Genomic DNA, 144179 nt, shown 5'->3' on the forward strand with positions numbered 1-144179 from the left:
TAAAATTGTTCTAGATACTACCATAAGTGATGATGAAAAAAGAAAACAAAAACCAACGAAGAATGTCGATGTAGAAATAATTGGTTATACTGGAAATAATCAATTCAAGCAGAATTGATATCATTAGAAAAACGTGAAATAAGGGTAAAAAAACCGGTGAACCGGAAAATCGGACCGGACCGAACCAACAAATTGGGTCTGGTACCGGTACTGTTTTTCTCAAAACCGATAAAAACCGGTCCGGTTCCAGTTTTCATTTTTCAAACACAAGACCAAATTGGTTCATATATATATTTAGTTTTTTTATATTGTATAAAATATTTTTATATGATTCTTTATATAAAATAATTTTGTATTATATGGTAAATTACTAATTAATATAACATTATCTTTTAAAATCATATATAAATAACTATATATTATAACTATATATTATAATATACTATAATATATCATTATATTATATATTATAATATATCACTATAGTTTATAATATAATTATAATATATATTATAACATACTACAATATATTATCACTATATTGTTATATACCATAATATATATATATATATATATATATACACTATCTTATATATACTATATATATAATATACCTGAAAAATCAGATCGGAATTGCTAAAATCGGAAGTATCAGTTTAGGAGTTTAACCGGTTTGATATTACTTCTTCAAATCTCAAAATCAGTATACACCGGTTCGATTTTAAAATATGTCCAAAACTATACCGAATCGGACCAGTTACATCGCTAGCGTGAAATATTTGAACCTTATTCCAATTACTTGAAGATGCCATGCCTGTTGGATATAAGTGGGCATTTTTACGTAAATATAATAAGAAAAATGACTTGTTGCATTAGGTTTCTCGTAGCAACCTAATATTTATTATAAAGAATCATCTATATGAGTTAAAGCAATTCAGCTGCTTATGGTACAATCGTCTCAGTAAATATCTAATAAAAGAATTATTTATAAATTATCCAATCAACTCATGTATTTTCATTAAAAAATCATATTCTAAATTTGCTATTATTGTAGTATATATAGATAATTTAAATCTTGTTGAAACTCCAAGAAAACTCATGAAACTACAACTTATTTAAAAAATGAGTTTGAAATGTAAAACTTTGGAAAAATAAGACTTTTTCTTGATCAACAAATTGACCACTTTTCAAATGAAATTCTTGTCCATTGATCAACTTTTACATAAAAGGTTTTGAAGCACTTTTACATGTACAAAGTTCATCATTTAAGTACTCCATTGGTTGTCTGGTCACTTAAAATGAAAAAGACCCATTTTGCCTTCAAGAATATGGTGAAAAAAATTTTAGCCATGAAGTACCGTATATTAGTCCAATTAGTGCTTTGATGTATTTTGCTAATTGCACAGATTTGATATTGCATTTTCAGTCAACTTAGTAGGAAAATACAATTATGCACCAACTCAAAGGTATTTGAGTGGTGTCAAATTTATTTTACACTACTTTCGTGGAATAGTTGACATGTGATTATTTTATCCAAAATGATTGAGTCCTCAATTAATGGGTTATGCTGACTCAGATTACCTTTATGGTCCACATAAAGGAATATCACAAACGAAATACTTATTTATTTATGGCAATATTAGTATTTCATGGAGTTTTATCAATTAAACATTAGTTGCTACTCTTCTAACAACTTAGAGATTATTATAATTCATGAAGCAAGCCAGTAATATATTTGGTTAAGATCAGTAACCAACACATTTGAGAAAAATGTGCTTTATCCACAATCAGAGTTAGCCCAATAACATTATATAAAAGAGCAATGCTAGATACAGTCCCCATTTGGGGACTGCAATACAAGCCTAGGCAATTTTATCTTTAATTTTTTTTTAAATTACAATACTATCCCTCCTGAAATGATACTTTTTTTCATTTAATAAAGGGCCTGCACATGCAGTCCCCAAGTGGGGACTGCAAATAGAATTTCTCTATATAAAAATAACATTGCTTGTACTGCACAAATCAAGAGAGACTATATGAAAAGTGATAAAATCAATCATATTTCACCAAAGTTCTTTTATGAACGAGTTTCAGAAGAACGATGATATTGATGTGAAGCAAATACGATCATGTGATAATTTGGCGGACTTATTCACTAAAACCTTACCCAATTACACAACATTGGAATGAGTCAACTCAATGATCTTTCATCATAAACTATTGAAACTCTACATACTTTTGAAGGGGAGAAAATAATCTTACAAACTCTTTTTCCTTTGCTAAGATTTTTTTCCACTGAGTTTTCTTTTGCAATCTTTTAACAAGACAACCATATTCTAAGGTACACAAGAATATTGTTCTCTTTTTCTTTCGACATTAGTTTTTTTTCATCAGGTTTTTCCTTGACAAGGTTTTAACGAGACATGTTCTTTGTATTCAATCATCTAATATGGATAGGGGTGTAACCGGTCCGGTCCGGTCCGGTTATGGACAAAATCTAGGACCGAACCGGTATGTACCGGTTTTGTATTTTTCAAAACCGATTACGCCCCGATTACCCTCCTAAACCGGTACTTCCGGTTTTACCGGTTTCCGGTCCGGTCCGGTCCGATTTTCCGATTTTTTTTAAATGTAAAAAACATATAATAAAGTGTTAATTCTTAGTATAAAATGTTATTAAAAATTTAATATATATATTATGCTTAAAGTATATGATCAATTAAATTTTTATCTTTAAGATTAAACTTTTATTTTATAAATTATAACAACATTATCTTATATATAATTATATTAATAACATATGATCAAATAAATTACAAATGTTCATATTTAAGATTAACATTTTATGTTATTATTTATAAATTATAATATAAAATTTTTTCATATATGATATATAATTATATATATTATATATAAAAATTTAATATATAATTATATATTATATATATAAATATTTTGTATAATATATAAATTAATTTTTATATATTTTTTTTCCAACCGGTCCGGTTCGGTCCGGTCCGGTCCGGTCCCAAAAACTACGGAACCGGAACCGGACCGGAACCGGCCAGTTTTCATAAAATAGGAACCGGTTCCGGACCGGACCGGTTCAAAACCGGACCAACCGGTCCGGTCAGGACCGGTTTCCCAGTTTCCCGGTTTAAATTTACACCCCTAAATATGGAGTATTATAAATACATACATGAATTTAGTGGATGGCCATTTAGATCCCATCTCTTAGAATTCTAACTTATTCATGTATCTACTCTTGAAATTCCTAAATTCATGAATTTATCTTACTAATTCATCTATAACCTTTTCGTATTTATTAACCTCATATGCTTATAAAAGGGTGTATTGAGAATCATTTGTACAACATAAGAAATTCAAAGTGAATGATATTGAGCTCCTGAATATCAACTAGTCTTATATAACAATCTTTCAATTCTCTTGTTATTTCCCTTAATTTCACAACAATTTTAAGAGTAAATCTTCTAATCGGTCATTTTGCTAAAGGGCTGAAAACAGCCTCCAATATTTTTTTGCTACGTAGGCCACCCATGGGGCTAACTATGGAATTGCGGTGCATAGACCCTCTCATTCGTGTCTAAAGGATGTCTTCATCTCCCTGATCCCGTGACCCCTTATCCTTTCTCCCATGATCCCATCTCACACTTGTTATGGGCTAAAAGCCAAGCACATTCCAGGTAGCAAGCCCTCCCAGAGCAGCAGCAAGTTACAGGTTTCTTTCTATTGGACCAAGTGTTGCATCCAACGGTGACAAAAGAGACGATGCTTCTATTCCATTCAGCTTCAATTCATCCGAGGAATAAGGTCTTTAATTGGGGCACCTATATAATTGACTCTCTTGTATGATGAAGAATCTATCTTCATCAACTTTGGACAAGTACACAATGAGAACAACTATCTACTAGTGAAATGCATAAACATGAAACTCTACAACAATGAATTACAATTCTACTTCTAAAACATAAATCAGATTACATTTTCGCCAATTTGCAGCTAGACTCATCCCAGATGACAAAGACAAAACAGTTTTCCTCTTTTTTAGATTAATATCATGATTCTATTAAACACATTAACGTTGCAGAAACTTCATTACTTCATTTGCCACCGTAATTTCTAAAAATTCATCCAAAACAATAGTCAAGAACTAACTCCCACAAACCTGTCTGGCAACCTCAAAGCATCGAAGCCCTCTGGGCTTGCCTTGCAAATCCTTAGATATATCTAAATCCTTATTAGTCTATCCATTCATATAAAAAATATAATTTATTTCTAAAAATATTAAAATTATTTTTTATAATTAAATAAAAAGACCCTATCATGCTCTACTTTGTTTTTTTCTTTTTCTTTTTCTTTTTTACGACTCCAACGTCGCTCTGGCTACTTCGATCTGGTAGTGGTGACAGCGGCTACCGGCTGGTGGAAAGAAGCAGCAAGAAGAATTCGTCTGATAGTAGAGGGAAGTGCTGGAAGTCTAGAAGATAATTCCTTCTTAGGGTTTTTAATTTTAGGTAGAAATTACATGTGGTGATCCTCATGACTTTAAATTGTATAATGCTGAGATGGCACCTTATTATTAAAGGTTGTTAAAGGGCTAAACATAGCCCATCCGTTTCAAAGCATTTCTGCAATTTTAAATAAATATTATTTTTATAAACTAATTTATTAAAGATAGTAATATTAAAAATACTCTCAATTTAAAATATAATTTTATAATTGTATGCATATTATTACTTTTTATATAAATATTTGTAATGGAACCATTTGTTTTTTACATCCCCTCTTTTCTAGCCTTTTTTTAACATCCCCTTGTTAGACACTGATTAGCTTACCAACTTTTGTTTTGGGATCTTGAATCTAAGATTTTCACTCATCATCTGTCAATCACCCACCACGTTCAATCTTAAAAGCATTCTTGTGCCTCACTCCATTTACTCCATCATATAGATTTAAGTTTTGAATGAATCTTATGTGCTTAATGTTAATTATTGGTCATCCCCTTTTTTGAGGAGTTGCAAGCTCTTCTTATATATGAAGTGGGATTGCAGTCTAATAACAACTTCTTCCTTAACTTGGCATCCTATAAAAGCACATCTTACCACAGTCCAATCTAATAGCAACTTCTTCCTTAACTTGGCCTCCTACAAAAGCACATCTTACCACAGTCCATAATTAAAATACCTCATAAATTGCCCTAGGATGATCCTTTCTTGGCATCAATCAAAGAAACATTTAATCAGCTTATTCAGATTATGGAAAATGATGCACTGATGTTCCTAGACAGAACAAATAAGAGAATCACTATAAAAAGTAAATTTTGATCCAGAAGAGCTTTTTATGCCCTCATCATTTAGATCTTCCAATAGGGAAACAAGACTAATAGCTACTTCTTCCAACAAAAAGTCACGACAAAAGGCTATTCATCATAAAATTAGGAACAAACCACGTCAAGGTACTGTCAGCTGGAGCAACACATCTACAACATCACATGAACCACACGTGCCAAGTGAATCCTTAGTTTAATGTTATGGAAAGATGATTGAGGAAGAAGGAGACCAACAAGGGGCACATGGCTAGTCTAGGTTGACAAAGGCAATAGATTTAGTTGTTGAGCTTTGGTCTCATCAAAAACAAGAAAATGAAAGACAAAAATGGAGAATGCAAAAGAAAAGGTGTTTGGAAACAAGCTCACGACTAGTTAAAAGAGGCTAATAGTACTCTAGAATTTGATCAAAAGAGTACTAGAACCTGTAAAATTATGGAGAACAAAAATGGACGAAAATTGGGCAGAGATTCGATAATATGGTGGCACTTCCATGAGGATATTTGTCCTACAAATTGGTGATGGACAAAGGAGAATTAAGTGCCCTCATTGTGCACAAATGGACCCTATTTATAGACCTTGAGGCACTGGTTGGCAATGAGCACAACTATTGGTAAGACAATGGTTGGCATATGGCACAACCATTAACAAGTGACACAACATTTTGACTAAATCAAAGGGTCGTGTCATTTGACACTTCCTCAACCATCACTCACCATGGAAACCATCACCATGAAGAGGGATTCCAAGGGATACACTGTTTGATGATCACACCCCTTAAAATTACGTATCTCACTTGATCACACAAAATAATGATGATCCAATTGAGTATTTTACATTGGCAACAATATAAACTTTCCAATACTAAACTCTCATATGCAAAATCCTGCAAATCCATGTCAAAGCATGACAAGACTTTACGTGCGCATGTTTTTGTCATTTCCTTTTATTTGACCGCACCCTCCACCATATGTGCTCCAACTAACCACATATAAAGGGTGATTTCATTTCACTAAAAAACTTTAGTGAACGGCATCAATTCTCTGTGACTGGATCAATACTCAATATTCCTGTCACAATTGACGACTTCAACCAAATACATAACACACATATCAACCTGCGCTAAATCTTTGTTGAGTACTTCTTCAAGAGGTTATTCCTAAAGTTTTTCCTAATCACCTTATTAATGACTTTACAAATAATTAACCAATTATTTGGTTAATCAACTTGTGCTAAAATTTTATCAAGTACTCACCCTAAGGCCATTTATGAGATTTTTAATCACCTTATTAGCAGCTTTACAAATTATCAAAATTTTCATTTGGGTATCATTATAACTCAATTTTTCTAGGCGTCTCCAGAATTTTCTGAGTTATGCATGTCAACCATGAGGTTACTTTACCTAAATATCTCTCAACTTCATTCTAGTTACATGTTTTCTGAATTTCTCTAAAGACAATCCATTAGTCATCGGATCTGCTACCATCTCAGTCAAGGAAATAAAATTAACTTTGACATAACTTATCTCAGCTATATCTAAAATATAGTGACAATGCACATCAATGTATTTTTCCTTGGAATCTGTGTTCCATTTTTTATCAATAAGATAACAGACTGATTATCACAAAACACATTAATTGGTTCTGTGGATGTACCCAAATTTAAACTTTCAATAAAGTATTTCATCCACACCTCATTACTCACTGTAATACTACAAGCAATTTAATCTGCTTCTATAGTAGACTTAACAACACAGCATTGTTTCTTACTCAACCAAGAAACTATTATTACACCAAATAGAAATATATATCCACTTGTAGATTTTTTATCATCTACATCACTTCCAAAATAAGTATCACTATAATCGATTAATTATAGATCCATGATTCCAAAACATGATTTCAGTTTATCATGTTCCTTGTAAATACCTTAACATACGCTTCACTACTTTCCAATGTTCCTTATCAGGATTGGATTGATATATGCTTACTAATCCTAATGCAAGAATAATGTTCAGTCTCGTACTTGTCATTGCATACATGAGACTTCCCACAGCTTGTGTAACACTCCGATCATGGGAGAGATCGAAGAGTTACTACATGTCGTCTAAGATCATCTTTCACAATATAAAAGGATATTCCGAAAGACTACTTAATCATAACCTCATTTAATTTCAAAAGAACTCCATTAATATAGATACATCTATTACCACAAAAAATACATAAAACTCCTTCTACACGATCATCAAAATAATAATCTAACAAATAGATCAACTCCTTAAGGTTTTAATAAAAGTGTCAACATCCCATTAACTAAATCGATAGAACAAATTAATCTTCTAAATAGTAGTCTCCAGAAATTCAGCACTACTTGCCCCTCCACAAAACAAGCTTATTGGTTCCCCGCTTTCATTCTTGATCCTCAGTTGAAATATTCAAATCATCTGAAAAATATTGTGGAGATAAGGGGGATGAGTTATTAACAACTCAGTAAACAGATAGCATATACTAGTATGTAAATATGAGCATTTATCAAAATTTAGAATACTGAACAAAATATTTTCTTTCACAATGCAGAATCAGAATACTTGTTTTTAAAATGCAAAATCAAAACATGTTACCAAAAATATAAGAGAGAAACTCTCAGAAAATATTCTTATTCAAAATTTCCTTTGGCAAAGCATAACTAAACATCTTCATCTTATTTTATCGTATTAGAATAGAGACCATGTTTAACCCCCGTGCTAGGGTTGTACATTCTGCGAAAAGCTAAGTAAAACATAAATCACTATAAATATCAAAGCGATTACACTCAGAACAGAAAACCACTATTATATCTTGTGGTGGGTAAGATGTCACTATTATATCCCATGACAAGCTCAGATATCACTATTATATCCTGTAAAAGGGTCAGAGGTCACTATTATCACTCGTGATAGGGCCACATATCAAAACAAAATAGAACCAGAATCACATCAAAATCAGAGTCAGAACGTCATGTCAAAAGTTTTTCAGATGCTAAATCATTCCAAAATAGAATACTGAACAAATTCAGATCATTTCACATTTTTCAAAACAGATTCAAAATATATTCACATCACATGCAAATGCTACCCCATATCGCCCATGCACGGGCGGGTTGACTACTGTATTGTCTTAGCCTCCAATATAATGATTGGTTAGGAGGCTAATGCAATCCAAAATATAATTTTAGTGAGTTTATATTTTTTTAAAATGTATAAATTTCAAATTATAATTTGAGTCTAAAATAAATTTTAGACCAAAAAAATTTTTAGACATTGGGTTGAGCACGGGAGGGGGGGCGGGGGCGGTGTGCGGTTTCAACCCCACCCGTCAGTAGCGGGGCAGAGTATGAAACTCTCCCACTCGCCTGGTACTGGGAGGGAGTGCCCCCGCCCCGCACCATGCAGGTAGCATCCTAGTTTTAAAAAGTTCACAAATATCAAAATGTACAATCTCAAGTAAATCTATCGATTTCTAACTTTTTGAAAAAAAATTACTACTCATTTTTTCTTTGATACATGATTTACATATATCAAAATTATCTGAGTTTATTTGTGATATTGATCCACTTTTATACATTCTGATCATCTTGTTTTTATTTATATGGTCTAATCTTAAATGTCATATATTTGCACAATTAGTAGACACATTCAAATAATCAGAAATAGATACTTTATTAATATCAATATTCAGTACATACAAATCGTGATTTTTCATGTCTTTCACTGATACATCACCCTTACTTATTATAATGATTCCAGACTTAAACTTAATTGTGTAGCCTTTTTGATCTAGTATAGGCATTAATACTAAATTTTTATGAATACTAGGTACATATAATACATCACTAAGTAAAATAACGGAATCATTCACTTTAAATTTACATGTACGTTACCCCAACATATTGCAGCATGCATTGTTGCCCATATACACCATGTGCTCTCCTGTTTGTTTATCTTTAAGATTGACAAACAAATCTTTGTTCCTGCATATATGTCTTGTTGCTGCAGAGTCAACCCACTATGAATCTAACGCTAGTTCCACGAGCATTACTCTTGAAACTATCATCACAATTTTCTTACTTACTTTTGTTTTTTTCTTATTAAGACATTGTGATTTGTAATGTTCATTCTTTCCACATTTAAAACAATTTTCAGTAAATGGTTTACTTTTCTTCTTTTTCAACCATTTCTTTTTCTTTAACTGTTTTGACTTCATCTTATTCTGTGTAAAAGGTTTGTCTTTAGTCTTCAACAAATTAAATGTTTCTCTATCTCTATTCCTCATCTTCATTCTTTCTCTTTCAAGCACTAAAAGTATTGAGAACAATGTTATTGTTATTTCATTTCCACTACATGTTAAATAAATAACAACGTGATCCCAAGATGAAGGAAGACTATTCAATATGGTTGTAACCTGTATTTTATCAGTGAGAGGATGACCAACTAAAAGTACTAGGAGCAATATCATTGTTATTTCATTTACACTATGTGTTAAAGAAATAACAATGTGATCCCAAGATAAAAGAAGACTATTAGTATGGTTGTAACTTGCATTTTATTAGCGAGAGGATGACCAATATCATATAATTCTTTTGCAATCAACTCTATTTGAAGTACATGATCATCAATGTCATCATTCTCTTTTATGTAAGTTTGGTTGTACTTATCCAATAATAACTGTATATAAGTATCTGACCTTAAATCATATTTTGCATCAACTGCATCCATAATTTCTTTAGTGGTTTCATAGTCTTCAAAGAGATAAATTATATGATTATTCATACAATGTAAAATTAAATTTTTTGCTCATGCATTATGCTCTTCCCACTTATCTTTACTTCGTACGTTGCTTCCACTTCCATTCAACCCATTTTCTACACTTTCTTATGCATTTGGTGTTGTCAATGTGTATAAGATTTTTTTATGGGTTAGAAGAAAAGTTATATGCCCTTTCCAAGCCGAGAAATTTCTTCCATTTAATTTTTCCATCCCTGATAGATCAATACTTTTCCTTGACTCCATAAATAATTAAAAAATTAACAACAAAAATGTAGAAATATAAATGTGTTCTATTATAAATAAATTAAATACAATAGTTCAACTAGAAGAAAATAAAATTATTACAAAATTAATAATAATAATAATAATAATTCTTGGATTTAATCCAAGGTTGCAGTCTTGTAATTCTCCTATTATATTTCAAATAAGGAGAATCATGAAAGTGGCACCCCAATCGAGTATTCTCACGAACTTTCCTTAATTTTTCTCCAATTTCAAGAAATTTTTTGCTATAATTTCGACCAACAAGTGCCCTATAATGATTTGAAACAAAATTTAGAGTACAACGGCTTTTGAATGGACCAAATTAGGCTTGAAATGACCCCGAACAACCCAAAATACCAGAACTAGCCTGAACCAGTTTAGAAAACTGAGTAGCTGGTTCTGCCGATTCAAACTGGTTCTAGGAGAAGAAAACCAGTGGTCAACTGCTTGCTTCTTCTCTCCACTCACGGCTTGGCTTAGGGCGCGGCTTGCAACTGTAGATGATGGGTTAGCTCATAGGCTGGTGACTTGGGCTTGGGCTTGGGTCCAGTTCTTTATGAGCTCACAGGCTTAAGCGAAGTGGGCTAACGGCAAGGCCCGTATTCGTGACATTTAAGGTGAGCCCATTCTAGATAAAACGGCGTTGTTAGATTTGGCCGAAACAACGTCGTGTTGTTTCTAACAGGCGACTTCCATCGTTCTTGGAACGACATTGTTTGGACCCTTGCTCGAAACGACGTCTTTCGTTGTAATTTTTGGATCCTTATACACGGCCAAAACGACAATGTTGTTTTGTTTCTCACTTGGTTGAAGAACAATGTCGTTTAACTAAGAATAATTTGAATTCTCCTGACCATTGGTCGAAACGGTGTCGTTTCGACCAGAGACGTTGTCTTCTTCTTCCTCGCGCACGGACGTTGTAGACTCAAAAAATATTTCATCCTTGCTTTCGTCTTGTGAACTGGTTGTCAGCGACCAAGATTCCAATGTGTCCCTGACACTCCCAAATTCCAATGGTAACAGTGTGTGTAAAATATTTAGACAATGCATTGTTTCTGTGTAAAAATATGCCAATAATTTTCTTCAAAATAATAACTTACAAGATTTTGAAGATTCTCAGTATACTCTAGGCCTCCCACCTATAATTTGGAAAAGTTTGTCCTATGGATTCGAAAGTTTCCGAAGATGATTGTAATATGCAAGTGTGATTGCCAAACCAATCACTTGCCTATTAATCCTCTTTTCAATGCACGAAATTAACCTCTCTGTCATGACCAGACTCTTGATACCACTGTAAAATTATGGAGAACAAAAATGGACAAAAATTGAGCAGAGTTTTGATAATATGATGACACTCCTGTGAGACTATTTGTCTCACATGTTGGTGATGGACGAAAGAGAATCAAATGCATTCATTATGTACAAATGGTCTCTATTTATAGATCATGAGGCACTGGCTAGCAAGCAGCACAACTATTAGTAAGACAATAAATGACAAATGGTACAACCATTAACAAGTGACAACTTTTTTACTAAATTAAAAGGTTGTATTTTTTAACACATCAACCATCACTTTATGAGAACCTTAGAGAGGATATTATTTTAATGGATACGCCGTTTATTACAGAAGCCACGACAAGAAAGTGGCATGTATATACGTACAGATAAGCGACGGCCACACACTGATGGAATGGAGCCTCTGATATAGTCAGCGATGGAGAGCGGGATCAGAGCAAGAGGGGTTAATTAATGGAGAAAGATGAACTTCTCCCTTCCACCAACGAGCTAGTTCTACTACTTTTTCAGATGGAGTTCTTTTCTGCAGATAAAGACTACTATTAAATTATCATTGGCAAAATGAAAATGAATACTACTAAGGTACTGTAGTAGGTAGTAACGAATTTTCTGGTTTCTGTTCTTGGGTTGGCCTACGAGTAACGTACTACACTTGAAAGAAAGCCTGGTCATGACCAACAATAATATGCAGCTTATAATTGGTGATATCTTGGGCCAGGAATAAAATCAGTCAGTCTTCGCAAAAAGGACCGCTTACTTACACATTCAAATTAAACACTCAACTAATTAGAAAACCACTGATTCTTTATTTTGGTAATTAAACATTATCTATCCAATAATCATAGCTTCATTGAATTTCTCATCAGCTAATATTTATATATATATATATATATATATATATATTGGAGGGGGGGCACTGTAAGTTTAAGGTTGAGAATGGTAGCTGGTTACATCCAGCTTCAAAGTGACGCATGCATTCCTGCTTTTTGACTTTTTGGTCATTTTTAACGCAAATGTCCTATTGCTGCTTCTGATTCGTGCGTTACTTAGAACTACGTGCTACAATTAACAATGTTGTGTTCATTCAAACTCGTCTAATAATATGGTTTTTGGGCTTATCATCTTTTTCAATTCAATTTGATCCATTTGTAACTTGAATTAGACAACCCCAAATGTAGATTCCAAAATTGACGATAATTTTTAAAGTTTTGAATTTCGTACAGTACTGATTGGTACGGTCAAAATATATCGTGTCTGTGGCGTAATCGGTACAGAGAATAATATAATTTCATACCAGTCAAAATTTCGATTGTTTCAATCCGTACCGGCCGATATTTCGACCTTTACTTTTTTCTTTTTTTTTTTTTCATTTCTTTAAACTGCAAGCTTATTTTTTTATCCCCAATTGATATTAGACTATTTATAATTTATTCATATATAGACTATTCCAAAACAATACCGATACTAAAATATCTCATTTCAATACCTCGACCAAAACGGTATTCAAAACATTGATAATTTCTTCTAAACACCTCATTGCACAACACAGCCAGAAGGGAAAACAATTGAACTCGGTAACTCTAAACAGGTAATCCTTTATCCCTTTGTCCCTTCAGTTTTTCAATATTCAAGAACTAGTAAACCGAACTTAAGTGATTTATTTATGGAAAAATCTCAAGATAAACTCTCGCATGCAAATTTTCAATTGGCTTAAGCTATTCATAAGATTGTATTTGTCTTGACTTGGTATATGATACAATCCGGACAGTGCAGACTGCCATGCAGCTAGCTGCCCTTCATTATTGTATTTATATCTTCCTTTCTTCCTTTCTTTCTTGGTGAGCAAACCTCGGAGGAGGAGACAGAGTACCTAAAAATGATGTTTTGGGAGAGGAGGGCAGGGCAGGGCGGCAGGTGTGTGTATTAAATACTAAACAGATAGTGAACTTTTGAAAAATGACAGATTTCCCCCTTCAAGCTGATAGGCAGTTGTGCGAAAGAAAGGTTGGTCTGTCTAACAAAATGACCCTTTTGGTGAGAACGTTTGGTTGGTCCTTCACCCCTGACTCCTACATTTTCAGCCTGTACTTTCTCACATTGACAACACTAAATCTACCGGTCAATCCATACCATTTCTCCAACTATAAGCCCTATTTCCCTCTTCCCATCATTGGATTGTACAAGTTTTTCGATCACCCCCAATATATGATCTACACGTGTCCTTCAATCTCAGAGATCCATGGGGGTCATATATATACTTGAGGCTGTGTAAAATACACAAAAATATTTCTCCCACTTTCTGATGCATGATAAACTTCCTAATGTCAAGTCTCTTCGCTTTAAGACATTTTCGACTCCTTTTTCTTTTTTATAGCCTCATTGAGCTTGCTTAGATTTCCATGACCCCATTCGCTCATTGTGTGATCATAAAAGAGCATTATGCATTTTGTGAAAAAAGGGTTTTAAGAACATGTGCGAACGAACGGTGCCTTTCCGAGTGCAAGCAAGATGATGATCATCTTCTGTTTCGAGGTTTCCGGGTAAGTCAATACATATATATCACACGAGTTTCCAAGCTTTTCCTTCTTATTTCTCTAGTCTTGGTTTATGTTTTGCCCTTGCTGTTCTTTTGTCATGGTTTTTCTTTCTCTGTTTTCAGAGTTATGTTTCTACATGATATGCATATAACTTATAATTTATGGATGCTAAGTTCCGTTATTCCATGGAAAAGAAAAATAGTTTCAATATTATATATAGCAAGTGTACTTTTTTTCCATTTTCTCTAATTAATATACATCAAAGCAAAACATATGTTGGACCTGAAGTCTCAATCCTCCCTTGAGAGTGCACCTTTGTATGCGTATTTTCTTTGGTTGTTGCAGAAGTTAATTTGTGGATAAAATGCATTTCTGTGGCTCCTACATAAACATTGTTAGAAAATAGTTAGGGACTTTGTGCATGTTTATATGCATTTTGTTTGTGTGTGTTTGGTTTTGTGTAAAATCATTTAGTTTTATTAGCATCTGGAACGGAGAAGGTCAGGAAGGGTAGTTTCATACCTCGTGTTATGCTTTTCTCTCTGTTTATTTCTAGCTGAGCTGCATGTCATAACTAGTACTAGTACTACTATATTTCCCATAGCTGAAAATTGTTATGTTCTGTGTCCTACATATATCTCAACTCTTTGTTTTAGCAAAATTATTCCCAAAAAAAACACCATGCGATAAATATTATTTTAATCAGTCAATATTCACTATCCCACATTTCATATTCTATGAAAAATATTCTCATATCCTATAAAAAAATTATCTCATATCTTATAAAAAAATTATAAATATAAAATATGAAAATAAATAATAACTGATGCATAATAAAACCCTTACACCAGAGTGCTCCATGCCACAATACCATGCGGACGTGGATCAATGATTTGGAAAGGTAGCACAACAATTATAAAAAGAAAATTTACAATTTTAAATTACTTGACCCTCCCCCCCGGGCCCCAAAAACAATATATATGAATTATATGCAAATTCACCTTTTTATTAGAAGAATGAAAAGTTTTTGAATTAAATATTAAGAAATAAATAAATAAATAAATAAAAGAGGTAATTAAATAGTAAAACATGTATAAATCAGTCTGCAACAAGTCAACCGTATCTACCACTCACGTGGTTTATGTAAGACTGGTAGTTTGAGTTGAGGGTCGGATATAAGTCTAAAGGATGTTGATTTTGTCAAACATCACAACTGCTCTCAACCATAGATACTGACTACCTTATTCTGAGCCCACAAACGCGCTTGAAAGAAAAACAATGGATTGAACAATTAAATACTTTTGTTCTCATCTAAAAAGGGACAAAATAATTTTGGCTGTCTAAATTAATAGAGTTTTTGGTTGAGGTTGTAATTTTTTTTAATGCTAAGGAAAGACTTCTGCCTGACTGGTCCCTCTAGACTTTAATGCATGGTAGCTCAGTCCTTGGAAATCAGCTTTAATTGGCTCTATGTATAATTTAAAAAAAAAAAATACATTCCATATATAATATCTTCTGCATGCAGTACTTAATTCTTAGAACTCTTAATACATTATATATACATATATATATATATTTTAAAACATTTTAAAAGATATAAAAAAAATATCAATATACTAATAATTACTTCTTTAAATATTAAATAAAAAAATTAAAATATAAAGTATCAAAATAAGATGGCAAAATAGTATTTTTCATATGATTCTGCATGTTCATACATACATATATGTATGGTGTGCGGAAATTACTAGGAAAGTAACTAGGAATGTTAAAGTCTATCCATGGGTTTTTTTTTCTTTTTTGTTTTATTTTTTCCATGTAAGAATTAATTGTGCAAAGTTAAATTCAAAGCAATATATAAATAGATTTATTAATTGAAGTATCAGATGGGATTGATAGTTCTGACTGTTAGTTTTGTACGTACGCAGCGTAAGTAGAAAGAGAGCAAAATTAGTTGTACCCAATTGAATATAAATGAAGCTCAAGTATTATTATAATTAATTAGTTGTATTTCTCGATCTCTTTGGTCTTTGTCCGTTCTGCGTTGCATTTGGACCTCAAAATAAATAAGTAGCTTTGCTTGCTTTCTGAAGGAGACCGCACCGCCTCCAGCAATTCATAGATAAGGTTTCCTGGTCATTTTGTTTCATATCCACGTAATATATTTTATAACATATATTTTTTTTGAGTATTTTTACAAAATAATGTTATTTTTTATAAAATATTTACCAAATTAATTTTTTATTTTAAAATATAATTATGTAATGTGGTGTAAAAAATTATGTATATTTATTTATTTTTATTTTTTTGGTATCCAATGATGGAATTGAAGTACCTTATCTTCCTTTCTAGGAAAAAGCAAGGAGAGTGGATGTTAAATAATTTAATTTTTCCATGACTTGGGTTGTTGGGAGAGACTTTAAGAAAGATCTAGGAAAGAGAGTTGTATTCAAAATCTCATTTTAAAATTATGTATCATACTCAACTCCTTTTTGGAAATAGCGTTTTATAATTTGGAGCCATTATTATTTTTATTTTTTTTTCATTTTATAATTAAAACAATCTAGAGGATCAAATTTTGACAAAAATTTCTTTAAAAAAAAAAACAGAGAAGAAAAAGGCTTATTTAGCCTGGCGGCAGTGACACGCCCGTGAATGGGGCCCATGCTCAGGGGGTCCGGGGGATGATGATGTGAGACGATTGTTTTAGGAATCGTTTGGTTAGTCACTTTATATGCGATGAAATATTTTATTAAAAATTAAATAAAATATTATTTTTTAATATTATTTTTATTTTATGATTTAAAAAAATTAAATTATTTAAAATATTTTGTGTAAAAGTTTGTTTGAGAGTTGTAATGATAAGATAATATGATATGAGATGGATTTGTGGATCCCAACCTGGTTTTATTCTTTTAGTCATGGGCTGGAGGTGGGCCATGAAAAGTCCACCCGTGGATAGTCCAGTCCATGAATTGTGTTTGTGGATGGGTTGAGTGTTTTGGGCCATTCATTCGTAATTAAGCTTTTCAGTGCAACATTTGAGTTTCCCACAAATAGCATATATTAATTGGGTCAGAACTCGGTCCAACTGATGCCTACAGCAGGACCGAAGCTTATACACCAGGATTAATGAAGTTGAGTTGCCACTGTTTTGCAGGCTGTAGTCAATACGGACGTACTCGATCGAGTGCAGAATTAACGTACGTACGGGGTGATAGATCTATTGCATATATGCAAAATAGTAAGTGATTTCTTTATAATTCTCCGTTAGATCATTTATTATATATATATAAATTCTATACAATACACTATTATTTTATTATATAAAATATGTCATATTTATCACTATTAAATATTTATGTGATGATTATTGATGATAAATATGTCACATCTTACATTGTGAAATGAAATTGATATGGTAATGTGAAGTATAACATTAATTATATATATGTATTGCTAATTTCATACATTGGTGCATGCAATTAATATGGCTGGATATGATCTTGTACTTCTGATCTGCAGGCATGATCTTAATCTAAGATCATGGCCATGGGATTGTTATAAATTGTTTGATGAGGGAATTATCTTAATTAATTAGTTAATGGAGTAATGACATACGTACGTACCGAGGGCCGGGATGATGGTTTATATATTATCTGGGGATGATCATTCATTCACAAGATATAACTTCATGAGTTGCTATATATATATATATATATATATAAATCTCTTAACGAAAATTAAACCCAATATATATTTGGAAGTACTCCTTCATGAACAATATATCAATGAATATTAACTTCTCTAAACACATTTAGATCGATTCCAGTACAAACAATCGATCCATAGACAACAGAAGAAAAAAAAATGTACATTATAATCATCCTAATTTCATGGCTTTAATATTGCAAGTCAATTAATAGGCACCCAGATATATAAATTAAAAGTTTTACATTGAAACATATAGACGTATTTATACACATTTGGAAGTCAATATTGCACAACGTACACATTGTAGCTAGTAGGGAATAACTTTGATCAATTTCTCAAATCGATGCAGTTTAGTTAATATTTGAGGATCAGTACACGAGTTCTTATAACACGCATTTATGAGACACACTCTTATACAAAACCCACTCAAATATTTTAACTAATCACAACTATTTACAGATATTCTGAGATACTCTACAAACAGAGCCCTATATTTAGATGTCAAGAGTACTTCAAACCATCTCAAACTAATGATTATTGATGGGATCCATTACTTTTTCAACTTCTCATAAAAAGTCAAACTCATTTCAATCTATTTCATACATTCAAACAGTTGTGTTTGGATATTGAGGTGATCTCAGATGATTTAAGTTTATTTGTAAATAGTAGTGTTTTGTGGGTCTCATTGATATGTGTTTGAATATATGAATTCGAAGTAGGTTGAGATGAGTTTAACTTTTTATGAGAAGTTGAAAAAGTAGTGAATCACATCAATAAATCATTAGTTTGAGATGGTTTGAGGTACTCTTGACATCCAAATATAGTGCGGCTCTGTTTGGATACTAAGAGTATCTCAAATATCTGTAAATAGTTGTGATCAGTTAAAATATTTGAGTGAGTTTTGTGTAAGAGTGTGTCTCATTTAGATGGGTTTGGATATATGAAGTAAGTTGAGATCATATGTTTAACTGGAAGTTGAAAAAGTAATGGGTCATATCAATGATTGGTTTGTTGTAGTAGATCATAAAATGTTTTACAATAATTGGAACATACACATGATGACACATGCAAGCCGGTGGAATTTGAAGAAGGTGGAATGATGCAACTAGCTGAAAATTATTTGGGAAAGCAAGTCATTGTGCAATATAAAAAAGAATGCACAATCATGTAGAAATTACTAATTCACGTAGCTAGCTAGCCCCCTTAATAAGCTATATATATATATACACATACTAGCTGATCATTCTACTGTTGATAAAATGATATATATATATATATATATAATATTATTGGTCAGGCATGCATGCACTATGACTGAATTGAATGAAAGTTTTCACTTGCTAGTTCACTGCTAAGTAGGATTTTTAACAGTATAAACTCCACATAAATATTAATAAATGCTATATATATGTGTGTGTGTATTTCTCTATATTAATAATTTAGATCATCCAGTACTTTATCTTGATAATCGATCGAAGATGATCATCTCATTGGCATATAAAGTACCATTCTAGTCATACCCCTGCAATTAACGTCTCAAGAAGAGCATTCCTGGCTTCGATCTCTAAGTATAATTGACCTAGCTAGCTCGTCTACATTAAACAGAATAAGACAGTGTATATATATATATATATATATATATATATATATATTATCATCACGAGAGACTGATCACCTAGCTTCATGATCAAATCCATCCTAGCGCGCATATATTCATGTATTTTCTCACTTTATTGGACATTAATTATGTTCACATTCTTCTCAGTCTTCCTGGATAGAAATGATCAAACCTACTCATGATCAAAGCCTGATATATATAAGTACTCTATAATATTACACGCATTAATCAAACAAAATATACCTTACATAACTACGTACTCCCAATTAAAAAAATCTAGACTAATGCTAACTTGCATAATTAGACTATTAATGCATGCTAGCTTGCAAAGACCATATACATTATATAGTACTAGAACGTACGTACGTGTACACGAAGATATCCTAGATCGATTAGAAAGAAACAGTAGCCCACAACTGATCATCAATTCATATATATTATAAGTAGTCCTCACCTCAGTACAGCTAGTACTACTACTACTTAAACTCTTAAAAAATTTGCCTTGCTTACAATACAGCTAGTTATAACCTCCGTAGCGGAAAAACACTTAATTTTGAAGTTTTCTTTGTTTTCTTTACTGCCTGGATCCACAATTCAAGTAGCTAGTATGCATGCAGTCTCCAATTATTTCTTCCATGCAATACGTACACAAACATATATATATATATATATATATATCGACTAATTAATATTAAGCTAGCTAGCTCATGCATGATTGATATGCTTTGCTGAAGATAATTAGTAATAGTTACTAGATCGAGTGACCTTAAGTACTGCATGGAGTACTAATTAGAGCTCGATATATTCTAGAGTTTTAAACAGGAGATAAGGAGTACTACTTCATTCGAAGAAAATAGTACAGAATCAGACGTTGGACAAATTAGAATTGCATTGAAAACAAACAGTACTACTATATATATATATATAGCTAGATATATATATATATATATATATATAAACTTAAAAAAGAGTATATATGCATGGCAAAGCATGTAAAATCATGATTACTGTGTCATGAAATGGAAGTTTTTGCATGCAACTAATTGCCTTACCAACGTGTGCTAGCTAGCTAGCCTTCGCCAGCTAGCGCCACTAATTCTCGAATCACAGTCATCGCCTACCTAGCTAGCTAATTTCCGAGCTTCTCATTGCATATATACTTCATTACTTTGAGAAATCATATTCACTTATTTATCAAAAGAATATCTAAACCTAGGATCATGCAGGGCTGTATTGAGAGCTTTATGCGTTCAAATGGAGTATGTAACAGCAGCATTATAAGTGATCAGTAGATTAGAACTGGCATCTCTGTTGCGCGCACACAAGCACACATATGTACCATTCATTAATTTTACTATGATCGATGTAGCTAATACTTGCCTATACATATTTTCGTCCATTTCTTCAGAATATCTGCATGATACATTATTATTCAAAAGAGAAATATGAAGAAGAATAAAGACTGTCAGTGTAACATATATAGATAGAAAGATCACTAAGATGGATATAAAGAAGAATTAAACGGATCGATTTTACATAATACAATGATCAATCAAACTAGAAGGTATATATATATATGTGTGTGTGTGTGTGTGTGTGTGTGTGTGTTTTTAGCCTTAGATAATAAATTAGGTACTTTTCGAGAGCATATATACAACCCCTTGTTGGATGTAATTGTCAGAGAATATGCATGCATGCATGCCTAAATTGCTTGCTCTAATAGCCATCATTATTTGTCCCCGAAACTTCTTAAACTGCTTATATACTAATTGAAAGCTTAAACTTCGTAAAGTACTGCTCAATATATACATATATATATATATATATATATATATGATCAGTGGCCCCTTTGGTGATTCAATATCTAGGATTGAAATTATTCTTTATACATGAGAACTTCTTATATTTTCTTAACCGCCAGGAAACTGGATAAGTTTGCGTCCTTTAATTAGCTAGCTTATAATGAAATGAAAACATATATACTCACACTGAAAAGCCATTATATACGATTCAAACCATAGAATATTACAACGTACTGTTCAATATTTATGCTTAACTTGTCTATGATATAAATAATACATATCACCACAAATACAACACAAGACGGCCCGCCGAGAATAACGAGTGGATCAACAAAAATAGACAACATACATAAAATCATAATTGATAATACAAACGGTGCGCACCGTTTGTATTATCTTGCTAGAAATTCTCATTAACTAATTACCAAGTACTGCACTTAATTCCATGCCCGATTCAAACAGGTGGCATGGAAAGTCTACTAAATCTGATCGTTAACCCTCTTGGGGTCATTTTGGTTGAAACTGGAAGACATGATTGCAGACTCCCAGCCAGCACCAAGTCCAAAACTCGATACATTGATCGAAAGCAAAGGGTCAGACACTGGTGCAATGCCAGTAGCAGCCTGTTGTTGCAATTGGTGTTGGGCGGCGAATCCATCTTCATTGATCAAGGAGTTCAGGAATGAAGAGAATACGTCATCCGAGCAGTAATTTATGTCATCTTCTTCTTCGGTGCTGAATCCATTGTTGCTTTTCAAGCCCATCCCCGAACCATCTGAATTTGGCAAATTATTAGTATAGCCAACAGCTACCGTTCTCGACCCAGGGGCTTGATACTGATCCAAATTAGCACTCTGGAAGTATCCATTTTCCTTGATGGGGGTTCCACTGTCACTGTTGGGAGTGTCATGATCTGTAACAACCGGAGAAGTGGGATTAGGATTAGGGTTCGGGAGGCGATTGATTTTTGATGAAGTTGCTTTGGCATTGATAACGGGGGAAGAGTCGTGGTTTAGAGGCTTATGGGTTCTTGGATCTATGCCTTGGCTGATCAACTTTTTACTGAGGTGAGTATTCCAGTAATTCTTTATCTCATTGTCTGTACGTCCCGGAATTCTCCCAGCTATCAGAGACCACCTGATTACCCAAAAAGTGTGAAATATTCAGATGCAAAGAAAGCTGTACATGTATGTGTACGAGTCTGTCAACATGGAAAGAAAGATATGAATGTGATGATAGGGTACTTTATGGTGATGATGATTACGAGTTTTGAGCTATATGAGATTGAAGACAGTTTCTGCACCTAATTGTTGCCAGAAGATTGAGACAAAAATAGAAAGAGTATTAGGTTTACGAGCTGAAATAGAAATCCATATATAGCGAATTAAAGAGGGAGAATTCATCTGATAGTACTAGCCCTAGCTAGCTGGAACAAAGAGAGAGAAAGAGTGAGGAAAAAAGACAGGCACAGTGAAACCCTAGCTAGCTAGCTGAAGTCTGAAGATATGAATGAGACTGTTTTGCAAAAGAAATGAAACCCCAAAAGCAAAGTTTTCATATACAGTGAGAAGGTTTATCATAAAATGAGAGATCAATCATATATGTATAGATGAAATACCGGTTGCCGAGGAGGCGATGGAGACGAAGAATGAGATCTTCTTCGTCGGGAGCGATCTGGCCACGCTTGACGTTGGGACGAAGATAGTTCATCCAGCGAAGGCGGCAGCTCTTGCCGCAGCGGAGAAGGCCGGCACGCTTGGGGAGGGTACGCCAGCGTCCCTCACCTTCCTTGTTGATGTAATTGGAGAGAAGCTCGTCCTCCTCCGGCGTCCACGGCCCTCTCTTCAGCCCCACCTTACTGCAGCAGGGGGTCGTGGTAGACCCAGACCCTCCTTTTGCGGCTGCTGCTGAAGACGACGACGACGATGGGTTCCTCATGATATCCTTTGGCTTTTCTCGATCTCTATTTCTCTGGAAGTAATGTTTGTGTTTTGTTTATATCTCTGTTCCTGTTTATAGCTATTCTGCCCTTCTTCTTCTTTTTTCCTTTTTTTTTTTTTTTTAACGATTATTATTGTTGGCATGAGTTTGGACCTCACTCTCTTGCAAGTCTCAAGATGAAGTATTACAGTGAAAAAGTTTGCTATTCTCATGTGTCCCTTGAAGAGCGTTTACATAACGCGCTTCGTATTGTGAAATGACTAAACTAGAAAGAGTAGGTTGAGTTAACTTGAGTTTCGTTGAGTGCGCGTTGGGGAGTTTCTCTGAAAGCAGATAGAGACAGCGTGGATGAGCGGAAGATGGGCCCGCTTTGCCATTAAAAAATGATAAATACATAAGAAAAATGTCATTTTATCCGCTCAATTTACTCCCACATTTTGATAATATATTTTAATTTTTTTCTTTACTTAATAATTAATAAATTAATTATTAATATATTAATATTTTTTTATATTTTTTAAAAAAAATTTAAAATAATAAAAATAAAATAAAAATATCAATTTGACTTAACAATCACTTAGAACGATTCTACTCAAACAACAAAATAACATCTCTCAAATATATAGTATTTACAATCATGTTTTAAAATGAAAATATTATCATAAAATTTCATATAAAAATAATATTATTTTATAAAAATACTCTTATTTTATATTATATATTGTGAAAAGTATTATGAGAAATATTATATGTATCATTACCAAGTCTTTTAGCTTATTATCTAGTCTTTCCGTGAGCTAGACCTAGATGTATTCAATTGTCTCATTTAAACAGTAAGAATATTTCAATTCATCATATCTTATTATTATAATATTTTTAAATTTTTACGTAAAATATAATTAAAAAATTTAAATTTTTTAAATTTTAAAATAATATTATTATAAAATAATAATATTTTATTTAACTTTCAATTCTAATTTAAACTCTTCTCGCGTCATCTCACCATCAAACCGCATCTAAAAAGTAAAAACCATTCCCATAACTTTATTATTTGAACCTCTTGCGAGTCCGGATCTAGTGTCTTCGCTGATATGGGTCTAATCGTAAGGGTATCGCGGTCTCCACGATAGTCAATCAATGCAGCATTGCTTTTTTGTGGTTTATATATCCACGCACGTGGCATATATTCCCTTTAATTAATTTATTTCATAAATCTAACATTTTAATAATATTCTATATATAATTTTTTAATTCTTATTCTTTAATCATTTATAAATATTTATTAGAGAATTGTTTTCATCAATAAAAAAATCTTATAAAAATAAATTATAAATTAATATTACTTAACATAATATATTAAAACTATTTTATAATAAATAACTTTACTATATAACATATCATATCAAGGCTTCGTTTGGATGATTAACCTATCTCAACTCATTTCAACTCATCATTACAACTTTTTCAAATTCCAACATAAAATATAATAAACAATTCAACTTTTTCAAATCCCAAAATAATAATAATATTAATAAATAATATTCTAATAATATTTTATCATCTTAACTCAACTCAATTCAACTCACTTCAACATCCAAACTCAACCTAAGTCACATCAATTTATAAATTTAATTTTATAAAAAATTTTAAATGGATGAGTAACATTTTATCCAAGCCCAATTTATAAATTTATTTTGCAAAACTTTTTAAGTGGATGAGTAACATTTTATCCAAGCCCATATAATTCTGTTTTTTTTTTTTCTCTCTTTTTTGGATAAACTGGGAAATAAAAAATAAAAAAGAAACAACAAATAAGACTTTGGCTGTAATATAACGTTGAATAATGTTAATTACAAGTCTTATAAATCCTTTGTAAAAAAATAAATCACACTGAAAAAGAAAATTTTTTTACACTTTTTAAAGATAAGATCTATGTTTTTATAAATACTTGCGCCTTACGTATCATTTCTCTATCATGTTTGATGGGCTCAAGCTATACTTTTGGGATCTGAATGAGAGGAAAGTATTGGGAAGTGGGAAGAGAGTAAGGCAAATTCGCGCTTCTTAGCAATTAAGAAAATCAGCATCGATTGGCTGCCCAGTAAGAGGAAAGCAAAGAATTTATGTTTGTGGGGGCTCCCTCCGTGCTATTCCTGAAATTTTCAATCCATGGTCATGAAGAAGACACCGGTTCAAAGTGTTTGGCACAAACCATTAAGACTCATGGAGATCATGTTTTTGTGCAGCAATATAGACCTTACCAAATAACTACCCAAGCAGGTGTTGTCTGCAATCTTACATTATTGTACTTCTACTCTGTCAAAGCATCTTCCACTCTGTCTATCCATCAGATAAAAGGAGCTTCAACAAAGAGGCAAAGCATATATTAACAGAAGTGAAAACATAAAATACACACTTTATTACTCAATCAAGAGAGCATGCATGCCCAGTCAAGCATAAAACACTTGGATCAGATGAGAATATTGCAATCACTGCACTGGCTCAATGTAAAACAAAGAAGATCATAAGAGAAATAACAATCTAAATAAATATCATTCAGGATCCGAGAGGAAAGGAGAATCCATAACATTTTTGCAATCCAAAAATATGGTGAAGTTCATAGGCGTTGGATGCATTAGAAAAAGTGCCCCAAGTACTTCTATCAAACCAAGTTCTGGTTGCTATAGGCCGATCACACGCTTGCCTAACATATATAATCAAGAGTAAGTAATCACAATTCATGTAACGCCCCGTACCCGAGAGTCCGGAGAGTTAACTCATGTCACTTAAAAATTATTTTTCTTCCACATAGTACATACTCTAATTTTTCTCTATCGCACAAAATACTCATATATTTACATCACTTACTCCAGAATAACGATTCTAAGACAAGACAAAGTCTTAATATAAACATTAATCTCCCGAAAAATCACAACATCAGAACACAACAAGTTTACTGAATGAAAACCATCAATACCCATATAAACCTTCTATGCTTAAACCATCATTCTTAACTCTTCTCACCCATGCTCCATATCTTTGATCCTCAACTGAAACATTCAAATCATCTGAAAATATAGTGGAGATAAGGGGTGAGTTATCAACAACTCAGTAAGCAGAGAACATATACTAGCATGTAAACATGAGCCTTTTCAGAAAGTTCAATATGCAGAAACAAAACATTTTATTTTTATATGCAGATCTCAGAAAACGTGTTATCAGAAAATCAGAGCGACTTTTCAACATTTCATACTCAAGTCAACAATTCATATTTGAGGATCCATTTCATATTCAAAAACACTTTGGCATAACATAACTGAACATATTCATCTTATCATATCATATCATATACCATGTTTAACCCCCGTGGTAGGGTTGTGCTATCCCCGGTGGCCAAACCAGGCAGTATCATGTGGTGAACTTCCCCTTTTTCAATCTCGGAGCCCCGAGTGTGCACACAGGAAAGAACACGTAAAAAGACCACTTTGTTTCCAAAGTGGGTGCACTCATATCATATCATGGTGGTACCAACCATATCACGTGAACAGTATCATCATATCAGAACCATATTCAGAACAGATAAGTATGCCAAAGTTTTATCATATCCATATCATATCAAAACACGTGCGAAACATATTCATATCATTTCTATTTGATCAAAAACAGATCCATATCATTTCATATCACATGCATAAAAATGTCAATGATATCATATTCGCTCTTTTGTATATTTCAGAAACATGTCAAATATTGCTCATGTCTACACATTTCATGTCAAAAACATTTCTTTTCTCTTTCATATGTATCTCATGAGGGAATGCAAAACATATACTGAGGTTGTTTTTCACTTTTTCTTTTTAAAACAACATGCACATTTTTACAAACCAACCTCAGTTCATTTCTTTTTATGCCAATCTAGCATAGGAACCCCGCTTACCTGGACGACTTAACTTTTCCAAAAATTTCTTCAAAAATGTCGAGTCGACTATAAATCGTCACCTATAAAAATAATCACGTAATTTCTGTAAGTTTCCAATAGATCACATATGTCGATATTTAAGCCTAAGCTTCTTAAATAACCTATTTTAAATTTCTCAAAACTTAAAACCTTCATAATCCCAAAATATATCATTACTTCATAAAATCACCAATATCCACCACAACCCACGTCATACCCAAAACACCAATATTTAAACCCGAACAGCCAACAAATCTCATAGTCTAAACCAATCATACTAACAACTCCATCACCCAATCCAATCAAACCAACCCAAACAACTCCAATCATCAATCCATCCGACCCCCGAACTCCTCGGACTCAGTCCGGCATGTCAAACAAATACAGTGTAATATGTTAGTGTAAAAATACATTTAAATTACGAAAGTTCTTTGGAGAAATACTTACATTGCTATATAATAATTTCCGAAGGATCAAGAAACTGCAAGAAGTGGCGGCTCAGCAACGTAACAGTGTAAAATACACTCTGGCCGTGAGTCTCAAAAACCCACTTTTCAACGGAGACAAACCAAGACCCAAAATTGATAGGGTAGGGCCTAGAGAGGTCGGTGAAGCCAATGGTGGTGGTGGTTTGCCGTGGGTGGCGGCGCAAGGGGTGTTTTAGGCCAAAAATGCACAAATCGGAAATGGACTTGGTGGGGCTTCACCGGTGACGGATCGGAGCCGGGGTTGGATCCATTGGGTAGCTGGGAGGTTGGGGATGAAGTGGTGAAGAGATGGTGGCCGGTGGTGGCGCGACGGCGGCGCGCGAGCACAAAGAACGCCGCGGCTTTGTGGGGTGCGTGCGGGCTACCGGCGGCGAGGTAGGGGCTGGGATTTGGGGGGTGAGGTCGCCGGCCGGTGGGGGAGCTAGTCGGCTGGGCGGTGGCGCACGGCGGCGCGACGGCAGCGGGCTGGGTGAGGAACGGCTGCACGGCGAGAGAGAGAGAGAGAGAGAGAAGAACTCGCGCGCGGGGAGGAAGACCAGGAGGAGAAAAATAAAAGAAAAGAAAAAGAAAAGAAGAAAAGAAAAATAGAGGGAAAAGAAATGAGGTCCAAACCTCACATCTTGGGTCATAAAAATGATTCAACGGAAACGATTTTAAAACTGCAAGTGAAATAAAATAATTCAAACACAATGATTAAATTGAAAATAAATAATTAAACCCAACAATAAGTTAATTTAATTCGAGAAGAAATTTAAACACATAACAATAATTAATTTAAAGAAAGCACTTCAAAAAATAATTTTCGTAAACTAAAAATCATAAAAATAGTCTAATTAAAAATCCAATAATTTTAAAACAAGAGAATAAATTCTGAATCAATAAAAATAATTCATTTATTAAAATACACTAAAATACGGGGTGTTACAATTCACTCGTCCTGAGCCATTGCATTGAACTTCTGAAGCAAGAACGTTTTAGGATCCACCATGCATTAGTTCGGGAGGCCCAACAATACCTAACAGGATAATCAAAGTGTTTTAGTATTACAAAAAGACAACTCAAATGGTAAGGAGTCCAGATTTACATTAAGTTGGGAAAGAAAGCTAACCGATTCTTAGACGAGGAGGATAGTCTCTGCTCCCTTGAAATTGATAGATCGCACTCTTCAACCTAGTTTAGTTATACAAACAGTTAAAAAAGCATACATACAAAAACACCTCGATCATAATCATAACAGCTCATGCATAAGGAATGAAAACTGCTTAAACAACCGACTGTTCTTACTCCTACATATCAAAAACAAACAATCCTGACTGTTCTTTTCTCTACAAACCCACTGTGGCTTCCATGACCTCCTTTGTAATGAAGATGAAGAACCCCGCAAGGCAAGTCCATGTAATCATAAAACTACAAAAATATGAAGATCGGTGACATCAGTATTATCAATTGAACAAATTAAAAAACCTTTAAGAGGTAGCTTCTAATAAGCTGCACTAAAGAAACATTAGGCAATGCCTTTCGTTTTTATCAATAAAATTCTCTACCTATAACAAATAAGGAACATTAGAGTCAATACATAAACCTATATCCCACGTGTGATTCCAAACATAAAGAAAATATCACTAATAATTTATTTTTATTGGCACCGGTGTCCGAGAACAAAGTCTAAACTAGTCCTGGGAGTGCACAGGCCCTGGGCAAGGAGTTTCCCGCAAATGCACATTAGGTAATTCAAGGAGAAGTTCTTTCAGTCCAATGGCACCTATAAATTGTTTGCACCCAAGAGGATCACTAACAAAATTTAGTAGCTGAAAGTTTCTATAAATTCCATTGGGCATAATTCAACTGCTGAACATACAAAAAAAAACTGCTAAAAAGTAGCCAAAAAAATAATTAATACTTGCATATGTCTTGTTAAATAGGCTTGCGTGAATGTAGTAAAGAGAAAAATGGAAGCAATTGGGTATACTGTGGAGGACAGCTCAAACATAGAAAGTACCGTCTACATCACATCAATAGATAGTGGCCCTTGTTATTGGTAAAATACAAGTTTATGGAATAATAACTCCATTTATTATAAAAATAAATCATACATTATTCTGGATCACTTGAGTTAAAAAGAGTACATTAGTTGGATCAAGCAACCAGTAACAAGATGGACATTTTTCATGTTGAAATAATCCAGTACGCATCTGTCATTTACAGATTCACCACTAAGATTCATGTAAGCTTGAGGCTTCAAAGGAAAACATGGATTTTTCACCAACAAAACCTGATAGCGATCACCAATCACATTCTCTGAATTGTACCATCTCTTGCTTCAGTTTGAATCGTGCCTTGAGTCCATGTATTTGACCAACAGAAACAGGTAATTGGAGAAAAAAATATTGCAGACCACTTTCAAAGAAGGTAAGAGGAACAAAGGGAGTATGCCCTGCCCAAAGACAGCTTTGCAATGAACTGTGATCATATAGATCCCTTCAGCGAATGCATCAATTAGCTCAAAACCCCACTTGGTTTGAATCAAATCCACAATGTATTATGTAGCTAAATAATATCTAAAGAAGCTAAAGTTAGGGTATTGAGATGCATAATTTTGTATACTAAATTGTGTCTGGTTCCTTTCTACTCATCTCCAGGGTTGCACAAGCCTACAAAAAGCCATGGTCAGGGAGTGGCAGTGCAAAAGCAACGCCTGCTTAACTTGGATTCAACATCTCCTCTCGTGTCCTCTAGTACCTCCAGGGGATACAAAACCACAAACTCATGCAAAAAGTCCTCTTCTTCACCAAATTCTACTCACCTGTAATGAATTTTCTCCCCAAGAAATAAGCAAATGTATCATGGTATATGAACAACAAACCCCGTGGTACCATCCATGTGCATTCGTAATTCACTTTCACGAAGTAAAGGGACAAGAAAAAGATATAACACCAATTTGCATAATCAAAAAGCTATTCAAACACATACACTGCAAGCATGAATAACCATATGGGTATGGACTATCGAGCATGACTCCCATAGAAATTAATTATAAAAAGAAACAACCGCTGATAAGCTTTTTTATAATAAGTTAAGTTAAATAGCCGCTAATAAACTATAAAATGTGAACATTCAAAAAGTTTTACAAACAAGTAGAGTGCGACCCTTACTTTTTGTTTTTTTTTTTTTTTCAATTTTCTTTTCACCTTTTTTTAATGTATTTAAATATTTTAAAAAAATTTAAAAAAATATCCCAATACACATTTCTTCAATTCTTAAATAAAAAAAAAATAACAAACAGTATATTTGAGCGGTATGTTTGGGGCGGCATAATAGCCTTTTTCAAATTTTAAGGCTTCGTTTGGAATTAAAACTCCTCTCAACTCATCTCGACTCATCATTACAACCTTTTTAATTCTCAACATAAAATATAATAAACAATTTAACTTTTTCAAATCCTAAAATAATAATAAAAAAAAAATAATATTCTAACAATATTTTATTATCTCAACTCAACTCACTTCAACATCCAAACGCAACTAGGTTCGGCCCCTCCCTCAATATATCAAAAATAAAAAATAAAAATTCTTTCTCGCTTTTTCCAATCTTTACACCATTAATCACTCGCTTAAGGGCCCTTTTGGTAACATAATATTTACATACTATTTATTATTATTAACAAATTATTTACTACTTTATTATTATTTTACTATTATTTATAAATTTTTCAAGATTACTTTAACATCCAAACGCAACATATATCTGTCTCTCTCGACCCCTTCTCTCTTCTCTCTTTACGATACCATTTATGACTAAGGGAATGTTTGATAAATATGAAAAATTTTAAAATTCTCAAAAGTTCTCAAAACTTTATTTCCAATCATCATTTAAATACAAAATACTTTTTAATATCAAATTTTTAACTTTTTTTTATTTAATTATTACCTAATAATTACTCAAGCACAAAAATCAATAATATTTTTACAAATTTCAAAACAAAAATAATATTAAAAAATTACATTCAAATAATTTTTTAATTTTATATATTCATTTCCACATACTTCCGTAAAATACTTATTTTAAAATATTTTTTTATTTAATTTTTTATCTTCTTTAGTAAAATCCAAAAAATCTTCTTCAATTAATTCATTTCATTATTATTCACAAGATTTTGAGATGTTTTAAACATCCAAACATGAATTGTCAATATTATGTCGATGTAAAAGACATCGGTTTCACATTTTGTACCACTGCATGGATCACACTTAGGAGTGTAACTGGTACGGTTCGATCCGGTTTTGAACATATATTATAATCGAACTTGTATATACTGGTTTTGATATTTGAATAATCGATACTATACTGGTTACACTCCTAAACCTATACTTTCAATTTTACCAGTTTCAGTCTGATATATTATATAGAGTATATATAAGATAGTATATATATTATAGTATATAATAATATAGTGGTTAACGTCTTATTTTGCATGGTTTTGGGTCAAGTTCTAACGACAAAAGTCTTTAAAAATGGGCTTGCAAAAGATGTTGAAGGGTGCAACTAGGAAAGGGTGGCCTTGGGGCTGGGAAGTCTACAATGCCAAAGTTAGTAAGTATTATTGGAAGTTTTTAAATAAGTAAAGGAGTCTAAGAACATTTTCGTACCTGAAACTTGCTATTTATATTTTTCTAAACTTATAAATAAAACATAAAAAATAATTCAACATTTTCAAATCCCAAAACAAAAATTATATTAAAAAAATTATATTCTAATAATGTTTTAAATTTATAATATTTTTATTTTCTCAAATTTCATAAAACATATTAACTTAAATTATTTTATTATTATAATTTTTATTTCATCTCAATATCTAAACTAGGCTTTAGTGCAATTTTAGCTGCCAAGACCACTCTTCTCCATTTTGTTGTTGTAAGAAAAGATAGATCTAGATTGGTAGATTCTGACGGTAGGTAGTTCAAATGCTGAAGTTAGATGATATGCTGAAAATATTGAGGAAATAAAAGTGATCAAATTGTTTTTAGTTCTTTTAATTATTTATACTCATGGGTGGTTTGGAGAGTGAGACGAGATAAAAATTTATGAATAGTAATAAAATAATTTGTAAATAATAGTGAGACAGTTTGAATTTAATATTTTTTTGAATTTTAGAAAATGAGAAAGAAAATTTTGAATAAAATATATTATAAAATCAAAATATTATTAGAATATAGTTTTATAACATTATTTTTATTTGGAGATTTGAAAAAGTTAAATTATTTTTTATTTTTTGTTTGAAAGTTTGGAAACATTGTAACGATTAGTTTGAAAATGTTTATATTTAAATTATGATTGGGAAGAATATGAGATGATATGAGATGATAATTTTAGAATGAGATATATTTTCTAACAAGCCCTCTTATGTTATCGACAATATGTCATGTTGCATTTAATGCGTGTCACATTGTTGTATGTAATTAATATCAAGCTATTTTCCACACAGTAATCATGATGTTTCAATACTATACAATAATAACGTCACATTAATGCTCGGTTTGGATACAAAAATCATCTCATCTCAGTTTGTACGGAAAACTCACCTCTTATCTAAATTGTAAATATGATATTTCAAAGATGGTTTCAACTTTTTTCATGTAACGACAAAGTGTCATTATTTTGCTCGAGCTACACTCGAGCGAAATCTCGAATGAACAATCTGTGTGATGTTCGCTCGAGTCATATTCGAGCAACTCATCAAGCGAACAATCTATGTGATGTTCACTTGAGCCACAATTGAGCGGACGTTGTCTACGGGCACTGTGAGGGAAGGGCCCATCCCTGGAGGGCCCAGGCCCGAAGAGGCAAAGCCGAAGAACTTCAAGCCCAAAGGCAAAACCTTTCCATAAGCTAAGAGTCCAAGCTGGAGAATCACATGCCGAGCTCGTGACCGCAAACCTATCCAGAAAGGCCTTTTAGCGCCGAGTTTGGATATGCCAATGAGATCGTCTCGGGGCTCGACAGCCTATTGAGTCCTACCGTAGGGCGCCGGGCAAGAGGCCTAGCTGCACGCGGACTGTTGAACATGTTTGATCACAGACTTGTCAGACTTAAGGCATGTAGCAGTCAAATGCATGTGTCAGGAGACCCAGTATGCAACGGCGCCCCCACGTACGAAGGACGTCTCGCCCACGACCTAACACCATCCAGAAAGTAGCAAGACAGGCCTAACACGACTGACACGCTACGATCTCCCTCAGCAGTAGGACCCAGATTAGGTATAAATAACGGGCATTCCTTCTACGAGAGCTCTCTCTCAATTTGTTATTGTTCTTACTATTCTTCATAAATGTTCTTATCACTAGATAATCGTTTATTGACTTTGGCATCGGAGTGATCTCAGACGTCACCGGAACCCTTTCTTCTTGGTTGCAGGTGGCGTGAGGTTGGTTATCGCGGAAGTGCTTAGGCTACGAAACACAACATCAATAGGCACCATTCGATTTTTTAGGTTGGTATTAATTACTATTAGTTATAAATATATTTATAAATTAAAAAAAATCATTATAAACAAAATATGTTTATAAATATATTTTTTAATGAGTCTCGCAATAGATTGCTTATTTACATAAACGAATAAGTTTGTTACACATTTATTTACAAATTAACATTGCTAATTTTAGAAGGTCTATACGTAGATTTATTTTAATAAATGATTGGTCCATAGGTCGTTTTTATAATAATAAAATTATAAAATAAAGTGCTTTTATATGAGACAAACTATAAAATAGATATATAGACAAAACATTTTCTTTGGCCTATGCCGAGTTGTTGAAAACATTATATGATAGAATTTTGCCATAACAAATCTGAGTAATTTTCAATCATCAATGGCATATGGTGTTTGCATAAAGTAAGTTCAAAAGTTGGGCAAAATGATCATTAGTACTTGAAAATAGAAAACAATTTTAAGCACAATATTTTTATAAAAAATATTTTATAAATATATTTTTAATTGTTTAATTATTTTGTAAATAAAAAATATTTTTATTTGATATTTTATAAAATAAAAATAATTTTATAAAAATATTTTCATCTTATAATATTATTACGAAATATATTATAAAAAATGAAATTTGGATAGGTAATTTATAAAGTACTTTTACATATTTATAAATAAAACAAGTTCAAACAAACTCTACACAAAAATTGGTGGGAGCCACATCTATCAAATCTTCAAAAAGTTAAAACCATTTCATCTCACTTTCAAATCGAAATATATAAAATTTTAAAAAATCATCTCATTTCATTTCATATTAACAATCTCACTATTATTCACAAATCATTTCACTATTCAAACGGGGCCTAATTGTGCACTATCTATTTTCTTGTATCTAATGTTGGCCTTATTTCTTGTCGTTTTGCCCTTACGCATCAACTCGTTCAAATAATTGTGTTGTTCACTATCATGCTATTGATTGAGTTGCCTCAAATATTGATCACCTTGATCTTGCTTGGTCTCAACTCGGTACGTTCATTGTTCCCTTTGCCTTGGTTGCCTTTATTTGATAGGCTTCACCTCCCTTTGCTTTTGTTGCCTTCCTTATATAAGCCACTTTCCTTTTACATTCCTACTATTTATTGCTCTAATTAGTATGGGTGCTACTTGCACCTTGGGGGAGGGGGGAGTTGGGTCTCCTAGCCTCGTTACCCTATGGCTAAGTGCTCCCTTTTGGATGCGGGGGGACGGATTGGCCCGAAGGACATCCGCTCACAGAGAGAGACCGTGGGGGGAGGGGTATAAAACAAAATCTGAGACGATTAAAAAATTTACTTTTTAATATATATATATATATATATATATATTGGGCTAGGGCGGACAAGTGCAAACCATGGTGGGCTTAGCCCAACTAGGGCCCCATTTGACCGCACGCCTGTCGTGTGTAGGCAGGGCTGGACAAGGGGTGCGAGTAAGCAGGCCAACTGCAGAGGCCCGCTGCCCAACCCTATCGTTTTAGTTCTCACTTGGCTTCACTCCCAATTGGCTTGTTTGTTGTTCATAAGGCTTCATTTGTTTTCACAACTCATTTCAACTCTTTTCAATTCATCTCATTTAATCATTATAATTTTTTTAAATTCACACATAAAATAAAAAAAAATAATTCAACTTTTTCAAATCTCAAAACAAAAATAATATTAAAAATAATATATTTTATTTAATTTTAATTCATCTCATCTAATTTTATCTATAAAAACTAACGCCTTACTTGCCTCATATGGCTTCCTCTCAGCGCATTAGGACTTGGATCGTTTGTGGGTCTAGCCGAATTTCCAACCATTAGTAACTTCCTATCGTCTTTCTAGGTTTGATTGGTATCCTTATATTCTCGTGACTTTTCTAAGTCTTACAAAATGAAACAAAACATCTTTAAATCTTAAAAAAATATATTATTTAAACTTTTCATCTCATCATTACTTATTTATTATTTAAATATAAAATTGATGATAACTTTTATAATATTCAAAATAAAAATGAGCAATGCTACTCATCATCCTAACTTCTATCATCTTCTCATCATTCTATGATGTGTCATTAGATGATTGGAGATTATTTATTATATTTCACTTATAAACTTATCATTTAATGCCACATCATGGGATGATATGAGGATGATGAAAATTAAGATGATGAATAGATTTTTTCAATAAAAATTATTCTGAAAAAATACAATCAAACGATTTTCCAATTCTACTATTCACTTTTACAAGCTCTAATATAATTTTTGTTTTTAACAAAATTATTTTCTCTTTTCATAAAAACCCAATAAACAATACGTCTAACAAATTTCTAAAACATTATCCAAATCTTCTATTTTTGAAACCAAACATGCTAATTCAGAATGAATAAATATCAAATTAGATAGGCAAATAAATTATTGATCTATCTATAGAAGAAGAAAAAACCAATATGTGAAACATACAGTTATTGGATAGAGATTTTATCAAACTCTTCATTCGAATTAAATGATCCAATTTGAAAAGATGAACATAGCATTAAATGCTCATCTAAAATTTATTTTATTTATAATAATGCTACATTTACTTATAATTTTAATTATATTTTTTTTATAAGTCCCATTAAATTTTAAATTTTAAATTTTATAATTTTTAATATATCAATAATTAACATATAAAAAAAATAAAATTTTAAATTTTTTTAAATACATTTAACATTTTCTTTTTATTTAAATTCTTCGGACAAGTTATAAGATGAATTGAAGTGTTCACACATATAGCGTTAAAAACAATTAAAAGCAAAAATGAAATTTGCCATAAAAAACACAGCTAATTATTTATCTCAGATTCTCGAACTCCGCTCTCAAAATCCCGTAGCCTGTCTCTCCCCCACTAATCTCTCACACACGCGTGCACTCAAAAGAGTGTGTTGGAGAAGAGAGGGAGACAGAGCGCGCCAGAGGCTTTCATCAGTCGTCACCGCCACCCAAACCCTAATTACTTCAAAAAATAATGGATTCCAAGTCGACTCAGTTCCAGCAATCCCAACTCGCCGCCGTTCTCGGCCCCGATTCTGCCTCTTTCGAGATCTTAATATCCCACCTAATGTCCACCTCCAACGAGCTCCGTTCCCAGGCCGAGTCACTCTTCAACCTCTGCAAGCAGACCGATCCCGACTCCCTCACCCTCAAACTCGCCCACCTCCTCCAGTCCTCCCCTCACGTTGAGGCTCGTGCCATGTCCGCCATCCTTCTCCGGAAGCAGCTCACCCGCGATGACTCCTATCTCTGGCCCCGTCTCACCGCTTCCACTCACTCATCCCTTAAGTCCACCCTCCTCTCATGTGTCCAACGCGAGGACTCCAAGTCCATCTCCAAGAAGCTGTGCGACACCGTTTCGGAGCTCGCCTCCGGAATCTTGCCCGATAATGGCTGGCCCGAGTTGCTTCCTTTCATGTTCCAATGCGTCTCATCCCATTCTCCTAAACTTCAGGAGTCCGCGTTCCTCATTTTCGCACAGTTGTCTCAGTATATCGGCGACACGCTTGCCCCGCACATCAAACACCTCCACGACGTGTTTCTCCGTTGCTTGACGACGTCCCCGAGCTCCGACGTTAAAGTCGCGGCACTGAACGCAGCGATTAATTTCATCCAGTGCTTATCTGATTCGGCCGATCGAGACCGGTTCCAGGACCTGTTGCCGGCGATGATGACGACTTTGACTGAGGCGTTGAATAACGGTAATGAAGCAACGGCCCAGGAGGCCTTGGAGCTGTTGATCGAGCTGGCGGGGACCGAGCCGCGGTTCCTACGGCGGCAGCTGGTGGACGTGGTGGGCTCCATGCTGCAGATTGCGGAGGCGGAGGCGTTGGAGGAAGGGACAAGGCATTTGGCGATTGAATTCGTGATTACCCTCGCTGAGGCGAGGGAGCGGGCCCCGGGGATGATGCGGAAGCTGCCCCAGTTCATAAGCCGTCTCTTCTCCATTTTGATGAAGATGCTTCTGGATATCGAGGATGATCCTGCATGGCATAGCGCAGAGAGCGAGGAAGAGGACGCAGGCGAGACAAGCAATTATGGCGTCTCTCAGGAGTGTTTGGATCGGCTGTCGATATCTTTAGGCGGCAATACTATTGTTCCGGTGGCCTCTGAGCAGTTGCCTGCATATTTGGCAGCTCCTGAGTGGCAGAAGCACCATGCTGCTCTTATTGCGCTTGCGCAAATCGCCGAGGGTTGCTCGAAGGTATTGATAATGCTAATGATATTACTATTGTGGCGAGTAAAGTTATAGTTTTCTTCCTTCTAATGTGTTTGGAGTGCCAATTTCGGAAATGGTAGCTCGTGGCTTAATTCCAATAATTAAAGCTATATCGATGTTAATTCTTCTTTGACAAAGAATATTCGGTAATGGAATAATGATGCTGGTGAATTTTAGAATAGCTTCACGTGCCTGATATACAGCCGTGGCAGTAATTTAAACTTTGGTTACTAGGTCCACAGTATGTTTTGAAGTTATTCCCTTTCACATATTTTTTGGTAACCATGCCCTTCTGTTAGTTAAATGAAATTACGTTCCTTGGTTGCTCTGATGATTTTTAACCCATTCTCTCTTTTCACAGGTGATGTTAAAAAACTTGGACCATGTGGTGGCAATGGTTCTAAATTCTTTCCAAGATCCACACCCCCGTGTGAGGTGGGCAGCTATTAATGCAATTGGGCAATTGTCGACAGATTTGGGTCCAGACTTGCAAGTTCGGTACCATGCACAGGTGCTGCCCGCGCTTGCTGCAGCAATGGATGATTTCCAGAATCCTAGAGTACAGGTTAGTTGCAGCTATGGGCATTTTTTCTTTTCTTAACTACTGTTTCCATTACTTTCTAATGATTTTATGTTGTTTAGCTCTCTCTACAAACTTTGCTCATGGTTACCTCACAAAACATATTGAGTAGGATTGAGCTAGGATGAGATACACAAATTACTTGGGACTTTTCTCATAGTACCTTGCAAAAAATATTGAGTAGGGTATGTTGCTTGGGACTTACATTGTTTGCAGCCTTCACTTTAGTGATTAAGATGTAGAGCCCTTCTACTCATCATCCCTACACCACACACCACACTTGATTTTTTATTTTTTATTTTGTTTTATTTTTGCTTAACTAAAGACATTCTTCTACTCATCATCCATACATCACACATTTGGTAAGGGAAAAAAATAAAAATAATAAAAAAATCATGTGTGGTGTAGTGATAATGAGTAGAATTTTTCTAATATGTGATCTGAAAAGTTTGGCGTCTTTTTCCCAGTATATTATGAATTCTCGAAATAATTTTAGCTACTTTGTAAACCAAATATGTCCAGCAATTAAGTTAGTATTTGTATTTTGCACCTTGTTTTACTTGTGAATCTGGATAGAATATTGTGAAGGTTATTGTGAATTGAAACTTTGCATGAAGTTTTGTGGTCACTGGATGTAACTTTGCTTGTACCAACATCTTGTTAGTATGGCTTGGAGTTGGAGCATAGCGCTGTAGCTGTCCTTTTAGCATAAAAGATACTACTTTTTCTTAAAATTTTTACTGATGCCAGGTCAGTAATCTGTTTGGATTTTGCAATTCAAAATCTCTTTATGCGTACTGATTGTGGTTATTTGTGGATCTAAGAGTAATTTTAACTCAAATGGGGATTGGAATCATTCTAATTGTTTTAGTTTTGCTGATATGTTAAGTTTGGTTCACACTTCATTTTTAAATAAGGTACTGCATTTTATTAAAAACCCAGAGTTTGTTTCGAACTTCATTAAGGACCGTGGTTAATGTTTGAGGGGCTTTAGGACTATAGAGATTCTGACGACTAGATTCTGAGAACTTCAATGAAACTGATTCTTTGATATAATGGAAATCAACCTTTGGCCAATTCTCAGAACTTGCAGTATATGTGATTTAACATTGCAACAAGGATTTTTCCGTTTTTCCACTGTTTAAAATCTTAGATTTGGCCTGAGGATTGTAGTGCGTCTCCACCTAATCATGCTTATGACTGCATCATTTCTGCATATCAATACATATGGGGAACTTAACTTCAAGAATCTTTTTTTTTTTTTTGGTTTTGGGGGGCGGGGGGGCACGGACTCGGAGGATCAAATTTCTATGGAGCAATGGATTAATACTCCTCAAACCAAAATAGAATCAAGAGGAAAGAATAGAGTGTCTTCTTTCAATCTTTGCTAACCTTGTTTAAACTCTTTGTGCGTGCCACAACATAATTAAAGTTGGATGAGGTGAATAGATTAATTAAGGACTATTACTTTAATTTTAGGGAAATAAATATTCACTGGGTCTTGTGGTATATCTGCAAAAATCTCATATCACAATATTGGTGGTCTTGCTTCTTAGCTACCTATTGGGAGCTTGATTTTTATTTTTTTATTTTTTTTGCATTTAGATCGAAACCTTTGGTCTCCAGGTGTATTTCCTACATACTTCTTTGTCTCTTGGGGGTAATTGGATGGTTTTGTTTTCTGATGGTAGTGTGTTATTAAATGCATCAATTTTATTTTTGTAGTATATTCATTTTTTTTCTCCAAATTATTGTATCTACAGGCACATGCTGCTTCAGCAGTGCTCAACTTCAGTGAGAACTGCACTCCAGATATCTTAACACCTTACTTAGATGGAATAGTGAGCAAATTGCTCGTACTTTTGCAGGTATCAGCTGAAAAATTACAAATTTACAATGCAAACACTGGGATCGTTAATTTTTAAAAACATAATCATCTTTTCAATTCTTATTCTATATGTATCTTTACAGAATGGGAAACAAATGGTGCAAGAGGGTGCCTTGACTGCTTTGGCATCAGTTGCTGATTCATCCCAGGTACTTTATAAAATTATCTGGTCATTAATTTTTTATTTTGGCTTCTTGTTAATGGCACGGCCTAACACAAAGTGTGTCTGTAGGAGCATTTCCAAAAGTACTACGATGCAGTTATGCCTTACCTGAAAGCGATCTTGGTGAATGCCACCGATAAATCTAACCGCATGCTCCGTGCCAAATCTATGGAGTGCATTAGTTTGGTTGGAATGGCTGTTGGGAAGGACAAGTTTAGGGATGATGCTAAGCAGGTAATTAGCATTGTATAGAAAGAATTCTACTGAAGCACCTACTTTTCTCTTCAACCCCTATTCTCTTTAAGAATACACATCTTAATTTTAAACCAGTTTGCCTGTTAAAGACTAAAGTGGTAAATTTTAAACCACTTCGACCCCTTATTCTCTACTGAAATTCTCTGGGGCTTCTTTTGTTTTTCTTTTTCCTCGACTTCTACGGACCTCCAAATGTGGTTTGTTTGTTCTAAATCTAATCCCAATTTAATGCTACAGCTATGCAGAAAACTTCAACTCATCAATTTCTGGGAAGAAAAATTGTTTTTGAAGTCTTGGCAACCAGTTAATTTACCGTTGTCAAATTTTTTGGGTCTTTCTTTATGCGGAAAGGGGGCATGATTTTGTGGTTGACAATATATGTATAATTCACTTAATACTTCTATGTAACGTTTGGTTTTCATGCAAGGTTATGGAAGTGCTTATGTCTTTGCAAGGATCTCAGTTGGAGACAGATGATCCTACAACAAGTTACATGCTACAAGTATGTTTTTGTTATTTAAAAAGCATAGAAAACTTCATCAGATCATCTAAGCTGATATTATTGTTGTTATTTTAATATTGCTATTACAGTTTTATGATACTTGCTCTATATGTTATAGGCGTGGGCCAGACTCTGCAAGTGTTTGGGACAAGATTTTCTTCCTTATATGAACGTTGTCATGCCCCCCTTGCTTCAGTCTGCTCAACTCAAACCTGATGTAACCATTACATCTGCGGATTCAGATAATGATATTGAAGACTCGGATGATGAAAGGTCTGCACATTCTTTATCCTTGAAGTTCATTTAAAACCCTATGAAATTAGGCATGTACAGTGAGTTTCTGAATGCTACTTTACTGACTATCTGAACCTGCTATTATTTGAGCAGTTCAAGGTTTCCTTGTTTCTGCAATTTTGATAGATCTTGTTGTATGGTGTCTTTTCTCAAATGTTCTTAAACCCCCCTTCTCTCTCTCTCTCTCTCTCACACACACACGCGCGCGCGCGCACACACACACACACACACAAATATATGAACAAAATGACACATGCATATCTAATTGAACTTGCTGTTACATTTGAAGTCATATCTTTGCTACTCGGAAAATTGCATTTTAATCAAGAAATGTTTCAATTGTTGTGTTTGTCTTGCTAAATGACACTGGTTATCTCGCTAAGAGTTGTATCCTACTACAGTATGGAGACAATTACTCTCGGGGATAAAAGGATAGGGATCAAGACTAGTGTCCTGGAGGAAAAAGCTACAGCTTGTAACATGCTGTGCTGCTATGCTGATGAGTTGAAAGAAGGATTCTTCCCATGGATCGATCAGGTTTGTCCATGGACATATCTGTGGGCTTTTCTGTCCTAGGCTTTTGAGCAACTTCGATCCTTAGAAATCGATGCATCTCTTATGCAGGTTGCTCCGACTATGGTTCCCCTTTTAAAATTTTATTTCCATGAAGAAGTCAGGAAAGCAGCTGTTTCAGGTATAGAATTGACTCTTCATTGTGGTTTCTTTCCTCTGCTTTTCAATTCTTTCTAAACCTCATGATTGGGAAAATCTACTCCATAGCCATGCCAGAGCTACTGCGCTCTGCAAAATTAGCCTTGGAGAAGGGGCAAGCTCAAGGTCGTAATGAGTCCTATATCAAGCAATTGTCCGACTACATTATTCCAGCTCTGGTGGAAGCATTACATAAGGTAATCATCTTTTATGTAAGACATCATGCCTTTAGAGGAGCATTTCATGTACATGCTTCTTCCCTTACCCCTTTCATTTACTCTGATATCTTTAGAATTTTTGTTTTATGATGTGAGAGGGTGACATCAAATATTTTTTCAGGAACCTGATACAGAGATTTCTGCAAGTATGTTGGACTCGATAAATGAATGCTTACAGGTTTGTCATACTCTAGGATGTTTACTCATGTAACTTCCGCGGCATCATAATTTTGGTGTCTTTCATTGATTACCTATAAAAAAACAAATCGTGTCTTTTGAAGTTATTCTTCGCTGAATACAATTAGCTAGCTTGAAATCATATTAACAATTCAGAATTGTTTTGGAATTTGCCTATCTGATTGTCATTTTCCTGCTAGAAACTGAAGTTTTAGCTAGGACCGAAATTGCTGCAGCAAATGAAGTACAGTGACTGAAACTCAAGTGAGAGAGCCTTAACCCCATTCTGTTGGTGGGCTCTGATGATCTCTTTGCTTTGTAAATAAGGTGGCTTTATCTCTGAAAGTTTGTGTAACCTAGAAAACTGAAAGGGCTTTACTTACGTTCTTATCTCAATTTCTTTAGGACTTTGTGTTCACTTGAACTTTGCTTATTATAAAAGTTTAGTTTGTTCCTTTAGTTATGGAACCTTAGGATCTTAGTGAAGTTGCTCCTGAAGCTTTATTCTGTCAATATTCTAGGGTTACTTGGTGATCAGATAGCGGCTAAAACTTTACTTTTGATTTTTCTTCCAAGATGCACAATGAACTGATCCTGTTGGCTTTAAGTTCTAGCACCCATTCTTTTGCATTAGCATTAGCATTTGTGTCTATGTATATGTGTCAGTACTTGAGTATTCACTTATGAATGTGATAGACTAGTTTTGTACTAGGTTTGAAGAGTAAGTGTGAGCTTATTTTTTGACCTGCAACATGGTGGGGCTCTTTGGACCCATCCCTGGGGAATAGCCCTAGATATGCAATCCCATGTGCTATAACTATGTATCAAGTAATCCAGGGGAACTATTAGTTTGGAGTTGAACCTTGGGTGTCTAAATCTACAGCTCATCCCAAGCCTGGCCTTTTGACCACTAGGCTGCACCAGATGTGTTTCTTAACAAGAAAAACTTGTTTCCTCTTTGTAGCAGAGTCTCCTTTTACTGTTTTACCACTTTTTGTGTTTGACAATATTTTAAGTAGTCTAATAGGAAAAAAAGCCACCCAAACCTCCAAAGTGTGTGAGAGAGCCAGTCTGGGTCTGTTTGTGGATCTACATGTACATGCTCACTGCCTTAGGCATCATCAACATTCCCATTTTGGGATGTGTGCTTCTGAATGCAATCTGTTTTACTTATGTTGTTTGCACCTTGCAGTTAAAAGCTTTATCTTGAATTTTTCTCAGTACAAGTCTGCCTTGTCATTTTGCCTTTTCAATTTCCTTTCATGCTGAATATTACCCGAAGCCCTTGAAGCTATCTTGCCAACTTTGTGTTTCTTCGTCAGATCTCTGGGCCACTTCTGGATGAAAGCCAAGTCAGGTCCATTGTGGAGGAGATAAAACAAGTTATCACAGCCAGTTCAAGTAGAAAAAGAGAGAGAGCAGAGAGGAGTAAAGCTGAAGACTTTGATGCTGAGGAGGGGGAATTGATTAAAGAGGAAAATGAGCAGGAGGAAGAAGTTTTTGACCAAGTTAGTTTTTCATATACCATATCCACTGGTGTCATGCACATCAATGTAGAAGCAAATGCTTTATCAATCAAATTGTAGATAAGATATTGAAGATTATTAGAGATATTAGAAATATCAAATTATTAGAAACGAATATGTACGGAATAGAGATATTCATTTTTCGTGCGTTTACACTGTTTCTTGTTTTAGGTGGGTGAAATTTTGGGAACTTTGATCAAGACATTCAAAGCCTCTTTCTTGCCTTTCTTTGATGAGCTGTCATCCTATCTAACACCTATGTGGGTAAGTTCTTCCAGTTTTTTTGTCCCTTGAATCAAAAGCAAAATTTTTAATTTTGTATGATCTGTTCCTTTAATTCTTGTCTTTCATGGACAACGGAAATGATTAATTTGTGTGAGGTACATTCATTAAGAGATCACGTTTTGAAGATGTGCTTGCTTTTGGAGATTTGACCATGTTAAATTGATGCCATTATAAATCCAGTTTTCATTTCCTTCTTTGGTTTGGAAAATAATGTTTATTTCATCCTTTTGCTCAAGTTTCTCAGCCTAGTACTTTGTATGAAATGGAAAATGAGTGTTTATTTTTGTAAGTTCATTTTACTAACATCTTATTCAAATTTAGGATCTTCAATTGCTTTTACAAGTAGCTATTAGAAGCATCAGATGTTTCAATGGTTGAGCGAACAACGAATGAGCTTAGAATATTTTTCTTTATTTTATTATTCCATTAATTGATTGAAATTGATTTTAATGGCCTGAACATTCATGACTTTAGGGGTGCTACCCGCCGGGGGCGGGTTGCCCCCAGGATCCGGCCTGGCCCCCCGTCTCCTCGTTGGTCTCTATAAAGTCTACCACCTCCGAAATATGAATTGGCTACCCTTTGATCCAATTTTGAGTGCAATTCAATGCCTCCACCGTGGTAGGAGCCAATGAACTCCGGAATGGATCCAATATGTTCTCCTCCGGAGCTAAAGTTCGACTCTGAGGTTACGGTAGTAATAGGGATGACCAAAATACTGTTGGCTATGTCTCAAAGGATGAGATACTTGACATCATGGACCTTCCACCAAGATAAGATATCAAACCCTTGCGTAAATAGGTGCATCTCTGCTGCTAAGTATCTATCCAAATCTAACTATATATGAAGGCTGAAGAAGCTCGACATCTTGCTCCAACCTCTCATCCCACCCTAACCTATGCTTTTTCCCATCCCGACTTCGAGAGGAGGCGATGCGATAAGTGTATGTGCTGGAATGTTACTACCTCTGAATGCAGCAAACTCATCAAACAATCTTTTAAAGGTTTCTCTAACCCTTACCGCAATGTGATTTGCCCATTCCTTCCCATTGACCAATTCTAATCCATACACCATGCTATCAATTTTGTACTGGTGGTCAAGAATAATAACTACATATAGGAAAATGTTTATCCTACCCAAATCTTCCTAATACTTGTCATACTTAGTCTGCATGCTCATTGCCATTTCCCGCAACTTAGTTTGGTCACTTCCATACATTTCATCCAATTGTTTTTTCACATGACATACTCGTTAAAATTCATTAGATGTAACGTACAATGAACTAGAAATGGTGGTTGTGACCTCGTAGAAAAGCCAAAAACATTCTACAAAAATCTAAAAAAAACCCAATTATCATCATTAGGTTTGCCCAATCCTCCACTCATCATTAAATGGTTGACATATTGTATGTCCTCTTCACCCAATAAGTGAAATGCCTCTCTATACTCTTGGGCCATCTCCAACATTAAGGACCAGTTTGGATCCCAAACCCATCTCAACTAATCATTACAGCTTTCCCAAATTTCAACACAAAATATAATAAACAATTCAACTTTTTCAAATAAAAAAAAAATATTCTAACAATATTTTATTCAACTTTCAAATTTCATCTCAATTTAATTCAACTCAATTCAACATTTAAACACAGCCTACGAAGGTTGAGTCCTATCTTGTAGGAACATCAAGACACAACCCCTTCTGGCATTGATTACCTGCAGCCCTTACAACAATCTTGAATTTATCAAGCCTAGCCAGTGTAGATCTCACAAACCTTACCGCACTTCTAACACTTGCAACTGAATCACTCACATCTTTCAAACTGTCGGTTACAATAAGAAGAACATGTGCAACACATGTCACATGTAAACACTCACCACTCATGATTGTCTTATTGTTTTCTCGAAGTTTATTCTTGAGACACCCCAAAGCAGTATCATTAGAAGAAGCATTGTCAACCGTTATTGTCACAACCCGCTTCAACCGCCACTCGTCTATTGCGGCCTCCAAGGCCTTCCCACTGGTCCCACCCTTATGATTGGAAATTAAACAAAACTTGAGAATCTTTTTGTTTAATTGTCAATCACAATCTACAAAATGTGCCTTTAAAGACAATTAAAATTTTGGATGTCTATGTATTGGTCGTGTGGCAAATTCTTTTTTTTTTTTTATAAGTAAGAGATCAATTTTATTGATACGCATGAAATAGGCATAGCCTGTGTATAGATGAGGTATACAAACGAACACCTAGATACATTCTATGAACGGTAGATTAAAGAGAAGTCAAGAGCATTGTTCCCATTTAGTACAAAAGCTGAAAACCAAAGTATTAAAGTGTACAAAAAAATTCTGAAGCTTCACCATTGTGCGCTCCTTATCTTCAAAACAATGCCCATTCCTTTATGACCAAATACACCACGTGATGCACAACGAAACCATCTTTCACATTGCCGCCACTTGAATACAACCTTGAATATTTTTCCAACAGCCCAATAAATCCACCACCCTCGATGGCATTATCCAAGCAATATCAACCCTTCTAAAGATCTCATCCCACAACACCCTTGTCGCCTCACAATGCAATAAGAGGTGATCTACTGATTCTCCATTCTTTTTACACATATAACACCAATCCATCACAACACACCCGCTCTTCCTTAAATTGTCCATGGTCAAAATCTTCCCAAGAGCAACAGTTTATAAGAAGAAAGCTACTTTAGAAGGCACACGAGACCTCCAAATATTCTTCCAAGGGAAGTGAACGTTAGCTTGTGATGTCAATATTTTGTAGTACGCCTTGACTGTACATTTCTTGTTGTCATTGGACCTCCACTGCATTCTATTCTCCTGTGCCGTAAGGTGTCCGATGGAGTATATCAATCTGAAAAAATCTGAGGCGGTGGGTAATTCCCAATCTTGAAGGTCCCTATTAAAAATGATATTCTATTGGTGAGAGCCATGGGAGAATACCCGCAAATCTGCCACTGACGCTTGCTTGTTAGTTGCAATATGATAAGGAGCTGGAAAGGCCCTATCAAGAGCGCAATCTCCATACCACACATCTCGCCAAAGCTTGATTCTAGTACCCTCTCCGGCCATAAAACGTATATGTTTTTTAAAACATGGCCATCCATTCATAAATTTCCATAACCACCCCCCCCCCCAAAAAAAAAAAAAAAAAAAAAACCTTCCATGTCTAGAGTCAATAATTTCATTCCACAACGACTCCCCTTCCAAGTGGTATCTCCATAACCATTTCCCCATTAAAATTTTATTGAAGGTTCTCAAGTTGCACACATTCAAACCCCCATTCGAAATTGGGGATCATACTGTATTCCATTTAACAAGATGAAATTTCTTTTCCTCCCTAGGCCCCCCCATAAAAACGCTCGAAAGAGTTTCTCAATCCTATTTTCCACCCCTGCAGACATAGGAAACAAAGATAAAAAACTAGGTGGGAAGATTCAGTTCTTCTACGTACAGTCGTGGTGGGTAATCATGGGGGAGTCAACTTGCCCATCAACCTGTCACTTTTAAAAAAACTACAGATAGAATCCGGCAAGCTCTTGCATCAAGCCCCATCACCTAACGCCACCACTTCTCCACGTTGTCGGTCCTATCCCCTAACTCCACCACCCCACTCACCTCTAAGGAGAAAACTCGTGCTGCCCTCTCCCTCCTCAAGTACTAGCAAAATCCTCACAAAATCCTTGAGATTTGCCGCGCCGCTTCCCTCACTCCCAACTCCCACCTCGACCGCATCCCCTTCTCCGTCGCCGTCTCCAAGCTCTCTTGCGCCAATCACTTTGACGTCATCCGCCAATTCCTCGAAGAGGAGCTCAAGTCCCACCCCGACCTCAAAACCAAGCGTTTTGCATCCCACGCCATTGTACTCTACGGCTAGGCCAAAATGCTCTACTAGGCCATTGAGACTATTCAGCAAATGGACCAATTGGGCATCGACCGCTCTGTCAAATCCCTCAATGCGTGCTCTTCGCTGGTCTTCTTTCCAAGGATTACAAGGAGCTGAAATGAATTTAACTCGAGTTCCCTAAGTTTTATTTCATCTAGCTGGGTTTGGATAAATACAACACAGTGATAAAGGCGTTTTGGGATTCAGATTCTACGAGTTACGGGTACATGGTGTTGGGCGAGATGGAGAAGAAATTTGTGAAGCCGAACGCGACGAGCTATGGGAACTCGATTGTTGGGTTATCAAGGAGGAAAGGTTCGAGGACGTTGGGAAAGTTATGAAGTTGATGCAGGACCATGGGGTGCACCCTGGTATTGGTACCTAGAACATAAGGATTCAGGGCTTGTCTAAGCTGAAGAAGTCGTTGGAGGCGAAGGCTTTGCTTGATGGAATGATGTCGAGGGGGATGAAGCCGAATGCGGTCACGTATTCGCATTTGATTCATGGATTTTGTAAAGAAGGGAATTTGGATCAAATGGAAGGAGTGTTCATGGGAAGACGAAGGATGTGGACAAAAGGGATCGTTTTCCATTTGACTGAAAAGGTGTCGTTTTATTTTCCATGTGGGCACTGACTTCTCCATGGTTACGCACGGCGCTTGCATATAGCTTTTTTCGGGAAGATTAGTTAAGGTGCTCTTTATTAAAGTGAGTCGACCCTCTTTCGATAAATACACCTGTTTCCAGCCGGCCAGCCTTTTTTCTACCTTCACCATCCGACCTAGTGCCTCCATATCTATAACAAACAGAAGAGAGGATAAATGATCTCCTTGCCTCAAACCACGAGAATTGTAAAAAAAAACCCAGCAGGGGACTAGGGGTGCCGTGAATAAGAACCGAGAAATGAGCAGTGGAAACACAATGTCGAATCCATGAGATCCACCTATCACCAAAATCACACCTTTCGAGCAAGTATAAAAGAAATTCCCAATTCACATGATCATATGTCTTTTCCATGTCAAGCGTGCAAAGGATGCCTGGAACTCCCTCCCATAGTCTGTGATCCAAACACTCATTTGCAATAAGAACCGAGTCAAGAATTTCTCTCCCATGAATAAATGCATTTTAAGGCTTGGAAATAATTTGTTCCAATACTGGGATTAGTCGACTAGCAAGAACCTTTGAGATGATCTTGTATACCCCACTAACCAGACTTATAGGACGGAAATCCTCAATTGTCTTAGCCCCATGTTTCTTTGGAATGAGAGCAATGAGTGTCGCATTGAGGCATTTTTTAGACTTTTTAAAAGAGTGAAATTCATAAAAAACCTATACATCCCCTTTCACAATGTCCCAACATGTTTGAAAGAATCCCATTGAAAATCCATCCGGATCCAGCGCTTTGTCCTTAGCCATACCGGTAATGACCTTATAGATCTCATCTTTGTCAAAAGGTCTCTCCAAATAGCTTGCACTCTGCAAATCAATTGCCTCAAACAACAAATCATCAAGCTTCGGCCTCCAACAAGCTGGTTTCGTAAACAGGTTCTCGTAATAATGCACAATATGATTTTCTAATTCAGAGGGGGAAGAGATAGCTTAAGTACTTGAGTGAAGTGTCTTGATAGCATTGTTGCGCTGATGTGAATTAACCACTTTTTGGTAGAACTTCGTACATTTATCACATTCTTTTAGTCCAAGGGCCCTGATTTTTGTCGCCATAAAGTCTCATTCGACAACAATACCCTATCCAAATTAGTCACAACTGAACTCTTCCTCAATATTACCCCCTCCGAGGTGTCTCCCATCAATTCTCTTCCCTCTAACTCCTGCAACTCCTCTAAAAGAGTAGTCTTCTAGTTGTTGATGTTACCAAAAACTTCAAAGTTCTACTTCTTTAAGTCCTGCTTCAAAGTCTTAAGCTTACCTGCAAGAATGAAATTAGGAGTGCTTGCAAACTGATATGAAGACCATCAAACGTGCACCATCTCTACAAAACCATTCGCCCACATATTCTCAAACTTGAAGTACTAGCAACCCCCATGAATACCTCCACAATCTAGCAAAATAGGAAAGTGATCTGAGCTAACTCGGGGCCTTCTGACATAACTCCGGATAATGGGCTCCCACGAAGGTGAGATGAAGAATCTATCCAATCTCGACCAACCCTGGCTATTTGACCAAGTGAACTCACCCCAACAAGGGGGAGATCCATGAGGTACAAGTCAAAAATGAATTCAGAGAACTCCTCCATAGCCACAAAATTATGATAGTTCCCTGATCTCTCGCTTGGAAAGCGAGTAATACTAAAATCCCCACCCATACACCACGACACTTCCCATAAAGAATATGAGCCCGCCAACTCGTCCCATAGCCTTCTCCTATCTCTAACCACGTCTGGCCCATAAGTGCCTACAAAAGCCCTCTCCCACCCGTCAACAACATTTTTAAAAAAACTAGCGACCGAGTAGTCTCCAACACACTCTACCGCCTCTACTACTCTTTTATCCCACATTAACAACGCACCACCTGAGGCTCCCAAAGAGGCTAAGTAAGACTAGCACACATATGAACACCCCTATAAACTATGAACAATTTTTCTATCAATAACCTCCACCTTTGTTTCTTGAAAATGCACCACATCTACCTTCCACATCCGCAAACTCTTTGACCCCTCAATTGATTTCTCAACAGTTTTCTATGTACACCGCATAGTTTCATAATATCTTTCGCCACCATGTGGCGAGAAGGAATGTCAAATCTAGGTTCCTAGTACTTAGAGAATGCTTAAAACCCTTTACCCTTGACAAATCGTTCTAAGTGGACTTTCAATTGGGATGTACTATGTCTTTTGTAGTGACATTCATGCACTTTACCACAATGGTTTCACTTAGCTTGGGGTTATTAGGGTCATCACCCTCTATTTTGGTGAAGTGTGACTACACAACTGAAACTGGTTATGTACTTGGTTGGCTCATGGGTGTAGGGGTAGGGGTAGGGGTAGGGGTTGGTGTAAGGGTGGTAGGGGTAGGGGTAGTGATAGCGGTTTGGGTAGGAGTATGAGAGCTAGCACTAACGCTAGGGTTTGGATTTCACTCACTATCCATTCCCGTTGACTTATAAAAATTTGACATGATGCAAAAATACACAACAATTAAAATCATACAATCATGAACATCATAACTATTTTGGGGTTTCAATATCGAAACCCCACTCGATTCATTTAAGGTTTCGGATTGAAACCCTAACCTAATTGAAAACAGATTGGGGTTTCAATATTGAAACCCTAAATTAATCCGAAACCGGATTGAAACCCTAAATTTACATACACAATACAATCACAAATTCACACAAATCACAATCCAATCTCCACAACACACAAATCACAATCCCATCCTTCATAGTCCAATCCGAAACATCCATTGTCAAACTAAAAAAAAAAGGCTTGGGTCCTCAGGATACTTACAGAATGTAGGAGAGAGATACTCGGATAGGGAGTTAGTTGCAGCCTGTAGATGGCAACTGCGACGGCGTGAGGGTGCGAGAGAGGGTAGAGAGTGTCTGAGTAAAAAAGGGGGGAGTTTTAGGGATTAATTAAACGAATGTTGTTTTAATATATGTATAAGTTTTTTTAATAAATACATATATATATAAAATGCGGAGCGGAGTGGGGGAAAAGCGGACGGGGGCCCAGCCTGTACTGCCTCACACCCGTTGGGGTGCCCAGATGTGTGTGGATTATCCCGCTGGCTGCATCCGGCAGATGGGGCCCTCGCCTCGCCCAGGCGGGGCCGGACGGGGTGGGGTGGGGCCCTGCCGCCCAGTCCTACATGACTTTCATGTATCTCTAGACAATCATGCATAGGTATTGCTCTTGTATACTTTTTTTTAGAAAAAAAGGTATTGCACTTGTGTATATGCCATGTACATGGGCTATGCCTATCTATGTCATCAATAAAATTCATTCTTACCAATAAAAAAGTATTTGTTTTACTGAATTTACTTGATACTAGTCCTGTTGGTTTTAGCGATCCTCTCTCTTGCTCATTAATTATTTGGTTGGAAATATTTAGGATTACACTCAATGGTGTATGGGTATAGTGTGGGGAACAATATAAGTTTCATTTTAGTAATTTTATGAAGCACCTATTGAGATGGATAGTTGTAGCAAGGGAATATGACATGAACTGAAAAGTTTTGTATTGGGATCTTGCAATTATAATTCACTCCTAATATGAATGCCATGTTTTCCTTTTCAGAATGTCCTGAAGTACGTATCCAAATGTTAAAAGTGAAAGTATTAAATTCATCAAATTTTTATATCATGTTACATTTTTTAAGATCCTCATGAGTGAGCCTTGTGGTAAGTGCAAGGGGGCGCTGCACTTTTGTCTTGTTCTTAATAATAGTGCCATTTCAAAGCAAGACATTTACATTGGATCATCATAGTAGTATTTTATTAAAGGATGAAGTTTCAGAAACATTGCTAGATATTTGAGCTGGCTGTTCGAGTAGAGTATGAAGTTATTAAAGGTGCTGAATATGCCAGGGTATGAGGTAGAAGCTGTGACCAGTGCTTAACAGTAGATATGGCTCTAGTGGAAGGTGAAGATTCCCATGCCTTGAGATATTGTAGAATGGTCCTAGATAGAGCGTTAGTTGTGACCAAACAATTTTGTCGCTGACCCAAGTGGCTGGTTCTAGCATTCTTGACCATAGTTTCTAATACCGGATCTGTAAAATATCATTGTTATTCATAATTGAGGGTTGCATCTGCTTGGCAGTGTTTTATCTCTTCTGATGATTATTAACACACTCTTGCTTTAGGCATGCCTTGGCCATAGCTTATTATCTCTTCAGGTTTATTTTGAAGATCACATAATCTGGATGGTAAATCTGGAGACAATTTTGCAGCTGAATTGAAAGTTAATGAAACAGAAATTCCATTTGCTTTGAAAATATATTTGTAACCAGCTGTGTATCCTCCTCATTTTGAAAATCTTGCTGACTGTGCCTGATCTAAGTAGGACGCCTTTAGTTTACGTTCTCATGAGATGTCGTGTGCCTTTTAGTTAATTTTTTTAACTGTATAGACCAAGGGTGATTGAACACTTTGAATGCTATACACAATTCTTTTGAACTCTTGGATTTATTCCATTTTTTGTTTTGTTTTTTCATTATTTTTTTGTTAAATTAAGATATCATGATTTCATTTTCACTTCCCTCAGAACTGTCTCTTGTCCTGATTACAGGGTAAGGACAAGACACCTGAGGAGAGAAGGATTGCAATTTGCATCTTTGATGATGTGGCAGAGCAGTGTCATGAAGCAGCTCTTAAGTATGCTCTATAACATTGTTTAGTAGGGATAATTGGTTGCATCTGCTCTATAACATTTATTTTTATATTGTGGATGAAACAGATACTATGATACATTTCTTCCTTTCCTGTTGGAGGCTTGCAATGATGAAAATCCTGATGTTCGACAGGTCTGCACTCCTTAAAATGTTACAATTGATATGATTTAAGTCTGCAATTGCTCTAACTCATGTTGTTCTGTTATTTCTTTCAGGCAGCTGTATATGGCCTTGGGGTTTGTGCAGAATTTGGTGGATCTGTGTTTAAACCTCTTGTTGGAGGTATTTCTGCTTACATTTCTAAAAGTATTTGAATTGCTTATTTATCGAATAGTAGTAACAATATTCATGGGATTTTTCCAGAGGCTCTTTCGAGGCTAAATATTGTGATACGGCATCCCAATGCGGTGGAGCCTGATAATGTCATGGCATATGATAATGCTGTTTCTGCACTCGGAAAAATTTGCCAGTTTCATCGTGACAGCATAGATTCAGCTCAGGTGCCACCATATTGCTATGAAAACCTTCCCTCTTCCCTCTTTTCCAATAGTGTTTTTGAATATTTTCTTATTAAATACTTGAAGAATAATTCTTTTCCTATCCTTTTTTTCCTGGTAAACCTTTCCTCAAATTGCATCTTATTCGCCCTTATAAAAAAAGTTGCGATTGGCAGGTTGTTCCTGCATGGTTAAACTGCTTGCCAATAAAAGGTGACTTGATTGAGGCCAAAGTTGTTCACGAGCAACTTTGTTCCATGGTGGAGAGGTAAGGACTTCAACCTTGGTTGGCTTGCCACTTTTCTCATCTTTACTCCTTTAGTCTGTTAACTTGTTTATGTCTCAGTAACTTATCCATTACATAATTTAAAGAGCTTTTTCACATCTGCAGGTCAGATGGCGAAGTTTTAGGTCCCAACAATCAATATCTTCCTAAAATTGTTGCAGTGTTTGCTGAGGTTAGTTCCTTATTAATTTTATTTTGATTGAACACTATTGACTTCACTGATGGAATGTATATAGTAGTATAGCTACCCACACATGGTGAGTGGGGGCACCCTTCAACCCAAGGTTAAGGCGCTTCACACAGTGGGTAGAGGTCAATTTAGCCTTAACACCCTGCACCTCCAACCACTTTAAGGTCCCACTTGGTTCCTAGCTCACCTTACCGAGCTTGACCACTTTACTGAGCTTAAACATGTGTACTTAAGCCAACTACTCTTATGTGTCAGTATGATGTCATAAAAATCTGAGATCCATCCTTACCCAGTAGATCTTCTTTTATCTAATGGCTAATTTCATAGAATGTAAGAATAAGTGGATCAGATGTAAAGACTGTTTTTTGAGTATTGGAAGAAAAAGTGGGTGTAATGACTTGAGGAAAATGCTAGCCACATTTGAGCTATGATTTCAAAAAGACCAGTCAATTTGAAGCTTCCCTAGAATCACTTATAAAAACCTAATGTCACCTAGTAAGTACCCAATGACAAAAAGAATAGGTAATACACCATCTATACACAATGAAGCACATGGTCTCCATCCCTTCCAAAATGGATGTTCTATGAATCTCTTACCTTTAGGGACAATTTCACACCACCATGAACATTTGGTGCAACTTAGAAATTACCAGAGTTGTGCGGGGATACACAGCAATATTGGAGGCGTGCCTAATGTTTATTGAACAAGTAGATAACTAATCAACCATGATGCTCGAGAAAAAAATGGAAAAGCAATTTAATAGGCCATAAGTTACTGGGCTCACTTTTTGGAGTTCTTTCTTTATTTATTTGTCCTGTGGGAACCTATTTTTGATCCTATAAGCAATACAGCTGGTGGCAGTCAACCTCAAATGCCCCCAATTTATTAGTTGAAGTAGCTTGCGCCTCCCCCTTAGCCTGTCATGTAATGAAGTTCTTGTGTACCTTAGGCCCGCTGCCCACCCCTGACGGGTGGGTTTTGCTTCTGCCCGCCCCCCACCTCCTATGGGGGGCTCTATCACTACCCGTCCCTGCTCCTGCCCATAACATATTCCGTCTGTACCCGTCCAACGGCCAGACGGGTGTGACACTCATATCACCTGTGTAAATAAAAAAAATTGTTTTGCTTGCCAAACCGCAATCAACAGCCAAATCACAGCCAAACAACAGCCAAGTACAAAGAAAACAAATCACGAAAGAGAGGAAGAAAAGAGATTACTTGATGGCTGATGCTGCGGCTTGCAAATCTGTGATGCATTGGGCGGTACTGAGTGATGGCCGACGAGGTGCAAAGAGAGCGAGGGCTGTGCGAGGTGGAGGGGGAGAGAGAGAAGGCAACAGAGTGGATGACTGAAAGATGATGACTCATATGAGAGGCGACGAAGAGGAAGACTTGAGCTGAGTGGCTGAGAGTGGTAGAAAGAGAAGAAGTTTAGATGAGAGCGATGGCATGGGGTGTGGAAGAAAGAGAAGGGTGAAAAGATAAAAACCTATAGGTTGCGATTCTTTCTGCCTGCAAAATGAATGAGAATTATCAACTAAATATATTTACGGGTGGGAGGGTTTTTTACCAGGTGGTATTTTAATTAAACCGCCCCCTGCCCACCCATGGTTGGATTTATATAAGACCCAGCCGCCAGCCCAGGGTAAGGCATGGAGATTAAGCCCATTACCCCTAGGGGCCAGGCGGATCCGTCATGTGGGCATTAGGTCACCACTGCTCAGACCTAGTGCACCTAGGCTCTATATCTTTTATTTATAAAATTTTGATTACTTATAAAAGTAAAAATATATGGCAGAATATAAGCTCAATTCTTTTTGCCATGCCCCATATATTGTTGATCTTAGTGTGTTAATTACCTGTAATGTATTGCTTATCCAAAGAAATTAAAGTTATGCCATGGTCTTATCAAAAGCCATCTTAAATCCCAGTACTAGAGTCAGCTTTTGACTTGTTGGCATGCTTAAGTATTTATTATGTAGCCATCGTTTTGCTTCAACTTTTTCAACTCACTGTTTCAAGTTTGTGATATGCTACACACAATAAGATTTTAGTGACCACATAACTTGATTTAAGTGCAGTATTTTCTCTAATTGAGGGGAGTGATAAATTGTTAGGTTCTATGTGCGGGTAAGGATCTAGCAACAGAACAAACTGCAAGCCGAATGATTAATCTGCTGAGGCAGCTTCAGCAGACCTTACCACCATCTACTCTGGCACAGACGTGGTCCTCGTTGCAGCCCCAGCAACAGCTTGCCTTGCAATCTATCCTCTCTCAATAGTGTCCACGGTGAAAGTTGGCTTTCTTGCTTGCTGCTATGCCTGTTCTGTCTGTGTGTCATATAATTACCACCCATTCTTTTTCCATAAGATGGTTCCCATCCTTATAGCGTGATGCTTTACAGCAACCGGAATCAGTTTTTTGAGTGTGAAAGTCATCATTGCAATTGAAAATGAAGCAGTTTTGTAGAATGTGTATATTACAAGTTGTTATTTTTAGTGTGATTTTGGGTCCATAAGAGAAGAAGGGTAGGTGATTGTGATTGTTGAAATTTTGTTTTCCTTTCTTTCCCCTCACCCCATTTTTCTGGACGATTGGTGCGTGAGATTAGAGGATTGTCGTTTGAGGCAATTCCTGTAGCAGTTTTGGCCACATTGTTTGTATTCTCGTGAATGATTAATGGTGAAAATTAATGACCTAAATAGGGATCTTTGATACTTGAAGTGCAATTATGCATGCATTTTTTCCATCCAGTTTGACATCATCATCATGTATGAATTTGAGGTGAGTAGAAATGAGTGGTGTCGATCAACTCATATAAAATATTCAGATTTATTTGACATATTCAGACTAAACATATAGAAAAAGGTTATGCAGATTATTTGACTCGATTTATTTATTAAACAGCTGTACTGTGACTGTGAGGGTTTGTGACGTGAGAGGTTTGATCCATTGAATTAAATGAAGTATATGATCCATAAGTGGATGCAATACTAACTCAATCCATGAATACCACCGTAGTGCTAGTCGACCTTTTTTCTTTTTCATTTTTTTAATCATTTACGGGAACAAAGTATTGCAAGATTTGAGATTCATATTAAAGAAGAAAGCCACCGGGGCTATTGATACGCACTGTCTTGCTATTACTATGACAACATCTTATGATTTATCCGCTGGAGGAAGGAGCATCGAACACAAGTGTTTTGGAGAGTTTATGCAGTTAGTAGCCGTCTCGTGTGATTCCAAAGCGAGATTACCTACTTTTAACTTTGTATTGTGTCTCCAAGTGTCGTGCTTTCGTGCCCTTCACGAACTCCTGCCTGTTTATCGTTGACCCACCTGAAGTTGTTGGTGTGAGGACAACAACTCCGGCCCACCGCTGAGTGATCAAAATAATTAATAAAATCCAAGCCATAGACTTTTCTCTTTATTTTTATCTCTCTCCACGCATCTATTCTGTATTTCTTTTATTTATTTCCATTTTGCGTCACCTTGCCTTGCCTGTCCTTTTTAGGGAAAACATATTAAGTCATATATCTCCAAAGTAGCTGTATGATTCAGTCTTCACCGAGCGTTGAGAAATCAGTCAAAACTTGGGAGGAATAAATGTAAAATGATTTGCTGACAAGCAACCAAACGACGAGCTCCCCACTAAACTTAATTCCTCCAAAAACTCCTGCCTAGCTAGCTTCTTCCCTTCCTCGTATAAATCAGCCCCCTCCCTCTCTCATCGTTAACTCAAGCTCCTTTCAAAACTTAGAAATGGAACATCTTCTTCGAAAACAGCAGAAAGGAGTTTCAGCCAACATGCAAAGCAAATACAAAGAGAGGACCACGAACAATAATTTTATTAGCAAAAGCAAGTTTGTTGGGGTGAGACAAAGGCCTTCTGGGAAATGGGTAGCAGAGATCAAAGACACAACGCACAAGATAAGGATGTGGCTCGGCACCTTCGAGTCAGCCGAACAAGCTGCTCGAGCTTACGATGAAGCTGCTTTCCTTCTTCGTGGTTCCAACACTCGAACCAACTTTGCAACTCATATCTCCCCAGATTCACCTATCTCTTTGAAAATAAAGAACCTGCTCCATCAGAAAAAGACTTCGAAACAACACCCTTCAGCAGTCCCCACCGTTAAACCGGCGAGTACTAGAATTACTCCTACTTGTTGTCTCACTAATTTTAGCACTAAACAAAGTGCTTCTTCTAGTGGCAAAGACCAAGGTCCTTTGATGGTTGGCGATGTATATAGACCAGAATTAAGCAACTGCGTTGCGGGAGTTGAAGCAGGCAAGTTTCATTCTGATCACTCGTGGACATCTCAAAGTCCTACTGGGTCAGATCAGCTTCCATTACTTCAAGATAGGTTGGAGTTTCCCAAACATGGTGTTAATAATTTGATGCCTGCAGATACAACATATGTAGAGCTTACAGAATTTGAAAGAATGAAGGTAGAAAGACAGATTTCAGCTTCGTTATATGAGATGAATGGAGTGAACGACTATGCATATGATGACGCTAGTGATCCCCTCTGGGATCTGTCCGCTCTCTGTCACTTGTTCTGTCCAAGTTAATAATTCTCTCTCTCAATGCAATGAGAATATGTTGAAAGAGATCGGCAGCTATGCCTTTCATGTTTTCAAAATGATCTGGTGATTTTGAGAAGCGCTACCACTTGGCGATGAAGAGAGGGTACTGAAATCTTAATTAATTCATGAAGATCGATATACAGTATTACATATATGCTGGTTGGATGTGGTAGCTTTCACTACCTGACCAATGAAGCCCTGTTTGTAGTCTTTCGTAATCCTATTGGCGGTATTGATGGCTGTGCATAACATTCATTATAATAAGACGACATTTTTGGGTCCCCCAAGGCTCATTGGGAGTCTGGGACTTTGTGAATGGCTTACTGTTATAACTACAAGGCTATATTAATATGAAATCACCAGACTGATCAACTTGTAAAAGTTCAGTAATTTTCTGTAAAAAGTAGAAAAAAATCTTTAATCTTTCAGATCAAAGTTGATAGAGTTCCATCCATCAAAGTTGGTACTAGTGGCCCAACCACTCCGTGTTAAGATCAATAAACAGATCAGATCTAAATTTTTCGAACTAGTTTTGGAAAAAAATTGGTAATTTTTAGTTTTATTTTGGTCGAATAGATTACTGATTTTAATGAAAGAAAGACAAAATATTAAAGATGAAAGAAGCAGAATTGTTTTTAATGTTAAAATCAGTTTCTTGAGTCTTTTTGGGCCGGAGGGAAAGAATATAGAAAATTCTCATGTACCGTTGTTCTATGGAACCGATGTGACAATTCTTATCAACCAGCTCCAGCACAAATCAAAATAATGCAAGTGATGGGCAAGCCTGCATTAGTATAAAAAAATTTAAAGGTAAACCCTTTTAAAAAATAATGTTATATGGATGTTACACGGCTACTGTGTTAGAAGTAAGATTATTCATTCCAAAAACTTGAATTTATGATCATGACATTAATGCTCTAACAACTTTGATGCAATTTTGAGCTGAATATATCTCTCTTCCTCAAGGCATGGTGAGCTCAAAGTCGTGCACATTGAACTTCTTGTGCTCTTTAATTACATTCAAAAGAAGTTCCTGTAGTCCAACACAAGCAAAGCATGAGGTCATAGTACTCATAGATGATAGATACTTGCTCACTATTCTTACTCAAACAGAAAGTCGATGCTGAACTGGCATTCATGGAGTTCCTTTGAAGGCACAAAAAGAGCAACCACCACCCATTCTGCTTTAAGAAAGTATGCTTGCTTGCTTCACCCATTAAGAAACTCATTAAACATATCAAATGAAATCTAAATATTTAGGCCAAAAGTTTATAATTTAGCAGTGGAACTAAACCATGCAGAATTTGGTCGAATAGATTTTAACCAATTGTTTGTTTGTTAATGTTATAACTTAAATCAGAGTAAAGTAGTTGAAGTGCAATACAATGATTACAATACTTCTAAACTTCATTTCTTATCCATACTTAAAAAAGTTTTCACATCTCTCATGATTTGGAGTTAAAACCTGAATTTTGATTAGCATGATTTTATTTTCTTATTACTAAACTTGTATATCACTCCCTCAAGATTTTCAATCCAAGGGAAAAAAAACACGAGCAAGTATAACGGTACTTTCCATCAAATTTTGTTTTTTCTCCCTTTTCGTCTAAATGTTGAAAAAAGAAAAAGAAAAAAAAAACACATTCTCATGAGATTAGTAATTTGCTTTTTTATTTCCTTCCGCGAAACACAAATGCCAACTTTTTTCATTTAAAAACCTCTCTCCTGAAAGGAAGTATAAAAAATAGTTGTAGTTGTCTACTTTTCTTTAAAAAATCCACCAAATTAACCACCTTCACTCACTTGGGGATATGAGCGAGGGGGCTTCTTTCTATTCCCTGTTCCGAGTACAACCAGATATATTGCCTCTTTCCGTGTCTTCAGTAGCGCATTCTGTGAAAAACCATATTTCTTTCTCCTGCTCTCTCCCTCGCTTTGAGCTCCCAACTTTCGCTCTTTGAATCCACTAAGAGAATGGGAGACGCGAAGAAGCCCAAAGCCGGTGGCGTGTGGCCCACCGTGAAGCCCTTCGTCAATGGTGGAGCGTCTGGTATGCTCGCCACGTGTGTCATCCAACCCATCGATATGATCAAGGTCCGTCGAGTCGTGTATAGATAGATACCCATATTTCTATTATCTGTTTTCATTGACATCCACTAAAAAGTTTCCATTTTTTTTTTTGTCTGAAAATTGGATTTCTCTGATGGGTTTCAGATATGTGTTTCAATGCTTTTCCTTTTTAGTTTTTCCCATATTTTATGGGTTTAATGCGTTTGAATAAAAGCCATTTTTTTATGGTTTTTTGTCGGATTCGTGTAGGTGAGGATTCAATTGGGTCAGGGATCGGCAGGCCAGGTTGCAAGGAACATGCTCAAGGAGGAGGGTTTTGGTGCCTTTTACAAGGTTTGGTTCTAGAAGAATTTGAACTATACTCACAGAAATTTTGAGCTTTGCTATTTTGTGATTTTGTGATGCAGTTTATAAAGACATGCAAGTGTTTTGACGTGCTAAATTTAGTTTTTGTGTTTACAAGATCTATACCAAAGGATTGACGTTTATTGTGTTCATCTCAGTGGAATATGAATTGAGTCATAAATTGCAATAAGTTACAACACCAAAAGAGGCCGTCTCATATGTCAAAAAGACTAGTTAATGATACAATTGAAGCTAATTGGAATTATTATAAAAAGCAAGAACTTCTCTCGCTCATAACAATGAGAGATCGCATTCACCGCCTACTTATACTTACTCAGCAATGTGGGATCCCCCGAACACCCCCACTGCATCAGGACCCTTTTCAACGTTGCACAAAAGCCATTATTTTACGTTCAGCTAGCACTGAAAAGACTACTCCTAGTAGAAGTGGTATAATTATTCCAAGTATTTGCACTCGAACAGCTATGTACGACTTAGATTTTCTATTCATCACTTCAAATCCTTGACGGCATTGTTGGGCCATTTGATCACAAGTGTCATGGCTCAAATCCCACACTTCTGATTGAGTTTGGCTTTGATACCATTTTAACAACCCAAAAAAAGCACAAATCATGTTTGGGCCGATACCCTGAAAGGAATAGTCAATGATACAATATGAGCCCCTTGAAATCATTATAAAGTGCAAGAGCTTCTCCCTCCCAAGTAATGTAGGATCTCATTTGTCACCTTCATTTATTCACTCTCTACAAGGTATGACAATTGTGCTAGTAGTTTTCATATTTAGCTATAATATGGGGTTTTGTTTACAGAACTTGCTAGTTGATTACATTGGTCTGTGAATTTATATAGGATGCTTGGTTAAATGTGGATTTATTAGAGACAAGTATAGTAATGACTAAGAAAGAAGCTGGAACAAGTGATGCTGATTAAGGCATACATGGATAGTGGTGTGATTTTATTTGGCTCAGTTCATTTTGACTTGTTTGATTCAGATTGTAGCTATGTAATGTCTCTTAAAATTTACCTCTCCCTCCTCCCCAATAAAGAAAGTAAACCAACAGATATATTTGTAATTTGTCTAATTGCATTATTTTGAGCAGGGGTTATCTGCTGGACTTCTCAGACAAGCGACATATACCACAGCACGGCTTGGATCATTCAAGTAAGTGTTTGAAAACAGCCATTGTTGGACTAAAAATAACTTCATCCCAGCTAACTATGAACTCAATTATTTTTTTTTAAATATTCCGTGGTGTGCTTTTCTTTCTTGGGATCTTTGTTTTTGTCCTTCTGGATCTTTCCAAGTGGGTTCAACTTAATTATACCTAATTTATTTATGTTATCTTCCCTATGATTGTAGTTTCCCTGGATCAAAATATTTCCTTTTGATTCCCTTAGGATTTTAACGAACAAAGCAATTGAGGCTAATGATGGGAAGCCCCTACCTCTATATCAGAAAGCTTTGTGTGGGCTTACTGCTGGTGCTATTGGAGCATGTGTTGGTAGTCCAGCAGATCTAGCACTTATCCGTATGCAGGCTGATGCCACTTTGCCTGAAGCCCAGCGCCGGCATTACAAAAATGCCTTCCATGCACTTTCTCGTATTGTTGCGGATGAGGGAGTTTTGGCACTTTGGAAAGGTGCAGGCCCTACTGTAGTGAGAGCAATGGCATTGAACATGGGAATGCTTGCCTCATATGACCAAAGTGTTGAGTTTTTCAGGGATTCCCTTGGTTTTGGTGAAGCTTCCACAATATTAGGTAAGATTTCTATGTGATAATTATAGATATTTTTATGGTAAAAATGTCTAATGTTATTATTTGGCATTTTGAGATTTTTATGTATAATATGATTGAGATTTTTTAGGTTCTTAGATTGAGATGTGTATACATCCAAGGAGCATTCTTGGATGCTCTCTTTTTGTCATTGGAGGCACTGATACACAAAGAATTAACTATATTTAGTTTCTTCTATTAAAAATTGGAACTTTTTATTTTGTCTTTCAAGCTCTTTCGCCCCCGGAGCAGTCTAGTCTTTCAAACTCTGTTCCTACTAGTAATTTGCCTTCATTTCCAGAAAAATATTTATCACATGTCTTTGCTTTGACTAAGTTCTTATAGCTACTCTTTTCTTCTCAGGTGCTAGTACCGTATCAGGTTTCTTTGCTGCAGCTTGCAGTTTACCCTTTGATTATGTCAAAACCCAGATTCAGAAGATGCAACCTGATGCTGAGGGGAAGCTTCCTTACTCTGGCTCTTTAGATTGTACAATGAAAACCTTGAAAACTGGAGGGCCTCTCAAGTTTTACACTGGGTTTCCAGTCTATTGTGTTAGAATTGCTCCCCATGTCATGGTACTCTCTCTCTCTCTCTCTCTGTGCGTGTACATGGGCATGCGTGCATGCACATCTATGCCCTTGGGATTTGAGTTCTATATTTCAGTTTTTTTATTTCCTTTTTGTATAAATGAATGGAAAATTACCTCCGGCACCCTACTGATCAGCAGTTGGCTAAAGATTACGTATCCTCCAATATTGCCTACTGGTCTGGCGTAATCTCTTTTATTTAGGTTCTGATTTTTGGATGTTTTCTCTTGTGCAGCTGACTTGGATTTTCCTCAACCAGATCCAAAAGCTGGAGAAATCCGCAGGGTTGTAGTTTCTCAGCTCGGCTGGAGATTTTAATAATGTAATTTTCTGCCGCATTGTTTTGGCTTATTTGACAGTTTGACACCCTTGATCGAAGTCGAACCAAATATTTATTTTGAAAATATCGGTTGAATTGAAGTAGGATTCCACAACGTGATATTTCCCTTTGCCATGCATGCAACTCCGAGTCTTTTCACTTGGAAATTTTGAGATGAAATGTGAAAGTAAAATAAAATGCTACTACAGAAACAGCATTTACGGCTGGCTGATCAATTTTTATATATGGAGAAACGTCTGATCTATTCCGGCCAAATCTGAATTGGAAGAGTAGATCATTTTGATTTTCTTTGTTGTAATTCGGGACAAGTACTACTACGTACGTATTGATGAATCAAAATGCATGCAGTTTCAATTAATGTTGTTCATACAGCTAGCTAGCGTACGTACGTACGTTAATATATAATACATGATGATATTTATTATAATCATCAGGGTGGTACTATGTATATATATATATATATATATAACAGGTACGATTGATGATGATGATGATCAGTGAATTTGTTTGAGAACTCCGTTGGATATCTCAGAGAAACCCATTAGGGTATCCAACTGCTTTGCGAGAGAGAGGGTGAGTTTGGCGGTGATGAACTGATAACCGCAGTGCTGGAGTGTGAGCTTGTGAGCAGTCAACATCTGATTGGCAGAGTCGGCATAACGTGCTCCTTGCCAGCTCTGAAGTGCGCTTGTCATATGATTTCCCACAGTCACCAGATTGCTTAAGCAAGTCCCGCTGGCTCTTTTGAATTCAGCGTCGTTGATTGTTTCATAAAAGTCTCCAAAAGTGGACTGAAAAATGGCAAGCTCAGTTCGACTACAATCAATGGCTGTGCGTCCAAGGGCTTTAACATCCTCGTGGGAGCTTTGTCTAAATACTTGGTAGCACTTCTTGCAATAGAAAGGTATTGTGGTTTTGTAACACACATCTTTTATTAGCGCTGCATCTCCTTTCACAAACGATAGGTGTTGTTCTGAAATGAGACCCAGAAAGATAGCTAGCACAAGCACCATGAATAGTTTCCCCATAATTAATATTAAATTAATTAATTGCAAGAAGACCTGCGCATAGGAAAAAACCAATATATATATATTAAGGATCGAAGGAATGCATCATGTACGTACATACATATATACAATTAATGGAGAAAGAAAGGAGATGCATATATGCATGCATGGGTAAATTAGAATGTAATTACCTGAATATACTAATCAATGTAAAAGAATTCGGAGAGACTCTGAAGACTTGTGGAAGCTTCTCGGTCTCATGCATGCATGAAACCAAAAAGCTAAGATCAGAGGTTTTATAGAGACAAGAAATTAATTATTAATTTCTGTTAGAATTACTAGCCAATATTATCATGTACACGTTGTCGATCGGCTATAATTAGAAGACATATATATATATAGAGAGAGAGAGAGAGTAAAGACCTCTCAAGCCGCATGCTCTGAAACTCAAGAATGATCTTTAATTAATTGGCCATTTATGCATATATACTATGATTAACCAACATCACTAGAGGCCAGAGAATTTATTGAAAAAATATACTTACAACCGTGAATTGCGTAACCGTCGCGTAATCGTTTTGAAAAAAATGAATCAAACATGGGACCCACATGAAAAAAATTAATTTTTTAATAGTGGACCCCACTCTTTTTCAAAACGATTACGCGACAGTTACGCACTTCACGGTTGTATGTAGAATTACTCGAATTTATTAACCATCACTTTCTCTAATATATACTTACTCTTAATTAAATTATCAATACCATCTACAAATGCAATTGAGAGAATCTCTCCTAAAATATCGCTGTTTCATCTAGTTGTCTAAGAGATCGAGTACGTAATTTACGCGGTCAACCATGCACGCACATACATTTTTATCAACTCTCAATATTATTATTGCTCGACCACAAATATAACAAAAATGATACGAATTACATAAGAGCTAGCAAAAAAAAAAAAACCCCATTGGGCTAACTCACTAATGAAGTTTGCCTACCAAAAATAATCATTCAATCGTAACTTCACGGACTAAAAATAGAATCAAAGCCGTTACTCCAGAATGGATGGCTGGTTAGTATGGTACGATCTCTCAACTAACCCAGTGATCATGTTGGACTTGGAAGTTGGAACTGCAACTCTGCAACTACTACCTCTCCCTAATTCTACATTTCCCAACCCCAACACAATCACTGCGTCTAATCCTCTTACTTCTTCCCCACGTCTTCGTAGATTCCATCCCTTCCCTCCCCTCTCGTTCTCTTGTACCGGCTCGCTACTTGGTTTTCAATTCGTAATTCGATTCCTGCTATTTCCTTTTTTTTTCCTTTCTTTTCTCTCTTTCTTTGAAGCTTCTTTTTTCCCTTTTTAAGTGTGATTCTTGCCGTGTATGAGTCCCCCCTCTTCTCCGTTTGCAGGCTGGTAAATGATTCTCCCGTTTTTGTATAACTAATGGACTGCTGACAAACTTTTATCGGTGAGCCAGCTTCAGCAAATATCAACGATGCGGACCAATGCGTTCAAACTTGTATGATTCTCTCGAATTTACTCGCGTTAGTTTTCATTTGTAGGATTGTATATATATTTTGCCTCTCTTTATTTGTTTATATTTAAATGGCTGACCTTTTCTATTTGGCTCATGAATTGGTCTCAGTTATTATGGCTTTTGATTTAGGCCTTTTGACTATGTTGCTGTTTTAGGTCTACCAAGTACACAGGGAGTATAGATTAGAACACCTATGTAGGAAGAGTAAAAAAAAAAAAAAAAAAAGAGAGAGAGAAAAACACCGACTTGAAAGTTTGCTGACGAGCCCATAGTTGGTTTTCTTATCAATCAGTTTGTTATGTTCATTACAAATTTGGCAACTTTAAAGTTGTGTTATCTGGCTTGGTTTTCACTGACTGTCTGGTCTTTGCATATTCTATACGCTTTTGTCATCTTCCTCATTGATTTTTGTAGCCTGCCCTGAACTGGTTTTGCCTCATCATTTATAAGCTATATAATGGTTTTTAACAATTTCACATTCTTGGCCATTTCTATAGGGAGGCCTTCCTCAGATATCATTGTTCCAGTTTCTTCCCCATGAAACCGAATTGAACCCTCTACCAGATAAAAGGTTGGGATTTTATGGCAGTTTTTTTCTCTCATTAATCTAGTTGATTTATATAATTGGAAAGACAGTTTACTACAACCGGTTGCTTAGTAAGACCTCTTTTGGATTGAAACAGTGTGGAAGTAGAGCAGAAATATACTGCTACAATGTTGGTGCGTTCATCCCATCTGCAGTTGCAAAAGGAAGGATTTCTCAGCACATGGGTCAATACCCTTGTTGGGCCCTGGGATCCATATCACTATATCAGGTTCTGCACAATCCTGGTAGTGCCACATCAGTTATTTTGCACTCTCGTGCTGCCATCTACTTTTGGTACTGTACCCAAACAATCTTCGGTCATCTAACTACTCTATACCTGTATAAATTACACAGATGAGAAAATTAAGCTCTGGTTTTTTCTTCCTGGGCGTCATTCATCAGTTGTCGAGACTGCTCAAAGTGCAGTCTTCAGATTAGAAGGTATCATGCTTTCTTGCGTTTTTTTTTTAACACAGTTCTTATGTGGTGGATTATCGATTGTTGTTTTTGCTTTTTACTATTATAACTTCTATTTTCTGCTTGGTGTGCACTATTTTCAAATGGTATTTATTTCTGTATGATTACATTACTACCATCTTATTTTGATTGGTTAATGTGAAAAGTTACTACATCTGGAATCTGGTTGGCTCTTGGGGATTCAGAAGAGGTTGCAGCTGCACTTTCTCAGGCTTTAAGGAATTGTATACAAAGGTCACTGATCATCAACTTTTCAAAACTTCAAGGGGAAAAGTTTGTCATGGAAGTGTATACAAAGATCACTAATCATCAATTTTTCGAAACTTCAAGCGGAAAATTCTATCATGTTCATAACATGATATTTACTTTATTGGAACTGGCAGAAAAGTTTTTGGACTTTCCTACATGAGATTTGGAGATGTGTTTTCAAAGTATTGTCCATCTCAAAGCGACAAAATTTTCAGGTTTGTTCACAATCATATATTGGTAAATAATCGTATTAATGGTGGTGATTGTAGATATTCAGTTATCAGTTGAATGTTAACGTATACAATTTAGGAATAAATATACAATTTAGGAATGTATCTCTCTGTTAATATTAGCTGTACAGAATATATTTACCATGTATAGATTCTGAATATTAGGAATAATTTAGACTTTCCCGTGTATAGCGTATTATCTACTTTCCTTTTATAGATTGGTGATTACGTTGATAATGAGAAGTGGCTGAACGGTGATAGCCAGTTTTTCCAAAAATCTCTCTTCATATTTCTGGTTTCCCTAGCATTTTGACATGGTATCAAGAGCCAGGTTCTTGACTTTTGCCCGTTTTGAAATTTTTTTTTGTCTTTGGGGATTTCGGCACCATCTGTTGCTGGTTTCTGGTGAGTTTGTGGATTTCGGTCCTCCTTGTTACGTGTTTCTGGTTCCCAGGAAGCTGTCGGCGATCTCTGTTGTAGTTCCTGGTTGGGTTCTGCAATTCAGTCATGCCTGTGCCATTTTCTTGCTTCTGGTCTGCATTTCGGCGTTATCTATGCGAGTTCCTTGGGTCTCTTCTGGATTTCGGCGCACTTTCTCTTGGTTTCTGGTTTGATTTCCTCTTTTGGCACTCTCTGTTTTGGTTGGGACTCTCTGTTTTGTCTTCTTTGGTCAGTTCCGTGTGCAACCTCCTTGGTTTGCTGGTCTGGGTTCTTTCGGTAATCCCTTTTCGACACCTGTTTGTTTCGGCACTTCTATTTTTTTTCCTCTTGTGCTTGTTGCAGTCATCTTCTGGTGGGCTATTTTATTCTTAGTTCCATCATGTCATCAGATAAATTAGACTCGTTCCATATTTGTATTATTGGCAAAAATTATTCCGCTTGGGAGTTTCAGTTTCAATTATTTGTCAAAGGGAAAGAGTTGTGGGGTCATATTGACGAGAGTGATCTCGCACCTAGAGATGTAGAGGCTTTGTCTAAGTGGGAAATTAAGGATGTTCGGGTTATGACCTGGATTCTTAGCTCGGTTGAGCCTCACCTTGTTCACAATCTGAGATCTTATAAAACTACCACTGATATGTGGAAATACCTTAACAAGGTTTACAATCAAGATAACACAGCTTGGCACTTTTCAATTGGAGTATGAGATGGCTAATTTCACACAGGGAAGTCTCTCTATTGAGGAATATTTTTCTGGTTTTCAAAATTTGTGGGCTGACTATTTAGACATTGTTTATGCTAATGTTTATGCTGCAGCTCTCTCTACTGTTCAAGTAGTGCATGAAACAAGCAAGAGAGATAAGTTCTTGATGAAGCTCCGTTTCAACTTTGAAATTGGACGTTCTAATATGGTGAATCGTCATCCTTTATCATCTCTGGATGCTTGCTTGAGTGAACTTCTTCGTGAGGAGCAGCGTATAGTAACTCAGGCTGCCATGGAACATTGAGCTAATGTTAGTGCACCTGTTACTGTGGCTTATGCAGCACAAGGGAGGAATAACGGTAGAGACATACGTGCTGTCTAGTGCTTTAGTTGTAAAACTTTTGGTCATATTGCTTCGGTTTGCCCCAAGAAGTTCTGTAACTACTGCAAGAAACAGGGCCATATCATCTCTGTTTGTCCCATTCGCCTTGAATGGAAGCAGGGTAATACTTATAGTGCCTCCGTTGGTGCCTCTAGCTTTGATGCATTGCCTGCTGCATAGTCGGTTGTTCCTATTCGTGCTCCTACAGCCTTAGCAAACCCGAACACACTTATTCCTGAAATGGTATAACAGATGATCATTTATGCTTTTGGGCTCTCAGTTAATCATAAAGTTTCTTTTAAGCTAGGGTATTTTGACTCCAAAGCCTCTAACCATATGACAATACTGTTGTTCATCTTTCCAATGTTAGAAATTATGACAAACATCTGAAAATTAGCACTGCTGATGGTAGCTCTCTACCTATCAGTACTGTTGGTGATCTTTCCTCTTCCTTAACTGATGTTTTTGTGTCTCCTGACCTTTCCACAAATCTTATTTCCGTTGGTCAATTGGTTGATAATAATTGTAATGTCCATTTCTCTTGTTCTGGTTGTGTTGTGCAGGATCAAGTATTAATGAAGATGATTGCGAAGGGGCCTAAAGTGGGACGACTTTTTTCTCCCCACGTTTCTCCTTCCACCCTTATCCCTAGTTTTCCTTTACTTTCCTTTGCATGTAATGTTGTTGGTTCTGGAAATAAGATATGGCATAACCGTTTAGGCCACCAGAACTCTGATGTACTTTGTTTAATTTTAGTTTATTGGGAAATAAGGCATGTTCTTCTCTTAATCTTTTTTTTTTATTGTACATCATGCAAACTTGGTAAAAATAAAGTTATACATTTTTCTCATCATGCATCTCGTGCCTCACAATGTTTCGATATTATTCATAGTGATGTTTGAGGGATTGCATCTGTTTCATGCACATTATAAGTACTTTGTTACTTTCATTGATGACTTTAGTCGCTTTACTTGGGTTTACTTCCTACGGGCTAAGGCCCAAGTGTTTTCAGTATTTAAGCGCTTTCTTGCACTTCTTGAGACTCAATTCTCTGCCAGCATCGAGGTCTTGCGCTCTGATTCTGGTGGAGAATACATGTCTAATGAGTTTCAAGACTTTCTTCAAAGCAAATGGATCATCTCTCAGCGTTCTTGTCCTTCGACACCGCAACAAAATGGTGTTGCTGAGAGGAAAAATCGTCACATTCTTGATGTGGTAAGAACCCTTTTACTTGAATCATCTGTTCCTCCTCTTTTTTTTGTGTGAAGTGCTTTATACTTTGGTTCATTTGATCAATCGCTTACCCTCTCCTACGTTAAATCATGTTTCTCATTTCTTTAAGTTGTTTGGCCATTCTCCTTCATATTCTGATCTTCGGGCATTTGGTTGTATTTTTTTTGTGCATCTCCCTGCTCATGAACGATATAAATTTACTGCTCAATCTATTAAGTGTGCTTTTCTTGGTTATGCTATACCTCAAAAGGGTTATGTTTGTTATGATCCCCATGCTTGTCATATACGAGTTTCTAGGAATGTGGTTTTTTTTTGAAAATCAATATTTCTTTCCATTCTCATGTTGTGTTGCGATCTTCATCTTTATCTCTTATGCCTAGCTTCTCTGATTCTCCAATGATTGTGGAAAGGTTTAAACCTTGTTTTGTTTATGAACGATGTCGTCGTCATGAGTTTGGTTCCACTTCATCTGTGCCCCCCCAAGATCTCGACCCCTAATCGGTATGGCTTCTCACCCCTTGTCTCTTTCGTAGCTATTTTATCCTCGATTTCCATCCCTTCTTCCTACAAACAGGTTATGGAACATGAGTGTTGGTAAACTGCAATGCAAACGGAACTTCAAGCACTTGAGGAGAATAATACTTGAGATATCGTTTCTTGTCCTCCTACAGTCAAACCCATTGGGAGCAATTGAGTTTTCTCTGTAAAGTTTCGTTCTGATGGGTCTTTGGACCGATACAAAACTCACCTTGTAGCTCTGGGTAACAAACAAGAATATGGGGTTGACTATGAGGAGACATTTGCTCCTGTTGCCAAAATGACCACGGTTTGAACCATCTTAGCTATTGCCGCCTCACAGTCGTGGCAACTACATTAGATGGATGTGAAGAACGTCTTTCTTCATGGTGATCTCCAAGAAGAGATCTACAGGAAACTTCCCTCTGGTATGACTACTTCTTCTCCTCATGGTGTCTATAAGTTGAGACGTTCTCTGTACGGGCTCAAGCAGGCTCCCCAGGCTTGGTTTGAGAAGTTTCGTAGTACACTTCTTATCTTCAGTTTTACATAAAGTTAGTATGATTCCTTTTTTTTTTTTTTTTTCTCCACAAGTCTGATGCAGGTATAGTCCTAAGTCCTTCTCTTGGTTTATGTAGATGATATTATTATTACTGACACTATCAGTGATTTGATTACTAAGCTTCAGAAGCTGTTACATGCAACTTTCCATATGAAAGATCTTGGCCAGCTCACATATTTCTTGAGACTGGAGGTTCATCATAGGGCCAATGGTATTTTCTTGAACCAGCATAAGTGTATTCAAGATCTTATCACCTTGGTTGGTTTGGGGGACACTTCTTCTGTTGATACACCTATGGAGGTAAATGTCTAATATAGGAAAGATGAAGGGGATCTTCTGGATGATCCTACTCTCTATCGGTGCTTGGTTGGAAGTCTTATGTACTTAATCACTACTCGCCGGATATCTCCTATGCCGTTCATCAGGTCAGCTAGTTTATGTCTTCTCCTTGGCACCTTCATCTTGCTGCAGTTTGCTGCATTATCTTTCCTCGACACCTTCACCTTCTTGAGGGTTGCTTACTCGTGGATTATTCTTTCCTACATGCTCATCTCTTCAACTTGTTGCCTACAGTGATGCTGATTGGGCTAGGTGTCCGGATACGCATCGATCTACTACGGGTTGGTGTATGTTTTTGAGTGATGCCATAATTTCTTGGAGATGTAAGAAACAAAATCGTGTTTCTAAATCATCTACTGAGGCCGAGTATCGTGCCATGTCTACTGCTTGTTTTGAAATTGTATGGTTACGTGGTCTTCTAGAGGAGCTTGGGTTTCCTCAGACTAATTCTACCCCTCTTTATGCTGATAACACTAGTGCTATTCGGATTGCAACCAATCCCGTCTTCTATGAACGCTCCAAGCACATTGAGATTGATTGTCATTCTATCCGAGATACCTTAGAGAGTCGGGTGATATCTCTTCCTTACATTTCTTCGAATCTCCAAGTGGCCGATGTCTTTACCAAAGCAATGACTCGACAACGACATCAGTTTCTTGTTGTCAAATTGTTACTGGTTGACTTGACAGCATCAATTTGAGGGGGGATGTTAACGTATACAATTTAGGAATAAATATACAATTTAGGAATGTATCTTTTTGTTAATATTAGCTGTACAGAATATATTTACCATGTATAGATGCTGAATATTAGGAATAATTTAGACTTTCCTGTGTATAGCATATTATCTACCTTCCTTGTATAGATTCGTGATTACAGAAGTGGCTGAACGGTGATAGCCAGTTTTTCCAAAAAGCTCTCTTCGTATTTCTGGTTTCCCTAGTATTTTGACATTGAAGACATTGATGATTATCACTATAACAGAAACTCCATAACTATTACATATAGCTTTTAGTTTTGTTTTTGGTGTTGTTGCTACTCAACTGAACTCAACAAAGCTTAAATTTCAACTACTCCATGTGAGCTACACGAATATGTTTCTCCCCATTATTTTTTGATAGTTAAAATAAGATTGTATTGATCAAGTAAATAGGCAATTTGTTTCTCCTCATTTATGCTACATTGTATTTGGTGTTTTTTTTTTTTTTTTTTTAATTCTGAAATATAACACTAACTTATTTCCTAAGCTTTCGTTTGGGAGATAAAGGGGTTTGTACATGTTGGCTGTCGGTGGATCAATTGAAATTCATTGCATACTTCCCTTTAAAGTTCTGGGCCAAATCGGGAAAATAAGATGACTTTAGAGCCTTATTGTCAGAATTGCTAAGGTCATGAAGAAAGAAATGAATGAGAACGTTTTAGCAAAGTCTCCACTAGAGGCTGATGAGCCATGAAATTTTTTGCACCTTTTTTCTTTTTTGTCTTTTCATGTAAAAACTGCCAGGTGATCCTCAAGATCTCTTGAAAGTTTCCTTAGGGTCATTAATCCATGCTTTTAATAGGAAGACAAGGGGAGGGTTATCCTCAGAAGTTGGCCATAGCTTATCTCAACTCGAACATGTCTAGATAGTTTTCTTTTACTAAAAATGTGTAGATACTTGAAACATGTTTTCTTGAAACCTTAAAATTTCGTATTATTTGTCGTAAATTATTGCAGATCAAGGCTCGAAAAATGGGAATCGTGTAAGGACTAATTCAATGAATCGGGCGATTCAACAAATTGTATCGGCGATTCATGAAAATTTTGAATCGGATATTTTAATGTTGATAGAAAGTATTAAAAATTATATTTGATGCAATTTAAGCGTTTTATATCATGTATAAAAGAGTATAAAATATAAATGCATTGACTAGTTTCAATAAAAATATGATATGAATCTAAATAGTTTCAATAAATATGTAATTTGTGTATTTAACCTCAATTGTCAACATTTTTTTACCTTATATACGAAAATATTAAAGACCATTAAGTTACAAACACATGGCGGATGTAGTACTTTATGCACAACCACAAATTTAATATAAAATACTAATTCATCTCTTTAGTTTTTTGTTCAAGTAAAAAAAAAAAGGAACTACATGTTTTATCATTCAATTTTTCTGCGATTTTTATTAAATACAATGATGAAAAAGTTAATATATGTTTATTTCTATCATATTTTTGTACAAAAAATTAAAAGAAAAAACTCAGTTGTTTAGACAACTGAAAAATAAATACAGTTTTGAATTAGTTGGAATCAATCCAAATCTGTCTAAAATTGGCTAGATTTGGTCTGAATCGGTTGATTGAAGCGGTTCAGTGAACGATTTAAAAAGTCAAAATCAGTTCGGTTTCTTACTGACTTAATTTGAATCGGTCCAAATCGAATAGTTTTTTTGAGCCTTGTTGCAGATGCACTATTTTGCTTCCTTTGTTTTTAGTTGATTAGCTATTGGTAGTGATTTGTTTCACCTTTGGTCTTCCATTTTCTTATTTCTTTTTCTTTGGGGTTGTGATTATGATATATAACTTGGTTTATTCCTGGACAATAATAAATCATTGGTGTATCCATGTTTTCTGTCATTTGGTTACCTTGGGCACTGATGAGGTACCTACTTCCTAGCCTTATTTAAGGGGGAAATTGTGCAAGCATGACCACTTTGTGCAAGGGATTTTAAAATGTGAAAAGTTATTGACTGCATGGGTTGCTCTGCATATGGGCATTCCCTCAGGATGTTCCTACATATCTTGCTGTAGAAGTTTTTGTTAATGAAAATGATACGTAAGGATAACTGAGTTATTTATATGGTATTTCTTTCTTTCTTCTTGTTCTCCTTTTAGTTGCATTCATGTCTGAAAACTAGCTTGCTTGTGCTCAGTACTTGTGCCGTACTAGGTAACTTTTTAGCATCAGGTTGAACTCGTTAATTTTTGGTTGATGCATGATTGTGGTATCTGCAGGAGAGGGCAACCTACTGTTGAATTTGTCTTTGCTGCTACCGAAGAGGCAGTCTTTGTACATATCATAATTTCGGCAAAGTATGTTTAAGTTCACCCCTTGGTTTGCTTATTGGTCCTAGTGTTATCACTGTTATGGTACTTCTGTTGGGCTCATAGTTTTTACTGCCATGCATGTTGAATTGATATTGCTTTCCCTATCTGTTTCTAGGCATATCCGGACAATTTGAGTTGGAAATATTGAAGGAGCACTTAAGCGTTCTTCCAATAATTCTGGTTACAGATTTCCAGGTTGCTGTATTTTCTTTGCTGGGCTTCTATTGACATATTTGATTTTAGATAGTGTCTGCTAGCAGTTTTTCAGACTTCCCGTAAATTTTCTATGCTAAGCTTCTATTGACTTCATAATTTAACTGTAAAATTCAACACCAAAAATTGGAACCTTTGTGTAAGTGCATTTGTGATGTACCCTATTGGCTGTTGTAGTTCGGCATACTGCAACAATTAGTTTGCCTTTTCCCATCTTCGCATGAAACACACTGATCCTATATATATAGGCTTCATCATTCTGGGGTTTAAGCAAGTATAATTTCTTTTAGGAAAATGTATATTACTTTGTAAATAACTATAAACGAGGTTAAAGACTCCACTCTAACAACCTGACCTCTATGATCAGATTTAAAGAGTTTTGACAACCTAACTATAGTGCATTTGTTCTTGTATCTTTTTTAATTTTTAGTTAGATGACGTTCTTTTACACATCTCACTGTACTTGGAACGTGCTTTTTATTGAAATTATGATTACTTATTTAAAAAAATTCTAGCACACTAGTCCATTACCATCTACATATCTGTGTTCTGAGTTTATTTATAAAAGAAAAACATATCCATGTTCTGAATAATGTCTTCTGATCACTTAAGAATATAGTGAGACTAAAGTAGCAAGAACTTCCCATTTACAAGGATTGTGTCTCTTTCTTCTGCTTTTTAGTAAATTTTACTTGCTGGAAAGAAGGAGAATGGAAAGAAGTTTGACATGGAATTATGGGCAGACGATATCTGTTTTTGATGATGAAGAACTCCGGAGGCCATGCAAATACATCATATCTCTTGCTTGGTTAAAGCCAGGACCTGTGTAACTTGCCCACATCATATGGATCAAGTAAATCACCAGCTTTTCACCGATTGGATGTGGTCCCAAAAAATTGTTTGCACCCAAGGTTCGAACCTTAGACTTGGGGGGAACATACCCCCATGACCAAGGCAGTTACCACTTTTCCATTTGAGCTAATCCCTAGGGATTTTGGGCTGAGGATATCTGGAACTGTGCATCTTTGTTTGATGTGTCATGTTGGGACATTGTTCTTAGAACTGACCAACCAGTTTTGTCATTTTCGATGGAGCATTGGTATTGTGAGCAAACTGCTTCGCCAGTGACTTAGAGGGAATGATAAGGTTGCAAAGTGATTTGAAAATATTGTTTGATTGTATTCTAACTGTCGTATTGAAGGAAACAGTATGATGTGGCTACAGGGATAATCATGGATTATGCTAGATTTGTCAATAGTCAGAGCGCGTTTAGGACATAGTATGAGAATAGTTCTCCAGGAAACAAATGTTTGAATCAGAACTGGTTATATTGTCAAAGTATGATAAATTGAGGATGAGAAAATTATGGGAGGAAGTTGGTTGAGGATGCTTGCCCACTTATAACTAATGCCTGCTGGTATGAGCTGAAGGTGCTATATGGACAAGGGCAAAGCAAAAATAAAATGTTGGTTCCTGTTTAAAGAAAGCACATGATGGTTGAGTATGCTTTCCCACTCATAACTAACGACTTCTACTTATCTCTATTTCTCTCTGATGTTACTTCCTTTCAAAACAGTTCTGGCAAGTTCAAGACCCCCAATGGATTTATTGGCCTACCATATCATGTTTCTCAAGGTTCTGGTTGCCAGATGAGGGGGCAAACTTGCTATGTAGAAGTTTCCCTTGGCTGCCCTAGATCTGGAAGTGACAATGCCTTGCATCCCATGAGGTATTTGCCCAAAATCAAGTTGCTGAATCTGCTGCTATTGGAAGAGGTGATCAGAAGGGATTGCTGGATCAATTACCAGTCCATCAGAAAATATTTATATATCCAGCTGAGGCTCTGCTTGTCCCAGTCCTGCATACATCATAGGCCATATCTTCTCTGTTCTCTGAAAAGGTATACGCTTCTGAGAGTTCTACACATTTTGTTTGGGTTTTCGAATATGATTTGGGGCTGGGCTCATGCAGAGCAGTTGAATAAATCTGAATAAGGTGGTTCCAGTTGGACAAATTTTGTGATGTGGTGAAACTTATACATTGAAGGAAGGGATAGATAAGGACATGGGCTTCAGATGTAGTGAGTTGGTGCAAACTGGGCAGTATTCAATGCTCAAATCAAATAAGTTTAATATTCCTCAATCTTTGGGCCTGGTCAGCTATAATGGTGGGCTGGTGTTGGGTAAAAATAAGCCCATCTTATTGGGTTAATGTGGCAAAGGCTGGCTTATCTCTCCAGATTAAAAAAATAAACACCCATATGATATGAGCCTAGATAGAAGGCTTTTTAAAGGCAAAAACCAGATGGATTTGAATTTTATTAACCCAATCCAGGCAAGCACTCTGAAAAGGATAGTGGATGGGGGAAGCATGCTGCCCAGTTTGGTTTGATGAGTTGGTGGAACTTGGCAGGGGATTACTCCTGGGGGTTGGTCCAAGTCTTGCCTTGTTGAGGTTTCATGTCATGACAAATCTTATTGATCTACCTTTGATTGGTGGCAACTTCATGTGGTTTGACAATTATTGTAATCCATAGTGGTCTAGAATCAGCTAGTTCCTTTTATCCCAGATTGAGAAGGGAAACTTTCTTTTAGTATATCAGAAAGGGTGCTATGTATAGATATACAAAAAGGCCTACAATCATGTCAACTGTGACTTTCTATTGTATATGCTGTGAATATGTGATTTTGATGAGAAATGATGAAGATGGATCAAGCTTTGTATTTCTACCATATATTTTTCAGTGTTGGTGAACACCACTCCTAATGTTCTATTTAGTAATACCAGGGGTTTATGCTATGGGGTATAGTCTATCTCCTTCGTTATCGATTATAGTTATGGAGGCTTTGAGTAAAATGATGTCTGCTTTAGTGGATGGGTTTTTTATTTTATTTTATTTTAGTTTTAGTTTTTAGCTTTTATTTTTATACCAGGTTTCTTTGTGGGGGTTAGTAGTCTAGAAGGGACTTACCATATCACATTTTCTATTTGCGGATGACAAGTTAAATCTTTTGCACACTGAATCTTGATCATTTAAGATAATTGCTTTGCTTCTTTTTATGCTTTGAAGCAGTTTTAGGTCTGAAGAATCAATTTGGTGAAGTAAAAAAATGCTCAAATACCGTTAATAAAGAGTATTTTGTCAAACTTGCCAAACTTATGGTGTCCACCTTTTTCTCTCTTCCTGCTGGCATTGCTAATTATTTAGAGAAGCTATAAAGAGATTTTTTGTGGGTCGGATTGGATGGGAAGTCCTGTTTTCACTTACTGAAGTGGTCTATGGCATGTTCTCCAGCTTTTGATGGAGGTTTGGGGATATGGAATTAATATTGTGTGACTGAGCCCTTTTGGGGGCAGTAATTACGAGGAACACCCAAGGGGCTTTTGGAGGTTGTGGTGAATGTGAAATATGGTTGCTCGTGTGGTGGATGGTCTTCTTACCAGAATGCTAGCTGTGTATATGGCTCCTTTTGCTAATTTTGTGGTGAGGAACCCAAGAATGTTATTGGGAAGGCAGTATACTATACTGCGACAGGCGTCATAGGACTCGAATCGCATTTAGGAATACTCACTTTGGAATTGCTGTCACAATGGCTATTGTTTTATCAATAAAATAAGGATTTTATTAAATTGGCATAGCCAAGTATACAGGACATATACAAGAGCAACACCTATGCTTGGAGGTCTAAAGATATAAGGAAATCATGTGCGTTCATGCCATTAAAGTCTATTACAATCGAGCAAAGAAATAAAGTGTTAAGAAGGAATGTTCTAATCTCATCCATTGTCCATTCACGATCCTCAAAACTTTGACCATTTTTCCATCCATATCACCACCATCAACAAATCGGAATCATCTTCCACATAGCTGCTATTTGAGAGTTACCTTGGATGCCTTGCCCACTGGCCAGAAAATCAATAACCCTTCGTGGCATGATAGGGGTGGCAATATGTGATACGACCCGGAAATCCAACATGAACATGATACGAAATTAGTGGGTTTGGATTTGATATAAATGGGTTTGGGTTGAAATGGATTGACCTGCTAAGACACGATTAATAAATGGGTCAATAACGTGTTAACCTGCTTAACCTGAAATCAATCTGCAATAACCTGTTTAAATTTTATTTCAAAAGTACAATTTTATTATTGTTGGGTTATATTATTGGTATTTATTATTGGATTAAGACAAGGGTATCCCCTTTCTCTTTTGCTGTTTGTCATTATTATGGAAGCATTGAATTGTATGTTGAGAGCGGCTGTTAATGGAGGCTTCCTTGCTGGATTTTCTGTGGGAGGTGTTAATATATCTCACCTTCTATTTGCTGATGGCACGCTACTTTTTTTTTGTGAGCCGGACCGTGATCATATGCAGTACTTGAGGGCTGTATTACTTTGCTTTGTAGCGGTTTCAGGCCTGAAGGTAAATCTCTCGAACTCTAAAATGGTTCTTGTGGGTGGTGTGAACAATATTCAGGGTTTGGTGAATATCTTGGGTTGTAAGGTTGCTTCGCTGCCCTTGAAATACATTGGTCTTTTGTTGGGGGCTTCTTTCAAGACAAAATCTATTTGGGATGGGGTGTTAGAAAAAAATTGAAAAAAGATTGACTGGGTGGAAATGGATATATTTGTCCAAGAGTGGGAGATTAACTCTCATCAAGAGCACTTTATCTAACCTCCCTACTTATTTTCTATCCCTATTTCCGCTACCTGCAAGTGTGGCCTCTTATATCGAGAAAACTTTTCATAACTTTCTTTGGGGATGCATTGGGGAGGAAACTAAGTTCCATCTTGCTAATAGGGATAAAGTTTGCTTACCAATACCTTGCGGTGGGTTGGGCGTGCGTAATGTGAGGGTATTCAACAAAACACTGTTGGGGAAATGGTTGTGGAGATATCATAGGGAAAATGAGGGCTTATGGAGAGAAGTCATAGATTCTAAGGATGGGCGTACTTGGGGGGGGGGGGGGGGGTTGTTTTAATGAAGTTAGGGGGACACATGATGTGGGATTGTGGAAAAACTTTAGAGCTGGATGGGGAAGATTTCCAAGTTTTTCAGATTCGCAATTGGAAGAGGTAATAGCGTTTATTTTTGCCTTGATCTCTGGTGCGGTGAAAGGGATGTAAAGCAGGTTTTTCCCATGCTCTACCAAATTTCTTGTGACAAAGAGGCTGTTGTGGCTGATTTATTGCTATTATCTAATGGTGCTGTCCATTGGAATTTAAGTTTTTCGAGAGCGGCTCAAGATTGGGAGTTGGATATGTTTGCTGATTTCTTTGTCTCGTATGCAATGTCGATTGGCAATGAGATGGAGGATAGGATGATTTGGAATCCAAGTGGAAATAAAAATTCTTGGTGCGCTCGCTCCTTCTACAAGGCTCTCTCTTAGGATTCTCTAATGATCATAGTTTTCCTTGGAAGGCTATTTGGAAGTGCAAGGTACGTCCTAAGATTGCTTTCTTTGTATGGACTGCATCTCCTGGGTGGATTCTCACCTTGGATAATTTGAGAAAACGTGGTCTCATCATTTTAGATTGGTGCTTTAGTTGCAAGAAATATGGGGAATCATTGGATTATCTTTTGTTACATTGTGAGGTGGCCTGGTGTTTATGAAATGAGATCTTTACTCGGACTGGGGTGGCATGGGTTATGCTTGGAAGAGTTAGGGATATTCTAAGGTGCTGGACAGGAATTAGGGGAAATGCCCACATCGCTGCTCTGTGGAGAATGATCCCTCATTGCATTATGTGGTGTTTGTGGCTGGAGATAAACAAGAGATGCTTTGAAGACATGGAGCGTTCTTTGGATGAGCTGAAGCATTTTGTTACATTACGTTATGTTGGAAAATAGATAATTGATTCCCTCAATCTTCTGTCTATTAGGAAACCTATATATTTGTATGTTTGACTTTCCTAGGATTATGGGAAACCTATATAAGGATCCCACTGATATAGAAATCTGTTTTAGGAAGGAAAGTTTCCTATTTTATCTCCCTGTAATTAGCTCTGTAAATCAGCTATGTAATTGTATATATAAGCCGTGTAAAGGCTACAATAAAATCAATACAATTGATTCAATTTTTCCCACATGGTATCAGAGCTATAGGCTCTTTCTTGGGATTCTTGGCCTTCATTGCTGTGAATCAATATGTCTGAAATCACAGTATCCAATACTACAGCACAATCTGAGGAAGCTCTCTTACATCAGTCATCCAGTGAGCTGCAGAACATTCAGGCAGCATATAGGCTGAATGGGAAGAACTACTTGAAGTGGTCCCAATTTATTCGAACCTATTTGAAGGGAAAGGGAAAGCTTAGCCATCTCCTAGGGACTGGACCGAAGGAAGGAGATCCACGGTATGATGCGTGGGACGAAGCAAATTCTATGATCATGTCATGGTTACGAAATTCGATGAACCCAGAAATTAGCGACACTTGTATGTTTTTATCCACGGCTAAAGAGATCTGGGATGCAGTTCGCCACACATATTCGAAGGCCCGTGGTGCAGCTCAAGTGTACGAGATCAAGGTCAAGACATGTGCGACTAGACAAGGCAGTAAAACTGTAACTGAATATGCTAACTTCCTGGCATGATAGGGGTGGCAATGTGACACAATCCGTGAACTGAACACGAACACGATACGAAATTAGTGGGTTTGAGTTTGATATTAATGGGTTTCGAATACCATGGAAGAATGTATGGAAGACTAAGGCCCCATTTGGATTTAGAGTTGATCTCAACTCATCTCATCTAATTATTACAACTTTCCCAAATTCCCGCACAAAATATAGTAAACAATTCAACTTTTTCAAATCTCAAAACAATAATACTATGAAAAAATAATATTTTAACAATATTTTATTCAATTTTCAACTTTTATCTCAATTTACTATCCAAACCTCACCTAAGGCCCCATAAAAGCCTCTCTTTGTGGTATCTCCACAACCACTTACCCAATAAGGCCATATTGAACTGAGATGTTCTGAATACCCAACCCGCCTCCAGGTATTGGACTACAAGCTGTAGCCCAATTCACCAAATGAAACTTGAAGTCTTCATCCATTCCTCCCCATAGGAAGTCTTGTTGCAATTTCCCTAACTGGTGAGCCACCTTGCATGGTAGTGGAAATAATGATGAAAAGTAAGTGGGCAGGTTGGATAGAGTACTTTTTATCCCACAGTGGCTATTTGATAGAACTTAATGGTATATTTCCTGCTTCTTGGGAGCTTGCAGTACAGGGCTTTAGAGGGGTCAGACTGATACTCAAAGAGAGAGAAAGAGGATGCTTATGGAGGCTGCAACCTACCTAGGGTGGCAGGCACTGATTTGCAGCAGGAATCCTTGTGTAGACAGAGAAGAGAGTGGCGTCACAATGGAGGAGAGGGACGGCCCAGCTGGGGTGTCTTTGGGTTTTCCTTTCTCAACTTTTTCTCTTTTGAGGCAGCCCTATATTTGTCGAGAAGAAATTGTGCATGTATGATTGGGAGAAGAATATGGGATTTTCAGCATGATTCTAGGGAGGTTCATCCTTAGTTTTGTTTAAAAACTTTCCTAAGAATGACATGGGAAGTCGGCAACCTCATGCCAGGCGACTTCTAAGACTTTTTGTTGGAATATTACAGCTGTGACAGACTTCTAGGAAGATTCCCTTGAGTCTTGGTTACAAAAACTTTCCTAATTTCACCATAAGGATGTCGGGAGCCTTGAATGAGAGAGATTTTCTGGCAGTGACAGCTTGCTTAAGTCAACTTCTGCTAGAAAGAAAAAGAAGACATTTCCTAATTTGTTCCTTAGGCCTTTATAAGTCAAAGCTTGCCTAATCTGTTCCAAGTCCTATCTCCGGCAATTACACCACTTGATATCTTCCTTATTCAATTAAGGAAAGTCTTTGAAGCTTAGGGCTGTCATCATCTCTATGAATATGCACAAAAGCTTGACTTTGTGTGGGTGAAAACATCCCATATATATCTAAGTCAACTAACTATTCTAAACTTCTTGGGTACCAAGCTGGCGCCACGAGCTGTCCAGTGGGCTGGACAGCAAGCCCACTATCATAACCCACTTATTACCATGTGAAAAAAAAGCCCAAAGTCCGTGCAATTCAAACAATAATAAGCAAATAAAAGTTCAATTATGGAAAATCATAGCCCAATGGGTCCTAGTTGAAGTCCAACCAAATATATGACCTAGGACTTGGGGGCAACACACATGTGGTTTTCTTTGTTTGGATATTTGCATTAGGGAAAGTTCTCACTTTTGGACAATCTAAGCAAGCGGCATGCTTTTAGTGATTGGCTAGTGTTATATGTGCAAGAAAAGTGAGGAAATAGCTGATCACCTATTGCTTCACTGCCAGGTAGCCAATGCTTTATGGAGTTCCATTTTTAGAAGGATTTGGCTATAGTAGGTAATGACTTCATGGTAGTGGATCTTTTGGCGTGTTTATAAATATATACTTAATTCATTTTATTTTTTTAATTAAGTATAATTAATGTGTTTTATTCAAAGTGCAAAGGGGTGTACACAACGAGTATATAAAGGAAACACCAAACAAAGAAGAAGAAAAAGAGCAAATGTCTTTGAAGTCTAGAAAATTAGGAGATCGGAAATTGTGGTGAGCAGCGGCAGCAACCATCCTGAGTGCTGAAAATAATAGCTTTTAAATCTGGTACCGTCTTTTCTTGGCCTTCAACAGTCTTTGCATAGCGTCAGATTAGGCATGAGGGGATCATCTCCAAACATCTGATTTTTTATGCATTAGACTTTTAATCTGCACATCGCCACTTTATGGAAAATGATTGTGTTCTCTTTGATGTGGTGCATTTTGAGGGAAAGAAATGATCGGAGTTTTCGAAGTTTGTGAAAGAAAAATGGAGGCTCTTAGGTTTTTTTTTCCTTAACTGTCTATATTTATCTGAATGCTGCTTCTTCTGTTTCTAGTTTTCGGGAGTTTCTTGCTCTTTTTCCTTAAATATCGATTATAAAATTGGATAGGACCATCACTACCCGGCTCATCTTTCTTTATGCACTGGTTATTGCTTTTTTATGAGTTATTATTGTTCATGCACTGCCCAATCAAGAATGTTCCTTTTACGCTATGCACCTTTGACTGTCTAAATTAATTATCAGATACTTGGCCTGAATAATTTGTTGATATGAGGCATATAAATTCAAGAAATTTTTTTTTTTATCTCACATCAAATCTTGGTTCTGTGGCCTAGATCTAATATAATGATTCTTTTTTTTATTGCTGTGTTACTATATGCATATGGGATCTAATGTTTTAAATCACATAGTTGACCACAGCATTTTTACATTTTAATAACCAGCTTATTTTACCTTTTCCTTTTGGATTGCATATGATGACAGATGACATTATGTGAGATAATGAGTAGATTGGTTCTTGCTTGTTATTTGCGTTGGATTCCTCTTTCTAATTCTCACTATCATTCTGGTTTTTTCAGTGGTAGCAGTTTGGAATTGATGGAAGGCTCATGGACTGAAATCAATGGAATACTTGCCAAGCATGGTTATAATAGTAGTAGCAATGGTAACGATAGCAGTATCAGCAGAAGCTCTAGTGATAGTGATCACATGATGAACACAGCAGCCGGTGAACTTGAGGGAGATGATGACAATTTAACATGTAGACAGTCTGGTTTATCTTCTAATGATCATTCGGAGAATGGTCCCAAACTGGTACATCATTATCCACAAAGCAATTAGTTTTTTAATATGTATTTATCACCCATGAAAACATTGTATGCTTTTTTCGGAATACATCGTATGTCGCACTCATATTAGATGTATATAAGATTTTATGCATTTGTATGGTTAATTTATGCATGTGTATCTAAGAGACTTTATCAAGTATATGTGCATGGTTTTTCTTGCAGAAGGGATTGATGTAGTTCTTTAAATTGTTGAAGTAAAGGTGGGCTTGTCTCTAATTGCCTATACTAGCATCAAAGCAGTATTGAGGCAACAAAATATGGTGCTGATGTACCCTTGAGAATGATGTCTCCGTTTGTTTATCAGACTGCATTCTTACTTTTGATACTATTTATTTTTCATGATTATGCTACTTGCCAGGAGTTCTTTTTTAGGGAGTTGATTTTTAGGGAGTTGAATGTGAATATTACTTCATATCTTAATGTTAAATGTGTGGATTCTGCAAAAAAAGTGAGCTTTGATGCTAATGCAGGGTTCTAAGCGTCCTCGAACTGGGATGACAGATTCATTTGGTCAAGTGGGTACAGAGACAAATGATCTTCTGCAAGAAGCGTACAAGTCTGATTTTGTTTCCATGGAAGTTGACAATTCAGCCATAACAGGAGTTGCAAATGATCAGATTGGATCCCATTGGGATTATGACGATGACGACATAGGTATGGTCATGGATATCCAAACTCTTCTCTCTGAGTTCGGAGATTTTGGGGACTTCTTCGAAAATGATGCTTTGCCTTTTGGAGAGGTATTTTCTTATCCTCTTCAGCAATTTCAATTTTTGCGAAAGTGATCAAAGTGGATAACATGCTGTCATGTGAATAAAGGGAGCTTCTCATCCGTTATGTTGTTTTGAGGAAAAATTTATGTAAACATAACTTTAGGATACATGATATTTTTGTCAATTAAATAGAATAATGGTCTTTTCTGAATGTTGGGAGTTTTTTCCTCAGATATTCCCTCTCTCTTCTGAATGTGCTACTTGTTTTTATGATTTTCTTTGTATGTCTGAAAGTTTTTGCCTTGTTAGGACGCAAGGATTGCTTTTGTGTTGCAGTTCTTGTCTGATCTATGTTTGATAATTCTAATATTGTGAGGATTCATGGATGATGGGAAGTCATTATCGTATTTATTGGTTGGAGGTTTTTTTCAATAAGTAAAAGAAGGTAATAAATTTAAGATTGGGGCACGGGAATTTTGTCTATAAATTTAATAGCTCAGATTTTAATTAAATCAAGTTCTAGGACTTTTTTTAAGATTATTCCCTATATCCTCTACTACAATAAGGGTAGGCCTGGCAGCCTTTAGGTCTCGTTTGGTTACACAGATGAGAAGAGATTAGATAAGATGAAAGTTAAAAGTTGAATAAGATATTGTTAGAATATAATTTTTTAATATTATTTTTTTTTCAGGATTTGAAAAAGTTGAATTGTTTATTGTATTTTGTGTGAGAGTTTGAGAAAGTTGTAATGATTAGATGAGATGAAATGGTTTGTATAACCGAACGAAGTCTTATTCAGCTGTCTTAAGACAAAAGAAGAGGAGGGGAGTATCAAGGAGGAAGGTGGTTTTGGGGTTAGGGGAAGAGAGCAATTTATTGTATCTAGTGTAATCCTAAAGTTTTAGAGAAACAACATATAATGTCATGTCTTATTGTAGCATGATAAAAAAGCAGCATTAAACTTTATGTAGAGGATAAAGCATACTAAATTTTCTTACTCTTTTTTTTTTCTTTCTTTCTGGAGACCTACCTATATATCCCAATAATATGTAAATTTGTTTCTCTTTGAAGAGATAAAAAATTCAAATTCCAAATACTAAACATTCTAGATTTTTTTTTGATAAGTAAACAAATTTTATTGATAAAAGAATAGGTAGAGCCATATATAGAAATCTAAACAAAAAACAAGAGCATGCCTTTCACTACGTAGGCGCATTATAGACAAGAAAATCATGAAGGTCCATGCCATTGAAGTCAACAACAATGGCCTAAGTACAAAGTGTTCTAAAGAATTAATCTTTCAACTCCTCCTGCTATCTCTCCTTGTCCTCAAATGTTCTGTCATTACGCTCTTGCCATAAACACCACATAATACATGTAGGAATCATCTTCCAGACAACTTTAATCTGTTGCACGCCTCTTAGATTTGTCCAACTGGCTAGCATTTCCACCATTGTCTCTAGCATAACGCAAGACAAGTCTAATCTCCTGAACATCTCATTCCATAATACTCGAGCTATCTCACAATGTAGTAGAAGATGGTTTATAGACTCTCCCCCTTCTCTACACATGCAATACTAATCTGCAATGATTACCTTTCGTTTCCTCAAGTTGTTAGTTTTGAGAATCTTCCCCAACGAGGCTGTCCAAACAAAAAAAAGCTACTTTGGGAGGCGCCTTATGTCTCCAAAGCTTTCTCCAAGGAAATTGAGTTTTGGATTCTTGTGTGAGAGCCTTATAAAAAGAGCGAACTGAGAATACCCCTTTACCATCGGGTATCCACCACATTAAGTCTTCTTGCTGAATGCTCGATTTTATGGAGTACAAAAGGCTGTAAAAATCTTCAAAGCTGCTCATTTCCTAGTCTTGTGCCGCCCTACTAAAGGTGATGTTCCAACGGATCTACCCCCTGATATCTCCATGACTTCTGCCACTGAGACATCTTTAGCACTAGCAATATTGAACAGTGAAGGGAATATCTCTTGTAGAGTGCTATTACCACATCAAATATCTCTCTAGAATTTAATCCTGAAGCCCTCATCCAAATGAAGTCTAGTGTGTCTAGTCAAGACCTTCCATCTTCTTCTAATGTGTTTCCACAAACCCACTCCATACGTCCCCCTTACTTCTTCAGTGCACCATCCCCCCCATAAACCTCCATATTTGCTCTCAATCACCAATTTCCATAGGGCTTCTGGTTCCTTATGATATCTCCACTACCATTTGTCAAGTAATGCCCGATTAAAGATCCTCAAACTTCTAATGCCCAAACCACCATTAGAAATGGGACGGCATACCTTCTCCCACTTGACTAGGTGAAACTTAAACTCCTCCCCCATTCCATTCCACAAGAAATCACGTTGGAGTTTCTCAATTCGAACCGCCACACTTGCAGGTATAGGGAACAAGGATAAGAAATAAGTTGGTAGGTTAGATAAAATACTTTTAATCAACGTAATTCTACCACCTTTTGAAAAATACATCATTTTCCATCCCGCCAGTCTATGCTCTACTTTCTCAATTACTGTGTCCCATAAAGAAGACGCTCTCGAAGGAGCCCCCAACGGAAGGCCCAGGTAAGTCATAGGAAGAGAGGCTATCTTACACCTCAACGTGTTGGCTAGTTGTCGTAGATTAGGAACATCTCCAATAGGTACCACCTCTGATTTGTCGAAGTTCACTTTCAACCCGAAGACAGCTTCAAAACAAAGGAACAGGGCCTCCAGTGCATGAATTTGATTTTGATCAACCTCACAAAAGATAAGTGTATCATTTGCAAACAACAAGTGAGATATATTAATGATTCCCCTCTTCGGGGTTTCTATTGAGAAGCCATACACGAAACCATTATTAACCAATGCCGAGGTCATCCTACTAAGTGCTTCCATCACAATAACAAACAAAAATGGCGACAATGGATCTCCTTGTCTTAGGCCTCATGTGCTATGAAAAATTCTAGAATTTTATCCTTACATTTTTCAACAATCTTATAAATTCCAGGACTTATAAGGAACAAACCCTAAAAGAAAAAATAGAGGAGGAAAAGATAAGAAGATGTTTCATTGTTGGCCCCTGCCGATAGGGACAGTCCTCCCTTTGTCGGAGTTTGACTAATTCTCCCTTTGGCACAACCGATATCAGTGCTCCCTTCTTTCCAAAGTCTGAAAGAATCACTAGAGCTTTTGCCATCGCCGGAGCTCGCTGGAGTCACAAAATCATGTAGCATTGCTGATGAAGGTGTTTGTACGAAAGTTCCTTGTTTGGATGCATACTTAGGTGATTTTTCAATTGAGATTTTGCCTTTCGGCTTTCAGTGAGGGTTTGTTGGATAATACGGGATATTGGGAGCAAGATGGTTTACTTGGGGAGCTTTATGAGAGTTCAGAAAATTGTGCTCAATCAGAGAGGAAGAAGTGTTTTGTTTCTCTATCCATTTATCTTCTAGATGGATATGAATCTTTTAGTTGCAGAAGGCCATATTTGTAAATAAGGGTAGGATAGTGAGCCCTGAGATAGAGTTTTTGTAGACTGTTAATTTGGAATGGAGTATTGCAACCACTCCTAACTATATACAATCGTGTGACCGTGGCTCTAGTTTTATCTTCTCACACTTGCTCTCATCTCTTGCTTCTCGTACCCGATGCATCTTGCCGGTGACAATCACAATTTATAGATTCATTTAGACGTTAGTTAGAGGTGCAAGTTTTTTAGGATGGGCTACTAGCCTACTTGAAGGTTGTTCTCATTGAAACAAAAATATTTGGGATTTTAGTCGAAGGTGGTCACCATATATGCATTATAGATAGACTTAGGAAGGTGACTAAAGCTTGCTACTGGGTAGACCAACTGCATCATAGGTCGCACAACCCTTAGAACAATGCTCTAGGTCAGATCGTGACAAGGAGTTCATCAGAACATCCAACTTAGGCGGTAGTGCCTTGCTTGTACAGAGATCCTCCAATGCATTTGGTAGATACTTGACTATTGTCAAGTACATAGGTGGTAGGAGAAAGAGCCTTTTCATCATCCCTTAGGAAGTGGAAGGCAAAGGATGGAGGAACATGGCTATGGAGTAGCGTGGGCTATGTGGTATTGCGGGCAAACCTTAAGTAAAGGAAATTGGTGGGGCTCAAACATTCAAAAGGCAAATGATCAAGGACACGTGGGGGAGTGTCTTCGAAAATGTATGTAGAGGTTGTTGTTTTAGATTCAGTGCTAGTCACTAATGGCGACGCTGGAAAAACCAAGGAGAAACCAAGACGAGAAGGGATGCAGAACCAGAATATAAAGGGCAGTATAGGTATTTCATTGAAGGAAAAAGTTATTGTTTGTGACACTTGCAGAGATAGGAGGTCTGAGGCACTGACAGCCACTAGAGTTTACGAAAGAAGGGATGGTGGCTCTCTAACCAAGGGTTGCGATGCAGAAAGGATGACCTTTGCACTACCTCAAAGAACAGTTGATAGACTTGAGAGAGAAGGTTTAATGTATTGGGTAAACCAGAAAATGGGCCAGGATATGGGTCTGGGCTTGAGTCAGAAAAGAAAAGAGAGGGAAGCTATTGGCAAGAAGTTTGTAAGCTTTGATGGTACAAGACATTCACGGGCTGAGAAAGGGAAGATGCAAGCCCAAAGTTCTAAGGGTTACCTGACCTAGAGTTAGCCGGTCAAGATCGCGGGTCACTCAAGCTTCGAAGTTGGGTCATCTTCTGGCGCTACGAATAAATCAACGTTACACCAACCGAGGACTACACAGAAACCACCGACGGAAGAAGGCGAGCCGATGGCTAGTGTCTTGGTCGACGGATTGGCGGTGCTTGGGGAAATGGTTTCTACCCTAATCTATTTTGGTGGTTTGTGTATTAAAAATTTTCTTTTGTTCAACCACACTCTCTTGGGGAAATGGTTATGGTGGTATGCCATTGAGAGGGAAGCTTTGTGGTGGATGGTTGTGGAGGAAAATATGTGGGGAGGATGGTGCTGGGGTCAGTTGCCCTTTAGGAGTTTAGGTGTTGAAAAACATCAAGAGAGGCTGGGGTGGATTGCTCTCATTTATTAGTTTTGTTGTTTTTTTTGGGGGGGGGGGGGGGGTTCTAAAATCAGGTTTTGGCACTTTGCATGGTGTGGGGACCAACCCATGAAAACAATCTACCCGCAATTGTTTCATCTATGCCTTGTTGAGGATACTTTTGTTGCAGAACACTTGCAGATTCTAGATGATTGTGGTGGTATGCCATTGAGAGGGAAGCTTTGTGGTGGATGGTTGTGGAGGACAATATGTGGGGAGGATGGTGCTGGGGTCAGTTGGCCTTTTGGAGTCTAGGTGTTGAAAAACATCAAGAGAGGCTGGGGTGGATTGCTCTCATTTATTAGTTTTGTTGTTTTTTGTTTTTTTTTTTTGGGGTTCCCAAAATCAAGTTTTGGCACTTTGCATGGTGAGGGGACCAACCCATGAAAACAATCTACCCGCAATTGTTTCATCTATGTCTTGTTGAGGATACTTTTGTTGCAGAACACTTGCAGATTCTAGAAGATATGCCCCAATGGATGATATATTTATCAGGTTTGCCTGTGGTTGGGAGGTGGAGTTGTTCTCATCATTCTTTAACCAGTTATTTTCTCCTAGATGGAGAAATGGCAGAGAAGATCAGATATGTTGGATCCTATTCAAGAGATAGACCTTCAAGGCCAAATCTTATTTCAAGCGCTCACAACAATTTGTGGATGTGTATTTGGAGGAACAAAGCACATTCAAGGGTAGCTTTTTTATCTAGATGATTGCACTAGGAAATATTTTAACAATGGATAACCTAAGGAGGCATGTTGTAGTGTTGGAATGTTGTTGCATGTGCAAGCAAAATGAGGAAATCATAAATCATCTTATGCTGCATTGTGAGAAGAGCTTATGGGTGGGAATATTTAGCACTTTTGGGTTTGAATAAGTTATGCCCCAATGTGTGCTGGAGTGGATGTTGGCACTCCTTATGATGGTCACGGTAATTCTGAGGAGTGGAGAATGATCCCTTTGAGTGCAATGAGTGTATTTGACAATAACGCAATGCCTTTGACAATCATGAGAAGATGGAGACGTTTTTTTATCAATGAAGAGAACATGTAGTATGTGTGTATGAAAGATTAGATCCAGAGAGAGTGAAGAGAATAGGATTGGTGAAAAGAATGATCGCTTTATGCTTGGAAAGTCTCCATTCTTTTTAAATTTAAGAGTTTTGCTCATTTTCTTCTTCTAGATAGTTATGTGTATTCTTTTGTATACTTCCTTTGTACTTAGTTTGCGCCCCCTATATACTTTTAATAAAATGTTAGTATTAATTATAAAAAATTTTAGTGAGGTGTCTAAATATGAAAAACTTTTTGTGATGCAACCCTTTAAGGAAATATAAAGGTCTGATAACTCTTCTATGGTAGACCATTTGGAGGAGCAATGCTCCTTGGAGAGTTGGCTTTTGTTGTTTGGATAGCTACAATAAAGGATGTTATGGTGATATGAAGCCTTGGTGGCTTAGTTGTTGAGAGTTTCTGGAGGCTATATGCCAAGGAATGTCAGCTTCCTCAAGGCAACCCAAGATTGGGAAATTGGTGTATTCTATAACTTCTTTAATTTGTTATATTCTACAAAACTTTCATTGCACTCTGGGAGATGAAAGATTTTCGGCCTATTAGTTTGGTAAATGGAGTGTATAAAATCATTTCAAAGGTGCTGGCCAACCGCTTGAGCAGGGTGATGGAGAGGATTATTGTGAAATCTCAAAATGCTTTTGTAAGGGCGAGACAAGTTCTAGACTCTGTTTTAATTGTAAATTAATGTTTGGAGAGTAGAATTAAAATGGGGGAAGCTGGAATGTTAATTAAATTAGACATGGAGAAGGCTTATGACCATGTTAGTTAGGAGTTCCTTTTCTATTTGCTTATGAGATATGGTTTTGGAGAAAAATGGTGTTTGTGGATTAAGCACTGTGTTTCATTGTCGAGATTTTCAATTTTGGTGAATGGTTCTCAAGTTGGATTCTTTAACAGCTCGCGTGGCTTGAGACAAGGAGATCCCATTTTTCCCTTCCTTTTTGTTATGATTATTTTTTTTTTTATAAGTAAGGTAAATTTTATTGATATGAATGAAATAGGCAAAGCCGGTGTACACAAGAAGTATGCAAGAGAACACCTAAATTCATTCTAGGATCCAGAAAATAAAACCAGAAAGTTGTGAACATTGTTTCCATTAAACACAATAGCTGAAAACCAAAGCAATAAAGTGTGTAAAAAAAAATTCTGAAGCTCCGCCTTTGTACGTTCCCTATATTCAAAGCACCGTGCATTCCTTTCCAACCAAGTACACCACATAATGCACAATGGAATCATCTTCCACTCCCCTGCCACTTGGGGACAGCCTTGAATCCCTATCCAACAAGCGAGTAAGTCCACTACCCTTAATGGCATTACCCAAGCTACACTAACTCTTTTAAATATCTTATCTTATAGCACTCTTGCCACCTCACAATGCAATAATAAATGATCCACTGATTCGCCATGATTTTTGAACAAATAGCACCAATCCATCACAATCCCCCTCTTCCTCAAATTATCTGTGGTCAAAATATGCCCAAGAGAAGCAGTCCATATGAAAAAAGATACTTTGGAAGGCACGCGAGACCTCCAAATACTCTTCAACGGGAAAAGAAAATTACCTTGTGGTGCCAATAATTTGTAATATGACCCCACTGTAAACTTCTTGCTACCGTTGGGCCTCCACTGCATCCTGTCCCCCTGTGCCATTATACCTCCCATGGAGTATATCAAGCTGAAGAATTCTGAAACAGTATTCAATTCCCAATCATGACTATCCCTATTAAAGAGGACATTCCACTAGTGAGAACCATCAGAAAATTCAATCAGATCCGCCACAGAAGTATCCCTGTTAACTGCAATGCGAGGGTTCTAGAATTAGGTTTTGGCATGATGTTTGGTCTGGTGATAGCGCTCTTGATAGGATGCTTTGAGTAGAATGATTGAGAAGGCGGTGGGTGAGAACTTTTTGTTAGGTTTTGTGGTGGGTGATGAGTCCAGGATTTGTTTAAAAGTCTCTCATTTATTATTTGCTGATGATACTCTAATATTTAGTTAGCCCAATACTGATCATCTTCGTCCTTTAAGAGCATTATTGCTGTGTTCTTAAGCTGTCTCGGGGTTAAGAGTTAATTTATCCAAATCTGAAATTGTTCCTGTGGGTTCCATTCAGAATATTTCAGACTTGGCCAATATATTGGGTTGCAGGATTTCTTTGCTTCCTATGAGATATGTGGGTCTTCCTCTGGGGGCTTTGCATAAATCAATTACTATTTGGGATGGGGTGATTGAGAAAATTGAAAAGAGATTAGCTAGTTGAAAAATGCTTTACTTATATAAAGGGGGAAGATTAACATTGATAAAAAGTACTTTGTCAAATGTTCCTACTTATTTTCTATATCTTTTCCCATTGCCGGCAAAGGTAGAAAGAAGAATTGAGAGTTTAGAACAAGGCTTGTCAACGGATTTATTGTGGTGGTTTGGGGATAAAAAAAAAAATTTGAGGTTGTTTAATAGAGCACTACTTGGGAAATGGCTTTGGAGAAATCATATTGGAGAGAAATGCCTTACGGAAAAACGTTGTTGATGTAAAATTTGGAAGTTTGTGGTGTGTATGTGTGTTTGGGGGGGGATGGGGTGAGTTTGTGGAAGTTCATTCGAAAAGGTTGGGGGGAATTCTCTAATCATATTCAATTGAAGGTGGGAGATGGGAAGAGGATTCTTTTTTTGCTTGATATTTGGTGTGGAGATTCTACACTTAAGTCTGATTTTCCCTCTCTTTTTAGGATTGCAAGTGATCAAAATGTAGCTATGGAACATTCTTTCTCATGTATTGATAATAATATTTAATGGAATGTTGACTTTCTTAGGGATGCCAATGATTGGGAAGTGGTGACGTTACTGCTTTTTTGGGAAGACTTTATAGTTCAAAAGTGATGTTGGGAAGGGAGGATAGTATGCTGTGGGTTCATGCAGGAAATTCCAAGTTCTCCGTTTCTTCTTTTTATAGTATTTTAACCTATCACAGGAGTTGTGAGTTTCCTTGGAAAAATATTTGGAGAGTGAAGGTACCTACCAAGGTGGCTTTTTTCGTGGTATCTCTTGGCAAAGTTTTGACAACTGATAATCTTAGGAGGAGAGGTATGTGCATAGCTGATTGGTGTGTCATGTGCAAGAAGGATGGAGAATCTGTTAATCATCTTTGTGGAATGAGGTTTTTAATTGAACAGGTTTACTTTGAGTGATGCCTAAGGATGTGGTGGATCTACTTGCAAGTTGGTATGGATTAAAGGGTAGTAAGAATGCTGCTGATATATGGAAGATGATTCCTTCTTGTCTAATGTGGTGTATCTGGCTCGGAAGGAATGAGAGATGCTTTGAAGACAAAGTATGTTCGATGGGAGAACTTAGGGATTTTTTCTTTAGTACTTTGTGTTTGTGGGCTAAAACTATTGTAATGGATGATGTTAACTTCCTGAATTTGTATTAACTTTTCTTTTGTTTTTAGAGAGATGTAGGTATTTCCTTTGTTTGGCTCGAAAGGAATGAGAGATGCTTTGAAGACAAAGAAGACAAAGAACGTTCAGTGGGAGAACTTATGGATTTTTTCTTCAGTAATTTGTGTTTGTGGGCTAAAACTCTTGTAATGGATGATGTTAACTTCCAAAATTTGTATTAGCTTTTCTTTTGTTTTCAGAGAATACCTTTGTATACGTCCAGTGTACTTGGGTTTTTCCTATTCTTGGGAATAAAGTTTCTTATTTATTATTAAAAAAAAAAAAACTTAGGGATGGAAGAAGAGATGAGATGTTTTGGATCCCTTCAAAAAATGGAATCCACGCTTTTTATGAGGTCATCACTGGTAAGCACCATAATCCTTTTCCTTGGAGGAGTAAAGCACCTCTTAAGGCCGCTTTTTTCTTTTGGACAGCGTCTTTAGGGAAGATTCTGACCATGGATAACCTATGAAAAGATGGATCATAGTAATTGATTGGTTTTGCATGTGTAGAAGTCGAGAGACAGGGGATCATTTGCTTCTTTATTGTGAGGTGGCTAGCATGGATTATGCATGGGAGGTTGGTTGATCTCCCTGCCAGCTGGAAAGGTCTGGACGACATCCCACAAATTGTTGCATTATGGAAGATTGTCCCCATATGTCTAGTGTGCTGCATTTAGAGGGAAAGGAATGACTGGAACTTTGAAGTCAAGGAACGCAAATTGGATGAACTTGGACATTTCTTCTTTAATACACCAATGTCATGGGCAATTTCTATAGATTTCATCGGACTCAACTTTTCGTGTATCTATTACTAATTCTTGGCTAGGTGTTTTCCCTTGTATGCGCCATGGAGCCACGCCTACATTCATTTTTTTAAATAAAAGTTTTTTTACCTATATAAAAAAAGATTTGTATCATGTGTGCAAGTGGAATGGGGAATTTGACGATCATCTTTTACTCCATTGTGAGGTAATTAGCTCATTATGGCAAGCTGTTTTTGGTCTTTTTTGGGCTAGTATGATAATGTCAAGATAGGTGGTTGATCTATTAGCATGTTGGAAATGGTGTGTGCAAAGAAAAATATTCAGTCCAATACTAGTTGCCTCAGAAGGCTTAAAAAATTTCCTTTTTGGAATAATGTCATTTCCTAGTCATAAGTTTTCAATAATTTCAATCATATGCATTCGTAAGTTTCTTCCTCCTCTCTCTGTCTGTGTCTCTGTCTCTCTCTCCTAAAGATAAAGTGTATTTTTTATGTTGTTAGAACTGTTTTTCCTCTACAAGGCAGGTGGTTACATGGTAGAGGCTGACCGTTATATTTTTTTATTAGTTTTATATCTATATTTCATCAGTTGAGTTGGAAATACAAAAGCTAGATATTAAACCATGATTATTCCCCCCTCAAGTAATTATGGTTCCCTTTGCACCCCCACTACCCCACCCCTCTATTTTGTTTTAAAATGCTTTTCAGGTGATATGACGAACAATCCATTGAATCTCATATGATGTTCTGTTGTTTTGTGAAGCCCCCAGGAACTGCGGAATCACAGACACTAATATTTTCTGCACCAGATTATGGAGATGTAGGTACAAGTCCTGTTGGGATGATGGATGTTTCTGATCAGATGCTACTGCCTGGAGGTTTTCCATCCTTTGAGAGTTTTGATCCACCTGTTCCAGTAGCCCAGGAGGAATATCTCGGCAATACTCAAGAAGTCACAAAAAACAGCATGTTATCAGGTCTGGGGAGCCACACTCCAGCATCTTCTACAGGTGAGTTTAATCATATAATAAAAGCTGAAGCACTGATGAGGTTTGCTTCTGAATATGGAGCTGTGGAGACCCCTACAAGTGAGTTTTCCTCGTCAATTTGTAGAAGCCCATATTTTCTGAAATCTATAAAAGAGGAGAATTCCAATTCAAGCTCAAGCAAGTACATATATGGTGCAACACCACCCTTTTCTCCTTACTTTAATGGATCAGATGAGAAGACTAGCATGCCCATGAACTCAATACCCTTTCTCAGAAGGAATGATGCGGATGCTGTTATCCACTCAAAAAATAATTACACTCATGTCGAGAGTGCAAAAGAGCCATATGAAAAAAGATTACTTGCAGTTAATAGTTTCCCTATGTCTGAAGGGGTGACGCCATCTCCCTTTCCTAATCTAAACTCGGCAAATGCGGTTAAATCTTCCCTGAGGAAAGTGGCCGAAGGCACCCTTGAACTGGCACCTTTTCTTCAGTCTATGAAGACTTTGCTTGCTACTGACGTTGAATGCCTTATGTTCCAGGCCTCCATGTGCAGGATAAGGCACACGCTATTATCTTCCAGTAGGCCTATGCCTATTGGTTTGAGTAGGCTAACTAGAAGTACTGGTTTTAATCAGCTGCCTGGTGACCAAAGTACTATGACAGACAATACATCTGGCAAGTATGAGGCAAAAAAGAAAGAATCTATGCCACTTAGAATAGCTAGTGATATTGATGTAGCTCTTGATGGGTGCCTCAATGCACCTATTGGTGTTTTGCGCTCTGTTGGAGTTCCTAAAGTCCCGAAGTCCTCAAATTCTCCAAGTATGGAAGTTAGCCCATCCTTGCCTCGTAATTCTTTCAATAAGGAAGGTGTCCTTTCTTTTGGGCTAATGCAACCACTTCAGGAGCTACTTGATGGAATGGCATTACTTGTCCAACAAGCTACTTCCTTTGTTGATCTGACCTTAGATGGGGATTGTGGCGATGGTCCTTATGGTTGGCTTGCTTTACAAGAGCAGTGGAAGCAAGGATTTTCTTGTGGACCTTCTATGGTTCATGCTGGTTGTGGGGGGACTCTGGCTTCTTGTCATGCCCTTGACATTGCTGGTGTGGAGTTAGGGGATCCACTTTCTGCTGATGTAAGCTTTCATTATTTTGCTGAAATATATATTTTATTGTTAAATAGGTAAACCATCTATTCTTTGGTTTTGCATCATACACTTATATAGTGTTTGTGCTGTGTTCCTGCTTATCTCAGTTATGTGTCAATGTCAAATCACAAGTACTATCTTCTGAAGGAATCATGCTAGACAGAAGAATGTGGGAAATGGATTTTCTTAAGAAAATGATCTTATGACAATGAATTCACTGGAGCTGGGCCTGACCATATACTGATGTATAAATCATAAATCACAAGTTCGTTGCGTATAATGCATCTAAAGAATGGATAAATGATCCTCTCTCTATTAATAGAGTTTTTCAGTTCAATTTAAGCATTTTACCCGTAGAAGTGCTATTTTTTGTTTTAAAAAATCAACTTGCTTATTATAGTTGCAGTAAATTCTAATGTCCTTGAATGATACACATTTTATTTGGCTATTGCATGTATTCCAATTTTTTTTATGCATGGACAAATACTTTGAGCAGCACAGGGTCTAAAAGCTTCATAGTGGGATATCTTTTAAAATTTTAGGTAATATAATAGAAACTGTTTCCTTTTTTATACTTTTTCCTTGGGAAAGCAATGTACTGCATGGACAAAACAGATTGTAATGCTCTGTAGCAAAACAGTCTGGTTCGACTTTTACTTTGTCAATTGAGCAATCTATTCGGAGTTATCTTTGTGGTTGTGGATAAATCAGCCTTAGGGTGTGAGACTGTTATGTACTAGTGGATTCGTTGTGTTATGATCCTTATAAAAAGGATATATTGTTATTCAGGTTCTTGCTTTATCTGTGATTAATTTGTTGCAGTCTGACATTAAGAGAGTCTTAAAATCTGCATTTGGTATTTTGGATGGGCCATTGTCCGTCACTGATTGGTGCAAAGGCCACAATCATTCTGTTGATGCTGGAAGTGCCAGTGATGGATTCTCTGCCAATTCTTCCATAAATGAATGCACAGATTCGTCGAGTACTGTGATGCTATCTGCAGCAGAACCAATGAATCCGTCCCACTATTGTGCTGGTCGATCATCTTGCCTAAAAGGTATAATTATCCTTGTGTAGACAGATGGCATGATTGACTTTTCAGTGATAAACATTTTGACCATAGATGCAGTCTCTAGCGCAACAGGTGGAGCTACAGTGGATGGCACATGCCAGAGTATCTCTAACCAAGAAATCCGTACTTCAGAGCCATGCGCCTGGTTAAGACCAACACTTTTTGCTCTTCCGTTGCCTGCTATACTTGTTGGGTATGATACCTTGTTAAATTTTTTTTAAATTGACATCTAAAATATCTAATTACCTATTCATAATATTTTGTTAAGATTGGGAAAGCCTAGTTCCAATGGGCATGCATAGTACATATATTTGTAATTTGATTTCAACTTCTGAACCATGTGTGAAAAGGAGATATTTATAACAATCAGAGGCTTATTACATCTTGTTCAGGATAGAAAGAAAAGATTCACATTTTAATAAAACTATGAAATTTTCTCATTTTGTTAGGTGTTATTGTTGCCATTTATCAGAGATTTGAGTTAAACAATCAAAATCAACTTATTCTAACTTTTCAAAACGTTAAATCACATATGTGCTGTAGTCCCTTATTTGCTGAAAGGTTTGTGACCTAATTATATTGGGTGCAAGGGAAGGGACACCCTATAAAAAAATAAGAATGAGGCCAAAAGGGGAAAAAAGGATTGCCATGAAATGTCTTTTCTCTACTTACTGTTGGACCTTAGGGCTACTTTGAGGCTTCAATAAGCCAGCAGATCACCCACAGAGCTATCAACAATATATGTTATTATACCAATTAGATTGAAAATTTTATATTATATTAAGTAGATTTTTTTTTTTTCTTTTGATAAGTAAAAATTTATTAATATCAATAGGCGTAGCCAAGTAAACTAGATGTATACAAGAGAAAACACCTAACTAGGAAGCAAAAATAGTTACAAGGAAATAATGAACATTAAGCCTGATAGGGAAATGATCCAAAGAAAGCCCAAGAGGGAGGAATTAGAACCTATCCAATCTAGACCAAGCCTGATTGGATTGTCAAATTGGTCTAAATGCCCTTTTCATAGGGTTTCCTTTCATTATATAGAAGAGGTTTACATAGATCATGCCAGATTTCCAGCGCCTAAATGCTATACAAGGTAAGTATTTCCAACTTATTTACAACCTAATTATCTGCTATATACAATCTAGATATCAAGGAAATCATTCCTAAAATCTGACAAATCAATCTCTAAATTATCTCTGTAACATCCCCCCTCAAATTGATGCTGGTGAATCAAGAAGCATCAATTTGTCAACCAAGAACTGATGTCGGTGCCGAGAAAGAGCTTTAGTGAATATGTCCGCAGTTTGATGTTCGGTAGAAACGTGAGGAAGAGTAATCACATGTCTATCAAAGGATTCACGTATGGAATGACAATCGACTTCAATATGTTTCGTACGCTCATGGAAGACAGGATTAGCGGCGATCTGAATAGCATTGGTATTATCAGCATGAAGAGGAGTGGAATGAAACTGAGGAAAACCAAGTTCACCCAATAACCCACGAAGCCATGTGATCTCAGAGCATGCGGAAGACATAGCTCGATACTCAGACTCAGTGGAAGGCTTAGAAACTCTGTCTTGCTTCTTACTTTTCCAAGAAATGAGTGCATTGCCTAAAAACATGCACCAGCCAGTAACAGAGTGACGAGTATCAGCACATCCAGCCCAATCAGCGTCACTATACCCCACTAATTGTAAGGAAGATTCCTTAGGAAAGAACAACCCATGTGTAGAGGTCCCCTTCAGATAGCGGACAATGCGGCGGACAGCGGCTAAGTGAAGGTGTCGGGGGGCCTGCATAAATTGACTGACCTGCTGCACAGCAAAAGAAATGTAAGGATGAGTAATCGTCAAGTAGTTCAAACTCCCAACGAGTTGCCGATACAAGGATGGATCTGATAGAAGCTCGCCGTCCTCCTGACGAAGTTTAAGATTTACCTCCAAGGGAGTAAGAACATAATTACCAGATTGGAGACCAGCCAATGAAATCACTTCCTGCGTGTATTTGTGCTGGTGTAACAATGTACCAGTCGAAGTAATCTGCACCTCAAGGCCAAGAAAGTACTGCAGAGGACCAAGATCTTTCATGTGAAAAGAGTCCTTGAGATGCTGTTGTAATTGTTTAATTAACTCAATATCAGAGCCAGTAATCACAATGTCGTCAACATATACCAGAAGCAATACAATTCCTGCAGAAGTCTTGCGAAGAAACAGAGAGGAATCAAATTGACTCTGAGTAAAGTGAAAAGCAAGCAGAGTAGAACGAAATTTATCAAACCATGTACGCGGAGCTTGTTTCAGTCCATACAAAGATCGGCGTAGCCGACAAACCTCTGAAGAAGGTGTAGCAAACATGCCGGGAGGTGGAGACATATAGATTTCTTCCTTCAAATCCCCGTGTAGAAAAGCATTCTTCACGTCCATCTGCCGGAGAGACCACACCTGCGACGCAGCAAGTGCCAAGATAGTCCGTACAGTTGTCATTTTGGCAACAGGTGCAAATGTCTCTTCATAATCAATACCATACTCCTGCCAGTTCCCAAGAGCCACGAGACGGGCCTTATATCTGTCCAATGAGCCATCAGATCGAAACTTAACTGAGTACACCCATTTACAACCAATAGGTTTGACACCAGAGGGACAAGTCACAAGATCCCAAGTGTGGTTGTCTTGAAGAGCTCGGATTTCTTCTTGCATGGCCTGCTGCCAACATGCTTGGGTGGCTGCCTGAGTATAAGAGTGAGGAACAGAAACAGTGTCGAGAGTGGCAGTAAGTGAGGTATGAGAAAAACCATACCTATCTGGTGGATGTGTAACCCGGGTGGAGCGTCGAGGTATAGGAACAGCAGAATCAGATGACGGATCAGTGTTTGGAAGAGGCGTTAAAGGAGGACGTCTATGATACACTACACCTGGTTTAAATCGCTCAATAGAAGAAGGCACATCATCAAAAGCAGGTAGAAGAGTAATAAGAGGATCAAAAATAACCTGAGACTGAAAGAAATATTGATTTTCGAAGAAAATCACATTCCGGGAGATTCGAAATTTGTCTGCATGAGCATCATAACAGACAAATCCTTTCTGAGTAGGGCTATATCCCATAAAAGCACACGTGACAGACTGGGCAGCAAGCTTGTGAAGATAAACAGGTGGCAGATGAACAAAACAAACACACCCAAAAGTATGAAAGGATTGATACTCAGAAGATATGCCAAATAATCGAAAATAGGGAGAATCATAATTTAGAGTGGCAGTAGGCAGACGATTGATCAAATAAACAGCAGTAGATAAAGCTTCTACCCAGAACTTAGAAGGTACAGAAGAATCAATCAACAAAGTACGAACAACATCTAAGAGATGACGATTCTTACGCTCACCGACTCCATTTTGTTGAGGGGTATAAGGACAAGAGCGCTGGGAAATAATCCCTTTTTGCTGAAGATAAGTCTGAAAGGAATGAGACATGTATTCCCCCCCTGAGTCGGAGCGTAAGATTTTGATACAAGTGCTGAACTGTGTCTCAACAAGCGCAACAAAGTTTTGAAAAACAGAAAACACGTCAGCTTTAGAACGAAGAAAATAGATCCAAGTAAATCGACTATAATCATCGATAAACGTCACAAAATAACGATACTGACCATGAGAAATAATAGGACTGACACCCCAAATATCAGTATGTACAATCTCAAAGCAATTAGAAGCACGACTATCATGCGCAAGAAAGGGTAAAGTTTTACTTTTACCAAGACGACAAGTAGCACAATCAAAAGATACAGAAGAAGAAGAAAATGAATCTTTATTGCCCAAAAAACCATGTTTCAAAAGATGAGTCAAGACAACAGAATTAGGATGACCTAATTTCTTATGCCAGACTTCATTATTATTGGCAGTAGCCGTACAAGCAAAGGAAACAACATTAGGAATAGAAAACTGTAAAGGAGACGTCCCACTTTAGGCCCCTTCGCGATCACCATCCCCGACACCTGATCCTGCACAAGACAATCACCACGAGAAAAATGAACATCACAGTTATTATCCACCAATTGTCCAACATAAATCAAATTGGTAGATAATCCAGGAGAGACAAAAATATTCCGAAATGAGGAGCCCAAAGTACCAACAGCAGTAATAGGAAGTGTACTGCCATCAGCAATTTGAATAGTTTGCATGCCTCCATATTTACGAATACCATGGAGACCCGTCGTACTACCAGTCATATGATTAGAAGCACCCGAATCAACAATCCAAGAAGAAGTGGAATTAGGATCCGTACCTTGCAGGCCTAAAGCCGTAAAAGCAGACAGAATCATTTGTTGGACCATAGCAGGTGTGAGAACGGATGAATCAGAGCTTACAGTGGGGGGTGCAGAAGAAGATGAGGACTGAACAGCAGCTTGAAAGGCATGGGATTGGCGATTATGAGGCCGCACCCGACAGTCTTTGATGATATGACCCTCTTTCTTGCAGTAGTTACAAACTTTCTTCGGACAATTGCGAGCAATATGACCAAACTCCTTGCAGCTGAAACACTGCAACTTATTCTTCCCTCTCCCTTGTGCTGCATAGGCTACATTCACAGCCTCAGAAAATACCTTCTCAGAAGTCATACCCATCTGAGTGGATAACCGTTGTTCTTCACGCAATAAATCTCCCAAGCAAATATCCAAAGACGGAACCGGATTATGGTTCAATAAACTGGCTCGGACAGGCTCAAATTCAGGTCGAAGCTTCATAAAAAACTGATCGCGTTGACTTTCAGCATGAAGCACTTGAAGAGCCGCGAGAGCCCCGGTGGGAACCTTAGCATGAGCAATAGCAGAATACTCGCTCCAAAGGTTAATAAAGCCAGAATAAAATTGCTCAATAGTCAAATTACCTTGAGTGTAATTGCTAATTTCAAACTCCAATTGGAATTTTCGAGCACTGTGGTCTTGATGATAAATGCGATGTAGGTAATCCCACATAGCTTGAGCCGTAGTTAAACATCGAAGATTAGTGACAAGATGGGGCTCAATTGTTCCCAATAGCCAAGAAATCACCTTAGCATCCTTAACCTCCCATTGGGCAAATTCTTTTTCATCAATAGGAACTCGAATAGAACTATCAAGATGATTTGATAATTCTTTTCCTTTTAAGAACATTTTAAATTGAAATGCCCAAGTAGGAAAATTTTTGCCAGTAAATCGAACAATAGTGTTGTCAAGAGACATGATGAAAATCACTTAAAAATAGCAATAGGTCTACCAGAAAATTTTAGATAGTCACGGCAAGAAACAGCAGAATAATCGGCAAGCCCAAACAGAGAAAGTCCAAAAAGTAAAACCCACGAGAGATACCTGCCTCAGAACTGAGAGATGCTCCAGAAGGAAGCCCACGAGAAATTAATCAACGAACCCAAACAACATGGCAAGACTTACGACTGATACTTGCCCACGAGAAGGTGTCGTCGTCAGCCACGCCAGGAGGAATCGAAGCTGCAGACCACCACAGAAACTGCCGACCACCACTAAGCCACCCACATAAACGGTCGATCACCACAGAAAGTGCCGACTATCACAGAGATAGCCCTTGCAACTCCCAAAGAACGCCGACAACCACCAAGGTGATGAGCTCACAAGTCGGAACCCCACAGACGTGCGAGAAAACACTCAGGGAACCCACAATCTCAGAACCTCACCAACGTGCGAGAACAGAAAAAGGAAAAAATTCCTATCGCCGCAACTCAGAAAACTCTCGAAGATTAAGACCACAAAGAAACGATAATCAAAGTAGGGGCTCTGGTACCATGTCAAATTGGTCTGAATGCCCTTTTCATAGGGTTTCCTTTCATTATATAGAAGAGGTTTACATAGATCATGCCAGATTTCCAGTGCCTAAATGCTATACAAGGTAAGTATTTCCAACTTATTTACAACTTAATTATCTGCTATATACAATCTAGATATCAAGGAAATCATTCCTAAAATATGACAAATCAATCTCTAAATTATCTCCGTAACAGATGACCATGTGAATTGTTAGTGTATATGTGAGTGGGTGAATAGTTTGTATCAATAGTATGTCCCACATCGTTTAAGTGAGGACATTGTAGTGGTTTGGCCACCTTAGGCCACATTGTAACTTGCACAATGACGAATAGAATGCAATTCTAACATGGTATCAAAGCCACGTCATTGTGCCACATGGGCATGCTATGTCTGCAACCATGTTAGTAGATTGCAATATTAGCAGACTACCAAATCAGAGCAATTCTCTGATCTTTATTCATCCACGTGGGCATGCCATGTCAGTAGGTATGTTTGTAGATTGCCATGTTAGCAGTCTACCAAATCAGAGCAGTGCTCTGATCTTTATTCTTCCGCGTGGGCATGCCTTTCCATGTCGTCTTGCCAAGTCAGCAGTTTTCCACGTCATCCTGCCACGTCATCAGTCTTCCACGACGTCCTGCCATGTCAGCAGTCTTCCATGACGTCCTGCCAAGTCAGCAGTTGTCCATAGCCAAGTCAGCAGCCTTCCATGACGTCCTGCCACGTCAGCAGTCTTCCACGATGTCCTGCCAAGTCAGCAGTTGTCCACATCAAAACTGTTGACCTTTGACTTTGACCTACGGCTCAATTTCGTTATTTGGTTGACAACCTCAAGTTGGTTTCTCATCCACCTTGAGTTTGAGGGGTCTGTTAGTGTATATGTGAGTGTGAGAATAGTTTGTATGAATAGTATGTCCCACATGGTTTAAGTGAGGACATTGTAGTGGTTTGGCCTCCTATATAAAGGCCACCTTAGGCCACATTGTAACTTGCACAATGATGAATAGAATGCAATTCTAACATGAATGTTCCTCCAATCTCCTGCTTGGGACAAAGGCGCGCCTCCCCCAATCTCTCACTTAGGAATCGGATAATGCTGAAGCCACCGCCAATGCACCAAGGCATGTCCCTGGCCCATAATCTCCGGCAAAGGCCTACCCGAAATCATCTACCTCTTTTTAAAAAAAGAAGCCATTGTATATTCCCCAACACTCTCCTCAACTCTCTCCACCACCCTTGTATCCCACATAACTAAGGCTTGTTTGGATAGAGAAACAATCTCATATTATCTCATCTCATCATTATAACTTTCCCAAATTCTCACACAAAATATAATAAACAATTCACCTTTTTCAAATCCCAAAACAATAATAATATTAAAAAATAATATTCTAACAATATTTTATTCCAACTCATCTAAAACCATCTCATCTCATCTCACTATCCAAACGAGCCCTAATACTCCACCTGAAGCTCACCTAGAAGCTAAATAGGATCATCCTACATATTGGAAACTCCACAAACTGTGAATGATCCTACGAGAAATATATTCCATTTTCGTTTCCTGAAAACACTCAAAGTCAACTTTCCATGAATGGAGCAAGTTTTTAATTTGGAGACGCTTATTAAAATCGTCTAGTCCCCAGACATTCCAAGTTAAAATCTTGGGCTTCATAATACAATTGGGTCTGGCCTCCCTCTAGTCCTCCCTCGCTTAGCATCGTAATTGATTTTTCAAGTAAGACACTTTAACTATGTGCTCTTCTTAGATCTTGATTTTGTTCCAAGTAAGTGGCCTGCCTCAATTGTGGTGAGTAGTGCTGTGAATTGGTCCTCAAGTCCTCTGCATAATCCCCACACTGCTGTATCTCGTTAACCTTTCACAAAACCCAGTCCAATGATGAACCAACCATATTGTTGATCAGTGGAGAAGATATCAAGGGGAAAACATCTTCCCCCGACTCAGCTCCAACCTGTACACCAGATATGAAGTTGCTTTTCTAATGGAAAAAGAAAACAAAGAGAGATTTGGATAAGCAATAAACTTAAAATAGTTTTCAAGACAAGTGTTAAGACATCAATTGGTAATTACAGAAACTAGTTTCTTTAAAAGAGCTCCGTAATATGGCCCACCATCCTGTCCAAATGCCTTTTGACATTCATACATACAACTGAATTCAGGACATCTTCTGTAAAACAAAATTTACCCTACTTATTTCACAGGGAAGATAAGATGCTTTGTAAGTTACATGGTGTTCTTTACAGCAATTACAAGGTAGGAAACTAAAAAGGTTTTGGAAGATATTTGCCCAGATTAGCAATTTTCAAAATTTTTCTCCACAGTGAGAAGAAACAAAGTGGCTGAAAGAATATTTCCCGGATGGTTCAGTCATCTTTTTGCTTAAGGTGTTAGTGGATGATTTGGGTCTCTTGGGATGCTTCAAATAATGAGGTTTTGCTTTGTGGTATATTGTTTATGGTGATGGTAGACTAACATAGGCTGTTTCTCATAGATTAAGTTGACTGTTCATCATATGCGGAGAGTCACAAATTATGATTTTTTGTTATAGTTACCAGGATGATTGGCTTAAGACGTCTGCAAGCACCCTGAAACTCTGGGAGAAGGCTCCTCTTGAACCATATTCTTTACAGAAACCTGTAAGTCCAATACCAATTCCAGTTGCAACACATATTGGTGATGCTGCCAGTTTTCATACTCTGCACTTTTGTAATTTTCCTTTTGAAGAACTTTTATAAATTGCTTTCCTATATCAATGATTCTGCAACTTTGTTTATTAACTGTTGCAGGTTACCTATAATGTTATATGTCCAGACATTGATCCATTAACTTCTGCTGCTGCTGATTTTTTCCAACAACTAGGAACTGGTGAGTGCGTGGTGTTTTTATTCTTCAAGTCCAGATGAACTGGTTCTTTAACTTGTGCATGCAAAGGCATTTAAGAGTTTTGCTGTTTTTGCTGAAAATAGGTTTTTATTATACCTTAGTTGCAACAAGCTAAATGGTATTGGATTGTTGCTGTGTGTAATAAGTTGATTAAATAAAACTTATTTTTGATCAAATGAAGAAAAGAGAAAATAATGTCTACCCTGTGTTTTCAATGCTACTTATATTGAAAGCAACATTATCCTTTATTAATGTAATGATAGGAGTAGCTCTTAGACAAAAGGCCTTGTTATCTACATTATCTGGAATCTGGGTTACATTAAAATGTAATGCGTTTCTGGACTTTTAGTTCCTTCATGAAATATATGCTTTACTATATGTTATTTATATGTACCAGATGTTCATCCTTCATTCGGAATACATGTATATTTTTCGTCTTACTGATGTCATTTTCGTATGTCTCTTAAAAGAGAAGACTAATGGATTACTTCTGCATTTTCTCTACACATTTTATGTTTGTTACAGTCTATGAGACATGTAAACTGGGTAGTCATTCACCACAAAGTTTGGGGGACCAAATGGAAATAGATTCTGCAAAATGGTCATCTTCTGGTTTTGTTCTACTTGATTGTCCTCAATCAATGAGGATAGAAAGCAGTAACGCATCTCTTATGGGCTCAATAAGCAATTATTTTTTCTCTCTTTCCAATGATTGGGACTTGACGAGCTACCTTAAGTCCCTTTCAAAGGCACTGAAAGGCTTGAAACTTAGTCCATACTCGTCCACAAACCCAAGAGATGGAAGCTGTGGTCCTTGTATGGTAAGTGGCAATTACTATTTTTCATCATTTTGTAGATTGAAACATTTTTATTTTCTTCTCATTTTTCCTCTCTCTGGCAGCTGGAATATAGGTTCCAATGATGTATTAGGTTTCCATCTTAAACATTTTTCTCACCGTATTTGGTGGAGTCAAGGATTCATGCGAATTGCACTATCGCATGTTACTAGGTCTTCAATGTAATCTGCCAAGTATTATTGATGGTGAAGAACACATTTAGTAAAATATTTGCCTTATATTATACAAATTTTCAGTAATCTGGAGCATCTATCTGCTTTTAATAGTTCATAATACACTTGGCCGGAAGATGAAGTTCCACTGTCTGACCTGATTGAAGTTGTTTAGTTCATATTCAATGAGTTTCTGTTTGATCTACTTCTTACTTTTCTGAAAGACGTATTGCATTGTTGGCATTTTCTGAACCCCACGAATGATCTTGGATGCATTCTGGGCTCTCTTAAGTGAGGGAATTGGTCAAGATTGATTCTTTAATTGCTTGCATGTGATGCTCCTCAGGCATGTTAAGTGATTCTGGGGTTAGGGGCGGAAAGGATGGTTCTGGCTTTGATTATTTCCAACAGGCAATAGCTTACCACCTATATATATATATGTGTGTGTGTGTGTGTGTGTGTTAAATTTTATTATTTGCATTATCCATGCTGCTGAGTGCTAGTTTATCATGCCCAAACAGATGTGAGGGTACCTAATTTACCCGTGCTTTCTATCCAGGTAATATATGTGGTGTGCCCCTTCCCTGACCCAACTGCAGTTCTACAAACCGTCGTTGAGTCTTCTGTTGCTGTTGGATCGGTGATTCTCCAATCAGATAGGGAGAGATCTATATTGCACAGTCAGGTTGGAAAGGCTTTAAGCTGCTCAGAAGCCGTGGATGAAGCAACTATATCAAACGTTTTAGTACTTTCAGGCTTTAGTATTCCTAAATTGGTACTGCAGATTGTGACAGTTGATGCCATTTTTAGAGTTACAAGTCCATCATATGATGAGCTTGTCATTCTTAAGGAGACTGCCTTCACTGTTTATAACAAGGCTCGTCGAATTTTGCGAGGATCCTCTAATGATATGGTCCAGTTGTCATCATTATCTAGTAGGTCTCCTTCGGTCCTGACACAAATGTCTTCTCCTATTTCAGGGATGTTGAAGGACTGTGTAGGTCCTCGAATTTCTGTGCATTCCCTTTCCAGAGAGGGTGACATTGAAGCTAACCTGAGGACTAGTGCTTGGGATAATTCTTGGCAGACAACAAGGACTGAAGGATTAAGTTGTGAGTCAGTTAGAACAGGGTATTTTCAAGGTGAAATTCACTACATGTTTGAACCTCTTTTTATTCTCGCTGAACCTGGTTCTATAGAACATGGGATTTCACCTGCAATTTCTGGTAATATGGTGTCAGAACCTGCAAAGCCATTGTCTGATGATAGCAGTGGAGGCTTTATGCAGGGTTTAAGTTCAGCAGGAAGTGCAGACGCTGGATCATGCTCCCAACTTGATGGATCTGAAAGTTATGGCTCTGGGTTTAGCCAACAAAAGACCCCTCCAAGTCTACATTGTTGTTATGGGTGGACAGAGGATTGGCGTTGGCTAGTATGCATCTGGACTGATTCAAGGGGAGAATTGCTTGACAGCCATGTATTCCCCTTTGGTGGAATCAGCAGTAGGCAGGACACTAAGGGTTTGCAATGCCTTTTCGTTCAAGTTCTGCAGCAAGGCTGTCAGATACTTCAGGCATGCTCTTCTCCTGATATTGGTGTTGCCAAGCCTAGAGATTTTGTGATTGTGCGCATTGGGAGTTTCTTTGAACTCGAATACCTAGGTATATGAGTTTCTTCCACAATGTTATCTAGTATTGTGAAAATTACTGTTGATTGCATTGTTGTTGATTTGTTCCATTTGCTCTGCTTTGTAGTCAAATAGTAAGTTGTAGCTGGCTTGCGGCTGTGCATTGTTCAATGGACCATTAATATTGTAGCTTTTGTTTTTAAAAATAATGAAACTACCTCCCTCAAGATTCTTCTCATTGGCAAAGTCTGGCAGAAGAAGATAAGTTTACGTATTTTGAAGTAATGCTTGACAATTTTACCATGAGAAGAAGAACCCACATATCATGTAGCAATTTTTTCTCATATCTCGTGTTCTTCATTATTATTGATTTTTCAGACGTTGTTAATTAAATCTATGAAGTCTGTATGTTAAAAGCATTCAGCAGGGTTTTAAATTGTACTTTATCATTCTTTATATATCCATTTCTCAAATTAGAATTGATATTTTTTTATTTTCACCGGCATTTGGATTGTAAACAGAGTGGCAAAAAGCCATTAATTCAATTGGAGGTTCTGAGGTGAAAAAATGGCCCCTGCAACTTCGACGATCTGTGCACGATGGAATTCCTGCAAGCAGTAATAGTACTTCCTTAGAGCAACAGGAGTTGAGTTTGATTCAAGAGACCCTACATTATGCTAAAGCTTCTGGCTTTATAAAAGGTGATTTAGGAAAACCTGCTGCAAGAAAGAAGCTTATGGGTGGGCAGACACTAGTTGACTGCTCAAGGGGCTTGCTTCAGTGGGTGCAGAGCATTAGTTTTGTTGCCATTTCAGTCGACGACCATTCTTTAAATCTAGTTTCTCAAGCAGATTCATCATCTCCTGGTAAGCAGGCACACTCTCTTTACCCTCCATTCCTCGTCCCCTTATATGCGTTCGTGTCGCATAAAGTAAGATAATATGCACCATTCATTTGGTCCACCGAAAACTTGGATCTTGGGCATATACATAACAATTTTCTCTGCTCACTTTGAGAATCTTATTGATATGTTCTCTGCCCATGATGCTGACTGTATTGTTGTCTTTCTGTTTCTTTACATGGCTAACTATTGTAAAGGCTATAAATTATCAAAAATAAGCAAAATCTGATCGGGGAAGTATGTGTCCTTGCAATTTTTTGTTTTTTTTTTAAATCTGATTCTATTTTGAAAATAACATTTTTTTTTTCTTTTTTGATCGATCTTATCTTAGAAGACATGGAATTGGTCATGATGACCTTTTGACATTTATGGGAAATAAGAAGTTACTCAGAAAAGCAATTGATGACCTATTTTAATTCTTCTTTTGTTCAATCAAGTGATCAACTTAAGACCTTCTGGTATCCTGGAAAAGAGGCTGCTTTTGTAAAGTTGGTAGAGATTTTGAAAATTCCAGGGAAACATGTTATAGTAAGGAGATGGGTTTGTAGAGGTCATTCGAATAGTAGAACATGAGAAAACCAGGAAAAACCATCAGCTATTTGTGTTCAAAGCCTGTCTATGTTCGAGAACCCCCCAAAGGAAAAAAAATAGAAAAAGAAGAAGAGGAAAAACCCAAAAGAACTTCCCCCCTCCGGCTCCGGGCAAAGAGGGAAGCAAACTTTTTCAGCTCTATAAGAGGTGGTTGGTGACGTCTTTTTTCTTTTCCCTCTTCTTTATTGGTAAATTATTTTAACATCTCACAGATTTGAACTCATGATCCTTTACACAACCTCTGTTAATATGGGCGATTTGAGGTGTCATTTAACCCAAGGGACTTTAGTGTCTGGGAATAATGTTAACAACAGTTAAATGTATTTATATGGAAACTTTGCTCAGTTGTATTGTACACGATAAGAAATGGAAGGCGGAATTATGTGATAACTGGTTCAGATAAATTGTTAGATTTTGGCCACTTAAATAGGGTTCACAGCATGACTTGCAGTTGAGTGTGGCATACAAATTTTTTATTGTAGTATTGACAGTAAACATTGTGCAGGAGGTACTCAAGGTGGCGGTGGTATGGGGCCGTCAGGCTATCGTGAAGTGTTCAAGCCTGTATGGTCCCTTGGTTCTACATTTGCTTCATACATTCTGATCCCATCACCCAGCATGCACTTTCTCCCTGCAACACCTTTACAGCTCCCAGCGTGTCTCACTACAGAATCACCTCCCCTGGCCCATCTCCTGCACAGCAAGGGCCCTGCAATTCCACTTTCCACTGGTTTTGTAGTTTCAAATGCAGTGCCTTCCATGAGGAAAGGCTATAGAAGCAACTTGAAAGAAGAATGGCCTTCAGTTCTTTGTATCAGCCTTATTGATTATTACGGAGGCACTAACATTATCCAAGACATGTTTGTTGGAGGTGTTAATAAACAGGACGGTAGGAGTTTAAGCGCTGAGGCTAAAGATTTCGAAATTGAGACCCATTTAGTTCTCGAGTCTGTTGCTGCAGAGCTTCATGCACTATCTTGGATGACTGTTAGTCCAGCATACTTAGAGCGACGGACTGCACTGCCAATCCATTGTGACATGGTTTTAAGACTGAGAAGGCTACTTCAGTTTGCTGATAAAGAGCTCTCTCAGCAGCCAAATAAGTTGCATCTGTAAGTTAAAACATTATCACAGTAAGAACAGACTTTTTAGGCTTATTTTTAGTGGAGACTTTTATAGAGAGATGAATTCAAAACGAGCGTTTAATCGGCTGGGCTATAGTGCGTCTGGTGTTTTATTCCAATGCACAAGATTATAGCATGTAATCTGTGTATGTTATTTTTGCCCACTGATCCCGGCGTCACAAAAATTCTAAGGTGATTAGAAACATTTCAGTTTGTGGCTATTTTTAAGCTGAAAAGTTTGAAGATAGGTAACGCTAGAGTCCAATTTTAAGACGCTCTTCTAACTCTTCATGAATGGTTTGTGCGGCTCCAATGAATTGAAGTTGTTGAATTGTCGGTGCCTTCTATTACGGGCCATTGGTTCTAATTTCCTTTTCATCATGCTTAATCTAATATTAACCGCATGAGTTTCCACTTCGGCATCAGGAGAAAATGATCGAATGTACTTCCCTCGAGCACGAGGACATTTTGTTTAAGTTTAAATGGGAAGGAATTGTAGGACAATCTACATGGTATGCACGTATTTAGCGTTCCTTTCTTGGAGCTCTTGAAATGATCTAGACTACCTCTGAGCACCGCTCCAGCAAGAGTTCCAAACACTGGAAGACCGCCGGTGAAGTTCGGCGTGGAGATAAAGAACAACAACGTTGCACGCGCGATATGGTTGAACGGGCTGCATCTGCCAATAATGCAATTTATTATTCACAAAACCAAGATGAAAATGGAATACATGTCAAAAGTGATGAGATCACTCTTAAGCTCTAAGAAAAGATACGAATCTCTTCTATGAAAGAAAGAAAGAAAGAACGATAAATTATTCAAATGAACGAAGTAACATGGTTGGCACTAATTGCAGGGCCCCATTCCTTTGAAAGCCTTTAGCGTGGAGACAAGCCAACCGCAATCAAACCACCCTTGCTGGTGATTATGTATGTTCTGTCTATGAGAATAAGACCCCCATGTGCAAAGCATATGATATGAATCATGATCTGCCTTGTTCATTTTTTTGTTTTTTGTTTTTCTAAAGATCTTTCTTATATCCTCCCTCCTCCTAGTTTACATATTTTTAGACCACAACAAAGCGAATTAGAAGGGGAGGGAAGTATCTCTTCTTTGTTCTATGCATGCGGACACTGGGAAAGCAAATAAAAAGAAGAAGAAAACAAATTTAAGCCCAAAAGTCCTGAAATTAAGGCAAATTAGTGAAACTTTTGACTTTTGAGATGTTAAACAAAAGAGGGTTTAAGTTGTCTCCATATGGTCCCCAACTTTATTGGACCCCAGAAAGCATGTGCTGTGTCTGGTTCACATCATTACACCATTACTTGCCTTGAAATTTTATGAGACATTTCTCTAACAAGCTACATCTATTGTGTTCATGTCATAAAGGTGTTGCCCACTCTCTCAAGAATTTAATTTATATATGATCGAGGAGTAAATCAACCATATAACTCCCTTCCAAATAATATAATATAGACTATAGTTATAGCAGGAGGATACCGCAGAGATAGTTTATAAGCTCAATGCTATGTACTTCCCAACATTTCGACTATGGTATACAATTACCGTTTTCAACCTTTATATAAAAGATTCAGAAAGAAAGTAATGTATTTATCATCATCCTCGTCATGTTCATCATCCTCATTATTTTGGCCTTCATTTTTATATTTTGATCACTTCCTAATCAATACAATAATAAAGAAAGGGAAAAGTTGGAGAGTTACTGGTGGCACATTTGGGAACAGAAAAAGCTTTCACTGAATGACATTGGGAGCTTTCTTTCTTCCAATAGAACAATCAGAAGTCGCTGAATCATTCTACAAAGAATATTTTCCCTTGTGGTTATGATTCATGCCCTTTTTGAATCTTCATATCCAACATAATGCTTGGTATTGGGTTGGAATCCCTCTAAGTTGAATTGATTTGGTTTCATATACTTCAGGCGGAGGAAACCAAGACAGATACATACTCAACAACTGGCCATCAAAATGTTTCTCTCGTTTTCCAATCAATCCCCCGAGTAAAGATTGGGAGACAAAATGAATATATATTTGGATTTGGGCACTAAAACAGAGTAATTCAGCAACAGACTACATATAAAATGCATATGATAATATTTACTTCACAAATGTAATGTACAGAAATGTATAGAATTTATTACAGCAAATGGATTACAAATACAATGGGGAAAAATTACATGAAAGAGACCAAAGTCCACCATCCACCACCGGTCATGACATAACCCTCCCCATCATCTCATTATTACCCTAAATCTGACCATATAATAGAAAAAAAATTACACAATTAAATTAAATTTATATTACAATGCCATAAAAAACACATCAATCACAACCAAACAAATCCAACCATGGGATGAACATAATCAACAATAATTAAATTAACCTGGACCACCCAAAAAGTAACAAAACAAAATACCAACCAATTTCCCCTCACTCTTTCATAGTCACGAAAAAGCACATTACTTGTCAAATTTACAGAAAGAAGGAGACGGCGAGGGAGAAAATGGTTTGGAAGATAAATGAACCATTATGCTGCCAATCTACGTGGGTCAATGGATTGACCACAAAAGCTCAGAATAACAAACCAAAAGCCAGAGCTGCAAGAGAGGCAAAGAAAGTTGGCATAAAGATGACAGCTTCAGATGTTGGGCTTGGCGCTGGAGCCTCAGCTGCAGCAGCTTTTTGAACAGAAGAGATGGCCATCAACACCACCAACATTATCACAAATAGCTTAAGCCTCATAGCCTCCATTTCTCCAAATGCTCGGTGAAAGAAGCACTACAATTCCTTCCTTGCAGATGGGTTCCCTTTTGGCAACAGAGGAATGGTAGAGTTGCAATGTAAGCCAATGGCAGAGGGTTGTGGATATTTATTAACCACAGAGAGAGAGAGAGAGAGAGAGAGAGATAGAGAGAGAGAGAGAATGTGAACGTTGTGGTGACACAACACAGCACAGGGGTGGCTTTACCATTGTTGTCATACAGCTGTCAAAAATGACTTCATGGGTCCCCGCCTTTTGCTGTCTTGTTAGTTGTTATTAGTATTTTTTCCATGTTACTGAGTCGGATTTGTGGCTTGTCCAATGTCCGGTCCCTACCTTATTATTTTTCAAATCAACAACTGTATTAAATTGAAAATAAAGGAAGAGTGCGCCCATGTTTAACCACTAATCTAATTCTTCATTTCAAAAAGAACAAAAAAAAATCTAATTCTTTTTAAACCAGAATGAGGCAGTGTATCTATATGATTGAATGACGATAAAAAAAGAAGAAAACATTTGTTCGTGATATGTTTGTTGAACACGGAACCCCTTTGCTGGCATGAAGTATAAAGTCAAGAAATCTTGAGTTGCATTTCGTTCAAAATTCAAATGAAAGGGAAATGGCAGCTGTTTGAGACTTCTTGTGTTGCGAATGGTTAGAGACGGATACCTAATTTCTGGCAGAAAGAAGTTGGTGCATAGTCTACATCCAGTTGGATTTAGAACACACACAAATCTTCGAACCTTTCCTTTGGTTCATGAAGTTTAGAAGTCCATGACAATGATACATTCAAGAGATTATGATATCTGAATTCTGAAATGATGTCACTGAAGGTCTAAATTACATATTATGAATCTTTGGAAGCATGAGCAAAAGTACGTGAGAAAGGAAGACAACCTCGTAATCAGTTGGTTCGTGTTTCTTTTTGTTTTCCTCAATAATTGCAAAATCCAAATATTGCATATATGACAGAGTGATCAGTTTAGGTGGAATAAGATGATGAAATCCACCAATATTTTTTTAACGCAAAAAGTAATCAGTAAGTTCAAAGAGCAAGATATACGCTTTTTGACAACGATTCAATGAAGTTGGTATTTAGTTCATGGTTACATCTAACTAAAGAAATAATATTTTATCTAAAATCTGTCATGGCATGCATAAGGGTGACATAAGTGTGTGTATATATGTAATTGTTGGGTTTTTGCTCCAGAGTAAAGTTACTCATCATTTATTTTTTCATCATTTCATAATGTGGTATTAGATGATTAGAAACTATTTATTATATTTTACTTGTGAACCTATCATTTAATGTCACATTATGAAATGATGAGAAGATGATAAATAAGTTTTCTCAACAGAAATTAGTCTCAGCCATGACTTCAGCAACTGGGATAAGTTCATATATGGGCAAGTTGTAAAAAAATGGCTCACTTCCAAATAAAAAATCAGTGTCATTTCTCAAAAACACATTTGACCCCTCTATGAATCCACATAGTCCTTATCTTCAGGAATTTTGTACACGGCTTTCTAGACCTTAATTGACCATTGGGAAACTTGGAAATTCTTGATTGTACTACGGGCTTTGAAACTATGGAGGCTGGGTGACACAAGAAGAATCCTTCATGAAACATGCCAACATTTTAAATGATGCAAAAAAATAAAATAAAATAAAATCCTTTTAGTTTTTTTTTTTTTCTTTTTTATGAGACTTTTTCTATTTTACTTTCTTTGTGATAAGGGATTTTCTTTTCGGTTATTGAGTTTTACTTATCTTGCTGGGCCATGTGGAGATTAGGTCACCCAACAGAAAAATTATATCGTGTACACCAGCAATTAGCGAATTCCAATTCAAATGAGTTTTTCTTTTTTTGAGAAGATGGATATTACCTCTAATTTTATTAATAACTCTAAAATAATACAATAGAAAGTTTGGGATCACAAAAATCCAAAAACCAAGGCTTTAAAATAGTAAACTATCTACAGGTAAAAACTACTAATCCTAATTTACAAACATCAATCAAGCATTATAGAGATCGCATACAAACTATTAATGTCTAAAGTGAGGCAAGCACATGCAATCCATTCTAAATTCACCCAAAGCTGTCTTGGGAAGCTAAGAAATAAGTGTCGAAAATACCTGCAGCCCCTACTTTAGACAAAGCATCAGCCCCTGAATTATTTTCTCTATCAGAGTGTTGAAGAGAAAATGGAAAAACTTGCTGGAATTATTATTATTATTATTATTATTATTATATAACAGACCCTGTTTAAAAGTATGATTAATATTAGAGACAAGTCTTAAATACACAATTTTTTTTTTTGTAAAAAAGTGAGCACCACTAAGAAAAACGAAAAATGTTATATACAGTCGTAGAGTATGCAAGCGTCTTGCAGTCGTTTTGAAAAATAACAGAATCTATTATTAAAAAAATATTATTTTTTCAAAATGATTGTATGGCGCTTACGCACCCACAAATGCAACTATAATTTTTCATGAAAATAAATAAATTTTTATTGTGTGCTCAAAAAAGTGGGCCCCAAATGTATTAGTTATGCATTGGTGTTAGTACCATCTCCCAAATGAAGAGAAAAAAACAAAAACCAACTTGTTTGAATCAGATCTGAGAATGCCTCCGCACCGTCTTCCCAGGCAAATTATGAGCAGAGCCATCTATATTGAATTTAAGCATCCCAGAAGATGGTTACTGCCAATTTAGTAAAATAGGCCTTTTAACCATCACTCACTCGTATGGGATTTAAACCCAAAGCTTGCAATGATAGATGGGCATCAAAAGGCAAAACCCCCGATGGATTTGTCAACATATTAAACTCAAATGAGTTCAAGATGCAAACTTCTCATAATCTTGGTTATGCTTTTCAGAAGGAGGTGAGTTGAGGTGGTGATTCTAACCAGTCCCAAGTCGTGAATCTATTTAACATTGTTTGGTATTTTGAGATTTGATTTGAAAAGGCGTGATCATGGCTCATGCCCATCCTTTTTCTCTTCAAATACATAGTCACGAGGGCAGGGTATATGGGCCTCAATTAATTGGAGCCAACGGTGCCGATTGCTCCCTTTATATACCATACCATTACCAATACAACAGTTGAATTAAAACGAATCATGAGGAAATTGTCTCGCAACCATAAGATCGGCAACACTTTTTTGGGCTTTGAAACAAAGGTGGCAGAATGATGCAAAGGTCACAAAATTGTACTATAATAAATATTTGTCAGCAAAGCCGAGCTTTCGTAGACTCTACTGTTCAATCAATTTCGCTCTCCTTTTTTGTAACCGTATAGCATCGAAAGTAAGCCATTAGCTGGTTGGTTTATTGTAATTAGGGCTTTAAGAAGAACTAAAGATGGTCATCTGTAGTCAGGGGTTGAGCAAATGGATGCATTCTATTACTTGCAACCATTGAGGGATATACATTAAATAGTCTCCATGGCAGTCTACTAATCAATGCGTTTCAGTACTGCGTTTATCTATTTAATTACTTGTGATTGTTTATGAGAATGTCCCTCAATCTTACTTACCAAAGGGGCAAAAAAGTTGATAAGGAATTGAGGGACCCAGAAATAGATTCAAAACACTCAAGTCTTTAAAGGCCGTTGGGATCGAGGAGGATATTTGGTTGAGCTCGGTTTGATTCATATACATGAATGCCATATATGTATGTGTCTATGTATATATGTGTGTGTGTGCATCATGCATACAAGAGGTGAAAGTGAAATCTTGTCATTACTCGACACATCTTCATATACTTTGTCCCCTAAATATCCAAAGAGGACTGCTACCGACGCATAGGTATCTTACAAACTGACGTGGTCAGTTTTTTTTCTTCTTCTCAGACATTATGACATTCTCGTCCATCCTGTTCAATAGTTTTCTTTCCTAGGAATCCCGTTGCTTCTTCCCATTCCAAAACTTACTAGCCCATTTAGAGTTTTTCTTTCCCACCTTGAGCTCCAGTTGGCGGCTAGTAAGTGACTTTGTTTCTCCAATTTTATTTTATTTTATTTTTTTTGTTTTTCCACTTATGTCTTAACCCACAGTTTCCTCCGCTTAGTTCTTTTTTTTTTTTTATGATATTTGCAGTTGTTGCTGGCCTCGTCCCTATCGTTGTCGGAATTTACAGTCCCCGACATTGGAGCCCTCCTCGCCGGCAGGTATACACGAGATGACCATCTGAAAGAAAACAAGCACTTGCACGCACCCTTTTTTCCATCACACGAGATGCCCATCTGAAAAGCATTTAATGGAACATCTAAAAGCCCATCTCAAATGATAGTATCTGAAAATATTCTATCACAAATGCTTTCATGCCTATTTGAAGTCTAGGCAACATGCCCATATGAAAAAATGAATATAACTAAGATGGACATGTTGAAAAAATTCCAAAATCATGACAAGCGTGCTTTCATATGGGCACCTTGTACCTGAGATGAATCCCTATAATGAAAGTCCATCTCAAATAATGAAATAGTGCCTTAGGGGCTAAGCACAGCAGGGACTCATTTCTTTTCCTTGGTCAATGCATAGTTAGCCCCTGCATTTTTTGTTGTTGTTATGACCTTGTATGCAATGAGTTTTACTTGTAAGAAAGCATTTGAAACCATCTGTAGTTCTATAAAACTATATGCATAAAGTGTTTTAGTAATTCGGGGTGATTTGAGTGTCCAAAAAATTATTTTTTTGGAGGTCACATCGGTTTTGTATGAAAGTGATTTTGGGAGCCATAGTTGTTTATATAGTTTTTTGTTTAGGAGCAACGACCAAAATATTGTTTTTGTTTGTGAGCCACCCAAAACATAGTTGTTTATATATTATTTTATTATTATTATTTTGTAGCTATAATCAAGATGGAACCAAGCCAATTGATATTTTTCGAGGCAGTGACGATCCTAACACTTCATGAGGTTAGACGTTAATTATCGAGTTTTTAATGATATTGTTTTATGGACTCTTTTAACTATCGATTGTTTTATGACATTTTTAATATATTTTAACTATATCACGGTCTTTTATGTTTGCTTAATATAGACTAACAAGAGTAAACTAGATTTTACTCTAGTGAGAATCAAAAGGTTGAAAAACCAAAAGTTGATATGATATTTGAGACTCGAGCATATATTATTGAATGTTACACAAAGTATGCCAAACAGGAGGGCTTTGGAGTGTCGAAAAGAACATCAACTACTAGAGACATTGTTTTAAATACCGCATCGTACCGGTCAGTACATGTATTACATATATTTCATACTGATCTAAATACCGACTGTATCAGCCGATATTTTGGCCTTTAATTTAATTTAATTTTTTTCATTTTTTCAAACTACAAACTCATTTTGACCCCCAATTCAGACTAAATTATTTATAATTTATATATATATTTATATATAATTTATTCATATATAAACTATTATTTTGGAATATAATTTATATATAATTTATTTATATATCGACTATCCCGAAACAGTACCAGTATCGAAATATTTCATTCCAGTGCCTTGACCGGTACGGTGTCCGGTATGGTATTCAAAACTTTGAAGTTTGGAGATTATGTGGAGGCAAAATACTTCACCATATCATGCAGTCGCCATCACAAGCCAAAAAGCAAGTCATCAAAAATTGATTAGTCAGAACCTGTAGGAGGGACAGATTACAAGGCTAAGGTTAATGCAAAGCAAACAACCAATGAAATGTATCAGTTATCCAATGTCTTCCTCGAATACAATCATGCTATGAGCCTAAGTAAGTCAAGACATATTGGTTGCCATAAAAAATTATCAAGTTGGTCGGAAAAAAGAATGGATAAAGTCAAAATTTGTCCGACTAAAAATTACAAAACTATGATTGTTAAAGCATGTGGATATGAGAATATCAATTTTGGAGAGAATGAGTGCAGGAATCATATCAATAAAGTTCGAAATGAGTTACTTGAAAAAGGAGACGGAGAGCTATTACACAATTATTTGGTGTGGCAGCAAGAGAAAAATAATGGTTTTTTCTATGCAATGGATATAGACGAAGAAGGGAGGTTGAGAAATGTGTTTTAGACAGATGTCCAAAATAGGGCAACATATGAGTCATTTGTAGATGTTGACATTTGAAACAACGTATTTGAAAAATAAATATAAAATGTAATTTGCCCTTTTTGTGGGAGTCAACCACCATGGCCAATCGATACTTTTTGGATGTGACCTCATATCAAACGAGGATACAGATATATTTGTGCAGTTGTTCGACTCATGGTTGGGGTGTATGTCAAGACGGGCTCCTAATGCAATTATAACCAACCATGATAAGGCAATGCAAGCGACAATTATAACAGTTTTTCCAAGAGCCAAACATATATTCTATTTATGGCACACACTCTTTGAGCTGTGAAGAATTTGAAGAAAGGTAGTACAACATCGTTCAAACAAATAGTTTAACAAACAGTGCTTGATTGAGTAAGTTGTACGAGAAGCGACATCAATGGATACCTGCATATGTGAGAGGTACGTTTTGGGCTATAATGTCCACAACCTAGCGTAGCGAGAGTATGAATGTCTTTCTTTTTAAGGCTATGTAGATACTGCCACATCATTGAAGTAGTTTTTTGAGGATTATGATAATACTTTGGCTAAGATGGTCAAGAATGAGAATATAGCTGATTTTGGTTAATTCTAACAAAAGCTCCATTGCATTATGGTCCATGCAATTGAGAAACAACTTCAAGAGGTATACACGAATGCCAAGTTCAAAGAGATACAAATAGAGCTTAGGGAGACAATTGCTTGTTTTCCTTTAAAAACATGCAGGTGCAATATCGACATACGAATTTGTTGACCATTTGAGCATTTATGATGATATTGTAAAAGATGTGAAATACAGTCTACAACTTCTTTAGGTATTTAAATACTGTGTTTTGTTATTCACAAAAACAAGAAAATATATTCAACAACAGTATACAACTTCCATAGTAAAAAAAATCTCATTTCTATTTAAGCATTGGAAATTCTTGTACAATTATGTCTTACATACTTGACGAAAAAGTAAAATGTCAACAACTGCATTTATACCTGTCAATTTTTACAGCCCAAGAAACGACGACCATAGCTATAATCCTTTCCTAACGTCTTCAACTATGCTTTAATCCGACAATGACAGTAATGCTTAGTTTCTAGTTGTGACCTTCTTGTAAAGGAGTTTATGGTACTGCTTGAAGTTAACACTGTACTGCAAATTGTCTATTTTATGGGGGTGGTTGGAGTTTGTATAAGAATCACCACACAAGTAGGTTGGAGTTTGCCCAAGAATCACCAAATAGTCCAAAATAATAGTATCTAGATGGGGACCATTCCAAAGCAAGTGCCAAAGCAAATTCTGTGAAGTGTTTGATACCTATTCTATATTATAAAGCATGAATCAACAAATTGTGTATGAGAGATGGGTTGCCACAAATGTAAGTTTGTACTATTATGCATTTGAAACTTGCCTAAGATTAGTAAGGGGCATTTTTGTGGGTAGAAGCATCTACAGAGCAAATGTGTTGGGGTTTTTGTTGGCAAAATCTATAAACAAACTTGAATTATTAGAAAAAGGTTATCGAAAACTCCTTAGACATGGTAGATGGTGACCTGTATTAGGTCTTATATATATATATATATATATATATATATCAAAATTGTTTTATACAAATCATCAAATCATCAAATCATACAAATCAATTAATCATTTATTAAATTACAAATCATGAAATTCCTAACCCTCCGAAACAAGCCACTAGTCATTCATGGTGTAATCCTAAATTGCATTGCATATTACATAAGCATCTATAGAGTAGATGTGTTTGGATTTCTGTGGGTAGGTGCATCTATAGACAAGCTTGAATTATTAGAAAAAGGTTATCGGAAACTCCATAGATGGTAGATGGTCACCTATATTAGGTCTTATATATATATATATATATATATATATATATATCAAAATTGACATACAAATCATCAAATATCTCTCAGAAATCAACTAATCATTTATTTTCAAATTGCATTGCATATTATAGAAGCATCTATAGAGCATATATATTCTCAAAAGAAGGGGGAAAATCTGAGATACACAACTGAATTCTATTTCATCAAGAAAAAATGAAATACTGATAAGCATATGAGTAGAGGATTTGCAAATAAAATACTAGATAGGAATTACAGGATCTCAACCCGACAATTACCTTCATATATTTGTAAGAATAGCTCCTCTTGGGTTTGTTTAATGGGTTGTTTTTGTTTAGTGAAAGTATTTGTGTTTGCTTGAGTTGTGAAGTTCTTCCATTTACCAAACAATTTAGAACCCAATTAGATCTACATGAGAATTTTGATATATAAACAAATACAATCACAAATGTAGAACCCAATTAGATTTACATGGAAATTTTGATATATACACAAATCCAATCACAAATGTAGAACCCAATTAGATCTACATGGAAATTTTGATATATACACAAATCCAAGCCTAACCCACCAACTGAGCAAGCTTAATATCTACTTGAATGTGGAAATTCGAAATTTAGGGCAACTTAAATGTGGAAAGAGAGAGAGATACTTGGCGTCGGCGAGGGCAAGGGCTGTAGGAGAGTGCGATTGGTGAAGGTTGTTAGTTAGGGTTGTCGGAGATGGTTGTGGGCAACAGAGAACTGCTATGTCTTTGTGCATGTGGGTTTGGAAAAGGGAATGGGGGAAAGAAAAGGGATGAGAGAGAGATAGAGGAATGGGCAGTGGGGCAAGAGAGAGTTTTGCGAGTGAGTTTTGTCTTCAATGACAGCTGTCTGCGATGGGTTGTGGGCGACATAATTGCTGTTCGTGCGGGTCTAGGAAGGGAAAGGTGGGGAAGGGACAGAGAGGGGAGAGAAAGGGGAAGGGAGAGCAACGGGTGGAGAATCTAATGCTCAGAGTTCTAAAAAAAAAAAAAAAAACTAACGTGGCATTATACCAAGATCATTTTGGAGAGATGCTCTTTTAGCTACTGTCTATATTTTGAACCGTGTGCTTTTTAAGTATGTTCCCTTAACCCCATATAAGTTATTGAATGTGGCAAAATTAAAATTGAAACATTTGTAACCTTGGGGTTTTGTAAGTTATGCTCACCTCACTTTCCATAAATATGAAAAACTTGGTCCAAAAGCAAACAAGTATATCTTTATAAGATATTTAGAGAGATCAAATGGCTACATAATGTATGGTGAACATAATATCAAATGAGTAATAATGAAAATATGGTCATGTAATGTCACATTTATTGGTGAGGCAAAGAAAGATTTTGAGATTTTTGAGTTGTAAGAACTCGAGATAGTTACATCATCTTTTGACGAGAGTGGAGAATTATCACATCCTAGAATCGTAAAAGATAGTGGGAGTGATTTATCTCATAGTGTGAGTGTACTATTAGAAAGTGACTTGCAAGAATTAAAGGGAATATTTTATGTGTGCTTAGTGTGACCTTGATGAATATGCTTCTTATGAGGAAGTATTAATTTTACCTACTTCAAATAAATGATTGGCTACTATGAGAGATGAGATGATTTCTATGACAAATAACCAAGTTTGGTAGTTAGTTGATCTTCCACCTGGGAGTAGATCTATTGGAAACAAATGAGTTTTAAAAATTAAGTGCCAAACATATGGACCAATTGACAAGTATATGGCCCATCTTGTGAGGAATGGCTATACCCAAAGAGAGGGTATAAGTTGCACATTTAGATTAGAAATTTTTTTAAATGGATATGAAAACTGTATTTCTCAATGAAGAATAAGATGAAGAGATCTATATGGATCAAATTGTTGGTTTTGAGGTTGAGGAATAATAGCACAAAACATGCTAGCTGAAACGTTTCGTTTATGGTCTTAAACAATCGTCTAAATAATGGTACTTAAGATTTTATGAGACCGTTACTTTAATTGGCTTTGAGATGCTAGAAGAAGACCATTGTATATATGTCAAGCGTAAGTGAAAAATTTTATGATTTTATTTTTGTATATGGATGACATTTTATTAGTTGTAAATGATATGGAGATAATTGTCGCATCAAAAGAGTATTTATCCTCTACTTTTGATATGAAAGATATGGATGAAGTAAATTATGCACTTGGAGTTAAAATTTCAGAGGAACTATTTAGGAAAATTCTTGGTTTGTCTCAAGAGACTTACATTAAGAAGATTTTAGAACAATTCCGCATGCACAACTCCAAATTCAAAAAGACTCTAATTGAGAAAGATTATACATTGTACCTAGAACATTATCCCAAGAGAGATGAGAAAAAGAAATAGATGACTATAATTATTTATGCAACTGAAATTGGAAGTTTGATGTATGCTATGTTGTATACACGACTTGACATTTGCTTATTGTTAGATTAATTAGTTGTATCAAAATAACATAGAACCTATTCATTGACAAGTAGTTAAGAGGATTTCTCGATACCTTCATAGAATAGTAGATCTCACCGTTTGCTATCAAAGTGGATAGATGAGACTATAGTGTTATAGCGATGCTAATTGGACTAGTGATAAAGATGAACATAAATCTACGATGAGTAAGCTTTATGTTTAGTGAGGGAGTTATTTCTTGGTGTAGGAAGAAATAGTCATGCATTGCTTTCTTCACAATGGAATCAGAGTACATTGATTGTTCAGCATCTATACAAGAGGATGTTTAGTTGATGAGATTTTTTTAGCACCTAGAGGTTACAACTGTTGCAAATGAAGCTGTTAAATATATAATGATAGTATGACAGCTTTGATATATGCTAAGAATCTCAAATATCATGGTTGAACTAAACACACTAATATTCAATTTTACTACATTCGGGATGTCATTAATTGAGGTGAGTTGATCCTAAAACATATCTCTATTAGCAAGATGATAATTGATCTTCTTACTAAGTCTACTAGTAGAAATGATATTCAGATTCATGTTAGGAGTTTGAGACTTCATTGGATTTGATACATGTTGTCTTAAGGATATTTTAGATTTTGTTATACATTTGACACTATTAGTCTCTATTGCATCAATGAGATTATTGTTTTTATCTCATAATATAAGTCAATTGATATTAAGTGGAAAACAAACATTATAAAAATGTCACTAAGCAAAGATCAGTCCACTCACATGATGAGACAAATAGATTACTTTGGCACTTGAAAAGCAAGCACGTAAACATCTTGATGATTTGAGAGCAATCAATATAAATTTAAAACATGTCACATTAACTTGACCAAGATAAGACTTATAAGAGTTGTACATGAAGTATTTGCACAACTTCATAAAGGTTGGTTAAAGTAGAATGTGAGATTTTAGGCATGCGATAGATGAGTGACTGTACTAAATTCTAGTTATGGTGCATTTATGGTGACCTAGACTAATATTCTTATGGCGTTTGAATATGAAAAGCCCAATTGAGTGGGAATTTTGTTGTAACATACATTTCATACTGTATGTGCTATAGATGACCACATGGGGGAGTGATTGAATCAAAATGAGTGTTTAGGGAAGATTATTTAGATTCTTACTTGCAGTTGCAGTTTAATGACTCATATCTCGGACAATTATGTTTTTTTTTTTAAATCGATATGATCATAAGAATATTATATAATGTAAGGTCAAGAATTGTTTTGAGTTATGAACTCATGGGGGATTAAGGACACTTGACCTAGTGAGGTCAAATAATATGAGGCATAGACGAGATATTATGAGTGATATACTATATCAGTAAAATGGTGACTTAATATAGTACTCCTACCCTTTGACTTCTGGTCAGGTCGCATGTTTCATTTTTTGTATGAGAGATAATTAATTGAGAGATCAAGAGGAGATTGTTAATGGGCATGAAATCCATTATGGACAATTGAGAGATGTTAGTAAATGGGTACTCTGTGACCCATGTAGTGTCCACATGAGTAGGAAAGTCGCAAGCAATTAATTAACTCTCCACTACTGGCAGTTAATTAACTATTACGAAAGTTGATTAATCACATCATTACTCTTTAAATAAGAGTCTTACATACGTTAGTTGTGTGTGTATGGAAAAAGTGAGTGAATGTACAAACTGAGACCTGTCATCTCTCAATAGTTTTCTAGAGTAACCATCTTAAGCTCTTGATCTTAAAGTGTGAAATTATTTACCGAGACTGTAGTAGCCTTCTAAGTGAAATAGAGGTGCAATTATAACAACTTGACGTGGACAGTAAGATAAGCAAAGATTCAGACTTGTGAAAATTTTGCTCCACTTTAAGTAATTCGAATTAACCTTATCTAACACCTAGCTAATCTTGTTGCATGGCCTTAATTTCTTCAAAAAGTGCATCAACAAATAATATTCTTATTGGAGAGATATAAGCCTTGGACAAAATAATTCTTTTTGTTTCTAGGTTTAATCCTCAAGCCGAATTTTGCTATGACTTAAGTACCCCTTCCATGGAAAAGGAAAATGCTACAATCACTTATATTTTTATGTGTTCAAGCAATAGGCTAGGAGATGAAAAATTACAAAGAACTCGATCAGTTCCTAGATATCCCATCCATAAGATATCATTAGGAATGTGCCATTAGGCAGCTGAAACGCCCTTGGTGTATTTCCCAACCCATTTTCAGTCATGCATGATTGGCATGTATAATATATTATTCTTTATATTTGAAAAAAGAAATTAAGTCTTAATATATAATTTATTATTATTTTTTTAACTTAGAGGCGTTAAGTGTACAATGTATTTCGATATAGTAAGCTATAAATGAGATGAAAATTTAATAAATAACAAATTTTATACTTATCAATTTTGAAGCGAAAGACCTAAATACAAAATGCAAAATCTATCTGTTTAAATCTATCCAAATTACCCATCCAAATGCAAAATGCCACGTACTGGTCTACTACACAGTCTTTGGCCGTTGGATTGGATAGTTGAAGAACTTCTTGAGATAGGAAAGTCACTTGCAATGAGACATTATCACGTGCACCAGTAAGACCGAAGAAACTCCAAAAGGCTTCCTTTTATTTCCAAGCACCAATTGGCGAAGTAAGTTGGAGGGAAACTCATCTGGCCGTCCATTCAACATCGAACGGCCATGATCATTCACACCCCAAAATGTTTTTCTTTACTTGGAAGCTTTTAGCAAAAGGAACCAAACTTCAAGGAGAAACGGAACAGAGCACTGCAAAAAGAGAGATAGTTTTGGTTGAAGATAACCTATTTCCTTGTTATTTTTGTTTAAATTTTTCAGTTTCTTTAGCCCTCAAAGATTGCAAAATCTTAACTCTGATTTTTTATTCTTTTAATTTTTCACTCGATTTTTCTTTTTTCTTTTTGATTTTGTCTGAGAAATTCCTACTCTTTCTTTCCAAGTCTTTGCTACCAAATGTAAACGGAGTCTCCTCACTGTAATCTCTCTCTCCCTCTCTCTCTCTCTCTGCATTCCTTCATGGCTTGTTTGGTTGCCGAGAAAAAAATCCTCAGTTGTAAAATTTTTTATTTTTAATGCTTAATCCTGATTGGATTCTATTTTCTTTCCACAACTTCTCAGCTACCAAACAGCCTCGTTTAAGCTGATCGCTTTCTTTGGGTTTCCCGTATATTTATGTTTTAGGATTTCTTTCATGGGTTTTGCTTTTATGTTTAAAAATGCAGGCTGATTTTGAGTCCAATTCCATCGAACCCGTCCCGTTCTTTTTAGATCTTGAGGTCAGTAAGCATTTCTCCTACACGGGTTGCCACAATTTTCTTTCACTTTCCCCAAGTTTCTCAGCGTCTCTATCAGTTCCGAGGAAAAACCCTAATGGATGTCGGCTAATTTCTGAAATTTATGAGGTTCTGTTGCAGAGGGATGGAAAAGGAAGCCAAGGGTCAAAGAGGGCACAACAACAATAGAGCTGCAGAGGACTTTGGGTTGCAATGGGGGAACAGAAAGAGGCTTAGATGTGTGAAAGTCAAAGACCAAAGCTTAGCCAACAAATTGGACTGTTTGGGGAAGAAGAAAATCACTTCTCGTGTCGATCGACGCGTGGTTGGCACTGCGGAGAGAGACTGGGTTTCTCCGCAGCCGCATCGAGTCAACAAGTAAGATAAACAAATTCCCAGATGAAAAGTGCAACGACAATCTTAAATGCTTCCCATGAATGTAAGAACTTCGATGTAAATTTGAGGTCTTTAACTGTGTTTCTTCGAAAACAAATTAGGGATCGTACAAATTTCAAGCTTTGAACGGCTACAAAACCAATTTACCCTGTTCGGTTGCTAGGAAAGGGTAGGGAGAAAAGAGCTAGGAATAATGGAGTCATATAACAGTTTGTTGTTGTAGTGGATGCCATGTTTAGGTTAGATCCATGAAGATAATTTGATTTGCTCCCTTTATTGAATTCGCTATTATTAGTATATATATGATTGTTTTTATTTTGGTAGGTTAATTTATTCTAATGATGTATTACTGTAAATGGATTGAAACCAAAAAAATGAAGAAATTTATTTCTGAAATGTAACTTGTTCAATGAAGTGGAGGTGCATTCCGCTGGGGCAGAACATTTGTGATTTTTTTTTAACATTTGCAATTCAATTTATACTGACTGGATGTGAGGAAAAGATGGGAATAATAGGAATCATATTGCAGTTGTTGACGGAGTGGTTTTTTATGGGATGATATGAAGGTACTCTTTATTGTAATGTCATAGAACTTGTTCACAAAATCAAATCAAATTGATCATTTGGAGGAGGAAGGTGCTAACTTCCTATTTTGGTCTTTAGGAACCCTGACTCACCAATGAATCACCGGAAGACGATGGTGTCATCGCCAGAGAAAGAAGATCGATATTACACGACTAGAGGTTCATTGGGTTTGGATGATAATGGGAAGGTGTTGATGGATCATGTAAAGGAGGACAGGGGGTTTGTTTGGCCAAAGCTGTTTATTACACTATCTAGCAAAGAAAAGGAGGAGGATTTTATGGCCATGAAAGGCTGTAAGCTTCCTCAGAGGCCCAAGAAGAGGGCTAAGTTGATACAAAAAAGCTTACTTGTAAGTCTCTTTCATACCCGAAAGGAATTTTCTGTTTTTATGAGAAAATTAGGTAAATAGAACGTTTGTGGCTTGGATGTGTGTTTAAGCCTTTTTTTTTTTCCTTTTTCCTGTATACTGTGTGCAGTTGGTCAGTCCAGGTGCATGGCTATCGGATCTGTGCCAAGAGAGGTACGAGGTGAGGGAAAAAAAGTCTTCAAAGAAGGTACTTATTGGTCTCTCTCTCTCTCTTCCCCGCCCCTTTTTTTGGTGGTTGTTCAATGCTTCCCTTAGTCTTGGTTGCTGAGAAAATGCAGTTAACAGAAAAAATTTAATGGAAATTTTTAGAATTAATATCTGTTTTTAGATAGATTCGTAAGTGATTTGTCTAAAATGTGATGCAGAGACCCAGAGGATTAAAGGCCATGGGAAGTGTGGATAGTGACTCAGAATGACAAATTAAACGACCAATAAGGTTGGCAGGGAAATTTGATTCTTCTGTGGTCAAGTGCTAAGTTAAAGGAAGACAACGCGGTGGTTTTTGGGGGGGAGGGGGAGGGGGGATGAGTCTCATATTTGTTTACTTATGTAGAAATTGCCTTTGCCAGTTTAACATTTTGGAAATAATTTTCGTCCTCATTGTTCCATTTCCTTTAATAATATGCTTTTGTCCACTTTTGATGCATGTTTTGCATTGCGTTGATTTTCTTATCACGGGTAGGATTCTGGCTTAGATTAGATTTTGGGTCGAGCAATACGACCCCAGATTCCTTGCCCACTGAAATCGAAATAGGGTTGTCACAGGATATGATATTTTCTAATGCTTTCTGAATTTGGATTCATTGAGATTCAATGCAGTGATATGTGGCGGAATTCAGTTTTTGTTTTATATTTTAATATTTCTGGTAACAGAGGAGCAATGAACTAATTAATATTTTAATTGATATTTATATTTTCTTGGTTAAAAGTACTAACTGATTCGTTTTAATTTTCTAAGCAAGGTGTTAATTGATAATTTTTCTATTGTTTGACCACGAACCTATTGACATTTACATTTTTTTAATCTATTTGATATTTTTGTACAAGGAGAAAAATTCTCCATGTAATAAATCAAAGGTTGGTTTCCTTGCAAAAACACGTGAAGAAAATCAACTCGATTGCGTAAAAGAAGATTACAACAAATTGAAATGGGGATGTCATATGCACAACAAGAATCATTTTACAGCTCTTACAGATACAAAGCACTTGTACAAAACTGCTGCTGAAATTACCAGCCACAAATGCTTTCTGCATTGGACCCTTTCCTTCTACATTGCATTACTAATTATTTTTCCTATTTCTTCTCAACTTTCTTTACACAATCACAGTCACGCCTCCTATATCCCTCACAATGTTCGTTTTTTATGTACAGAAAGCTCCCGACAACCCTCTCCAATGTCATGCATAAGCACATAGCCACACAGAGAGAGAGAGAGAAAGTGCGAGGCTTAGGGAGCCACCAGATATAATGAAAACCATTTCCATTTAATCATCCCTCTTCTCTAGATAAGCGCATTGCAGTTCATTCAGGAATAATAGTTTTCAAAGCTGACCTCGCAGAATGTTTAAGCTTATAGTTGCACTACTCCAATGGATTATAACTCAAAGGCCATCCTCATAGCAGAGAATCACGTCAAAAACCTGCCAAATTACATAAAATAGAAGTCCAGTGCGGGCAGCAACATTCCTCGGTAACCTCGTAACTTTTATCAGGTACGAATTGGATACTCTTGAGATTGTAAGTGATCCAATCAAAAAAATTTCCGTTTCGTTTGTGAAGCGTGGCTAAATCGTGTACAAGGGAAAGAAGACGATGATGAAGACGAATTATTCTGCTCACTGAGGTCCAACAAAACCTGCCTGTAAGGAGTTCATGATCCACGGACAACCATAGCAATTCAAAAACTCTGCATATCTCAGCCCAACGGACAAAATCCAATTTAAGAGCCATCCCGCATACTATAAAGATTCCAATATTATTGATGCTTTCGTGAAAACAGAGAGAACAAATGGTGCTTCTTCCCCAGGGTGTATGGTTGTAGGCACTATCGTATAACCCTTTGGATCCGGGTCTAAAACCATTTCACATGATATTTCTCTAGAATTGACGTAGTCTGTCCCACCAACTGATTCATGCAGGTATATGTTGTAAGCTGCACGACGGCCTCGAGTTTTGAGTATCCTCATCCCAATGTAGAACATCAATGAATCATAACTGGATTGATAATTTCTGAAGCCAGCTGCAGTTCTTGAGAAACCCACACCCTACATTCAGTCGTCAAAGAAGTTAAGGACCCAGTGAAAAACATGTTCTCAAATAAAAATTCACTGAAGGCCCATTACAAGGCTTACTTGAGTTAAGGTTATGAACACATGGATTGGAAATGATGCATCCGATCCAGTGGCCCTCAACCGGAACTGCGGATTTTGATGCCATGTTCCGTAATCCTGGCAGCCACCAGCACTGTAACCACGCCATTGGCCATGAAAAGCATAGCGCATCTCTGGGGGGTAGACACGACAAACATATATTGATCGGAAATGAACCTGGAAGTCTTGCCAAGACATCCAGAATATACCATCTTTTGACTGTTTGAGAAATATTCAGGGGAGTAGCAATAAGATTTCGCCGAAGGGAACACATTAAGGCAGTTCTGGATTTATAATAATGCATTCCAGACCATATAATGAGATAATATGGGAGAATCCTCTTACACCATATCATAGGAGAAACATTTATTATTATTATTATTTTGGTGGGGGGGACACTAGAGAGTAGAATCAAGATATAATCCTGTTAATATGAAATACCAGCAGATAGTACCTGAGGGATGTGCTTCAGCTTGTGCTTCAGCCTATCAGTCCATTCAGGTGATGTGTCAGACCAAGGACCATTCCACTCAACTTCATTAGCCCATGGATTTCTAATTTGAACAAGTTTGTGGCCATCAACTTCTCTCACCTAAATAATTTTCCATAGAAGAAAAGTGGTCACCTTCATGAAATGTTAGTTGGAATACAAGGGACATATCAGACAAGTAGGCATCCAAAAATACCTGCAATAAAGAATATGCATGCCCTTGCACAATGCCACTGGAAGAAATGTGCACATCTGAACCCGAAGGACTCCCAGCACCAAGTAGGAACCCTTCTTGTTTGAAGCGCAACAATTGAGACCAAAGTCTACCACTTGCAAGATCAATCTGGGCCTGGGCACTCCTCATGTCAATTTCCTCACCAGCACCTCCAGTGAGGTCCACAAGAGCATCCTGAACCAGCCCGCCTTCCAGTGCCTCGAAAGAGCCATGCAATTTGGCATAGGCCTTCTCCAATATAGAGACCCAGAGCTCATTACACTTCCTACTGGTAGCAAATGCTGGTTTGCCTGGCGCTTCGCATGGAATCCAATCATCGACAACAACTGGGACCCACTCACCCTATAAAAAAGGAAAAAGAGCACAATAGGCAGTAATGAACATGCCAATTAGCAATAACCAACGGGAAATAAAAGCCTATTAAACTTTCTCGTCTTATACAGAAAATCTTGGAGTCAACAAATTGACAACATAAGTACTCAAAATATAAATGTTATTTTTTTCCCAAGTAGAGTTTTGGTGCGTCCAGCAAACATAAAGTTAAAGGGCTTTCCTCTGGCTGCAGAAAAGTTAACAATTTTCTTTCATTACATTTAGAAAATGTCTAAAACAGGAAAGCAAGTTACAGTTTTACTCCGTCACAGTCACAGATGCAGGCTCACCATTTGGAAAGCACACTCCCAGGATTCCAACCCAAAGCAGACATGGAAAACATTTGATCCAGCTAAAACCCATCTTAAGTGCTGTTACCTGAATACAGAAGCGGACAGTGTAGATTCCTTCCTCATTATATTCTGGAGTAATAATAACTTCCGATATTCGTGAAGCCTCAGTTAAAACAGCTACAGCACTCAAAAACCAACAATCTCCCAATCGGCCCTGTTCAGTAGACAATTAAGAAACTCATTAAAGCAAGCAAGACATTACGCCAATTCTCATCAAGATGCAACTCCACCAAAATGCACATCATTCAGACTAAAGCTTCATGTGACATGTTACATAAAAATATCCAACCTGACACACATCTGAAGGATTTGCTGTCCCAGAAAATAAGCACGGACCAGAATCCAGACGGTTCTCTTTCACAATTTCAGCTGGCCTTGTCCACTTGGAAACAACCTAAGTTGGAAAACCAACGACGCTGCAGCCATAAAAATAATAAACACATCTGACGGCAACTAACAAGCCAGGAAAACAAACCTGCAACTTGGAAGGGGGGTTCTTGGGATCTACAAACAAGGATTGATCACTTGGAGGAAATTCTTGATCAGTGAAATGTTTTTCTCCCCTTGCACAGAGGGCTTCTTTGACAGCCAGTTCCATTGAAAGCATCTGTTGATTGATTTCTTCTTGAGTCTCCATCCTAGGTTTTCTAAACCTCCTGGCAAAAGAATCCACATCGACCACAACAACATCACGTTCTGACCTCCTTTTTCTCCCACTTGAATACTGTCCATCCCAATCTACATCATCCCTATCATATAGATCTACATCCGCAGGATCACTATCCCACCCATCAATCTATATACAGCAAATTAAGCAGTAATTACTGAACAGTCTGCTAAACATTAATTATTATCTTCTGCCTTTAAATTTTGCTCAAAAATACGATGACGCATAGTATTGAAAGGCACATACTCTAGAAGGTGAATCTGCCCATTGCCAATTATCTTCTGGAAAATCGATGGTGCTGAACTCAGCTGATCCAATAGCAGCATAAAGAGCAGCAATCTCGTCTTCAGTTAAGCACCTTCCCCAAAGGAAAACATCCATAATATGCATCTTGGATTCAACTCCTTCACTATCTGATCTCCCAAATGCATCCACATCTATAGGTGGTTTAACACCAACCCAAACATCTGTGCCCTGCTCCCAAATGGTATTACCTACACTCAATGGTAACCCAGTCTGGTAGCCATCAAAACCACCATCCAGAAAGCAAGTCGCCTCTCCTAAATCAGCATCAATTGTCATTGTTATAATATGCCACCTGCAAACCATTTATAAAAAACAGTTTAGTAAGTTTTAGTCGAAGTACTGATGGTAATAGCACAATGAAACAATGATAAAGCACACAAAACATAATGGGCAAAAAAGGAAGTACAAAATAAATTCTACAAAAGAGAACCAAAGCACACGCACTACAGTGTCACAGATTAAGTTAAAATAACCAAGAAAAAGCCCAAACCTTCCATCAGCAATACTTGTAGCACTAATACTCCACTCCTTTGAAACAGTTGTTTGTCTATCACCTTTAGTTATCAATCTAAGCCCAACTTGTCCAGCCTCAATACCTTGCTCAGATCCAGCTACCAGAATTTCCCAACATACTTTTTTCTGAAATTCAGTGCCCAAGAGACAAACAGGTCCAGATTCGGGTTGGATCATCACTGCGACGGAAAAAGTAACCTTTTGACTTTGACATACGATGGGATCAATCTGGCCACAGTTTCGGCCACTTGTAGTTGGTTCATCATCAAGAACACATACAGCACCAGCAACCCCTGTCTGCCAATGACAATTGACACACTAGGTTCAGAGTCAGACAGGCTGATAATGCCAAAAGGCAATATATATCCATTGACTAAGAGAAATCAGGAAGGCCCAAGTTAGTAATGGTGTTGAGACACTGCTACATTTCTATCATGTTCCCCAGAGTTTAAATCCAGGAAAATATATCCTACGTAGATGATGGGAAAAACATGTGGATAAGGATATGGCGCCAATAAGAAAGGGTGGTGCATCACCTTCCCACGGAAAGAAACAAATATTATATGGCCTGGAAAAAATTTTTGGAACGCCAATGTTCCTCAAGAGCAGACAGTGAGGGGCATGGAATACAGAGTGGTAAGTGGAAAAGAATCCACAGAATGAAAATATCTTTTTTGATATCTCTGACAACATGCATTCCATGGTGCCTAGAGAAGGACATCATCACTCGTGTTTTACTGGAAAAAAATTATTGACGTTAGACAAGCCAACCAAAATCCAAGTCATAACTAGAGAACTCAACCTGAACTGCTCGGCGAGCTAACTGAGCAATGCGTATTCTACGTGCAATGTTTGAAACCCTCTCCCGTGCAAAAGAATCATCAATAAGAGCATCACCTCCAACTGCACGTACCGCAGCAGCCATAGCTGCTGCCTCTCTGCTGCCAGCATTAGGAATAGAGGAAATGAGTGAAGCTTCTATCTCCTTCCATTTACGTTCTTCTTTGTCTAGAAGAGCCTTCCTTCTTTCTTTACCTCTTCCCTCTTCTTCACGTCTCTGCATTAAAATTTCTTCTTCCATCTCTTTTTCTCTTATATAACTACAAAATTCATATAGATGGAGGTTCAGAAATACAACATAAATTTAAGACTAGAAAAATAGAGAGCCCAATATGCATAAGAGGCAAAATTTTCTTTTCTGACAAGTAACTACCTCTCCTGAATAATTTCAAACTGCCTACGGTCCTCTGGCATCCATTTTTTAATCTTCTTGGCGCTAAGGTTTGAAAACCCAATGCTATCAAGAAAGAGTCTCAGACGAACCTCATCCTACAACAGCACAAAATCAATGATTAATCATTATCAACAATCAAAACACCTTGTGCATAGTAAGCAGCACGGACTTTCTTTTTTCACCTGCACTCGCTCTGCCTTAGCAGTCAATCCAAGCAAAAGAAGTAAATAACCACCAAATTTATCCCACATGTACACCCATTCAGTATCAATTGCCTCTTCCAAAGCCAAAATACGTGCATGAGCACACATTTCTCTTCTGTGATCTACATCACTGGCAGGTTCACGGTGGAACGTTCTTCCATATCTGATTCTGCACAAAAATGATCCAGCAACTAATTCCTCATTTCTTAAACGGTCTCTCAGTTTCATGATATCAGCTCTTGGAAGCACAAAATTTCCTGCCCTGTCACGCATAATGGTTGGATCTCCTACCAAGAGAGCTGCTGAACTGGCAGATCTCTGTGGAGCTGAATATGTTCCGGATAGTGCATTTCTGGTCTGCGAGGCAAATAAATTCAACTCCACCGAGCTTCACATTCAACTCACTCAAATAAAAAGAAAACATTCTATTAATGAAAATTAAAAATATATATTGTTCTCCTGCAAGCACTAAAACAAGATAAGTTCCTCACATTGAATACGTACCATGCAAAGAGATATTAACTAATGACATCATAGAATTTTCCATCAGGTGATTCTAAAATTTTTGGAGCTAACGTGCATTTCTTTTGTCATGCAACATAGATATATTGTCATGTGATTCTAAAATTTTTGGCTTCTTGTTGCACCAATGCTAGTAGTTTCCTAGCATTCTAGAATGATCAACAGCAGCAATGATGGAAGAGGCAGAAAATGGTGTGGTTTTTATAAGTTTCTCACATAAAAATGTACCATGCAAGGAAATATTAATAAATTACATCAATAGAGGTTTCCATCAGGTAACTTCATTTGTCTTCATTTTCTTGCTATTCCAAGATTTTCAGTTTCTTGTTGCACCACTAGACATTTTCTTCAGAATCATTTTCTAATGTTAGTTTTTATGACATCTAGGAAGTCTGCCGAGGTTCTAGACAGCTTAATCCAAGCCTTTGCAGTATTTTATTATGTTAGATAAAACAAATCTGTCCTCTATTCCCTTGCATTTCAGAAATCGCCTCCAAATCATTAGTGAAAGAAATAGTTTGATGCAAAATGTAGTGGATATGCCAAGATAAAAATCAATAAATTCTTTGATTATGAAAACAGTAGACAACCATTCCTCAATATGTATGCCAGCCAATAAAAAGCAAACTAATATCATTCATAATAAAGTAGCTACCTAAGTTTAAATTATGGTGCACAACTTTCTATTGATTATTTGTTCAATTCTCAACGAGTTGCTTGTACTGAACTTTCAGCAGCTAATATTTTGCCTTTAGAGGATTCTCTCTCTCCTTGCATGTCCATACGTAATCCCAGCTCCAGCGCTTCTCGCCAGAGTTAACCTTCTTTCTCAGTCTAATTCCTTTCTACATCTTTTCACTCTTTTTTTTTTTTTTTTCATCCACTCCTTTAGTTTCTCTTCCTATTTTCCCCCGTCTTTTGTTCTTTTCCTGCTGCTTTGATGGAGGGTGATAGCAGCTGCAGGTAGAATAAAAAACCTCTGTTTTCACGAAAGTGGGTGGAAACGACATTCGTATCACTGAAAGTAGCAGGACCGTTAAGTTTATTTCTTTAAGTGGGTTGTTGGCTTTATGGGTGGCAAAGGTGATAGAGGAATGCCTAGAACTTTTCCGACGTGAAGCTTTTTTAAGAAAACTGCGGATGGGTAAGAGAGTCCTCACCATTCAATGCCAAGTTAATGTCATCAGGGGTTGCTTTTTGCAACTGGCAGAATTTGGGAATGGTAGGAGAAGGGGTTTGCTGGTGTTCCTTGAAGGTTCGAATGGCAACGGATGGGAAGGATTCATGTATTACATTCAATTGCTCACTGGCCTCAAAGCCCCTATTTCTGAGAATGCAAACAGAGTGTAGGATCCTCCCAAAGGTGCAAAAAGAGTGCAGGACCCTCCCAAAGCTCGTAGAGGGGAATCTGGTAGTGGGAAGGTGGGGAGATCCTTCCCTCCCAATGGTGCCTTTTATGCCTTAGTGTTGAGGTCGCTGGCGTGGTTTCCGGCAGAGAGCAGTTTCGCTGTGGTGGTAGGCACAAATCGCAATACAGGTATGATGTTAGGGGGTGAAGAAGACAATGGCTGTAGGCTCACTCCATTGGGGGGGAGGGGACACTTACGGGTGCTCAAGGTAGGAGATGTGGAAGGGGTATTGAGGGCGGTCAGAGCTCAGTTGGCAGGAGTCATGGAGAATGTTAGTTAGAGACCTAATGAATAAAGTAGATATGGGCTTGGGTCGGGTTATAGGTTTAGGTGGTGGGTTGCTTGGGCAAGTGGGGAAGTCTAAAGGAAACATAGGCTGCGGTGATGGGCTGGATCTGAGAGGCCGACATCTAGTGGGTCAGGCCAAAATATTGGGGGGCCAAGTAAACTTAGACCCGTTCATCCTGAGTGGCTGGCTAAAACAAAGCTCAGACCATGTTAATGGGCCGGGCCCAAGTTCCACTCAGCTGGAAGGGCCGAAGTCTGGTGGGTCGGGCTCGCACACTGGGGGCCCGACTTCTTCACCAGTCCATTTTGAGAAGGGGGGGGGGGTCGATCTGTCTATTGCGGGTTTGAGGCTTCTTGAAGGGACACTCAGCTCTCCGGCGGTTGCTCCGCTCACTTCGCTGCCATCATATAAAGGGTCTCCGGCAACACTCCGGAGCCAAATATGGCACAGTTCCCGGCCTCGGTAAGGGTGTATGTGTATAGAGGCGACAAGACTACCGTTTTAGTCAGGTTGGCTCGGAAGGAAGCTTCTACTTGTCCTCAGGCCGTTGGCAGCTCGTCGTTGACACAGAAAGGGTCCTTGGCTGCCCGTGACCTCCAGGTTCGCAATGAGGAGTAGTTTATGGCCTTGGTAGGGGTGAACAGATGCGAAGAGATGACGGCTTCAGTTGGGTTGGCTCGGATCGGAGCTTATATCTATCCTCAGGGCAACAATGGTTCCTCATGGCCTTCTGACTACCCTCAGTCATCTACTTACGATGTCGCTAAAGTTATGGGCCAATTTTCAGTTGTCGATAAGGGTCCTTCCAGAGTCTTGTGTACTTTGGAAGAAGATGATGGGGCTCTATTAGAAGATGAGGTGCTTTCGGATGATGGGTTGGATGGGTCTAAATTGCAATTGGTTTGCAAGGAGTTTGGGTGTAAAAGCGAGGTGCTTTCGGACGAGCCTGGCCCCATTCTTTGCCTCCAGTGCCTTTAGGGCTGGTTTATAGTCAAACTAGGTTCTTCAGAAGGTAGAGGAAATTCACAATTGTGTAGGGATTTCTTGCGAAGGTTTTGGGGATCAGTTTAATGCCCTCTTTATTGTCATTGAAGCAGGGCAGCCCCTTTTAGCTAGATATGCCCCTAAAAAATAATAGGGAGGCACAATGATAGGGTGAATCTTGGTGCTTTATGAAGCCTAAGATTCTTTCATGGAACGTTTGGAGGCTAAACGATTAGAGCAAGCGCCTCTGGGTGAAGAATCTGATCAGGAAATGGAACGTTGATGTAATTTTTTTGCAGGAGATGAAGTTGAAAATAGTTGACAAAAATATAATATAATAAGAAGTTTGTGGGGTTGCTCTTACACGGGATGGGTCTCTCTTGCTTCCGAGAGTGCCTCAGGAGGTATTATAATAGTGCTGTGGAATAAGAGAGTAGTTAATTTGGTGGAGAAGAATGTCGGCGAATTTTTGGTGGCTTGTTCTTTCACGAATGTGGAAGATGGCTTCGGTTGGGGTTTTGCTAGAGCATATGGGCCTAATGTTGACAGTAATAGAAGTCTCCTTTGGGATGAGATTGCTGGCTTGTGTATTGGAAAGGTCGAGGGACTTTAGTATTGGCTCTGCCATGGCTGACTTCTCAACTCTAATTTTTGTCCTGGATTTGGTTGATCTACCCCAGGCTGGGGGAGACTTCACTTGGTCTAATGGAAGGGCTAGGTCCAAATTGGACAGATTTATTGTCTCTCCTTCTTGGGATGCTCACTTTCCTAACCTATGCCAAAAACGCCTTCCTAGGCTATGTTCTGATCATTTTCCCCTCTTATTGGATTGTAGGGGTCTTCACGAGGGGCGGAGATACTTTAAATTCAAGAACATGTGCCTGAAAGTAGATGGGTTTACAGGCAAGGTTAGATGTGGTGGTCCTCATATCAATTCTCGGGCACTCCTAGCTTTGTTTTAGCTAGGAAACTTAAAGCCCTGAAAAATGATTTGAAAAAATGGAACATGGAAGTCTTTGGGACCATTAATGATCAGTGGAATAATCTTTTTCAGGAGCTGCAGTGATTTGATGAAAAGAGGTTGATGGGGCTCTCTCGGTTGAAGACAAGGCAAGGAAATTGGCTGTTGTGACTGAGTTGGAAAAAATCAACCTTATGGAGGAGATTTCTTGGAAACAAAAATCTCGGGCTCTTTGGTTGAAGGAAGGGGACAAAAGCTCAAAGTTTTTCCACAAAGTAGCTAATTCCCACCGAAGGAATAATGCCATTAAGGTTCTTCATTCGGAAGGTAGGGTACTTACAGACAACGCTGAAATTAAGAATCACATTGTTCACTTTTATGATAAACTTCTCACTAGGGGTGTAACCGGTCCGGTCCGGTCCGGTTTTGGACAAAATCTAAGACCGAACCGGTATGTACCGGTTTTGTATTTTTCAAAACCGATTACGCACCGGTTACCCTCCTAAACTGGTATTTCCGGTTTTACCGGTTTCCGGTCCGGTCTGGTCCAATCCGGTTTTCCGGTTTTTTAAAATGTAAATTTCACAATTTGTCATTAAAATTTTGTTTATAAAAAAAAAAAAAAAAAACTTTAGTATTAATTATAAGTATTAGTATTAGTTATAATCTTTTAGTAAAAACTTTTAGTATTAATTATAAGTATAACTATAACCTATAGTCTATATTAGACTATTAGTATTATTTATAAACTTATATATTAGTATTAACATTTAATGTAATAATTTATAAA

At 37.0% G+C, this 144179-nt stretch overlaps 9 protein-coding genes and 2 long non-coding RNA genes across 12 annotated transcripts in view; 6 read left to right on the forward strand and 5 right to left on the reverse strand.

Moving 5' to 3' along the window:
• The first annotated feature begins 13995 nt into the window (after positions 1-13995).
• LOC108982491 lies at positions 13996-21955 on the forward strand. The gene is made up of 3 exons (XR_001994717.2): positions 13996-14251; positions 17409-17492; positions 21845-21955. It is a non-coding gene; the product is annotated as an uncharacterized LOC108982491 (long non-coding RNA).
• On the reverse strand, positions 21561-23530 carry LOC108982488 (transcription repressor MYB5-like). The gene is made up of 2 exons (XM_018953884.2): positions 23001-23530; positions 21561-22519 (listed from the first exon to the last, which is right to left on the reverse strand). The coding sequence occupies exons 1-2, from the start codon at positions 23318-23320 to the stop codon at positions 21862-21864; spliced, it is 978 nt and encodes a 325-aa protein (XP_018809429.1). The 5' UTR covers positions 23321-23530; the 3' UTR covers positions 21561-21861.
• Positions 23531-28694: 5164 nt separating this feature from the next.
• LOC108982487 lies at positions 28695-30945 on the reverse strand. Its single transcript, XR_004801524.1, has 3 exons — positions 29054-30945; positions 28878-28939; positions 28695-28784 (listed from the first exon to the last, which is right to left on the reverse strand). It is a non-coding gene; the product is annotated as an uncharacterized LOC108982487 (long non-coding RNA).
• Positions 30946-37110: 6165 nt separating this feature from the next.
• Positions 37111-58084, forward strand: LOC108982486 (importin-5-like). Its single transcript, XM_018953883.2, has 20 exons — positions 37111-38503; positions 38880-39083; positions 40862-40966; positions 41070-41135; positions 41219-41383; positions 41832-41906; positions 42025-42179; positions 42602-42737; positions 42825-42894; positions 42981-43108; positions 43251-43307; positions 44629-44814; positions 45004-45096; positions 54279-54364; positions 54447-54513; positions 54597-54663; positions 54745-54881; positions 55055-55146; positions 55270-55336; positions 57473-58084. The coding sequence occupies exons 1-20, from the start codon at positions 37274-37276 to the stop codon at positions 57635-57637; spliced, it is 3351 nt and encodes a 1116-aa protein (XP_018809428.1). The 5' UTR covers positions 37111-37273; the 3' UTR covers positions 57638-58084.
• Positions 58085-59118: 1034 nt separating this feature from the next.
• Positions 59119-59928, forward strand: LOC108982485 (ethylene-responsive transcription factor ERN1-like). Its single transcript, XM_035690107.1, has one exon. The coding sequence runs from the start codon at positions 59119-59121 to the stop codon at positions 59926-59928; it is 810 nt and encodes a 269-aa protein (XP_035546000.1).
• Positions 59929-61687: 1759 nt separating this feature from the next.
• Positions 61688-65307, forward strand: LOC108982493 (mitochondrial dicarboxylate/tricarboxylate transporter DTC-like). Its single transcript, XM_018953887.2, has 6 exons — positions 61688-62037; positions 62263-62346; positions 63480-63541; positions 63778-64139; positions 64518-64732; positions 64980-65307. The coding sequence occupies exons 1-6, from the start codon at positions 61918-61920 to the stop codon at positions 65034-65036; spliced, it is 900 nt and encodes a 299-aa protein (XP_018809432.1). The 5' UTR covers positions 61688-61917; the 3' UTR covers positions 65037-65307.
• Positions 65308-67143: 1836 nt separating this feature from the next.
• On the forward strand, positions 67144-116014 carry LOC108979858 (mediator of RNA polymerase II transcription subunit 13-like). The gene is made up of 21 exons (XM_035690186.1): positions 67144-67380; positions 67505-67614; positions 68130-68203; positions 68316-68463; positions 68573-68659; positions 68842-69159; positions 70429-70940; positions 71261-71912; positions 76349-76426; positions 76557-76636; positions 86123-86357; positions 86863-87132; positions 98208-99575; positions 100410-100644; positions 100690-100852; positions 109045-109132; positions 109283-109361; positions 109905-110200; positions 110948-112049; positions 112537-112881; positions 114013-116014. The coding sequence occupies exons 11-21, from the start codon at positions 86142-86144 to the stop codon at positions 114621-114623; spliced, it is 4773 nt and encodes a 1590-aa protein (XP_035546079.1). The 5' UTR covers positions 67144-67380; positions 67505-67614; positions 68130-68203; positions 68316-68463; positions 68573-68659; positions 68842-69159; positions 70429-70940; positions 71261-71912; positions 76349-76426; positions 76557-76636; positions 86123-86141; the 3' UTR covers positions 114624-116014.
• On the reverse strand, positions 104607-105402 carry LOC118348471. The gene is made up of 2 exons (XM_035690187.1): positions 104941-105402; positions 104607-104656 (listed from the first exon to the last, which is right to left on the reverse strand). The coding sequence occupies exons 1-2, from the start codon at positions 105398-105400 to the stop codon at positions 104619-104621; spliced, it is 498 nt and encodes a 165-aa protein (XP_035546080.1). The 5' UTR covers positions 105401-105402; the 3' UTR covers positions 104607-104618.
• Positions 116015-116760: 746 nt separating the features above from the next.
• Positions 116761-117524, reverse strand: LOC108979861 (arabinogalactan protein 13-like). Its single transcript, XM_018950627.2, has one exon. It carries the CDS (start codon positions 117400-117402, stop codon positions 117223-117225), a length of 180 nt encoding a protein of 59 aa, XP_018806172.1. The 5' UTR covers positions 117403-117524; the 3' UTR covers positions 116761-117222.
• A 12876-nt stretch (positions 117525-130400) lies between these two features.
• On the forward strand, positions 130401-133309 carry LOC108979862. The gene is made up of 6 exons (XM_018950628.2): positions 130401-130835; positions 131083-131136; positions 131275-131511; positions 132193-132463; positions 132591-132668; positions 132847-133309. The coding sequence occupies exons 3-6, from the start codon at positions 131279-131281 to the stop codon at positions 132895-132897; spliced, it is 633 nt and encodes a 210-aa protein (XP_018806173.1). The 5' UTR covers positions 130401-130835; positions 131083-131136; positions 131275-131278; the 3' UTR covers positions 132898-133309.
• A 305-nt stretch (positions 133310-133614) lies between these two features.
• LOC109002175 (calpain-type cysteine protease DEK1-like) overlaps positions 133615-144179 on the reverse strand; it is an 88960-nt gene continuing 78395 nt past the window's right edge. For both annotated transcript variants that reach the window (XM_035690169.1, XM_035690168.1), the window contains exons 20-31: positions 139204-139581; positions 139001-139116; positions 138590-138887; positions 137765-138084; positions 137215-137566; positions 136777-137097; positions 136591-136695; positions 136327-136455; positions 135538-135918; positions 135306-135443; positions 134834-135070; positions 133615-134746 (exon numbers count right to left, since the gene is read on the reverse strand). In XM_035690169.1, the coding sequence (XP_035546062.1) occupies positions 134441-134746; positions 134834-135070; positions 135306-135443; positions 135538-135918; positions 136327-136455; positions 136591-136695; positions 136777-137097; positions 137215-137566; positions 137765-138084; positions 138590-138887; positions 139001-139116; positions 139204-139581 (3081 nt within the window). In that variant the 3' untranslated portion in view covers positions 133615-134440. The remainder of the gene's footprint in view (positions 134747-134833; positions 135071-135305; positions 135444-135537; positions 135919-136326; positions 136456-136590; positions 136696-136776; positions 137098-137214; positions 137567-137764; positions 138085-138589; positions 138888-139000; positions 139117-139203; positions 139582-144179) is intronic.

Source organism: Juglans regia, chromosome 5 (genome assembly GCF_001411555.2).
Source record: "Juglans regia cultivar Chandler chromosome 5, Walnut 2.0, whole genome shotgun sequence".
NCBI classification, from domain to species: Eukaryota; Viridiplantae; Streptophyta; class Magnoliopsida; order Fagales; family Juglandaceae; genus Juglans; species Juglans regia.

What these genes read in the sequence shown, in the direction of transcription:
- LOC108982485 (XM_035690107.1), top strand. Translation starts at nt 59,119, where the DNA reads ATGGAACATCTTCTTCGAAAACAGCAGAAAGGAGTTTCAGCCAACATG.
- LOC108979861 (XM_018950627.2), bottom strand. Translation starts at nt 117,402, where the DNA reads ATGGAGGCTATGAGGCTTAAGCTATTTGTGATAATGTTGGTGGTGTTG.
- LOC108982493 (XM_018953887.2), top strand. Translation starts at nt 61,918, where the DNA reads ATGGGAGACGCGAAGAAGCCCAAAGCCGGTGGCGTGTGGCCCACCGTG. An exon ending in GTTTTGGTGCCTTTTACAAG is followed by an intron (nt 62,347 to 63,479) that starts GTTTGGTTCTAG and finishes TATTTTGAGCAG; the next exon opens with GGGTTATCTGCTGGACTTCT. An exon ending in GAATTGCTCCCCATGTCATG is followed by an intron (nt 64,733 to 64,979) that starts GTACTCTCTCTC and finishes TCTCTTGTGCAG; the next exon opens with CTGACTTGGATTTTCCTCAA.
- LOC118348471 (XM_035690187.1), bottom strand. Translation starts at nt 105,400, where the DNA reads ATGAAGCTTCGACCTGAATTTGAGCCTGTCCGAGCCAGTTTATTGAAC. An exon ending in TACGGCTTTAGGCCTGCAAG is followed by an intron (nt 104,657 to 104,940) that starts GTACGGATCCTA and finishes TGTCTTGTGCAG; the next exon opens with GATCAGGTGTCGGGGATGGT.
- LOC108982486 (XM_018953883.2), top strand. Translation starts at nt 37,274, where the DNA reads ATGGATTCCAAGTCGACTCAGTTCCAGCAATCCCAACTCGCCGCCGTT. An exon ending in AATTGCTCGTACTTTTGCAG is followed by an intron (nt 40,967 to 41,069) that starts GTATCAGCTGAA and finishes GTATCTTTACAG; the next exon opens with AATGGGAAACAAATGGTGCA. An exon ending in CAGTTGCTGATTCATCCCAG is followed by an intron (nt 41,136 to 41,218) that starts GTACTTTATAAA and finishes GTGTGTCTGTAG; the next exon opens with GAGCATTTCCAAAAGTACTA.
- LOC108979858 (XM_035690186.1), top strand. Translation starts at nt 86,142, where the DNA reads ATGGAAGGCTCATGGACTGAAATCAATGGAATACTTGCCAAGCATGGT. An exon ending in ATGCTTTGCCTTTTGGAGAG is followed by an intron (nt 87,133 to 98,207) that starts GTATTTTCTTAT and finishes TGTTTTGTGAAG; the next exon opens with CCCCCAGGAACTGCGGAATC. An exon ending in GAAGCTGTGGTCCTTGTATG is followed by an intron (nt 110,201 to 110,947) that starts GTAAGTGGCAAT and finishes CTTTCTATCCAG; the next exon opens with GTAATATATGTGGTGTGCCC.
- LOC108982488 (XM_018953884.2), bottom strand. Translation starts at nt 23,320, where the DNA reads ATGAGGAACCCATCGTCGTCGTCGTCTTCAGCAGCAGCCGCAAAAGGA. An exon ending in CATCGCCTCCTCGGCAACCG is followed by an intron (nt 22,520 to 23,000) that starts GTATTTCATCTA and finishes TTGGGTAATCAG; the next exon opens with GTGGTCTCTGATAGCTGGGA.
- LOC108979862 (XM_018950628.2), top strand. Translation starts at nt 131,279, where the DNA reads ATGGAAAAGGAAGCCAAGGGTCAAAGAGGGCACAACAACAATAGAGCT. An exon ending in CAGCCGCATCGAGTCAACAA is followed by an intron (nt 131,512 to 132,192) that starts GTAAGATAAACA and finishes TTTGGTCTTTAG; the next exon opens with GAACCCTGACTCACCAATGA. An exon ending in TGATACAAAAAAGCTTACTT is followed by an intron (nt 132,464 to 132,590) that starts GTAAGTCTCTTT and finishes TACTGTGTGCAG; the next exon opens with TTGGTCAGTCCAGGTGCATG.